Raw genomic sequence first — 143,924 nt, 5'->3', positions numbered from 1 at the left:
GTTGCTTGTAGAAAAGGTATGATTGACTACCAAGATCGGAAGATTCATATTGTTGAAGATTTTTCATCAGAAGTTATGGCAGAATGTGTTAAGTTTAAAAAAGTTATGGTGGAGTAATACAGCCAAAATTTTAAGCCTACTCTTCGTTCTCTGACTCGACTTAGAATCAAAATAGAAGATGGATCATTTAAATGGTTTTACATGAATGAGCAGGCGCAAGGATTTTTAGACTCAAAAGATAACTATACATATATTGAATAGATTAAAAATCTTGCAAAAACAGAAATACTATATATTAAAAATGACTGTAATGTTTTTCAGTATGAATAATTGCACTTTCTGTTTGATAAACCTGTCTAAGCTTGTTTTTCACTGTTTTTTATTTAGTCTTGGTTGGAACAGTAAATAACATTGAATTCTTTGGAGCGGTTCCAATGGGTTTTCTAAGGGGATGTTTTTGGTGGAGGTAGATAACAGTTGTTCCTTGACCGATTTTCTCTTTTTTGGGAGGAGGGAGGGGGATGGGGAGTTCTTTTCTCTTGAAGCTGATTTGGGAATCTAGTCAATTCTGTTGCTTAGCTAATATATCTCAAGGTTTATTATTTGGGTTTAATATGCATTCTTCTGATTGCTACTTTAACCTTTCTTATAAATCGTCATAAAATGGATCAAAGTATTAATTTACTTAATTTTAACGTGAAAGGGCTAAATCACCCTGTGAAAAGAAATAAGAATTTTACCTATATTAAAAAACTTAAGGTACCAATTGTTTTTCTTCAAGAAACTCATGTAGGTAAGTGTGACAATTCACACCTTTTTAATCAATGGAGAGGGTCTCTTTTCCATTCCTTGTTACAGGCCAAAGTCAGAGGGGTTTCAATCTGTATAGATGATATTACGTTCCCTATGTTCAACATAAAGAAATTTCTGACACTAATGGGCATTTTGTTATAGTATCAGTGAAACTAAATAACAAATTAATGGTATTTGCTCCAAATATAGATGACCCAGGTTTCTTAGAGCATCTTTTTTTTTTCATTTTTGCCAGATCTAAATCTGTACTCATTGGTGATGGGTGGAGACTTTAATTGTTGCTTAGATCCAGTTTTAGATCATTCTTCTTCTAAACCAATGATACCAAATAAATCAGCTGTGTTTATTAAATCTTCTTTAATGAAGTGTGGTATTGTTGATGTTTGTTTTTTTTTTCATCCAGTAGGGAAGGAGTATTCATATTTCTCTCCTGTCCATCATACATATTCCACGATTGTTTATTTTTTTATCGATAGCCAAGTGATTCCATCAGTTTGATCCAGTGAATATAAAGAGATTGCTGTCTCAGATCATACGCCTGTGCTCCTATCCTTAAACCTCCCTGGTCTTCTTCAAACAAATAGGTTTTGGTGATTTAATCTGACTTTGTACTTGATAAAGATTTTTTTTAAGTTTATGGAGAGACAAATTACTTTTTTGAAGAAAATACATTAGAGGAGACTTCCAGTCTTATCAGATGGGCTACCTTTAAGGCATATATTAGAGGGCAAATTATTTCTTATACTGCAAGTATTAAGAAAAAACTAATAAAGAGAGGTGATCTAGCTAATCCATAATTCCAAGCCATTTAAGCTTCAACATGGCACTAAACAAGACTGTCTGTTGAGCTCTTTGCTTCTTGATCTGGCCTTAGAATCATTAGCCATTGCCTTTCAAAAATCTAATGACATCACCAGTATTTTAAGGAGAGACACTGTTGACAAAGTCTCACTGCATGTTGATGATCTGCTGCTATTTATTTCTAATAACCATATAAACATATAACAATCACAGCATGGAAACAAGGAATCTTGGCCCTTCTAGTCTGTGCTGAACGCTCACTGAAAGCTAGTCCCACTGGCCTGCACTCAGCCCATAACCCTCCACTCCTTTCCTGTCCATATACCTATGCAATTTTACTTCAAATGACAATACCAAACCTACCTCTACCACTTCTACTGGAAGCTCGTTCCACACAGCTACCACTCTCTGAGTAAAGAAATTCCACCTTGTGTTACCCCTAAACTTTTGCCACCTCATGCCATCTCAACTCATGTCCTCTTGTCTGAATCTCCCCTACTCTCAATGGAAAAAGCTGATCCATGTCAATTCTATCTGTCTCCCTATAATTTTAAATACCTTTATCAAGTCCCCCCTCAACCTTCTACGCTCTAAAGAATAAAGACCTAACTTGTTCAACCTTTCCCTGTAACTTAGGCCCTGAAACCTAGGTAACATTCTAGTAAATCTTTTCTGTACTCTCTATTTTGTTGACAACTTTCCTATAATTCGGTGACCAGAACTATACACAATACTCCAAATTCAGCCTTACCAATGTCTTGTACAAGTTTAATATTACATCCCAACTCCTAAACTCAATGCTCTGATTTATAAAGGCCAGCATATCAAAAGCTTTATTCACCACCCTATCCACATGAGATTCCACCTTTAGGGAACTATGCACCATTATTCCTAGATCACTTTCTTCTACTGCATTGTTCAATGCCCTACCATTTACCATGCATGTCCTATTTGGATTATTCCTACCAAAATGTAGCACCTCACACTTATCAGCATTAAAGTCCATCTGCCATCATTCAACCCACTCTTCTAACTGGCCTAAATCTCTCTGCAAGCTTTGAAGATCTACTTCATTATCCACATTGCCACCTACCTTAGTATCATCTGCATACTTATTAATCCAATTTACCACCCCATCATCCAGATCATTAATGCATATGACAAACAACACTGGACCCAGTACAGATCCCTCAGGAACACCACTAGTCACCGGCCTCCAACCTGACAAACAGTTATCCACCACTTCTCTCTGGCATCTCCCATCCAGCCACTGTTGAATCCATTTTACTACTTCAATATTAATACCTAATGATTGAAACTTCCTAACTAACCTTCCGTGCAGAACCTTGTCAAAGACCTTACTGAACTCCATATAGACAACATCCATTGCTTTACCCTTGTCCACTTTCCTAGTAACCTCTTCAAAAAATTCAATAAGATTTGTCAAACCTGGCCTTCCACGCACAAATCCATGCTGACTGTTCCTAATCAGACCCTGTCTATCCAGATAATTATATATACTATCTCTAAGAATATTTTCCATTAAATTATCCACCACTAACATCAAACTGACAGGCCTATAATTGCTAGGTTTACTCTTAGAACCCTTTTAAAACAATGGAACCACATGAGCAATACGCCAATCCTCCAGCACCATCCCCGTTTCTAATGATACTTGAAATATTTCTGTCAGAGCCCCTGCTATTTCTACACTTACTTCCCTCAAGGTCCCAGGGAATATCCTTTCAGGCCTCAGAGATTTATCCACTTTTATATTTTTTAAAAGTGCCAGTACTTCCTCCTCTTTAATCATTATAGTTTCCAATGACTTCCTTACTTGTTGTCCTTACCTTACACAATTCAATACCCTTCTCCTTAGTGAATACAGAAGAAAAAAAAATTGTTCAAAATCTCCCCCATCTCTTTTGGCTCCACACATAGTTATCCACTCTAATTCTCTAAGGGACCAATTTTATCCCTCACTATCCTTCTGCTATGAATATAACTGTAGAAACCCTTTGGATTTATTTTCACCTTACCTGCCAAAGTATTCTCTTATCTCCTTTTAGCTTTTCTAATTTCTTTCTTAAGATTCTTCTTACATTCTTCATATTCCTCAAGCACCTTGTTTACTCTGTGCCGCCTATATTTATTGTAGATATGTCTCTTTTTCCTAACCGTTTCCAATATCCCTTGAAAACCATGGCTCTCTCAAAGTTTTAACATTTCCTTTCAACCTAACAGGAACATAAGGATTCTGTACCCTCAAAATTTCCCCTTTAAATGACCTCCACTTCTCTATTACATCCTTTCCATAAAACAAATTGTATCAATCCACTCCTTCTAAATCCTTTTGCATCTCCTCAAAGTTAGCCTTTGTCCAATCAAAAATCTCAACCCTGGGTCCAGTCCTCTCCTTCTCCATAATTATATTAAAAATAACAGCCTTGTGCTTATTACAAATATCTGCTGTCTCCTTGTCTCGTTTGTATTTAGTTATGTCTCCGTATTGTGATAAATGTAATAATGGAGAAGCTTCACTCATTCATATGTTTTGGACATGTCTGAGTCTTGGAAAATATTGGAAAGAAGTATTTCAAACTTTCTTGATACTTTTCCAAGTAAAGTTTAAGCCAAATCCTTTGACTGCTTTATTTGGTATTGTTGGAGGAAAGGATATTATTTTGTAGTCATCTGACTTGCACATATTGATTTTTATTTCTCTTATAGCCAGAAGGATGCTCTTGCTTAAAAGGAAAGATGTGGCCTCTCCTATTTATGACCTATGGTTACGTGATGTGATGTCATGTTTAAATTTAGAGAAGATTCGATGTTGAATCTCTGAATCTGGTCAAGACTTTCAACCATTGTGGGGACCTTTTCTGTATTATTTTCAAAACCGTTGATTTGCTGTTAAAGCACATATGATGACTAATATTTTTTTTCCTTTTTTCTTTACTAATCAGCTTTGGTCTTGGCAGTGGGTTAGATTTTTTTAATATAATAAAATTACTATATTTCAATGTTATGAATTAATCAATCTGTATGAATATAGGGTAAGGAGAGTCTTTATAAGTGATTTAGTATAATGTATTGATATATATATATATATTTTTTTTTTCTCTTGTACTCTGTATTCTTTCTTTCTTTTTCAATCTTTTTATTAATATCACCATATTGAAAAGAACAGATACAGAATTATTGGGATTACATTGTTAATAGTTAACATACATGAATATATACTTAATTGGTACAAGGGAATTAAGTCTCCCAAAATCATACAAAATATAAATATGATGTACCCAAGGCAAAGAAAATTGGAATAACAATTAAAAAAAAAGAAAAATTATATATACACACACACCCCCCAAAAAAACTAATCTATCCAAAGCTAACCAATAACTGAAAAAAAGGAAAAGAAAAAGAAAAAGAAACATGGGCTGTTTATAATATCTAAAAAAGAATAAGAACCATAAGCACTCTGTATTCTTATATGTAAATTAATAAAAATATTGGAAAAGACATTGTCTTTGATGGAGTTTCTGGCCCTCCCTATCCCAGGGGAAAAATACTGATACCATCCACAATATTCAGCACACAGTGTGCTTTTTCTGAGTTTCGTTTGTTTTCTTTTCAAATCAATAATGAGGATTCTTGGCTGAGCAGCCTTCTCCTTCCAGTCAACCTTACTCTCTCTGTTTGCTCTCCAGATTACTTGTAATTTGATTTCTCTTTCCTCCTAACCTTATCTCATTGTGCTTTCTGTTCGGGCGATCAATCTCAGTATCACCTGTAGAGGGTGATCTCGGTCTTCTGATGTTTGTACAGTGAGAAGAGAAAAGAGACAGCTGACACTGGAATCTGAAACAAAAAACAATGCTGGGAGAACTCAGCAACGTGGCGGCAAAAAGCACAAGTGTAAGTTTTGGGTTGAGACCCTCCAGACCACCTTTGAACTTTGACTTCTGGAATCACACAGACCTCCAAACCTGTGATCTGGGCCTTTGTGACCCCTTCGAACAACTACCTTCGGCCTTCAACCTTCAGATTTGCTCTCTGGTCTTCAGGGGTTTGACATTTGTGTCTCAACTTCCAGAATCGCATGGCTCTGATCCCAAATGGTGTACCACAAACAGGAAACCTGTTTAAATCTGTGCCTCTGAGACAACTGTAGCTATAGTGCAACTTCCTATAAATTTGTAAACTTGTTCTTTTTATCACAAGTACTGAGCTTCAGTAAAAAAAATTGTTTTGCAATCCATCTGCACTCAGTGCCCAGTTTATTAGGTACCTCATATATTTAATAAATTGGTCACTAAGTGTATGTTCATGGTCTTCTGCTGCTGTAGCTCATCCACTTCAAGGTTTGATGTATTGTTCCTTCAGAGGTGCTCTCCTGCACACCACTGTTGTAGTTATTGAGTTACTGTCTCCTTCCTCTTAGCTTGAACCAGTCAGGCCATTCTCATCTGACCTATCTCGTTAATAAGGCATTTTCACCCACAGAACAGCTACTCACTGGACATTTTGTGTTTTCTCCATTCTCTGCAAACTCTAGAAACTGATGTGCATATAAATCCTGGGAGATTAACAGTATCAGAGGTACTCAAGCCACTGTTATAAACTGCTTTTAAACAGCATAAAATGGTTTAAAACGGTTTTAACCAGTATAAACAGGTTTAAAACAGTTTTAACCAGTTCTTACTGGTAGAAACCGGTTTAAAGCGGTTTTAACCAGTATCAACCAGTTCTTACCAGTATAAACCTGTTTAAACGGTTTTAACCAGTATAAGTGGGTTAAACAGGTTTAAACTAGCTGTAACCAGTTTTTGCCAGTATATACCAGTTTAAACTTGTTTTGATCAGTACAATCTGGTTTTGAACGGTTTATACCATTATAAACCTGTTATGACCGTTTTTAACCAGTTGTAACTGGTTTAACCCAGTTCTATCCAGTTATTATCAGTATAAACTGGTTTAAAAAGGTTTAACGAGATTTAATCAGTATAAATCGGTTTAAACCAGCTTTAACCAGTTTTTACCAGTATAAACTGGTTTAAACCAGTTTTATCCAGCTATTACCAGCTTAAACCGGTTTATACTGGTTTTAAACAGTGTAAACTGGTTTAAAAAAGTTTTAACCAGTATAAATCAGTTTAGAACAGTGTGAAATAGTTTAAACTAGTTTTAACGATTATAGACCAGTTATGACTGGTTTTAGCCAGTGTGAACCATTTTAAATCATTTTTAATCAGTATAATCAGTTTTTGACCAGATTAAAATAGTATAAACTGGTTATGACGGGTTTTAACGAGTTTCAACCAGTTCAAACCAGTTTTATCCAGTTATTACCAGTATAAACTGGACAAAAATGGTTTAAAAAGGTTTTAACCAGTATAAACCAGATTTTTTCCAGTATATACCAGTTTTAACCAGTATAATCCAGTTTTAAACCGTTTAAACCATTATAAACCTGTTTAAATGGTTTTAACAAGTTTAAAACGGTTTTAACTAGTGTTAACCAGTATTAACGGGTTTAAACAGGTTTAAAGTAGATGTAACCAGTTTTTGCCCATATATACTGGTTTTAACCAGTATACACCAGTTTCAAAAATGTTCTAACCATTTTTCAACATTATAAACCGCTTTTAAACAGTATATACCAGTTTTTTTTTAAACTTTTTTTATTGCATTTTTAAATGATTACAAAGTATGAAAAAACAATGTCCCTTTAACCCCTCCCCCCTAACTACCCTATAGAAAAAAAAGAAAGAAAGAAAGAATGCCTGGTTGTTGGAAGATCTCCACATGCTCCATGGAATTCGTAACAACTTTAATATGTATATTTATTTCTTTCCCCTAATAACCAATTGTTTCATCTTCAGAGCATCTATATATTTAATCCTGTCTTTTGTAAATAAGGGCTCCAAATTTTCAGAAATGTTTCGTATTTATCTCTTAAATTATAAGTAATTTTTTCTAATGGAATACAACCATAGATTTCTTTCTTCAAAGAATCTATACTTAAATGTGTATCCGATTTCCAAGTAACTGCAATAGCTTTTCTGGCTACTGCCAGTGCAATTTTTATAAATTCTTTCTGATACTTATTTAGTTTGAGTTTCGGTTTTATCCCTTCAATATCACCTAGTAAAAATAATATTGGATTATGAGGAAGTTGTGTTCCTGTAATTTGTTCCAGTAAAAGTCTTAAATTTGTCCAAAAAGGTTGAATTTTAGAGCAAGACCATGTCGAATGTAAAAAAGTACCAGTTTCCTGGTTACATCGGAAACACTGATCCGATAAATTTGGATTTAATTTTTTTATTTTTTGTGGTGTAATATATAATTGATGTAGAAAATTATACTGCACTAATCTTAACCGAACATTTATTGTATTTGTCATACTATCAAGACATAGTCTTGACCAATTTGTTTCTTCAATTTTAATATTCAAATCACTTTCCCATTTTTGTCTTGACTTATGGACTCCTTGTTTAATTACCTGTCTTTGAATCAAGTTATACATGCAAGATATAAATTTTTTAATATTTCCTTTTTGAATTAAAATTTCTATTTCATTAGATTTCGGCAATAACATTGTTTGACCTAATTTTTCTCTTAAATACGCCCTTAATTGAAAGTAACAAAATAAAGTGTTGTTTGATATTTTATATTTATTCTTTAATTGATCAAATGACATTAATATACCTCCTTCAAAACAATTCCCTATATATCTAATCCCATTTTGAATCCAATTATATAAAAGTTGATTGTCCATTGTGAAAGGAATAAGTCTATTTTGAATTAAAGATCTCTTTGCTAATAAAGATTTTTTTGTCTCATCATCAACATTTATCTTATTCCATAAATCAATCAAATGTTTTAATATAGGAGATTCTTTCTTTTCCCGTATCCATTTAGATTCCCATTTGTATATAAAATCTTCTGGTACATTTTCTCCTATTTTATCTAATTCTATTCTAATCCATGCCGGTTTATCTTTCTCGAAAAAAGATGCAATAAATCTAAGTTGATTAGCTTTATAATAATTCTTAAAATTTGGAAGTTGTAATCCTCCTAGATCAAATTTCCATGTCAATTTTTCCAACGATATTCTTGACATCTTACCTTTCCAGAGGTATTTCCTCACATATTTGTTTAACTCTTGAAAAATCTTCTGGGGTAATTGTATTGGTAATGATTGAAATAAATATTGTAATCTAGGGAATATATTCATTTTTATAATATTTACTCTACCTACTAATGTTATTGGTAATGCCATCCATTTTTCAAGATCTTCCTGAATTTTTTTCAAAAGTGGTAAGTAATTTAATTTGTAAAAGTTTTTTATATCATTATCAACTCTTATACCTAAATATTTGCTACCATTTGCTGGCCATCTAAATTGAGTTATTAATCGACATTGATTATAATCTCCTTTAGTAAGAGGTAAAATTTCACTTTTATCCCAATTTATTTTATAACCCGATATTTTCCCATATTCTTCTAGTCTATAAGATAATTTGCGTAGTGAATGTAATGGATCTGTTAAATAAAGTAGAACATCATCAGCAAATAAGTTAATCTTGTATTCTTCCTGATTAACTCTGAAACCCTTAATATCTGGGTCCATTCTAATTAATTCAGCTAGTGGTTCTATTGCCAACACAAATAAAGCAGGTGATAGTGGGCAACCTTGCCGAGTTGATCTTGTTAACTGAAATGATGTTGAAATTTGACCATTTGTCACTACTTTAGCTTTGGGATTAGTATTTAAGGTTTTAATCCATTTTATAAATGATGTTCCTAGTCCATATTTTTCCAATACCTTAAATAAAAAATCCCATTCCAATCTATCAAATGCTTTTTCTGCATCTAAAGCAACTGCCACACTCATTTCCTCCCTCTTTTGTGCTAAATGGATTATACTAAATAACCGAGTTACATTATCTGCCGATTGTCTATTTTTGATAAATCCTGTTTGATCCATATGCACTAATTTTGGTAAGCATTTAGATAATCTATTAGATAAGATTTTTGCTATTATTTTATAATCGGTGTTTAATAAAGAAATAGGTCTATATGCTGCTGGTTTTAAAAGGTCTCTGTCTTTTTTTGGCAATACTATTAAAATAGCTGTTGAAAAAGATTCTGGAAGTTTATGCGTTCTTTCCGCTTGATATATTAACTCCATAAAAGGAGGAATTAATAAATCTTTAAACTTTTTATAAAATTCAGGTGGAAAACCATCTTCTCCTGGAGATTTATTACTTTGAAGTGATCCCAAAGCTTCTTCAACTTCCTTCAATGTAAAAGACATACCTAATCCCTTCTGTTCTTCTATATTTAATTTTGGAAGAGTTATTTGTGATAAAAATTCTTCTATCTTAACGTCATCATTCTTTGATTCTGATTTATACAACTCAGAATAAAAATTCTTAAAAGCCTCATTAATTTCTAGAGGTTTATAAGTAATTTCATTCACTTTTGTCCGAATTGCATTTATTGTTTTAGAAATCTGATCTGTTTTTAACTGCCATGCAAGAACTTTATGTCATCTTTCACCTAATTCATAATATCTCTGTTTAGTTCTCATAATTGCTTTTTCTGTTCGATATGTCTGGAGTGTATTATATTTTAACTTCTTATTAATAAGTTGTCTTCGTTTTTCTTCTGTCATATTTCTTTGAGAGTCTTTTTCTAATTTTATAATCTCTTTTTCCAATTGATCTATTTCTATCATATATTCCTTCTTAATTTTAGAAGTATAACTTATTATCTGGCCTCTCAAATATGCTTTCATTGCTTCCCACAATATGAATTTATCATCAACTGAATGTAAATTTGTATCTAAAAAGAACTGAATCTGCTTTTTCATAAAATCACAAAAATCTTGACGTTTTAGTAAAATTGAATTAAATCTCCATCTATAAATTGATTCCTCTTTATCTATCATTATCATTGTCATTATTAAAGGAGAGTGATCAGACAATATTCTTGCTTTATATTCCACGTTTTTCACTCTATCTTGAGTATTTGTTGATAATAGGAAAAAATCTATCCTTGAATATGTTTTATGTCTGTTTGAATAGAATGAATAATCCCTTTCTTTTGGATTGATTCTTCTCCATATATCAATCAAATTTAAATCTTTCATCAATGATAGAGTTAATTTTGCTACTTTTGATTTTGTAATAGCCTTTGTTGATCTATCTAAAACTGGATCTAAACAAAAATTAAAATCTCCACCTATTAATATTTTATCATGTGCATTAGCCAAATTCAAAAAGACCTCCTGTATAAACTTTACATCATTTTCATTTGGTGCATAAATATTCATAAGAGTCCATAGTTCTGAAAAAATTTGACAATGTATAATTAAATATCTTCCTGCCGAATCAATTAATACATTTTGTATTTTAATTGGTAAATTTTTATTAACCAAAATTGCAACTCCTCTTGCCTTTGAGTTAAATGAAGCTGCAATAACATTTCCAACCCAGTCTCTTTTTAATTTCTGATGTTCTATATCCGTTAAATGAGTTTCTTGTAAGAAAGCTATATCTATTTTCATTTTTTTAATGTATGTTAAAATTCTTTTTCTTTTTATTGGTCCATTAAGCCCATTAACATTAAAACTTAAAAAATTCAATAAATTAGTCATTATTTTTATTTATGTTACTCCAATCTATAATAATACCTAATCCTTCAACTTTCATTGTATCCTGGGAAATCTTTTTAGAAGTCTCCATGTTGCTATGTGTGTCCCCACCAATCATCCAGGCAAAAGAATAGAAGAAAAATAGAAAATAAAGAAAAAAACTAAATACCCCCCTACTAACGTTGTGAAAGAAAGGAAACACAACATTACCCCCCTCTATTGTACGGGTCATGGCAATCGCCATGATTACACACGTGAATCCCGTAGTAACCGATTCAAAGCTCCCCAGCCCCCCCGCAACATAAAAAATATACATATAAAAAAAACATACTATTCTCAATTAATATTTCTAAAATATTACTTTTCTCCCTTATATCGTTCTTAAATGTCCATCAGTTCCATTTGCTTTCTCTGTCTTCGTCTTTAACCATTACATTTAGGAATCTCTACTTTTAAATAACGAAGAGATGAAAGTTTTTGTGCAAACACCTCCGCATCTTGATAATCAGAAAAAAATCTTTTTCCTTCCTCCAAAAAAATTATCAGTGTTGCTGGGTGACGCATTAAAAACTTATAACCTTTTTCCCACAAAACCTTTTTAACTGGATTAAATTCTTTCTTTCTCTTCAAAAGGTTATAACTTATATCAGGATAAAAAAGAACTGGTTTCTCAGCTATCATCAACGGACCTTTTCTTCTTTTGGCACCCTGGGCAGCCGCCCTCAAAATCTTTTCTTTATCCTGGTATCTTAAACATCTTATCAAAATTGATCACGGATTTTGATCATCTTGAGATCTTGGTCTTAAAGCTCTGTGCACCCTTTCAATCTCAATTAAAGTTCCTTCTCCCATTTCCAATTTTTCAGGAATCCATTTTTGAAAAAAATTTATTGGGTCTTCTCCTTCGGTACCTTCTTTAAGTCCAACAATTTTAATATTGTTGCGTCTACTAAAATTTTCAAGTTTATCAATTTTTCCCACGAGTTGTTTTCTTTCTGATGTCCAGGCATCATTATCATCTTCCATCCTCTTCATTCTTCCCTCCATTTCTTCCATTTTGACGTCCAAATCTGTAATTTTCTTTTCCATTTTTTCCTGTTTCTTTGTCATTTTATCAAACATAGCCTCCATATTTGTTATTTTTTCTGTAATTACTTTTTGGTTACTTTTAATTACTTTTTCTAATTTTAGTAATCTATGCATTATTTGCCTCAAAGTCTTTTTTGTACTTTCAGAGGAACTTTCATCTTCTCCATCTTCGTCTGATTTTTCCAGAGAGTCCGGCTCTCTCTCAGACTCACTTTCACTGTCGGTTTCAGTCGTTGCTGGGTTTTGTAGTTCTGGTTGCTCTCTTTTGCGCATGCTCATTCCTTTACGCTTGCGCAGTTCTCGTTGATCTTTCCCTTTAGAAATGGCCGATGCTGCCGCAGTCTCCTTTTCTGTTTCACCGGTGGTGTGTTGTACCTGAGTCCGCGGTTCTTCGGTAGATGTAGGCCTTGATTCTGTTCCAACTTGAGCGGTCTTCGCGGTAGCAGTTTTCTTCGTCCTCTGTTTATGAGGCATAGCTTAAAACAATCCGGAGTAGTTTATAAGTAACCTTAAAAAAGTATTAATTAACTTTTCTTCACTTAAACATTAATTTATTAACTTTTTTACGGGAGGGCTGAGTTCCAGCGTCTCGATCCTACGTCATCACGTGACGTACCCCCAGTATATACCAGTTTAAAACTGTTTTAACCAGTTCTTACCAATAGAAACCGGTTTAAAGTGGTTTTAACCATTATAAAGTGGTTTTAACTGGTTTTAACCAATATAAATGGGTTTAATCAGGTTTAAACCAGTCGTAACCAGTTTTTGCCTGTATATACCAGTTTTAACCAGTATACACCAGTTAAAAATGTTTTAACCATTTTCCACCATTATAAACTGCTTTTAAACAGTACAAACTGGTTTAAAATGGCTTTAACCAATTTTAACTGGTATAAACCGGTTTAAAACAGTTTTAACCACTTCTTACCAGTATAAAATGGTTTAAAGCAGTTTTAACCAGTATAAACCGGGTTAAACCAGTTTTAACCAGTTCTTACCAGTATAAAAGGGTATAAACGATTTTAACCAGGATAATCCTGTTTTAACCCCTTTAAACCAGTATAAACCCATTTAAATTGTTTTAATAACTATAAAATGGTTTTAATCGCTTTTAGCCAGTATAAACGGGTTTAAACAGGTTTAAAACTGTTGTAACCAGTTTTTGCCAGTATATACAAGTTTGAACTGGTTATAACCAGTATACACTGGTTTAAAAATGTTTTAACCATTTTTCACCATTATAATACGCTTTTAAACAGTATATACTGGTTTAAAATGGTTTTAACCAGTTCTTACCAATAGAAACCGTTTTAAAGTGGTTTTAACCATTATAAAGCGATTTTAACCAATATAAATGGGTTTAATCAGCTTTAAACCAATCGTAACCAGTTTTTGCCAGTATATACCGGTTTTAACCAGTATACACCGGTTAAAAATGTTTTAACCATTTTCCACCATTATACGCTGCTTTTAAATGGTACAAACTGGTTTAAAATTGTTTTACCCAATTTTAACCAGTATAAACTGGTTTAAAACAGTTTTAACCACTTCTTACCAGTATAAACCAGTATAAACCGGTTTAAACCAATTTTAACCAGTTCTTACCAGTATAAAATGGTTTAAATGATTTTAACCAGTATAATCCTGTTTTAACCCCTTTAAACCAGTATAAACCCGTTTAAATTGTTTTAATAACTATAAAACGGTTTTAATCAGTTTTAGCCAGTATAAACGGGTTTAAACAGGTTTAAAGCAGTTGTAACCAGTTTTTGCTTGTATATACCGGTTTAAACCAGTTTTAACCAGTATACACCGGTTTAAAAATGTTTTAACCATTTTCCACCGTTATAAACCACTTTTAAACAGTACAAACCGGTTTGAAACCATTTTAAACAGTATAAACCAGTTTAAAACAGTTTTATCCACTTCTTACCAGTATAAACCAGTTTAAATGATTTTAACCAGTATAATCCTGTTTTAACCCATTTTAACCAGTATAAACAAGAGTTTATTACAAATTTATGGGAATATTATTTCCATGAAGGTGGACTGAATAGAACACTTCCTTCAGGTAGTGCATTGCTTCAGGAAGATTAACAGTAATTGTCAAGGGTGCCCGTCATTGATTCTTTCACTGATTATATTATGTTTCTTGGATGTATTGAACATGCCTGCAAGATTTTGGGCTCATCAAGTCCTGATGAGGGACTCAGCCTGAAATGTCAACTGTCTATTTTCCCTCCTGAGTTCCCGCAGTGTTTTTGTGTCTTGCTTCCTTCCCAGTAATGCTGCCATATTCTTGACCCCAATTCTATCTCTTACATTAGAGTCAGTTAGACATTACTTTTCACACTTCCTCAATTTACAAAACGGTACTTCACAACATTCCACCAATTTTCTGTTCATTAATATGCATACAGTGGCCACTTTACTAGGTACCCCTTGTGCCTGATAAAGGAGCCATTGAGTGTATGTTTATGGTCTTAGACCAGAAGACCATAAGTTATAGGAACAGAATCAGCCCATTGGATTTGTTCTACCATCCCATCATAACTGATCCCAGATCCAACGCAACCCCAGACACCTGCCTTCTTGTCACATCCTTTGATGCCCTGATTGATCGGGAAATGATCGACTTCCACCTAAAATATACCCATGGACTTGGCCTCCAATGCAGTTTGTGACAGAGCATTCCACAGATTCACTACTCTCTGGCTGAAAAAAAACATTCCTCTTTACCTCTGTTCTAAAAGGTTGCTCTAATTTTGAGGCTATGTCCAAGTTCTGGATACTGCCCCCCCCCCACCCCCGTCAGAGGAAACTGCTTCTCCACATCCACCTTATCTAGTCCTTTCAACATTCGGTAGATTTCAATGAGATTCTCCTGCATTCTTCAAAATTCCAGTGAATACAGGCCAAAAGTTGCCAAATGCTCCTGAAATGTTAACCCCTTCATCCCTGGAATCCACCTCGTCAACCTCTGCTGGCCCCTCTCCAATGACAACACATCCTTTCTGAGATATGGGGCCCTAAACTGTTGATAATACTCCAAGTGCAGTCTGACTGGTGTCATATAAACCCTCAACATTATCTCCTTGCTTTTATATTCTATTCCCCTTGAAATAAATGTCAACATTGCATTTGCCTTCTTCACCACAGACTCAACCTGTAAATTAACCTTCAGGGAGTCTTGCACACAAACTCCCAAGTCCTGTTGCACCTCTGATCTTTGAACTTTCTCCTGTTATGAGTGATGAACAGATCTGATGGACAATGGGGCACAGAGGTACCCATTCCCCCCTCGAGAATCATGAACCATTACTGTTGCTATGCTGCTCATGAGAGAGAGATGAAAAACATGCAAAAACATCTGCTACAGATAAGAGAGGAGAGAGACTGTTGATTTACTGTATTATGACTTCTGCAAGGGTTATTTATCTTCTACCATTTTGCCCATTAACATTCCTCAGTGGACTGCAGGAGTGGACTGGTTTGATAGACACAGTCATTCAAAGTTGATTGATAGCTGAGACTCCATGAGTAGAGATAAAAGACAGGTCTGGAGAGACACCCTTCAGACACACCAGTGGACATTGATTGAGTGTTGGAACCCACAGGAAAGGTGGGGGCATCAGAGACTGAACCAGGAGATTGGTCAGTTAAACTCACAGTGTTACAGCAGGACCGGTGGGGACTTGTGTGTGTGTCCACTCATGCCAGAGTGATGAGTCCACTACAGAAGAACAGTCTAGCTGAACAACAGAGGGGTCATAACTGAATGGCCACAATGACACGACGGATTAAGATATGAGTAAAAGGTTTGCCTGCCACAACAGTTGCTGTTACATCTCGCTCTTTCTCTCTCTCTCTCCCCAACGATTACAACACAACAACCATATCTACCTCAGCACCCATGAACTGAACTGAACTATATACTTTTCTATGACAATTCATTTACCCCTAGACATCGTTAGAGCTTGTTTTTGTTTATTATTATTCCTACACTTTTAGGTTTATTATTGCTAACTTGTGTTTATCTATATATATATAAATTTTTTTCATTAATGGTATTGTTTTGCTTATTTTACTAATAAACACTTTTGAATATAGTACCACCAGACTCCAATGGATTCTTCTTTCTCGGCTGGTCAGACACCCAGTTACGGGGTACGTAACACCCCCTATTTAGATAATAGTCTGCAATATTGTTCCTTCCATCAAAATGCATTTCCCAACACTGCATTCCATCTGCCACTTCTTTGCCCATTCTTCTAATTTGTCTAAGTCCTGCTGCAATCACATTGCTGGCTGAGTACTACCTAACCCCTCCACATTTCTACATATCATCCACAAACTTTGCCGCAAAGCCATCTATTCCATTAATGACAAACAATGTGAACAGTAGCGTCCCAATCCTAACCCCTGAGGAAAACCACTACTCACCGGCAGCTTACCAGAAAAAGCCCCTTTTATTCCCACTCACTGCCTCCTGTCTGTCAGCCATTCCTCTATCCATGTCAGTATCTTTTCAGTAATGCCATTATACTTTATCTTGTTAAGCAGCCTTATGTGTGGCACCTTATCAAATGCCTTCTGAAAATCCAAGTAAAAGACACCCACTGCCTCTCCTTTATCCACTCTGCTTGTTACTTCCTTGAAGAACTCTAATAGATTTGACAGGCAAGATTTCCCTTGACAGAACCCCTGCTGACTTTGATTTATTTTATCATTGGTCTCCAAGTATTTCAAAACCACATCCTTAATAGACTCCAACACTTTCCCAACCACTGAGGTTAGGCTAACTGGCTTATAATTTCCTTTCTTTTGTCTTCCTTCCTTTTTAAAGAGTGGAGTGACATTTGCAATCTTTGTATATCCTTTGATGTTCAGCTCTCAGTTATGGCCTTCTTTCAGCTATGACTCAGTGATGCTCACAACCTCATACCGACCAATCTCTAATGGTGCTATGAGTTCGTCCACCTTATGCCGAATGCTACACACGTATACATTCAGCACCTTTAGTCCTGCATTCTTTGCCCTTTTAAATTTTCCTTCTGTGGTACAATTTAACTCTTTTTTACTGTCTGCATTTGTACCCATTCATTGGCTTGTCCTTCCTTACATTCATAGAAACATAGAAATCCTACAGCACAATACAGGTCCTTCGGTCCATAAAGTTGTGCTGAACATGTCCCTAGGCTTACCCATAGACCTTTGTTTTTTCTAAGCTCCATGTACCTATCCAAAAGTCTCTTAAAAGATCCTATCGTATCTGTCTCCACCACCATTGCCGGCTTGCCATTACAGGCACTCACCACTCTCTGCCTAAAAAACTTACCCCTGGCATCTCCTCTGTCCCTACTCCCCAACACCTTATACCTGTGTCCTCTTCTGGCAACCCATTTAGCCCTGGGAAAAAGCCTCTGACTATCCACACTATCAATGCCTCTCATCATCTTATACACCTCTATTAGGTCACCTCTCATCCTCCATTACTCCAAGGAGAAAAGGCTGAGTTCACTCAACCTGTTTTCATAAGGCATGCTCTCCAATCCAGGAAACATCCTTGTAAATCTCCTCTGCACCCTTTCTGTGGCTTCCACATCCTTCCTGTAGTGAGTCTACCAGAACTGAGCACAGTACTCCAAGTGGGGTCTGATCAGGGTCCTCGAATGCTACATCTTGGCTCCTAAGTTCAGTTCTACGATTGATGAAGGCCAATACACTGTATGCTTTCTTAACCACAGATCAACCTGTGAAGCTGCTTTGAGCATCCTATGGACTTGGACCCCAAGATCCCCCTGATCCTCCACACTGCCAAGAGTCTTAGCATTAATACTATATTCTGCCATCATATTTGACTTACCACAATTAAACACTTCACACTTATCTGGGTTGAACTCCGTCTGCCACTTCTCAGCCCACTATCAATGTCCTGCATTATCTACAACACCTCCAACCTTTGTGTCATCAGCAAACTTACTAACCCATCCCTCCACTTCCTCATCCAGGTCATTTATAAAAATCACGAAGAGAAGGGGTCCCAGAACAGATCCCCAAGGCACACTACTGGTCACTGACCTCCATATGGAATATGACCTGTCTACAACCACTCTTTGCCTTCTGTGAGCAAGCCAGTTCTGGATCCACAAAGCAATGTCCCCTTAGATCCCAAGCCTCCTTACCTTCTCAATAAGCCTTGCAAGGGGTACCTTGTCAAATGTCTTGCTGAAATCCATATACACTACATCTATTGCTCTACCTTCATCAATGTGTTTAGTCACATCCTCAAAAAATTCAATCAGGCTCGTAAAACATGACCTGCCTTTGGCAAAGCCAGGCTGACAATTCCTAATCATATTATGCCTCTCCAAATGTTCATAAATCCTGCCTCTCAGGATATTCTTCATCAACTTACCAACCACTGAGGTAAGACTCATGGGTCTATAACTTCCTCTCTTGAATAAAGGAACAACATCTGCAAACCTCCAATCCTCCAGAATCTGTCCTGTCCGCATTGGTGATGCAAAGATCATCGCCAGAGGCTCAGCAATCTCCTCCCTCACCTCCCACTGTAGCCTGGGGTACATCTCTTTTAGTCCCAGCGACTTATCAAACTTGATGCTTTCCAAAAGCTCTAGCACATTCTCTTTCTTAATATTTACATGATCGAGCTTTTCATTCTGCTGCAAGTCATCACCACAATCACCAAGATCCTTTTCCATAGTGAATACTGAAGTAAAGTATTCATTGAGTACCTCTGCTATTTCCTCCGGTTCCACTCACACTTTCCCACTGTCATACTTGATAGGTCCTATATTTTCATGTCTTATCCTCTTACTCTATACATACTTGTAGAATGTCTTGGGGTTTTCCTTAATCCTGCCGGATAAGGCCTTTTCGTGGCCCCTTCAAGCTCTCCTAATTTCCTTTTTAAGCTCCTTCCTGTTAGCCTTATAATCTTCTAGATCTCTGACATTACCTAGCTCTCTAAACCTTTTGCAAACTTTCCTTTTCTTCTCAACTAGAATTATTACAGCCTTTGTACACCACAGTTCCTGTACCCTACCACAACTTCGCTGTCACATTGGAAAGTACCTGTGCAGAACTCCACTCAAATATCCCCTGAACATTTGCCACATTTCTCTGAGAACATCTCTGTCCAATTTAAGCTTCCAATTTCCTGCCTGATAATCTCATAATTCCCCTTACTCCAATTACACACTTTTTAAACTTGTCTGTTCCTATCTCTCTCCAATGCTATTGTAAAGGAGGTAGAATTATGATCACTATCTCCAAAATGCTCTCCCACTGAGAGATCTGACAACTGACCAGGTTCATTTCCCAATACCAAATCAAGTACAGCCTCTCCTCTTGTAGGCTTATCTACATACTGTGTCAAGAAACCTTCCTGAACACACCTAACAAACTCTAGCCCATCTAAACCCCTTGCTCTAGGGAGATGCCAATCGATATTTGGGAAATTAAAATCTCCCATCATGGCAACCCTGTTATTATTACACCATTCCAGGATCTGTTTCCCTATCTGCTCCTCGAAATCCCTGTTACTACTGGGCGGCCTATAAAAACACCTAGTAAAGTTATTGACCTCTTCCTGTTCCTAATCTACACTCACAGAGACTCTGTAGACAATCCTTCCATGGCATCCAGCTTTTCTGCAGCCGTGACACTATCTCTGATCAACAGTGCCAAGCCCGCACCTCTTTTGCCTCCCTCCCTGTCCTTTCTGAAACATCTAAAACCCGGCACTTGAGGTAACCATTCCTGTCCCTTATTACAAATCTCTGTAATGGCCACCACATCATATCTCCAAATACTGATCCACACTCTAAGCTCATCCACTTTGTTCACAACACTCCTTGTGTTAAAATAGACACACCTTAAACCTTCAGTCTGAGCGTGTCCCTTCTCTATCACCTGCCTATCCTCCCTCTCGCACTGTCTACAAGTTCTCTATTTGTGAGCCAACCTCCTTTTCCCCAGTCTCTTCAGTTTGGTTCCCATCTCCCAACAACTCTAGTTTAAACTCTCCCCAGTAGCCTTAGCAAATCTCCCCGCCAGGGTGTTGGTCTCCCTGGGATTCAAGTATAACCCGTCCTTTTTGTACAGGTCACACCTGCCCCAAAAGAGGTCCCAATGATCCAGAAATCTGAATCCCTGCTCCCTGCTCCAATTCTTCAGCCATACATCTATCTGCTGCTGTTGCCCATTTACTTCAAGGTTCGACATGTGCATTCAGAGATGCCCCTTCTGCACACTGCTGTGGAGTCTGTTTGCCAATATGAATTGCTTATCATATTGTGAGCGTATGATGGCTCTGGGCCTGTACACACTGAAATATAGAGGAATGATTGGGAGTGGGGAGGCGGGATCTCTTTGAAATCTATTGAATGGTGAAAGGGCGAGATAGAGTAGATGCGGATTGGATGTTTCCTTTTGTGGAGGAGTCTAGGATAAGAGGATACAATCTCAGAATATAGTGATGTTTGTTTAGAATGGAGATCAGGAGTAATTTCTTTCACAAAGGGTGGTGAATCTGTGGAATTCATTACCATAGGCAGCTGTGGACAGCAGGTCATTGGGTGTATTTAAGGCAGAGGCTGACTTGTACTTAAGTTAGGGCGTGAAAGGTTACAGGGAGAAGGCAGGAGAGTGAAATGCAACAGCCACAATGAAATAGCGGAGCTGATACAAAGGACCAAATAGACTAATTCTGCCCTATGTCTTTATGGTCTAAAATCTCAGGGGATCAGCAGTTTCTGAGATACTCAAATTATCCTGTCTGGCACCAACAAGAATTCTGCTAAGATCAAAGTCACTTAGATCACACTTTTTCCCTAGTCTGATGTTAGGTATGAACAACTACTGAATTTCTTGACCATGTCTGTATGTTTTTTTGCACTGAATTGCTGCCATGTAATTCAATAATTAGATATTTGTATTGATAAATAAGTGTACAGGTGCACCTAATAAAGTGGCCACTGGGTGTACTTACTGTTGTACTCATTATTACCATGTATTCTGGTTAGTCTGTTAGCATCACACAAGGTATTTCATTGCACCCTGGTGTCAATGACAATAAATCATTCTGACCCTGGTACCAATGACAATAAAGCATTCTCACTCTGGTGTCAATGACAATAAAACAATCTGAATCTGATTCATCCCTCTCTTCTGTGTACCCAAATTCTTCAATCCATGTCAACATACTTCCACCAATACTTTAAAGTTTCTCTACACCAGACTTTTATGTAGCATAAAATAGTTATGAATAATCAGTTTATTCACACAAAGGAGACAACATTTTCAATGGAAATATTTTATTTGTGCATAGCAAAAGGAAATGCTGCAGTATTAGTCCATTTTACATATTGTTCATTTCACATACATGGTTGAGCGAGCTGGGGTTTTTCAATGCGAGGTGACTTGATGAAGCTGTGTAAGATAAAAGCCACTTATAGAGTAGAGAGCTAGCACTTTTTTGCTCCCCAGGGCAGAAAAGCTAATCTAAGTTGGCATAATTTTAAAGTGATTGGTGGAACATATTGGGAATATGTCAGAGGTACTTTTTTTTACGTAGAGAGTGGTGTGTGTGTGTGTGTGTGTGTGTGTGTGTGTGTGTGTGTGTGTGTGTGTGTGTGTGTGTGTGTGTGTGTGTGTGTGTGTGTGTGTGTGTGGCATGGTGATAGAGACAGATATACATTAGGGCAGGGGTTCCCAACCTGGGGTCCACAGATCCCACAGTTAATTTTCAAGGTCTATGGCATAAAAAAAGTTGGAAACATTTAAGAGACTCTTAGATATGTATACAAATAAATGAAACATGGAGGGCTTTGCGGGAGAGGTGTGTTAGATTGATTTTGGAGTAGGTTAAAAGGTCATCTCAGATTTCTAGCTGAATGGCCTGTACTGTGCTGTTCTGCATTCTATATCTGTATTGCATACATGAATTTGCTCAGATTCAAAGAGCTGGGAACCTTGGCTTAAGCCCTCTGAAGTATAACCAGTACAAATTGGCGTAAAGCCTGGAGAGTTAACAAACAGTCACTGAGAGTGAACTTTGCACAGTATTCCCCTAATTACTATAATCCTAGAATATCGATCATATATTGGAAAACTGAATTTGCATCATAATCTAATTTTCGCCCTTCTAACCCAGTCCCTAAAATGAAACCCAGTTAACTGCTCAGATCTAGGCAATTTTAATTGCAAGCAACTTCATCATTCCCTTTTTAAAATTCCTGTGTATTTTCAAGATTCACTTATTTCCATTTCCTTAGTTGACGCCTAATGCAAAGAATGAGACCAGTAATTTTACCCAGAGCAAGTACAGATATTATTGGAATCCAGCCTTTCCATAATGAATTAGTGGAATGATGTTCCTCAGCCGTAAACACAAAGAAAGACACCTTGGCTATGTTTGACAGCTCAGAAGATTGATTGCTCTGGTCATATGCACGCACAGCAAAGTAGATCACTGCCCCATTTCCCATGTTTGGGTTCTCAGAATAAACAGTTAGTGTTTCATTGGAGCCGTAAGGTTGCGGAATCATGATAGTCGTGTTAATTAGTCGAGCTTTGGTAAAATTATCTCGTAGTTGCAGCAGTTTGTCACTCATTCTCACTTCATAACGAGATGCTAAAAAAGAAGAAGATTGGTTTTAATGTATTTTTATATACTCAGTGGCTACTTTATCAGGTATCGGGTATTCTTCATCAGCTAATCTGAACTCTTCATACGGCAACAACTTAATGCATAAAGGTATGCAAACATGGTCAAGAGGTTCCATTGTTCAGACTAAACATCAGAATTGTGAGGGAATGTGATCAAAGTGACTTTGACGGTGGAATGATTGTTAGTGCCAGACAGAGTGATTTGAGTATCTCAAATACTCTGTGATCTTCACATACAACAATCCCTAGAGTTTACAGAAAAACAAAAATTGCTTTATGTGAGTGGTACCTTTATGATGAGAAAGGTCAGAGAAGAAGGCCAGACTAGCTCAAGCTGACAGGAAGACAACGGTAACTCAAATAACCATGTGTTACAACAGTGGTGAGCATCTTTGAACACACAGCACATTGATCTTGAAATGGATGGGCTATAACAGCCGAAGACCACAAATATACACTCAGTGCCCATTTTATTAGGACCAGGAAATAGAGTGGTTGTGGAGAGGATGTTTCCTGTGGTGGGGGAGTCTAACATCAGAGGACACAGCCTCAGAATAGAGGGGCGTACTTTTAGAATGGAGAAGAGGTAGAATTTCTTTAGCTAGTGAGTGGTGAATCTGTGGAATTCATCACCACAGGCAGTTGTGAAGGCCAAGTCATTGGGTATTTTTTAAGCCAGTGGTTGATAGATTCTTGTTTAGTCAGGGCGTGAAGGGATACGGGGAGAAGGCAGGAAATTAGGGCTGAGGGGGAAAATGGATCAACCATGATGAAATGGCGGAATTGAGAAATAAACCTGACCAAGTGTCAGCTCTCTCAGTGGGAGTGCACTTTATACATAATGATTACAATTCTATCTCCTTTACCACAGCACTGGGAAATGATAGGAACAGAAAAGTTAGGAAAGCGGTTAATTGGAGTAAGGGGAAATATGAGGCTATCAGGGAGGAACTTGGAAACATAAATTGGAAACAAATTTCTCAGGGAAATGTACAGAAGCAATGTGACAAATGTTTAGGGGATATTTGTGTGAAGTTCTGCATAGGTATGTTCCAATGAGACAGGGAAGTTATGGTAGGGTACAGGAACCCTGGTGTACAAAGGCTGTTGCAAATCCAGTCATGAAGAAAAGAAGAGCTTACGAAAGGGTCTGAAAACCAGGTCATAGAACAATAGAACCATAGAACCCTAAAGCACAGTACAGGCCCTTCAGCCCTGCATGTTGTGTCAACCCATATAATCCTTAAAAAAAGCTACTAAACTCACACTACCCCATAACCCTCCATTTTTCTTTCATCCATGTGCCTGTCCAAGAGGCTCTTAATTACCCCTAATGTTTTAGCCTCCACCACCATCCCTAGCAAGTCATTCCATGCACTCACAACCTTCTGTGTAAAAAAACTTACCCCTGATGTCTCCCCTAAACTTCCCTCCCTTAATTTTGTACAAATGCCCTTTGGTGTTTGCTATTGGTGCCCTGGGAAACAGGTACTGACTATCCACCCTATCTATGCCACTCATAATCTTGTAGATCTCTACCAAGTCCCTTCTTATTCTTCTACGCTCCAAAGAGAAAAGACCCAGCTCTGCTAACCTTGCTGCATATAACTTGTTCTCCAAACCAGGCAACATCTTGGTAAATCTCCACTGCACCCTCTCCATAGCTTCCCCATCCTTCCTATAATGAGGTGACCAGAATTGAACACAAAACTCTAAGTGTGGTCTCACCAGAGATTTGTAGAGTTGCAACATGACCTCTCTACTCTTGAACTCAATCCCCCTGTTAATGAAGCCTTGCATCCCTAAGACCTTCTTAACTACCCTATCAACCTGTGCAGCGACCTTGAGGGATGTATGGATTTGAACCCCAAGGTCCTTTTGTTCATCCACACTCTTAACTAACTGACCATTAATCCTGTACTCAGTCTTCTGGTTTGTCCTTCCAAAATGCATCACCTCACACTTGTCTAGATTGAACTCCATCTGCCATTTTTCTGCCCCACTCTGCAGCCTGTTTATATCCTCTTATAACCTTTGACAACCTACAGCTCCATCCACAACTCTCCAATCTTCATGTCATCTGCAAACTTACTCACCCATCCTTCCACCTCTGCATCCAGGTCACTTATAAAAATCACAAATAGCCCTGCAGCACTCCACTAGTCACCGACCTCTAGGCAGAGTACTTTCTTTCCACAACTACCCTCTGCTTTCTTCCTTTAAGTCATAATAGGAATCTAGAAGATTATAAGGCTAGCAGGAAGGAGGTTAAGAACAAAATTAGGAGAATCAGAAGGGATCATGAGAAGGCCTTGGTGGACAGGATTAAGGAAAATACCAAGGCATTCTACAAACATGTGAAGAGCAAGAGGATAAGACGTGAGAGAATAGGACCAACCAAGTGTGACAGGGGAAAAGTGAGTATGGAACTGGAGGTGAGAGCAGGGGTACTTAATGAATACTTCACTTCAGTAGGATAGGATAGGCATCCATCAGTCTCAAGAGACCATGGAGTCGTGCCTTTGAAATATCTAATCACATTGGTCTTCAGCGTCGATTGTGACTGAAGAGGACCGGCAGGGAGTGACAGTCCTTGCCGCATATAGCATGAGTGTGATGAGTGTCCTGTAGGTCCACCACTTGATGTTTCTGTTTTCTGCGTATGCCCCTCTCCTCAACCATCCACCTCAGCTTCTCTTCACCTCTTTTAAGACCTTGGTGGAGTACCTGCCTCCATCTGACATGATATCTGCTAGCTCTTCCCAATTATCCACGCTGATCTCCAGGTCTTTCAGGTCTCTCTTGCATACATCCTTGATGCACAGATGGGGCCGTCCAGTTGGTCGATTGCCAGAGGCCAGCTCTCCATAAAGGATGTCTTTTGGTATTCTTCCATCCTCCATCCTGTGGGCATGCCCCAGCCACCACAGTCTATGCTGTCTCAGAAGTGTCTGCACACTGGGCAGCCCGACTTGTTCAAGGACACTGTTGTTGGTAACTTTGTCCCTCCATGAGATCTGGAGGATGCATCTGAGACAGTGCAGGTGAAAGGTGTTCAGCCTCTTTTCTTGCTGAGCATACAGGGTCCACGTCTCACTTCCATAGAGGAGGGTGCTGAGAACTCAAGCTCTGTAGACCTGTATCTTGGTGTGCTTGAACAGCATGCTGTTATCCCATACTCTCTTGGTGAGTCTAGACAGAGTGATGGCAGCTTTCCCTATCCTTTTGTTGAGTTCAGGCTCCAGAGACGGTGTCTGTGATGGTCAATCCCAGGTAAGTGAACTCATGAACAACCTCAAGGGTGTAGTTGTTGAGGCTGATTGCTGGAGAGTGAGTGACATTCTGTCCTAGGACATTTATTTTCTTCAGGCTTATTGTGAGACCAAAGGCCTTGCTTGCCTGAATGAAGTGGTCCATCAGTCTTTGGAGCTCTTCGTCTGAGTGACTTGCCACAGCAACATTATCCGCAAACAGCATGTCACGGATTAGGGCTTTTTGCACCTTCGACTTGACCTTGAGTCTTGCGAGATTGAACAGTTTTCCGTTGGATGTTGTGTGCAGGTAAACTCCTTCTGTTGAATTCCCAAAAGCTTGTTTCAGGAGTACTGCAAAAAAGATCCCGAAGAGAGTTGGGGCAAGCACACATCCTTGCTTGACTCCGTTTTTGATGCTGAAGGCCTCTGAAGTTGATCCATCAAACTGGACTGTGCCTTTCATGTCATCATGAAAGGATTGAATCAGCTTTAGCAGCCTCGGGGGACAGCCAGTTTTGTGGAGGACCTGGAAGAGCCCGCTTCTGCTGACCATGTCAAACACCTTGGTGAGGTCGATGAAGGCGACGTACAAGGGCTTCTTCTACTCTCAGCACTTTTCCTGATGCTGTCTCAAGGAGAAGATAATGTCGGTGGTTGATCTTTCAGCACGGAACCCGCACTGTGATTCTGCGTAGATCCTCTCGCTGACCTCTTGAAACCTTCCTAGGATGAAATGAGCAAACAGTTTTCCAGTGATGTTAAGGAGTGAAATGTCACGGTAATTATTTCAGTCACTTCGTTCTCTCTTGTTCTTGTACAGAGTTACAATGTTAGCATCTCGCATATCCTGTGGAACCTCTCCTTCCTGCCAGCACTGACAGGAAGGAGAGGTCCATGAAGGGGTTCCAGAAGTGTGCCCCTGGCGCACTTGATGACATCTGATGGTATGCTGTCCTGACCTGGGGCTTTACCCACAGCAAGATTGTTGGTAGCATTCCTGAGCTCATCCACTGTGTTCTTCATCCAGCTCCTCCATGGCTGCCAGTTGCTCAATGGCATCGAGGGCAGTGTCTGCCACTGTGTTCTCGCGGGTATACGGTTCACAGTAATGTTCCACCCAGCGCTCCATCTGTTTGGCCTTGTCTGTGATGATGTCACCTAACTTGGATTTCAGAGGAGCTGTCTTCTGCTGTGTGGGACCGATTGCTTTTTTGATGCCTTCATACATTCCTTTGAAGTGACTTAGACTGGTGTGTGTTTGGATCTTGCTACACAGGCAGAGCCAGTAATCATTAGCACATCGCCTGGCTGTTCGCTGAACTTCAGCTCTGGCTGCTTTCAGTGCTTGCTTGGTGGTCTCACAGGGGAGCGCTTGTATTCCAGGAAGGCAGCATGTTTCTTTTCAACAACCGGGATCATCACATCGGAGGACTCCACAAACCAGTCATTTGTTTTTCCAGCCTTTTTCCTGAAAACTGACAACGCTGTATCGTGTATTGTGTCCCTTAGATGATGCCACGTGGAGGTGATGTCTGCTGTGAAGAGACCTTGGTTTGGTGTTGGGAAAATGAATGAAAATGGACAGCAAACATGAGGAAATCTGCAGATGCTGGAAATTCAAACAACACACACAAAATGCTGGTGGAACACAGCAGGCCTCCTGGAACGCAGCACTTACCACAACCTGTGCATCACCAACACCTTCTTCCAAACAAAACCACAGCACAGAGTCTCTTGGAGACACCCACGCTCGAAGCACTGGCACCAGCTCGACTTGGTGATCATCAGACGAGAAAACCTAAATAACGTCCTCTTGACACGCAGCAATCAGAGTGCTGATTGTGACACAGACCATTCCCTCGTGTGCTCCAAAATCAAGCTGAGACCCAAAAAGCTTCATCACTCTAAACCTCCTGGGAAGCCCCACATCGATGGCAGCAAGGCAGTGCATTCACAAAAGACAGAGCTGTTTCATGACTCCCTTGAGAAGTCTCTTCAGAGCAAACCTACTGCAGCAGACATTATCTCCAGGCATCACCTTTGCTTCAGTATTCACTGTGGAAAAGGATCTTGGTGATTGTACAGATGACTTACAGCTAATTGAAATGCTTGAGAAGATAGACATTAAGAAAGAGGATGTGTTGGAGCTTCTGGAAAGTATCAAGTTGTATAAAACACTAGGACTGGACAGGATGTACCCCAGGCTACTGTGGGAGGCAGAGTTTCAGCAAGATCATTACTGAGACTCTGACAATGATCTTTGAATCATCAATGGGGACGGGAGAGGTTCCAGAGCATTGGAGGGTTGCGGATGTTGTTCCCTTATTCAAGAAAGAGTGTCGAGATAGCCAAGAAAATTATAGACCAGTGAGTCTTACTTTGGTGATTGGTAAGTTGATGGAGAATATCCTGAGAGACAGAATTTATGAACATTTGGAGAGGCATAATATGATTAGGAATAGTCAGCATGGCTTTGCCAAAGGCAGGTTGTGTCTTACGAGTCTGATTGAATTTTTTGAGGATGTGACTAAACGCATTGATGAAGGTAGAGCAATAGATGTAGTGTATATGAATTTCAGCAAGACATTTGACTAGATACCCCGTGCAAGGCTTATTGAGAAGGTAAGGAGGCATGAAATCCAAGGGGACATTGCTTTGTGGATCCGGAACCGGCTTGCCCACAGAAGGCAAAGAGTGGTTGTAGACGGGTCATATTCTACATGGAGGTTGGTGACCAGTGGCTCAAGGATCTGTTCTGGAACCCCTACTCTTGGCGATTTTTATAAATGCCCTTGATGAGGAAGTGGAGGGATGGATTAGTAAATTTGCTGATGACACAAAGGTTGAGGGCTGTCAGAGTTTACAGTGGGATATCGATAGAATGCAAAACTGGGCTGAGAAGTGGATGATGGAGTTATGATAGGATCCTATGATAGGATGAATTCCTGACCTTACAATCTACCTCATTACGTCCTTGCACCATATTGTCTACCTTACCTACTGCCTGTTATGCTGTTGTTTAGGGCACAATGAAGGTCCTCCATCTCTGTCTGTAAATTTGGATACCTCATTGTTATTTCTATAACAATTGTTTTTTGACCAGTCAGGATTGTTGGCTCTGAGCTGAACCCCCAAACCTGGAGGACTGGTGGGGCACTCTTAGTCTGGCCGCTACATTTTGACCTGTTTGGCATGGATGATCTTACCAAGAGCTAAAGCACAAGGCCCTGACTCCAGCCAACATGGTGTTCCGGGTCGCTGAGGCTCACAAGCATCCAAACACTACGATAAGGTCTTGGAGGATATTATCTATCTGCACAGCACTTTCTCTGCAGCTGTAACACTTCATTCTGCCTTCTATTATTGTTTTCCCTTGTACTATTTTTCAGAATTAGAATCTGGTTTTTATCACTGGCGTAGTATGCGATAAAATTTGTTGCTTTGTGACAGCAGTACAGGGCAATACATAAAATATACTACAATTATGATAAGAAATAGAGCATATATAAAATAATTAAATACTCTGTGCAAAAAAAGGGAACAAAAATAGTGAGGTGGTGTTCATATGTTCGTTGTCCATTCAGAAATCTGGTGGCCAAGGGAAAGAAACTTTCCTAATGCACTGTGTGGATTTTCAGGTTCCTGTACTTCCACTCTGATGGCAGTATTGAGAAGAGGACATGTCCTGGATGGTGGGGGTCCTTAATACCGGTGGCACTTTTCTTGCTTGTGTTAGATCTGCCTCATTCACCTGTAAAGTTATCCACCTTAAGGATGGCACAGCAGCATAGTGGTTAGTGCAGTCGTAATTATCAATCAGGGTCCAAATCGCATTGCTGTCTGTAAGGAGTTCGTATGTTTTCCCCATGACTGCAAGGTTCAATTCTAGTTGTTCCAAATTCCTCCCATGACAGTTAAATGTGAGAACCCCAAAATCACCCCCCCCAAGTTCCCTCCTCCCGTGTGTAACCAACAGCAAGCAATGATTCCCTCCTTCCCACACCAGCAAAAAAAGGCGCATTGGTACCATCACCAAGCCCAAGCGTGTGTTAACCGATAGCAAAGAACAGACCAAAGTTACCCCAAAGGCTTTGCATTTCATCTGACATTCAACAAACCACAGGTTCTCTCTTTTCCTGGCAAGGGAGAGGGAGAGTTGTGGGCATGCTTCTGGTATGTTGTTGCCAAAAGCATGGCCAACAAAAAGCGACACTTGTTGGTTGTTCCCAGCACAATCTTCTGCAGTGTGTTGGTTGTTGATCTAAAATGACTCGTTTCACTGTACGTTTCCATGTTTCAATGTACATGTGACAAATAAAGTTGATCTCTTTAATGCTAACTCATTCAAGGCAGAGCTTGTGAGGGATAATGGTGCCTAACGGCAACTCCTTTGCTGGCATCTTTGGAAACAGCTCTATTTCCACCTTTAATATCTTTATTTTTCCCTATCAGTGTGCTTATGAAGACCCTGACCTGGAGTTTCATGCAGGCTTTGGTTCTTTGCAGGAATGAGACCTATTCTTGGGGTTCCACATGCCAAGGGTTTGGCCTGAGAGTCTCGATTGTGTTGTTGGGGCTCTGGAGACGGGTGGATCGAGGGTCGGTGTCATGGTAGGAGACTCGTGTGTCATTGGGGAGGCTGGAAAATCATTTGCTGTGGGTCCGAAGACCCGAGGTCTTTGCGATCTTCAGACACAGAGCTCGAGAAAACCCATGAAACGGACTTAACATTGTAAACCAGCTGGTTGTCGTTATGTCTCCCACTCACTGTGAAAATGGGGGACACCTCCCTCCCCCTTGCCAGGAAAAGAGAGAACCTGTGGTTTGTTGAATGTCAGATGAAATGCAAAGCCTTTGGGGTAACTTTTCTGTTCTTTGCTATCGGTTAACACACGCTTGGGCTTGGTGATGGTACCGATGTACCTTTTTTTGCTGGTGTGGGGGGGGGGATCATTGCTTGCTGCTGCTTACGCATGGGAGGAGGGAACTTGGGGGGGATTTTGGGGTTCTCACATTTAACTGTCATTCATTCTGTGGAGCACTTCTCTGTTTCAATTGCTGTTTGTGAAGGAAAAGCATTTCAGGATGTATATTGTATACATTTCTCTGACATTAAACTTGACCTTTGAACCTTTTCTCTCACCACAGAACCTACCTGTTATTAGCCCTCAGTCATCAGGCTTTTGAACCAGATGGTGTAGCTTCACTCATCTTTACTTGCTCCATCTCCGAATTGTTTTCACAACCTATGGACTCACTTTTATTTATTATTATTGTTTCTTTTTTTTCTAAACGCATCTCAAATCTCAATCTGACCAACAAATTTAACCCCAATTATAACCCCAGCATCAAACCTAACCTTAATCCTAATCCTATCCCCAGTCCCAATCCTAACCTCAATACCAAACCTAACCTGAAATTTAACCATAGATTCTGATCTACCAAAGCAAAAGATAGGTTCAAACTTTAAAGAGTCTGAGAGAGGAAATGAGGAAGATATTGTTTATCATAATAATAGTGACAGTAACTGAAAGCTCAAGTTTAAGTTAATTGACAAAAGACTTAGTAATATGCAGAGTTAGTATTCTGGTGGGATGTGAAGAGGAAGAACTATAATGGGCACTCACAAACACAAAAAAATCTGCAGAGGGTGGAAATCCAAGGAACATATACAAAATGCAGGGGAAACTCAACAGGCCAGGCAGCATCTATGGAAATAAATAAACGATCGATGTTTCAGGCCGAGACCCTTCAGCATGGCTTCCTTTCGAGTCCTGATGAAGGGTCTTGGCCTGAAACGTTGACTCTTTACTTTTTTCAATGGACGCTGCCTGGCTTGCTGAGTTCCTACAGCATTTCGTGCATGTTGATCATAAGGGGAACTGCTGAGATCTGAAGAGAAGGTGGAAACAAGTTCAGCAGCAGCTTTCAAAAAGATTGGGACTGCAGAGCGATGAGAAAGATCAGAAACCAGTAGGATGAATGGATAGTCCTTGTACAATACAGACAAACAAGGCCCAGCTGGTTTTATATGTAGTTTCACAGATTCAATGATAAAAAGGGAAAGAAGATCTCATTATCTAAATAGTTAGCAATAGTTTCCAATGAAAGGTCAGATAAAACTGGCCAAAAATTCAATTTTAGTGGAATGTGCATTATTAAACACAATAATGTAAATCTTTCTATCTCACAAATTTCTTTATTATGTACTCCATTACATCTTCTTTAATCATAAAATTTTAGACATAGAAGCAGAATTAGGCCATTCAGCCCATCAAATCTGCTCCACCATTCCATCATTACCACATTATTATCCCTTTCAGTTCCATTCTCCTGCCTTCTCCCTGTAACCGTTCATACCCTGACTAATCAATAACTCATCAACCTCTGCTTTCAGTCTACCCAGTGATTTGGGCTCCACAGCCATTTGTGGCAATAAATTCCAGAGATTCACCACCTTCAAGCTAAAATAAGGCATGATGAAGACTTAGCATCAAATAACACATAACAATGCTTATGAAAATGCTTATGCTTTATAGCTGCAGAGAAATGTATGAACGTGTGTGTGTGCACACGCATTTGAATGTGCCTATGCATATGTACGTGTGTGTGTCTGTGTGTGTGTGTGTGTGTGTGTGTGTGTGTGTGTGTGTTTGCCTGTTTATCTGTGAGTGATACCTGTAACCAAACCTAAATCAAGAATGCAACTCCTTTAACCTAAGCCAACATTAAACTCAACATTGACTAAAAATTGACTTGAAAAACAGTTTCGTCATGGGAACTTGAAAAACAAACTGTGATCAGAACATTCTGTGAAAGGAGTCCTTTAGAATCAGAATCAGGTTTACTTTCACTGACATATATCTTGAAATTTGTTGTTTTGCAGCAGCAATGCAGTGAATGGGGCCTCCAGGGAGGGGCAGCAGCTCAGGTGAAGGGGCTTGTCATATCCAGTCCAGGGCAGCTCAGTCATCTTTGGGTCCCACTGGACAGTGGCCACAGCTCGGTACACTGCTTCAACAGGTGGGCTATACCAGGTGAGGGTAGCCAGCAGTCTCATACACTGGTGAGATAGGAACATATCTGTCCTAGCATGCAAAGTCAGCTCCAGCGGACTGGATGGATGAGACCTACAGTGAGATCCAATGGCCAGGCAGGTGCTACTGTAACACTCCATGGAGAGCGAACGGCCTGACAAGGTCATCCTCTGCAACTACGGAAGACCCCAGTTTGTGACGTTTGTCTGTACCACTGGACCTGGACTTCTGAGGTCGAGCGAGTGGAACTGTCCAAGTGGAACAGTTTTTTCACTTTAAAAATTCTCCCGCACAGGTTTCCTGTCATCATTGGACACAATGACCACCTACCGCAGTGCAATGGAACTAGATGAGGTGGATCTTGGCTGGCATGGAGGAGAAGGGCTGAATGGCCTATCTCCCTGTTGTATTGCTCTGTGACTTTAACTCTATAAAAATGAATGTTTCAGAGCAACTTACAAGGGAACTGCAGACAGAACTGTTCACCTTTACGGATAGGAGCTGGCTATCCATGCAAGTGATCACAGGGTGATCTGTAATCAGAATTGGAGTTCAAGAAATATACATGTGTCATAACTACAGTAACTGTTTAGATCTGAAGCTTTGTAGGATTGTCAGAATGCAGACATTGTGTCAGTGTGTAGTATTTTGTATCACACTCAATGGGCCGAATGTACGCACTCAGTGAGCACTTCATTAGGAACAGCTGTTTGCTCATTAATGCAAACATCTAATCAGTCAATTGTGTGGCAGCAACTCAATGCATAAAAGCATGTAGATATAGTTAAGAAGTTCAGTTGTCATTCAGACCAAACATCAGAATGTGGAGGAAATGTGATCTAAGTGATTTTCACCGTGGAATGATTATTAGTGCCAGATGGATGATTTGAGTATCTCAGAAACTGCTGATCTCCAGGATTTTCATGCAAAACAGTCTCTAGAATTTACAGAGACTGCGCATAATTCAAAAAGAATGAGTGGCAACTCTGTGAACAGAGATGCTTTGTTAATGAGAGAGTTCAGATGAAACAGGCCAGACTAGTTCAAGCTGACAGTAGGTTAGATAATCACACGGCAATAGTGATGAGCAGAAGAGCATCTCTGAACACACAACACATTGAATCTTGATGTGGATGGGCTACAGCCACAGAAGACCATGGACATACACTCAATGGCCACGTTATTAGGTACAGGAAGTAACTTAATAAAGTGGCCACTTAATGTTTAATTCTTTTGTAACTTCTTTCAATAGTTTATTTAATATGTATTGCTTTAAGGTCCGTTAAGTTTGTATAGCTAGGAATGGTTATGGGAACAAACTCCTGCTGCCTATTAAATGCTCCCAGTGGTGAGTGCCTCAAATAGTCTCTGACAACCAAGTCCAGCTTCTGGCCTTCATGTGTGGCTTAGCTCCCAAGCCCAGTGGAACCATTTCTACTGACAGAAGGGGCAAAGGCGGGTTATTAGTGCCTTAAAACCAGGGAAATGGGGCTTGTCAGCCATGGTTGACAGCTCTGCTAGAAGAAGGAAAACTCTGATCTCAAACTTCCGCTGCCTTGCAGCAATACCCACTCATGGGGAAGGCTTTGGGAGAAAACCCTAAGGGAAAAATCCAGAACTGGAATCTCTCAGGCAGTCCTACATTGAGCTCAATACTGACTGGCGACTCCTGCAATGCTTCTGGTACTAAACTGTATCTGCTGTTCCTTTGGGTTCATCAGGTACATGGAGAGGGGGAGTTTCTTTTTATAGGCATCTGTTAGTTTAGAGAGACCATGGATTTGTGACTTGGAAAGTTTCCAGAGCGCAGGCCTGGGCAGGGTTGTATGGGAGACTGACTGTTGCCCAGGCTGCAAGTCTCCCCTCTCTACGCCACCGATGTCATCCAAAGGAAGGTCATGGGCCGACACAGCTCTGCGCTGGTTTCGTCGCACAGCAATGTGTGATTAAGTGCCTTGCTCAAGGACTCAACACGCTGCTTTAGCTGAGGCTCAAACTAGTGGCCTTTAGATCATTAGACCATCGCCTAAACCACTTGGCCACACACCAACACAGAGGGGGAGTTTGTAACACGGGTAACAGTTTGTTCTCCATATTGTACTGCCCAGACCTGCGTATCTAAACCGCTAGGATGCAATATCCATGGCCAACTCTGACCGAAGGAGGCCCTCAGTCATAGTGCTTTATATGATAATATTCATGTATTAACAATGCTTTATATTATATTAGTTTTAATAACCTTCTAAAAATAACTCTGCATTGTCCCTTTGTGTCTTGACTTGATTTAATCCACCCAGATGTTTTAGGATCAAATCAGGTATACAATATGTGACAGCTCTCTGCATGTCCATGCAGGTCGTCAAAGTTCAAACCCAGAAAGCAAAACTATTTTTAAGTAACTTCAGCCTAGCCAGAGTTACCTGATCCATGGTCATAGTCTCCTCCTGGTGCCGTCCATTCCAGTTGAATGTTATTCTCAAGTAATGCTCCTTGAAGGTCTGTGATTTTACTTGGTGGGAAGTCAATAGTGGGTGTGAGGGGAAGCGAAATTGATCCTCCTGCTTGAACCCTGTTGAAGTCTCCTATTTCGCTATTAAAATCTTCTTCAAAAACGTCAGGTTCTAATGAGTTTATTTCAATATTTCCTAAATGGAGAAAAGGATATGTATATTTATTTCCTAACTTTGTGGGTTTAAATGCCTCATAACTTTAAATTCCTAGCTGTTGTTATTTCGGAGGACCAGTCCTGGGCTCAGCATGTAAGTGCAATTACGAAGAAAGCATGGCACCGCCTCAACTTCCTTAGCCGTTTGTGGAAATTCCACATGACATCTAAAGTCTGACAAACTTTTATGGATGTGTAGGGCAGAGTATATTTGATGGTGGCATCACAGTCTGGTATGGACACACCAGTGCCCTTGAATGGAAAATCCTACAAAGAGTGGTGGATATGGCCCAGTCCATCATGGGTAAATCCCTCCCAACCATTGAGCTCTGTTACATGAAACTCTGTAATAGGAAATCAACATCCATCATCAGGGACCCCCACCAGCCAGGACATCAGAAATAGAATCAGAATCAGATTTAATATCATTAGCATATGTCATGAAACTTGTTAATTTAGTGACAACAGTACAATGCAATAGATGATACCACAGAAAGATTGTGAAATACAGTATATATATAAATAGTTAAATTAAATAGATAGTGCCAAAACAGAAATGAAAAAAGTAGTGAGATAGTGTTCATGGGTTCAATGTCCATTCAGAATTAGAAGACAGAAAAGAAGCTGTTCATGAATTGTTGAGTGTGTACCTCCTTCCAGATGGTAGCAATGAGAAGAGGGCATGTCCTGGGTGGTGGAGGTCCTTAATGGTGGACTTCACCATCTTCGTGATGGACATACTCTCTTCTCACAGCTGCCATCAGAAAGAAGGTACACGAGCCTCAGGGCTCACACTATCAGATTCAGGAACAGTTATAACCCATCAACCATCAGGCTGTTGAACCAAGGGGATAACTTCACTCAACTTCACTTGTCCCACCATTGAAATATTCTCACAATCAATGGCTATACACAAGGACTCTTCATCTCATGTTCTTGATAATTATTTTTTATCAATTAATAGATTATTTTTGTATTTGCAGAGTTTTTTGTCTTTTGCGCTCTGGTTGTACTCCCTAGTTAAGCAGTCTTTCATTGATTCTGTGATGGTTTTATTCTATAGATTTATCGAGTATACCCACTAGAAAATGAATCTCAGGATTGTATATAGTGATGCATACTTAAATAATAAAATTTACTTTGAACTTTGATAATTAGAATCAGAATCAGATTTAATATCATTGACTTACACATTGAGAAATGGGTTGCGTTGCAGCAGCATAACAATGCAAAAGTGTAAAATTACTATAAATAACAAAAATAAATGTGGAAACCATAGAGAAGGTGCAGAGGAGATTTACAAGGATGTTGCCTGGATTGGGGAACATGCCTTATGAAAATAGGTTGAGTGAACTCAACCTTTTTACCTTGGAGCAATGGAGGATGAGAGATGACCTGATAGAGGTGTATAAGATGATGAGAGGCATTGATCACGTGATAGTCAGACCAGGACTGGAATGGCTAGTATTAGAGGACACAGTTTTAAGATGCCCTCTAGTGCTCTAGAGGAGATGTTAGTGTAAGATTTTTTATGCAGAGAGTGGTATGTGTGTGGAATGGGCTGCCGGCAGCAGTGGTGGAGGTGGAAACGATAGGGTCTTTTAAGAGACTCCTGGATAGGTACATGGAGATCAGAAAAACAGAGGGCTATGGGTAACCCTGTGTAATTTCTAAGGTAAGGACATGTTTGGCACAGCTTTGTGGGCTGAAGGGCCTGTATTGTGCTGTAGGTTTTCTACGTTTCTAAAGTAAAAATGCATAGAAACGGAATAATGAAGTAGTGTTCATGGACAGTTCAGAGATCTTATGACACAGGGAAAGAAGCTTTTCCTCAGTCATTAAGTGTATATCTTCATGCTCTTCTGACTCCACCCAGATGGTAATAACACAAAGAGAGCTTGTTCTGAATCATGTGGGTCCTTAATGATGGATACCTCCTCTTGAGACAGCACCTCTAGAAGATGTACTGGATAGTGGGGAGCATATGCCTAAGACAGAGCCGGTTGAGTCTACAACCCTTTGTAACCTCTTGCAATCTCATACATCAGCAATACAATTTCCATCCAGACAACTGATTGAGTAATTCTCTGAGAAAGCAAGCCAGGTAATGAGACCAGAGAATTTCCTGGAGGCCAAACATTTTAATTCCCATTCTGACATTTCATTCCATGGCTTCCTATTGTGCCAAATGAGGCTATGCTCAGGGTGGAATAGCAACACCTTGTATTCCATCTGGGTACCCTCCAACAGATGGGATGAATATCAATTTCTCCTAATTAAAAAAATCCCCCCTTTTTTATTCCCCAATCTGTACTTTTACCTCTTTTTACCTACTTAATGATTTCCCCTGGGTCCCCTCAGCCTTCTCTTTCCCCTATGGTCCTTTTCCACTCCTATCAGATTCCTTCTTCTCCAACCCTTTAACTTTCTTACCCACCTGGGTTCACCTACTGCCATCGAGGATATTTCCTTCCATTCCCCCACCTTTTTATTCTGGTGCCTTTTCAGTCCCAGAGAAAGGTCTTGGTCCAAAATGTTGACTTTTTATTCATTTCTATAAATGTTGCTTGACCTGCTGAATTCTTCCAGCATTTGGTGTGTGTTGCTCTGGATTCCAGCATCTGCAGATTTTCTCATGTTTATGAATATAATTAATTTTTATTATGTGTAACTCTCCTAGAGCCTGTCATAGAGTTATAGAGAAGTACAGCACAGAAAAGGATCCTTTGATGTAATTAGTCCATGCCGAAAACCATTTAAACTGTCTACTCCTGTTACGAATGAAGGGAGCAAAGTCGCCCCCCCCCTTTTTGAGAATTGAAAAATCGCTATTATTTTGGGTCTGATACCCTGGAAATGAGAGAGATATACATCATGTCAGTAATGAGAGAAAGAGAGATGCAGGATCACAGCAAAGGCAGTTGTTATAGACATCGCAGAATTCACAACAAGGTGGAATGTCTCCAATTGACAAAGAGAGGGATTACTGCTATTGTCCCTTGAAGGAGGAATTGGGTATTGAGTACTGTACTATTCATTGAAACCCCTCAGGGGACAACCAGAGTGGTCTGGTTGAGGGATTGTATCATCCCAACCTGATTGACATCTGAGACCCCGTGAGTGAGGATAAAAGTCGGGTCTGGGGAACACCCCTCAGACACACCAGGAGAAATGTACGAGACCAGTGGGGGGCTTGTGTGTGTGTCCATCCTTGCCTGGGTGGCAAGTCCTCCATGGAACAGTCTAACTAAAGGATGGATACGGATCAAGATCGTAACAAGGAAAGTCGGCAAGTTTTCCTCTTTCTCTCTCTCTCTCTCCAACAATTGCAACATAGCGATCAACAACGGTTGCAGCCTGTATGAACTGAAATGAACTTTAGATTTCCATCGGACAATTCATTATCCCCTAGACAACGATAGAGCTTACTTCTTATCGATTATTATTATACCCGCACTTTCAGGTTTAGTATTGACGACGGATATTATCTGTATATTTGCAATGATATTATTTTTGTGTATTTTTACTAATAAATACTGCTAAAATAGTATCATCAGACTTCAACGGCTACTCCTATCTTTGCTAGTAAGACACCCAGTTACGGGGTTTGTAACACTCCCAACAACCTACACCGGGCCCACAGCCCTCTATACCCCTGCTATCCATGTACTTACCCAAACTTTTCTTAAACATTGAAATCGAGGTCACATGGGCCACATGTGCTGGCAGCTCAGTCTATGCCCTCACAACCCTCTGAGAGAAGAGGTTTCCCCTCATATTCCACTTAAACCTCTCACCTTCCATGCTAAAGCCATGACCTCTGATTGTAGTTCCATGCAACCTCAGTGGAAAAAGCCTGTTTGTATTTACCCTATCTATACCCCTCATAATTTTGTGTACCTCCTCTCCTCTCAGCCTTCTGTGTTCTAAAGAATAAAGTCCTAAACTATTCAATCTCTCCTTTTCACTCAGGTCCTCAAGACCCGGCAACATTCTTTTAAAATTTCTCTGCATTCCTTCAACCTTGTTTATATCTTTTCTGGAAGTAGTGACGAAAACTGCACTCAGTACTCCAAATTAGGCCTCACTTAATCTTAAACGATCTCAACATCACATCTCACCTCCTGTACTCAAAACATTGGCCTTCATAAATCAATGTGCCAAAAGCATTCTCTATGACCCTATCTACCTGTGACCTGTATTCCCACATTCCTTTGTTCTACCACGCTCCTCAGTACACTACAGTTCACTGTGTTGATCTACTCTGGATGGTCCTACCAAAGTGTAAAACCTTGCACGCGTCTGCAGTAAATTCCATCTGCCATTTTTCAGCCCATTTTCCCAGCTGGTGCAGATCTCTCTGCAACTCATGATACCCTTCCTCACTGACCACTGCTCCCCCTATCTTGATGTCATGCACAAATTTCCTGATCCAGTTAGCACATTATCATCCAGATCATTGGTACAGATAACAAACAACAAAGGAACCAACACCAATCCCTGTGGCACACCACTAGTCACAGAACTCCAGTCAGAGAGGCAACCCTCTACTACCACTCTCTGGCTTCTCCCACAAAGCCAATGCCTGAATGTCAAGCAACTGAATGTTCTTGACCAGCCTCCTATGCGGGACCTTGTCAAATGCTTTTCTAAAGTCCATGTGGACACATCCACTGCCTTGCATTTATCCACTTCCCCGGTAATTTCCTCAAAAAACTCTATAAGATTGGTTAGACATGACCTACCATTCACAAAACCATGTGAACTATCCTCAATCAGTTCACGTTTATCCAAATACTTTTATATCCAGTCCTTTAGAATACCGCCAATAACTTTCCCACAACAGATGTTAGACTCACTGGCCTATAATTTCCTGGTTTACGTTTAGAGACTTTAGTAAACAGTGGAACAACATTGGCTATCCTCCAATCTGCTGATCCCGCTCCTGTAACTAAGGATGTTTTAAATACCTCTGTTAGGGCCCCAGCAATTTCTGCACCCCTCCTGTTGGTTCCAAGGGAACTCCTTGTTAGACCCTGGGGATTTATCCATCCTGATTTGCTTCAGGGTCGCAAACACATCCTCCTCAGTAATCTATGCAGTGTCCGTGAAGTTGATGCCACTTTGCTTCACTGCTTTGGACTCTGTATCCATAGAGAAGATGGGAACCAAGATGATGGTGCTGAGGATGAACCAGCATGTTTACAGGTAGATGATGGATGTAACATGAATGTAGGGAAGGAGAAACCAATGATTAGGTACAAGTGCAGACAAAGCAAAGAGTTAAATTGTACCACAGAGCCATAATTCAAGAGGGTGAAGAATGTGCGTAGCATTTGGAATAAGGTGGACGGGACGAGCCAGTGGTGCAATTAGAGATTGGTTGGCATCATGTTGTGTGCATCACTGAGTCGTGGCTGATAAAGGGAATAGTTAGAAGATTAACATCAAAAGATAGACTTTGTATTGAAAGGACAGGCAGAAAAGCATAGATGTTGCTGCAGCTCTGTTGGTAAGAGTCAGAATTACAGCTTTAGAAAGAGGTGACAGAGGGTCAGAGAATGTTGAACCTTTTTAGGTGGAGTTAAGAAACTGCAAAGATCAAAAATTCATTATGGGAATCATGTATAGGCCTCCAACTAGTAGCCAAGGTGTAGAGTTAATATTGCAAAGGGAGCTCGAAAAGGCATATAATAAGGTCAATGACACAATTGTAATGGGTGGTCTTCAATATGCCAGGGGATTGGGAAAATCTGGTTGGTGTTGGATCGCAAGAGAGGGATCCTGTCGAATACCTATGAGATAGCTTTTTAGAATGGCTTGTTCTTGACCCTACTGGGAGAAAAGGTATCTTAGATTGTGTGTTGTGTAATTACCCGGATCTTATTAGGGAGCTTAAAATAAAGGAACCCTTAGGAGATAGTGATCGTAATATGATTGAATTCATACTGCAAATTGAGAGGGAGAACCACACATCAGATGTATCCATATTGCAATGGAATAAAAGAAATTACTGAAGCATGAGAGAGGAGCTTGCCCAGGTGGATTGGAGAAGGATACTGGTGGGGATGATGGCAGAGCAGAGATGGCTGATGCTTCTGAGAATAGATCACAAGGCTGCTGAAGTTTCTGGGAATAGTTCACAAAGCGCTGGATATGTCCCACAGAAGAAGTTGTTCTCAAATGGCAGGGCTAGGCAACCACGGCTGACAAGAGAAGTTAAAGACTGCATCAAAACCAAGGAAAGGGCATATAAGGTTGCAAAATTGAGTGGGAAGTTGGATGATTGGGAACCTTTTAAAATCTAACAAAAGACAACTAAAAAAGTTGTAAGAAGGGAAAAGATGAAATTTGAGGGTAAGCCAGCCAATAATATAAAACAGAGTACTAAAAGTATTTCTGTTACATAAAGAGTAAAAGGGAGCTGTGAGTTGACATTGGACTACTGGGAAATGGTGCTGTTAAGTAGTAACGGGGGACAAAGAAATGGCAGATGAACTTTATAGCTACTTTGCATCACTCTTCATTGCGGAAGACACAAGCAGTGTGCCAGTGGTCTATGAGTGTCAGGGAGCAGGAGTGAGTGCCTTTGCTATTAGAAAGGAAAAAATTCAAGGCAACCTCAAAGTGTTAATGTGGATCAGTCACTTGGACCAGGTGGACTATAGCTCAGAGTCCTGAGAGAGGTTGCTGAAGAGATAACAGATGCATTGGTCATGATCTTTTAAGCATCATTTGATTCTGCCTTGGTTCCAGAGGAATGGAAGATTGTAAATGTCACTCCACTCTTTAAGAAGGAGAATGGCAAAAGAAAGGAAATTATAGGCCAGTTACTCTAACCTCAGTGGCTAGGAAAATGTTGGGATCTATTGCTAAGGATGAGATTTTGGGTACTTGGAGACTATTGATAAAACAAGTCTAAGTCAGCATGGGTTCTGTCAAAGGAAATTATGTCTGACAAATCTGTTAGAGTTCTTTGAAGAAGTAACAAGCAGGGTGAACAAAGGACAGGCAGTGGATGTTATTTACTTGGACTTCCAGAAGGCATTTGATAAGATGCCACGCATGAGTCTACTTAACAAGATAAAATGCTATGGGATTACAGGAAAGATATTGGCATGAATAAAGGAATGGCTGTCAGGCAGGAGGCAGTGAGTGGGAATAAAGAGGGCCTTTTCTGGTTGGCTGCCAGTAGGTAGTGCTGTTCTTCAAAGGTTGGTATTGGGACTGCTACTTTTCACATTGTTTGTCAGTGATTTGGATAATGGAACTGATAACATTGTGGCAAAGTTTGCAAATGAGCTGCCAGTTGAAGTGGTAAATGCGGGCTCACTTTTAAAATTTAAGAAAAACTTAGATAGGTATATGGATGAGAGGTATATGGAGGGATATGGTCCAGGTGCAGGTCAGTGGGACTAGGCAGAAAAATGGTTCAGCACAGCCAAGAAGGGCCAAAAGATTTTTTTCTGTGCTGTAATGTTCTATGGTGCTATGATATGAAGATAGGTGGAGGGGTAGGTAGTGCTGAGTGCAATGTGATTTTTATCAGTATTTAGACAATTTGGAAGAATGGGTAAAAAGAGGCAGTTTGGAAAATGTATGATAATGTATTTTGGTAATAGGAGCATTAGTGTGAACTATTATCTAAATGGGAAGAAGGTTCAAATCTTAGAGGTGCAAAGGAATTTATGTTTCCTTGTGTAAGTCTCCCATATGGTCTGTGGTAAAGAAGGCAAATACAATGTTGGCATTTATTTCAAGAGGAATAGTACCTAAAAAACAAGGAGATAATGCTGAGGCTTTATAAGACACTAGTCAGTTTGCAATTGGAGTATTTTCAACCATTCTGTGCTCCATATCCCAGAAAGAATGTGTTGTCATTGGAGGGAGCACAGAGGAGGTTCATGAGGATGATTCTGAGAATGAAGGTGTTAACATTTAAGGAAAGTTTCGCAGATCTGAGCCTGTACTCACTGGAATATAGAAGAATGCAGGGTGATTGCATTGAAATCTACTGAATGTTGAAAGGACTAGATAGGGTAGATGTAGAGACGATGTTTCCTATGGTGGGGGTGTCCAGAACTAGAGGGCATAGCCTCAGATTTGATGTGCGACCTTTTAGGACAGAGGAAAGGAGGAATTGTTTTTAGTCAGAGAGTAGTGAATATGTGGAATGCTCTGCCACAGACTGCTGTGGAGGCCAAGTCTGTAGGTATATTCAAGACAGAAGTTGATGTTCCTGTACTACTTCAAGAACATCAAACGTATGCTTTAAATTCAACTAGTTGGCTTTGTTACTGCATTACAGACTGTCAGTCATGGGAAAACTGAAGTCAGTCTTGCTTAACTGGACCCAATTGCAATTTCCCATAGTGCATTTCTGAGCAGTTTTGGTAGAAAAGTGAATCTATTGTGTGGAGTTCTGGTCCCTACCTACTGGAAATATATCAATAAAATTGAAAGTATACCAAGAAAACTTACAAGGATACTTCCAGGAATTGAGGACCTGACTTAGAGGGAAAGATTATGACTTTAGGTCATGACTTTTTTTCCCTGGAGTGTAGGAGAATGAGGGGAGATTTGATAGAGATATATAAAGTTATGAGAGGTTTAGACAGGGTAAATGGTAAGTGTGATAGGTGAAATATTTTAGGGGAACCTGAGGGGGAACTTCTTCACTCAGAGGTTACTGTGAGTGTGGAACAAGCTGCCATGGGAAGTGGTGGAGGCGGATTTGAATGCAACATTTAAGAGAAGTTTGGATAAGTACATGGATGGGAAGGTTATGGAGGGTTACAGTTCAGTGAAAGTCGATGGGACTTGGCGGAATAACAGTTTCCTCTTGCTGAGGAAATTTCTCCTTATCTCATTGTGCTGAACTACATATACCTGTCTGGACCCCTCTGCTGACTGCTCCTGTGGCTCCTCCCACAGATCCCTGTATAAAGGCAGTTGGAGGCATGTTGTTTGGTGGTTTCTTGCAGCTAATAAAAGCCTATTGTTCGCCTCCTGTCTCCGAGAGTTATTGATGGTGCATCACTCAATTATAAAGGGATGTCCCTTTAGTCTATAGAGGAAGCAATGGGACTAAAAGCCAGAGTCCTCATGGATTGATGACCAATACAAGGGAATGAAAGTGAAGATAGCGGTTATTACTTTATAAACTCTGGATAGTGTGATGTACAGCATGGTATGAATAAAGGAATGAGAGATAAACATAACAAGATAACACAATAACTGTGAGAACAACACACACAAAATGCTGAAGGAACTTAGCAATTCAGACAGCATCCATGGAGGGGAATAAACAGTTGATGTTTTGAGCCGAGACCCTTCATCAAGACTGGAGAAAATGTCACCTCCCAGTATGTGTACTTTCCCTCCACTTCACCATCTTATTCTATCTTCTATCTTCTGTCTACTTATTTTCCTGTCTTGATGAAGCGTCTTGGCCGGAATCATTGACTGTTTATTTGCCTTTGTAGATGCTGCCTGACCTGCTGAGTTCCTCCAGCATTCTGTGTGTGTTGCTCAAGATTTCCAGCATCTGCAGAATCTCTTGCATTTACAATAAAATAACTGAGAGAGACTGTAATTGATATACATGCTGGGCAAATGAAATTTGTTGTAAAAATGCTAAAGATGAATTTTTAGAATGTATATAAGATGGATTTCTAGAACAGTCAATTGAGTAGCTGGGGGGTTTGAAAAGACCATAATCTATTTTAGTTAAGTCATAAGACCATAAGATATACGAGAAGAACCATTTGGCCCATCGAGTCTAATTTACTATTTTATTATGGCCGATTCAATTTCCCTCTCAGTTACAATCTCCTCCCTTCTCCCCATTTGCCTTGACTAGTCAGGAATCTATCAGCCTCTGTCTTAAATATACCAAATGATTTTGCTTCCACAGATGCCTATGGCAATGAATACCGTAGATTCACCACTCTCTGGCTAAAGAAATTGTTCCTTATGTCCATTCTATTAGGAGGTCACTCTGTTCTGTGGTGTGTCTTCTGGTCATAGACTTCCCCCACCAAAGGAAACATCCTCTCCACATCCACTCTATTGAGGCTTTTCAACATTTCAACATTTGTTCTATTACTGCGCAATGGGGAAGTATTAATTAATAATCCTATAGTCAGAAAAACATGAAAGAGTGCATGCACTATGAGATAGAAGTTTAAAAGTTATATGATTCAGCCTGAATCACATTCTTGTGAACCTCCTCTGGACCGTCTGCAATACCAGCACATCCTTTCTTAGATAAGGCACTCAAAACTGCTCACAATCTTCCAAGTGTGGTCTTAGATTAATACTCTAAGAGCTTCAGGTCAGCTGCCAGGCAGATAAACTCTTCCTCAACAACAATAGGACAAAAGAGATGATTATTGACTTCAAGAAAACTCGCACCACCTACTTCCCTCGTTATATCAATGGCACAGCAGTGGAAGCTATGAGCAGTTTCAAATTCCTGGTAGTGCACATCTCACACAACTGCTCATGGTCCTAGAACACAATCTATACAATCAGGAAAGTTCATCAACACATCTCCTTTCTGAGAAGGCTTAAGAGAGCTGGACTATGCAAATCAACACAGAAGTACAGTAGAGAGCATCCCAAGATAAGACCATAATCCATAAGACATAGGAGCAGAATGAGGTCATTTGGCCCATTGAGTCTGCTCCACCAGTTCATTATGGCTGATCCTCTCAGCCCAATCTCCTGCCTACAATAGGGTCTTTTATGAGATTCTTGGAACTTAAGTACATGGCTTAGAAAAATAAAGGGCAAAGGGTATCCCTAGGTCATATCTAAAGTAAGCACATGCTCAGCACAGCATCGTGGGCCAAAAGGTCTGTATTGTGCTGTAGGTTTTCTATGTTTCTCCCATATCTCTTCATGACCAGACCTATCAAGGATCCATCAAACTCTGCCTGAAATATACATAAAGACTTGGCCTTCACAGTTACCTATGGCAATGAATTCAACAGACTCACTACTCCTTGGCTAAAGCAATTCCTCCTCATCTCCATTCTAAAAGGACGCTCCTCTATTCTGAGGCCATGTCCTCTGGTCTTAGACAATCCCACCATAGGAAACATCCTCTCCACATCCACTCCATCAAGGCCTTTTACCATTTGATAGGTTTCAAGGAGGTCACCCCTTATTCTACTGAATTGCAGTTAATACAGGCCCAGAGCCATCAAACGCTCTTCATATGAAAAGCCATTCAATCCTGGAAACATTTTTGTGAACCTCCATTAAATCCTCTCCAGTTTCAGCACATCCTTTCTAAGATAAGGGTTTGAAAACTGCCTACAATACTCCAAGTGAGGCCTCACTAGTGCTTTATAGAGTCTCAACATTACATCCTTGTTTTTATATTCTGGTCCTCTTGAAATGGATGCTAGCATTGCATTTGAATTCCTTACCACTGATACAACCTGCAATTTAACCTTTAGAGAATCCTGCAATTGGACTCCCAAGTCCCCTTGCACTTCGGATTTCTGAATTTGCTCCCCTATTAAAAAAAATAGTCTGTACCTTTATTTCTTTTACCAAAGTGTATGGTTAGACACTTTCCTACACTCTAATTCATCTGCCCTGCTATTTATTGTTGATAATTAAGTCCACGGGACTCACTGCCTTTTAGTCCCATTGACCTCTGGTGCTATATTTGTAGTCATATTCTTCAGCTGTTCAATCGTGCCAGAAACTTGGTTTTTTAATATTCCGATCAGGCTAAATATTTTATGAAATAATACAGATTAGAAACAGATATACTTTCCCTTGTGCACCAAACCATAGCTGGAATGGTTTCCTGTTGTGAATTACAGGAAATATTAAAGATAGTTATTATAGGCTTATTAAATTGCTAGAAAAGGCAGAAACCTGAAGACTTTGAATACTCCAGAATTGAGCAAAGGATGACAAAATAAATTAATAATGAAAGAGAAAACTGAAGTTATAATAGCATAAAAACTAAATAGGTTCTCTTGGTATGTAAAATGGAAAAGGCTAGTATGAGTTAATTGGGTTCCTGGAGATGCAAGAGGCTGTAAATGCTGGGATTCAGAACAACACACAAGAAATTCAAGAAACCCAGGGGTCTGGCAACATCTACCTCGGGAGATTGGTGGTCAACGTTTTGGATTGAGACCCTTAATCTGGAGTGAATTGGATCCCTTCCAGGCAGAGAAATTTATAAAGAAAAAGCAATGAAGTTAAACACAAATTTACTGCTTCTGTTTTCTCAGAAAGCACATTAAATCACCCAGAACTATGAGGAAAGCAAGAGTACACTGGGAATGAGGAAATGAATAAACAATAGAAAATTGATACTGGAAAAGATAATTAATCTCCAAGTTGAAAAATTCCAAGGATATGATGATATATATTTTAGAGTGGATTTTAGTGTGTGCTGTGCTGATCATCTTCCTAGATCCTACTGATTTTGAAATGGTTTCTGCTGATGAGAGGGTAACAAATGTGACAGTGTAATTAAGATTGAAGAGGGGGAGAAAGCCAGATCTCAGAACTGGAGTTAATGCTGAAATCTATAATTTTAGGTTCTGGCATCAAGACACTTAGAAAATTGTAATGAAATTGAACAGAATTAACATGAATTAAAGAAAGACAAATCATTTTTGGATAACCTTTTGGAAATATTTGAGGATGTATCTGAGTGAGGGAGTGGGTCAGTTAGAGATTTTTGGAATTATGTAAGGGTTTCATTAAGGTCTTACACAGGAGACAGGTGACAAAGTGAGTGCACATGGAACTGAAAACAGAATACTAGCAAGAACTGGGAGTTGATTAACAGACCAACAAAGAAAGAGTTGGACAAAGCAAGCTATTCTCAGGTTGGCTGACTCTGACTAGTGATAGGGTACAGGGTTTGGAGCTGGAGGCCTAGATACTCAAAACCTTATTGCAATGATAAAAGTAAAAAGATTAGCTTGTTTGTCACATGTACATTGAAACATACAGGACAGTAGGTCTACAGCAGATGCAATGTCATTGGTTCTTCACACAGCCTTGGATCACCTGGACAACACTTATACTTCTGTCAGGCCATTGTTTATTGACTACAGCTCAGGATTTAACACAATCATTCTTACAGTTATGATCAAAAAGCTTCAAAATCTCCCTCTCTAACTGGATCCTCAACTTCCTCATTGGAAGAGCACAATCTGCGCGGAGCAGAAGTAACATCTCCACCTTGCTGATTATCAATGCTGGTGCACCTCAGGGATGCGTGGTTAGCCTACTGCTTACTTTCTCTACACCCATGACTGTGTGGCTAAGCACAGCACAAATGCCATCTTTAAATTTGCTGACGATATAACTACTGTAGGCAAAATGTCTCATGGTGGTGAGAAAGCGTACAGGACTGAGATACATCAGCTAGTTGAGTGGTTTCACAGCAACAAACTTGCACTCAATGTCAGTAAGACCAAAGAACAGATTGTGGACTTCAGAATGGGTAAGACAAGGTAAGACACACCATAGAGGGATGGTCCCTCATAGAGGGATCAGAAGTGGAACGAGTGAACAATTTCAGGTTTCTGCATGTCAATATCTCTGAGGATCTATCCTGGGCCCAACTATTGATGCAGTTACAAAAAAGGCACAGCAGTGGCTATATTTCATTAGGAGTCTGAAGAGATTTGACATATCACCAAAGACACTCGCAAATTTCTGCAAATGTACCGTGGAGATCTTTCTAGTTGGCTGCATCACCGTCTGGTATGAGGGGGCCATTGCACAGGATTGACAGGAGCTGCAGAAAGGTGTAAACTCAGTTATCTCCATATGGCCACCAGCCTCCATGGCATCCAGGTCATCTTCCAAGAGCGATGCCTCAAAAAAGTGGCAATATATCTTTAAGGACCCCCATCACCCAGATCATGCTACCATCAGGATGGAGGTACAGAGGTACAGAAGCCTGAAGGCACATACTCAGAGATTCAGGAACAATTTCTTACTGTCTGCCATCTGAGTTCTGAATGGATATTGAACCCAGAAATGCCACTACTTTTTTGCACTAATTATTTAATTTAACTATTTTATTTATACTTATACTTACTGCAATTCACAGTTTTTATTATTATATATTACAATGTACTGTTACTGCATAACAACAAATTCCACGATATTGCTGCTGATATTAAACCTGATTCTGATTCTAAAATATATTATTTTTATGCCACGTGATGGCATATTACATATCATGTTCTGGGGAGAATGTGGCGGGAATTGAAACTCAATCGCTAGTCCTGTAAAGCATCGTGCTAACTGCTATGCTACTGTGTTGCCCACGGCAACTGAGGTTGGCAAATGTCCTATTTCTGTGCTTGCTGATGACATAACTCACAGCAGAAAGGTGAGTGGTGATGAAGACTGAAAGAGGTTGAGGGGGATATAAACATGTGAGTGATTGGGCAGCAACTCCTCAAGTGGAGTATTGAGTGGAAAAAAGTGAGTGGAAAAGCAGGACCTTTCTTAAATTGCTGGCAGATTAGGAAATATTGCTGTTCAAGTTAACCTAAGTACCCTAGTCACAAGACACAAAGCAATAACGAGCAGATGCAACTTTAATAAAACAGTACAAACCAGAAATAGGCCCTTTAGCTCACAGTTGGGAAGGAAATTGATATATTGGCAAGGGTTGTTAAATACAGTATTCAATTCCTCCTATTGTCTGTAAGGAGTTTGTACATTTTCCCTGTGACTGCATGGGTTTAGAACATAGAACATAGAATAGTACAGCTCATTACAGGCCTTTCGGTCCACAATGTTGTGCCGACCCTCAAACACTGCCTCCCATTTAACCCACCACCTTAAATTCCTCCATATTTCCTCCAGGTGCTCCAGTATCTTCCCACATTTCAAAAATGTACAGGTTAGGATTGAATTGTGGTCATACTATGTTCGCGCCAGAACAATGGCAATACTTGCAGACTGCCTCCAGCGCAATCCTTAGACTGTGTTGGTCAATAACACTAAGGATGCATTTCAATGTATGTTTCAATGCACATGTGTCAAATAGAGCTGACCTTTAATCTTTTATTGTGATTATATTGGTCCTGATGATACTATTCCTGGAGCATTTTGTACAATTTTGGTCTGAAGTGCAGGGGAAAAAAATGTACTTACTTTTCGGGCTGAGCAGTGAAGATTCAGCAAAATCCCACGATTTCTGATCTACTGTGCAATCAGAGCCTGAGCAGGCTAGGCCACTATTCCCTCAGGTTTAGAAAAAAATCAGAGGGGGCAACAAGGGAGATGTAAAGTACTTTAAGAGACATTTAGATAAGCGCAAGAATCTGAAGAAAGTGGAGGAATATGGACATTGTGTGGGCAGCAGAGATTAATTTGGTTAGCTATTTGATTACTAATTGAATTGGTTTGACGTAAAGTTCTGGGCCAAAAGGCCTGTTACTGTGCTGTACTGTTTTATGTTCCATGTTCCTCTGTCCTAGAATGAAGGATCAAGGTCTCCAAATAAAGGATAAAGTCTTTAGGACCAAATTGTGTAGAAATTCTTTTACTCAAAGGGAGGTCACTTATTGGAGTTCTATTCTTGGGAAGTCAGTTATTGGTTGCATTTAAAACTGTAATCTTTAACTTCAGTTTATTAAGGGTATCACATGATATGGTAATTGAGAAGAAAATGTTTTTTGAGGTGCAAGATCTTGTTGAATGGTGGAGCAGGCTCCACTTCTCCTAATTCTCCTCTTTCTTGGGTTCTTAGGTTCAAGAGCCTCCAAGAGGACCAAAACCTTGTTGTGGCTTGAAGTCTTGCATGCTTCAATAACCCAGAGAGCTGTATTGGCTGCTCTCATGGCTCTTAGTAGGGTCACTCATGCCAAAAAGGTCAATGGGTAGAGGACAGACTAAGAGTGGTCCACTGGTCCTCCAGGTTTGGGGATTCAGCTCAGACTAGTAAAACAGAACTCTTACAAAAGCAGCAATGAAGAATCCTTCTATGAGTGACGGTATTCCTGAGTCTCCACCTGGAACTTGTATGACTGACAGTCAAGAAAACTGAGCTTCTGACACAATGAAGGAAGCCCTAAACACCACCAGAGATGGAGGACCTTCGTTTTGCCTTAAACGTCAGTGGCATAACAGGCAGTAAGCGTAAGAAGGTTCAAGTGGAGTGAGACCTGCACCCACAACTCTCTGCCTCTGAAGTGAGAGTGTCATTGGTAATATCCTAAACAAACCCTTTACTTTGATGTTCACTTTCATTCCCCTGCATGATCACAACAGAAAAAAGACCTTGATGCTCACACGTTCAACAAAATTATAGTTTTGATTGGCATTAGAAATACAAATCAGATGTTTCTATCAGTGAGATACATTGGAACAATTCTGACCCTTGGTCTCTGACCACTGTGCACATGCCAGCACCAATCCAGGCCTTGATATGAGCTGTAAGGACCAATAAAGCTGAACTCAATGATTCACCTTGACATCAAATTGTTCATTGTTACCATAATAATTCCACATTTCTATTTTATAATATGTATTACCATTTTCCATGAATCCTGGTAGGCACTTGGCCTGTCCTCCTGTTCTGACCGTTATTTTTGTGGTACCTTCGAATCCTTGTACACGTACTTTAACCGCATATCTTCCAATTCCACTAAAGTCAAGGAAATACTTTGAGTAAATCCCGTCATTCCTGACGATATCAGCACCTAAAGTCAAAATAAATGAATATAGATTACTGTCATAACATAAAGAAATGTGAATACAGAAAAATTAAATGACTGTGTACAACAGGTACAAAGGATATTAAAACTGCACTAAAAATAGCATTATGGAGGTGACTAACCTCATCACAATATGTCCAAACACTGAACTTCAAAACTTTCTTTGATAGTTGTGATGCATTGGCTTTGATGTCAATACAGCCACAAAGCAGTATGTAAGTTTGACATCAGTGTTGGGTAAATTAATAGAAAGTATTCTTAGAGATGGTATATATAATTATCTGGATAGATAGGGTCTGATTAGGGACAGTAAACATGGATTTGTGCGTGGAAGGTCATGTTTGACAAATCTTTTTCAATTTTTTGAAGACATTACAAGGAAAGTTGATGAGGGTAAAGCAGTGGATATTGTCTATATGGACTTCAGTAAGGCCTTTGACAAGGTTCCACATGGAAGGTTAGTTAGGAAGGTTCAATCTTTAGCTGTTAATATTGAAGTAGTAAAATGGATTCAACAGTGGCTGGATGGGAGATGCCAGAAAGTAGTGGTGGATAACTGTTTGTCAGGTTGGAGACCGGTGACTAGTGGTGTGCATCAGGGATCTGTACTGGGTCCAATGTTGTTTGTCATATACATTAATGATCTGGATGATGGGGTGGTAAATTGGATTAGTAAGTATGTAGATGATACTAAGATAGGTGGCATTGTGGATAATGAAGTAGGTGTGCAAAGCTTGCAGAGTGATTTCGGCCAGTTAGAAGAGTGGGCTGAAAGATGGCAGATGGAGTTTAATGCTGATAAGGGTGAGGTGCTACATTTTGGTAGGAATAATCCAAATAGGACATACATGGTAAATGGTAGAGCATTGAGGAATGCAGTCGAACAGAGTGATCTAGGAATAAGTGTGCATAGTTCCCTGAAGGTGGAATCTCATGTGGATAGGGTGATGAAGAAAGCTTTTGGTATGCTGACCTTTATAAATCAGAGCATTGAGTACAGGAGTTGGGATGTAATGCTAAAATTGTACAAGGCATTGGTAAGGCCAAATTTGAAGTATTGTGTACAGTTCTGGTCACCGAATTATAGGAAATTTGTCAACAAAATAGAGAGAGTACAGAGGAGATTTACTAGAATGTTACCTGGGTTTCAGCACCTTAGTTACAGAGGAAGGTTGAACAAGTTAGGTCTTTATTCTTTGGAGCGTAGAAGGTTGAGGGGGGAATTGATAGATGTATTTAAAATTATGTGGGGGGATAGATAGAGTTGACGTTGATAGGCTTTTTCCATTGAGAGTAGAGGAGATTCAAACAAGAGGACATGAGTTGAGAGATAAGGGGCAACATTTTAGGGGTTACATGGGGGGGATATTTACTCAGAGAATGTGTGGAACAAGCTTCCAGTAGAAGTGGTAGAGGCAGATTCGATATTATCATTTACATTAAAATTGGAAAGGTATTTGGAAAGGAAAGGAATGTAGGGTTACGGGCTGAGTGCAGATCAGTGGAATTTGGTGAGAGTAAGCATTCAGCAAGGACTAGAAGGGCCGAGATGGCCTGTCTCTGTGCTGTAATTGTTATATGTTTAATAATATTCTGGTAAGGTAACTGCTGCCCTACCACCACATCCATAAGGAAATGGTATAGAAAGATGAAAACATAAGACAATTTCACAAGTTGGAATCTAATTTAAACCAAACTACACCAATTATTTTTTGATCTGGAGCTGTTTTGCTTTTTAGCTGCACAGAGACTAAATCTCAGCTTTATTTCGAGGTCAAAGTCAAGGTCAAATTTATTATCAAAGTACATATATGTCACCATATACTACCTTGAGATTCATTTTCTTACAGGCATTCACAGAAAAATAAAGAATTAGAATAGAATTTATGAAAAACTCTACATAAACAAAGACTGACAAGCAACCAATAAGCACCAGAAGACAATTAGTGCAAAATTAAAAAAAAATACTGAGCACATGGATTGTAGAGTCCTTGAAAGTGAGTCCATAGGTTGAAGAATCAGTTCAAAGTTCTGGTGAATTTAGTTATCTACGCTGGTTCAGGAGACTGATGGTTATAAGGTAATAACTGTCCCTGAACCTGGTGGTATATGAACTAATGCTCCTGTACCTCCCATCCAATAGCAGCAGTGAGAAGACAGCATGGCCTGCATGTTGGGGTGTTTGATAATGGATGCTACTTTCTTGTGGTAGTACTTCATGGAAGTATATTAAAGGTCAATGTAGACATGGTTCACACAGAGCATTCAGAGCAAGTGCAAGGCCTGGATTTGATGATGTATCATTGGAATTACTGCTGACTCAAGTCAGGAGATGAGGGGATGGTTGCCCTGGCAACGAGAGGAAGAAACATGCACCTGCCAACAAGAAGGGATGGATTGAATTTGTGTGGAAGGTGAGCATCAGAAGCTCTGTGCCATAAGATCTCTGAGTTTACTGAACTGAGTTATTCTTACAACTTTATCTTTTTGTACTGTAATGCCTTATAATCACCTAACCAAACAGAGTGTCCATGGCCGAATGCTGAAAAGCCTTGAGGGAAGCAATTCTTGAGATTGTGATTTTGAATTTACTGACTTTATCCCATGATGAAAAAGAGATTAAAGATGTCACACATACGTCAAAGCATCGAAACATGTGGCATTTGCATCAACAATCAATGCCATCCGCGATTTTTAAAAGATGATTTATTGAGCTGGAATGTGGAAGAGACCTTCCGGCCATTAGAGCCACACTGCCCAGCAATCCCCTGAATTTAATCCGAGCCTAATCACGGGACAATTTATAATGACCAATTAATCCACCAACCAGTATGTCTTTGGAATGGGGGAGAAAACCGGAGCACCTGGAGGATACCCATATGGTTACGGGGAGAAGGTACAATCTCTTTACAAACTGCAGGGGCAATTGAACAGCAATCTTACAGCTGGCACTGTACTAGCATTACACTAACTACTGTTCTACACCTCCAATACACCTCCAAATTTAGTGGTTTAATCTCACTAATTACATCTTGCGTCACATCACATCACATCATATCCTCCATCACATCACCTCTCATACCCACCTAATTTTGATCAACACTCACCCTTCACTTTCCTGATACGCATCCAGTTAGCTGTCCAACATTGCCAGTGACCCTTTTCTTTATGCATTGTGACACATTAACCTTATCATCTCCTGACTGACTGGGGACCATACTATGGCTGTCATTGAGACGGTCCAAGCATGGCACTTGTAAAAACCACTGAGCAGATCACTGGGTTCTCCCTCTCTCTTACTTGTGACATTTACTGGCAATGTTGTATACAAAGGGCCCGAAGCATTGTTGATGATCCCTACTGACAATCTCTTTAACCCACTACTATCAGGAAGGAGGTACAGGAACATCAGGTCTAGGATTGCCAGACTGGGTAACAGCTTCTTCCCTTTGGCTGTGAGACTAGTGAATACCCTGCCACCACCAAACTGTTTTCTGTTTACTGTACAGTTTGCTGTTCACTGTTTATAAGTGTTGTGCTCGACATAAATTGTGAATTTATTTAGTTTATTATTTATTAGTTTTATTTATGGTAATATTTGGTTTTATGTGCCATGTGTGAACCATGGTCCAGATAACGTTGATTTGTTTGGTTATACAATCAGATGACAATAAACTTAAACTTGGACTTGTTCAGATTGTGACTTTGCCATGGCTAAATCACAGTCATTCCTTTTGTCCTCATCTGTCCAGAAATGTCACAAGACATGCATGAAAATAATTCTTCAATAGCTGTCTCCCCTCCAAGGGCACTGTGACAAGACGAATGGACCTACAGAAGAACTTACACATGTACCAAGGTGGGACTGTTCAAAAAGTTATATTCTTGTCTGCTGAAACACAGGCCAGGAGGGAAAAGAAGTAAGCACCAGAATTCAAAGTCAGGTATTAATTGTGAAGGTGAAAAGCTTAAGAGAAACATGAGGGGGATCTTCTTCATTTAGAGGATGGTGAGAGTGTGGAACAAGTTGCCAACAGAAGTGGTAGGTGTGGGTTTGATTCCACCATTTAAGAGAAATTTGGAGTGGTATATGGATGGGAAGGGTATGGAGGGCTATGGTCCAGTGCAGATCAATGGGATGAGATAGAATAACAGTTTCACACTGACTTGATGGGCCGAAGGACCTGTTTTTCTGCTTTAATGCTCTATAACGCAAGAAGCAGGTAGAAATGGAGATCATTTAAAGGCAGGGAAGATGAACAGTGACTTGGATCCAAAGGTATAATGTATTGATGGAAGGTTGTTGCAGAGTTCTAACAGCTTTGAAATACAAATGTGTTCTTAATCCCTTCATTATGATCTATCATATAGTTCTTTAGAAAGGAAGCTAACTTTTGAATTATCTGCGATATTGGAATGTGCAATAGAACCACACTTTTTTTTGTATTCATGGGGACACTTAATGTGTCCTACCTAAGCCATCATCCAAGAGCTTCAGTGTAACTGGAGGGCCACTGGGACGTTCAACAATAGCTGTCACATTTGTATTCAGAACTGGCTGAAATCCATAACTAACTTCCACGTAGCAAATCATCGGGCTGTTGGGATCCTTCCTGCCAATGTGCCCATTAACGTTGATTGGTGGAGCTTGTGGATCTGCTGCTCGTGATGTTATGATGATTGTTATGGCCTGTTTGGCTCCTGGGTTTTGAATGCTGTAGATCCAAGTTCCAATCTAAGAAACAAAGAGTTAGAAAAATATTATTCTTCCTCATTGACTTGTTTCATATAATCCAGCAGAGCCTATGCTGTTCTTCGGCCAGCTGAACTCCCAATGTTCACTCCAATTTCTTTTACAGTTACACAGATCTACCATTGCTCTGTCCAGGAAATATTTACATTACCTGAAAACTCTGGGGAGATTTTCTTTTTTGTAATACTATGGCTATTTAGAATGAAAATTGAAAAATCACATCTTTTTGATTTAATTTATTAATTGAAACAAATAATGAAATACAGTACAAAAAAGAAAATCTTTAACATTTCGTAGGCTTTTAAACTTTTAAACTTAGATGGTATCTGTATTCAGCAGGTTGGTGGTTTATTAACAACAAGCTATCCACTTCCATTCTATGTTTATTATTACAATTTGTGACAGTGTTGCAACTTGAAACACTGACTATGTAAATATGTTGAATCTCTAAAGCGTTTCAAAGTAAATATTGTGGTGTGTTTATCATTTAGAAAATCTATGGATTATATTCATTACCACAACTAATTACATAGTTTCACAATTATATTAGGATAAACTCAAAATCATTTTAACATTATAAGACCATAGGATATAGGAGAAGAATTAGGCCATTTGGGCCATCAAGTTTGCTCCTCCATGTCATCATGGTGGTCCAATTTTCCTCTCACCCTCAGTTTCCTTGATTTTCTCCCCATATCCCTTCATGCCCTGACCTATTAAGAATCTATCAACCTCTGCCTTAAATATACATAAAGACTTGGCCTCCTCAGCTGCCTGTGGCTAGGAATTTCATAGATGCACCACTCTCTGGCTAAAGAAATTCCTTCTTATCTCCATTCTAAATTGACAATCCTCTATTCTGAGGCTATTTCCTCTGGTCTTTGACTCTCCTGCCTTAGGAAATATTCTCTCCACATCCATACCATCAAGGTTTTCATCATTCGATAGGTTTCAGTGAGGTTCCCCTCATTCTTCTGAACTGCAGCAAATACAGGCCCAGAACCATCAAATGGTCTCCAAGTGCCAAGCCATTCAATCTCCTTTGAACCCTCTCATGTTTCAGAACATCCTTTCTAAGATAAGGGCCCAGAACTGCTCACAATACTCCAAGTAAGGCCTCACCAGTGCTTTATGTAACAGAAAATTACAGCTGTGCATGAACAAAGGCTACGTGCATGGGAATATTCCAGTCTCTGCCGGCCACACACCCACGCATCTTAGAGGGAACAGTACTCTTAAAATAGCCTCATTATTATTTGCTTGGCTTGGAATAGATGACTTTGTTCCCAAGTTTGCAGGTAGTGTTGAGGAAACAGGTTGGTTGCAGGTCAATATTAGGGGATTGGACAAGAGAGTGGTAAATGAAATACAATTTTGCAAAATGCATGGTCATGCACTTTGGTAGAAGAAATAGATGGCAGCCTATTTTCTAAATAGAGAACAAACTTAGAAATCTGAGATGCATAGGGACTTGGGAGTCCTTGTGCAGAAGGTTAACTTGCAGGTAGAGTTGGTGATGAGGAAGGCAAATGCAATGTTATCATTCATTTCAAGAGGTCTGGAATACAAGAGCAAAGATGTAATGCTGAGGCTTTATAAGGTGCTGGTGAGGGGTCACCTTGAGTATTGTGAACATTTTGGGCACCTCATCTTACAGAAGATGTGGTGGCATTGATGAGGGTTCAGAGGAGGTTTACAAGGATGATTCTGGGAATGAAAGGGTTATCATAGGAGGAACTTTTGATAGTTCTGGGTCTGTACTTGCTGGAATTTAAAAGGATGAGGGGGATCTCATTGAAACCTATCGAGTGTTGAAAGGTCTAGACATGGTAAAAGTGGAAAGAATATTTCCCATGATGGGGGAATCAAGAACAAGAGAGCACAACGTCAGGATAGTAGGGCATCCACTTTAAACAGAGATGCAGAGAAACTTCTTTAGGCAGAGTGTGGTGAATTTGTGGAATTCATTACCACAAGTAGTTGTGGAGGCCAGGCTGTTTTTTGTATTTAAGGCAGAACATGATAGGTTCTTGATTGGACATTGTATCAAAGGTTACAGGAAGAAGTCCTGAGAGTCGGGCTGAGGAGGGGAAGAAAGGATCAGCCATGATTGAATGGTGGAGCTGACTTGATGGACCAGATGGCCTAATTCTTTTCCTATGTCTTAGTCTTAAATGAGAGCCCAAACTGTTGACAATACTCCAAGTGCAGTCTGACTAGTGTCTTATAAAGGCTCAGCATTATGTCCTTGCTTTTATATTCTATTTGCCTTGAAATAAATGGCAACATTGCATTTGCCTTCTTTACCAGAGACTCAACTTGTAAATTAACCTTCTGCGAGTCTTGCACAAGGATGCACAAGTCCCTCTGCACCTCTGATGTTTGAATTTTCTCCCCATTTAGTCTGCACTATTGTTTCTTTTACCAAAATGCATTATCATGCATTTCCTAATACTGTATTCAATCTGTCTCTTCTTTGCCCATTCGTTCAATTTGTCCTGCTGCCATTGCATTGCTCCCTCAACACTACCTTCTCCACCACCTTTCTATGTATCATCCACAAACTTTGCCACAAAGACATTAATTCCATTACCCAAATCATTGACAAACAATGTGAAAAATGGTCCCAATAATGAACCTTGAGGAACACCACTTGTCACTGATAGCTAACCAGAAAAGGCCCCCTTTATTCCCACTCACTGACTCCTGCCTGTCAGCCATTCCTCTATTCACGCCAGTATCTTGGTCCAATATCAACTCTCTCCTCCGCTTTACTCTTTCTATAACAAAAAAAATGGTATCCTCCCTTACATTATTGGCTAGATTACCTTCATATTTAATCTTTTCCTTTCTTATAGCTTTTTAGTTGCCTCTTGTTGGATGTTAAAAGCTTCCCCATCATCCAACTTTCCACTCACTTTTGCTATCTTATTGGCCCTTTCCTTGGTTTTCCTCCAATCCACTTGAGCCAGCTCCTCTCCCATGCCTCTATAATTCCCTTTATTCCATTGCAATATTGATACACGTGACTTATGCTTCATCCTCTCAAATTGCAGTCTGAATTCAATTATATTATGATCTTTGCCTCCTAAGGGTTCCTTTACATTCAGCTCCCTAATAAGATCTGGGTTAGTACACAACACTTAATCTTAGACAGACTTTCCCTGAGTAGGGTCAAGTACAAGCTGCTCTAAAAAGCCATCTCAAAGGCATTCAACAAGTTCCCTTTCTCGTGATTCAAAACAAATCTGTTTGTTCCAATCCCCTTGCATATTGAAATCTCCCATTACAATTGTGACATTACCCTTATTACATGCCTTCTCCAGCTTCCTTTGCAATCTCAACCTCACATCTTGGCTATTATTGGGGGCCTATATATGATTCTCATGATATGTTATTTTTTACCCTTGTTGTTTCTTAACTCCATCACAAAGATTCAATATTCTCTGACCCTATGTCACCTGTTTCTAAAGATGTAATCCCATCTCTTACCAACAGAGCCACACCATCACCTATGCTTTCCTGCCTGTCCTTTAGACTCAAAATATATGTCTTCCTAAGCTCCCAACTATGACTTTCTTTCAACCTCAACTCAGTGATGCCCACAACGTTATACCAATAAATCTCTAGTTGTGCCACGAGTTTGTCCACTTTATTCTGACTTCTATGAACACTTAAATATAGTCCTGCATTCTCACCCTTTTAAATTTTGCCTCTGTAGTACAATTTAATTCTTTGTTCTGGATGCATTATGTCCAATCTTTGGCTTGTTCTTCCTTACATTCATGTTACATCCATCAGCTACTTATAAACCTGCTGGCTCATCCTCAGCTCTGTCATACTGGTTCACATCCCACTGCCATTTAGTTTAAACCACTCCCAACAGATAACTCTAGTAAACCTGCCCTCAAGAATATTGGCTTCCCCCCCAACTGCCAGATTCAAGCGCAACCCGTCCCTTTGGTACAGATCCCACCTGCTTCAGAAGAAGTTCCAATCATCCAGAAATCGGAATCTAGTCCCTGCTCCCTGCTCCAATTCTTCAGCCATGCACTTATCCACCACCTCATTCTATTCCTATCTTCACTGTCATGTGGCACAGGAAGCAATCCCGAGATTACTATCCTTGCGGTCCTGCTCCTCAGCTTCCTTCCTAACTCTCTGTATTCTGTTTTCAGGACCTCCTCCCTTTTCCTACCTATCTTGTTGGTACCAATATGTACCATGACTTCTGGCTGCTCACTCTCCCTTTTCAGGATATTGTGGACACATTCAGAAATATCATGCACTCTGGCACCGGAGAGGCAACCTACCATCCGTGTTCCCTTTTTGAGTCCGCAGAATCGCTTATCTGTCCCCCTGACTATAGAGTCCACGATTACTGCTGACATTCTCTTCAGTTCCCTACTCTTCCGAGCTAGAGGGCCAGACTAACTGTTGCTTCCACCAGGTATGTTGCCCCTCCCCCAAACAGTACTGAAAATGGAGTAACACACACAAAATGCTGGAGAAACTCTGTAGGTTGGTAGCATCTACACAGACATTTTGGGTGGAGAGTCTGCTCTGTGAATCTCACAGAAGATTCATCAGCCAGCTCATACTGCGGAGCTCTAGACTGGGCGCAAAACATCCTCTGTCCCAGAGAGCATCTCACTCAAAATGCTGGAGGAACTCAGAAGCTCAGGCAGCTGCAATGGAACATCTGTCACTTTGGCCAGGAGGTGCATTTCATACTTACTTCTTGGGATGCTGATGGCTGCTGTGGAAAATAGGGTCATATCTGAACTGAGAATGGATGAGAATGCATTTGGACAAATTAGCCAGAGAAAACAGACAATCAATTAGAAAACAATTGAAAAGCAAAAGCAGAAATACACAACTGGTCAAACAGCGCCCAGATGAACGCTTTAGCCATTATAGTCCATATTTTGATCCATACCTCTGCAGTGCCATTAATCTTAAGACGGGCTGATCTTGCCGATTGATCTATTTTGAAGTCAGAATTACGGTAAGTATTTCCACTGGGGTCATGTACAAATATTATTGGATTATCTCTCTCCCAATTCACCACAAAAAAAGTGTCATTCCCAACTGTCTTATCAATAACAACTGTTCCATTCAACCACCCGCTGGTCTCCAAGCTTTGTCCTGAGTTTTCAAGCTGGAACCAAACAAACAGAATTATTACTTTCCTGTAATAAAATCAGTAAGTGAAATTAATGGTATGTTCCCTAGCTAAGTTGCTGGATGAACTTTAGTTGTGGCTAAATAGCAGAATCTAAAAGGATAGAACGTAGAACATTGAATGGAACAGGGCAGGAACAGGCCATTCAGCCAACAATGTCATGCCAAAACAGTTAAAAATCCATTTTTTTAAAACCCGAAAACTAATCCCTCCTACCTATATTATGTCCATATCCCTCCATCTTCCTTACATCCATGTGCTTATCCAAACACCTCTTAAAAGCTTCTAATGTATTTGTCTTTACCACCATACTACGCAGCACATTCCGGGCATTATCAACTCTCTGAGTAAAAAACTTACCACTCACATCCCCCTTCAGCCTAACACCTCTCACCTTCAATGCATGCCCTCTGGTATTAGACATTTCAACCCTGGGAAACAGATATTCTTTGTCCACTCTAACCATGCCTCTCATAATCTTGTAAACCTCTATTAGATCTTCCTTCACCCTCTACCACTCCAGAGAAAACAACCCAAATTTATCCAGCCTCTCGTGATAGCACATGCACTCTAAATGAGGCAGCATCCTGATAAAACTCTTCTGCACCCTTTCCAAATCCTCAACATTGTTGCTATAGTGGGGTGACCAGAATTGTACGTAGTACTCCAGATCTGGCCTTACCAGAGTTTAATAAAGTTGCAACAAAACCTCCAGACTTTTCAACTCAATGCCTCGACTAGTAAAAGCAAGTGTTCCAGAGGCCTACATAACCACCTTGTGGACTTGAGTAGCTACTTTCAAGAAGCTATAAATTTAGATCCCAAGATCTCTCTGCTCAACAACACTGTTTTGGACCTTGCCCTTAACAGTATACTGTCTCCTTACAATTGCGCTTCTGAGGCACAACACCTCACAGTTATCTAGGTTAAACTCCATCTGCCATTTCTTTGCCCATATCGAACTGATCTATATTGCGCTCTTTGCCAATCTTCTACCCTATCCACAACTCCACAAATCTTGGTATCATCCTGGCAATTGCTCACCTGGCTATTTACCTCAGGAATTGGGCCTCAATTACCTTGTTTAGTTTCCAATCATTCCCAGGTTCCACTAACTACAAACACCTGCTTTCCATCAGCAAATGCAGTATAAAAACCCTGTGACCACAACAATGAGCTGCCAGTTCGTTGGTTGACTCTGGTGTGAGGAATCTTGTTTCATGGTTCTTGGGACTGTCAGTTCTAAGTCTAGCATTGCTTCTGGATATTGATTCCATGCTTGCTATGTTAATACCACCTCCTGACTCTGCCTCCATGCACTTGGGTTCCTCCACTGCCACACTCGAGTAACATTACCTACCCATCTATATTTTCATCCAGGTCATTTATATACAATACAAATATTAGAGGTCCCAGTATAGATCCCAGTTGAACACTACTAATTACCGACCTCCAGCTCAAATAAGTCCTTTTGACAACTACCCTCTGTTTTCAACACCCAAGCCAGTTCAGAATCTAAACAGCCAATTCTCCACGGACCCCACATATCTTAATCTTCTTGATTAGCCTCCCATGAGGGACATTGTCGAACACCTTATTAAAATCCATTAATACAACATCCACTAGCCTACCCTCACAATCTTTCTCATCACCTTGTCAATTAATGCAATGAAGTTAGTAAGGAATGACCTGCCACACACAGAGACGTGCCCACTCTTTCTAATTAGGCCATGGGTTTCCAAATGCTCATATATCCTATCCCTAAGAATTTTCATCAGCAATTTCCTGACACTGACATGAAACTCATAGGTTAATAGTTCCCAGGATTTTCCCTTGTTCCCTTCTTAAATAGAATTACATTAGCCACCCACCAGTCCTTGCGTGTGTCTAGAGAGGGCACAAAAACTTGGGTCAAGGGCTCAGCAAACTCACCCCTTGCCTCCTACAACAACCTGGGGTAAATCATTAATACTCATTAGGAGGCCCAACACCTCCTCCTCCTTGACCTCTAAACACCCTAATGTATTTATAGTCAGCACTAATACCCATCCTCCATATCCTTTTCCTTGGTAAATACTGAAGCAAAGTACTCATTATGTACCTCAATCATAATGTCCATATCCAAGCAAATGTTCCCCCTTCACACTTCACACCTTCTCCTTAGTTATCCTTTTACTCAATGTATGTATAGAATGCCTTGAGATTCACCTTAATCCTTCATTACCCCTTTTTGCATTCTTAATTCCTGTCTTCAGTTCATTTCAGGCTCTTTATACTCATTGCGCTTGGTTTGATCCTGACTTCAGAAGCTTTGCACAATTTTAATTTTTCTTCTTGACTAAACTCATCACCTCTCTGGACATCCAAGGCTTTCTTATCTTTCCATCCCCATCCTTCCTTCTAATAGGAGCCTTTCCTGTACTCTGTGCAATTGCTCTTTAAGCACCCTCCACACGGATGATGTGGTCTTGCCAGAGAAAAACTGTTCCCAATTAACTTAATTCCTGCCTATTGCACTGTTAATTTTCCCTACTCCAACTTAAAACTCTCCCACAAGAGAACATACACTATCTATGGTTATCTACAGCTATCCTGAAAGTTAAGGAGTTGTGGTTACTGTACCCTAACTGTTCATCCACTGAAAGGTCAGTCACCTGGCCTCGCTCATTGTTCGACACCCGGTCTGGTGTGGCCCCCCCTCTCACTGGACCATCCTCATATTGATTTAAGAAACCTTCCTGAATACAATTAACAAAATCACCCCCATCTAAACTCCTTACACTAAGAAGGTTCCAGTTTATATTATGGAAGCTGAAACCCCCCATGTCAACAACCCTGTTATTTTTACACATTTCCTTAATCTGATTATATATCTGTTCCTCAGCATCCTATTGGGGGTCCGTAGTACAATCTCAGCAATGTGATCACTCCCTTTCTATTCCTGAGTTCCACCCAAATGGACTTAATGTCTGACCCCTCCATTACGTCTCCTCTGAGAGCAGCTGTGATATTGTCCTTGATTAGTAGTGCAACTCCACCCCCTCTTTTCCTCTTCCTCAATCTTTTCTAAAACTTTGAAAACCTGGTATATTAATCACCCATTCCTGCCCCTCTTTCAGCCACACTTCAGTAAAGGCTACAGCATCGTAGTTCCATGTACTGATCCATGCTCTAAGTTCATCACCCTTACCCATAATACTCCTAGCATTAAAATATACACATGTCAATCTATCTGACCCATTATACCTGTTATTTCAATTTTGCTTTTCAGTACTTTTCCTGACATCTACCTTTGGGTCCAATTCTTCCCTTACTGATCTGGGACTTTGGTTCCCAGCCCTCTGCAAAATTAGTTTAAGCTCTCCCAAGTAGCGCCAGCAAACCTCGCAGTCAGGATATTGGTTCCCATTCAGTTCAAGTGCACCCCATCCCTCTTGTACAAGTTACCCCTTCCCCAGAAATTTCCCAATGACCCAGGAACTTGAAACCTTGTCCCCATCACCATCTCTGCAGCCACTCATTCATCTGTGCTGTCGCCCCATTCCTACCTGCACTAGTCCATGGTATAGGGGTAATCCAGAGATTACAACCTTGTAGTTCCTTATCTTCAGCTTCTTTATATACTCCTTACCCTTTTCTGCCTGTGTCATTGGTGCCAATATGCACCATGACTGCTGACTTTTCCCCCTTCCCTTTGACAATATCCTACAGCTGCTCCTATACATCATGGACTCTAGCACTCGGGAGGGAACACCCCTTCTGGGTGTGGCTTTTGCAGCCACAGAAGCTCCTTTCTGTCCCCCTTACTATTGAGTCCCCAACCACACTGCCTGGCTTTACACTTCCCTGTCGAGCCTCAGGGCAGGGCTCAGTGCCACCAGCCTGGCTGCTGCTGCCATGATCTGATGGGTCACCCCCCAGCAGTACCCAAAGGGGCATACTTGTTGCCAAGGGGAATGGCCACAGGGGAACCCTGCACAGATGGATGGCATGGTATGGAATTAGACCATTAGACATTGGAGCAGAATTAGGCCATTTGGTCCATCAAGTCTTCACCTCCAATCTATCTTGGCTGATTTATTAGCCCTCTCAACCTCATTCTCCTGCTTTCTCCCCAAAACCTGATCTCTGTTCCGAAGCCGTGCTCTCTGGTTCTAGATCCCCCCATTATAGGAAACATCCTCTCCACATCCACTCTATCCAGGCCTTTCAATATTTAATAGATTTCAATAAGATCACAGCCTCCCCCATCACCATTCTTCTAAAATCCAGCAAGTACAGGTTCAGAGCCATCAAACACTCATAACATGTTAACCCTTTCATTCCTGAGATAATTCTCACGTAGCTCTGCTGGACCCTCTCCAATGCCAGCATATCCTTTCCTGATAAGGGGACCAAAATTCAAAGTTCAAAGTAAACTTTATTTTCTAACTATATATATGTCACCATATACAACCCTGAGAATGTTTTCCTTGTGGGCATACTCAACAAATCTATAGAATAGAAACTATAACAGAAGTACTGAACGACCACCCAACTAGGGTATTCAACCAGAGTGCAGAAGAGAACAAACTGTGCAAATGTGAAAAGAAGAAACAATAATAATAATAAATAAATAAATAAGTAATAAGTATCAAGTATATGAGATGATGAGCCCTTGGTAATGGAAGCATTTGAATGATGGGGCAAGTGAAGGTGAAGGAAGTAATCTGTTTTGTTATAAGAATCTGATGGTTGAGGGACAGTAAGTATTACTAAATCTGGTGGTGTGAGTGCTAACCTTCTTCCTGATGACAGCAGTGAGAAGAGAGCATGTCCTGGGTGGTGGGTGGCCCTGCTGATGGATGTTGCTTTCCTGAGACAGTCTTTCATGTAGACGTGCTCAGTGATTGGGAGAGTTTTACCTGTGATGGACTAGGCCATGTCCATTACTTTTTGGTACATTTTTCCTTTCAAGGGCATTGGTGTTTCCATACCAGGCTGTGATGCAGCCAGACAATCTTTTCTCCACTTCAGATATATAGAAGTCTGTCAAAATTCTAGTTGTCATATCAAATCTTCACAAGTCCTAAGGAAGTAGAGGCACTGCTGTGCTTTCTTTGTAATTGTGCTTACATGCTGGGCCCAGGATACACAAGGGTCCAAGTGCAGTCAGATTTCATGGAAGTAAATTATTGTGGAATTTGTAGCTGTTTAACATCTCCAGTCCAGGGATCAATCCGGACCTCTTGTGTAGAGTTTGCAAACTCTCCCAGTGACTACATATGTGCTTCTACTTCCAAAAGGTACATTGATAGATGTTTTTGCTACCTGATGATGGTGCCTCCATTGATGGTTATTCAATGAAACTGGGAATCAATGGGCATGTGATGGAATAAATGTTAGGGCTAAAGAGGAAAGGGGAAAATGGATTGAGTCATACAGTCATACAACCATACAGGAGAGAAACAGGCCTTTCAACACATCTAGTCCATGCCATCCTTGTCTTATCTACCTGAACCCAGCCTACAGCCCTCCATACTTAGGTCTTCAAGTCCCAGCAACATCTTTGTAATGTATCTCTTTCAGTGGTACAATATAGTATCTAATTTTATTGATTGTGTTAATATGGAGGAATAAACTTCAGAAATACATGCAACACTCTTTAAACTATTATAGTTTTTGATACAGGTCCCCTTGTGTCCCACAATAAATTGCTACAAACCAGGGGAAGAGTGGCTTGGTTCATTGGCGATGCTGCAGGATTGAGTCTCGAGTCTCGGGTTGACTAGATAGTTGGAAGACCACAGGAATAGCAAAGAGGTGAAATGGAAGTCGGAGACTCAAGCAGTGACTAAGATGAATGTCAGACATGGAAGCATTTTGGCAATGTGGCCCCTTGGTATTAATATCTCCAATGCTACAGTTTAGGTAGGATCTTACTGAAAAATATTCAAACCTGGATGGACAGTTGGCTGCTGTTGCCATTTCCTGACACTAATCCCGTGAAAGAATCAATTAATCCATTTACATCCACGTTATCAGATGCTGCAAACTGTAAGCCCCCTGCAGGACAAAAATGACAAATTTTACAAAAAGCTCAGCTATTATTTATGACACATACTAACTGAGAAAAAGTGGGTGGCATGGTATCATAGCATTTAGTGTAACAGTATTACAATGCCAGCATCCAGGATCAAATCTTACCGTTGTCTGTAAGGAGTTTGTACATTCACTCCTTGACCATGTGGGATTCCATAAGACTATAAGACATTGCAGTTGAGTTAGTACATTTGGCCCATTGAGTCTGCTCCACCATTCAATCATGGCTGATCCTTTGTTCCCATGATCAGTCCCACTGCCCGTAACCTTTGATGCTGCGTCCAGTCAAGATGCTGTCAAACTCTGCCTTAGATACATCTAACAACATGGTCTCCACAGCTACCCATAGTAATAAATTCCACAAATTCACCACCCTCTGGCTAAAGCAATTTCTCCGCATCTCTGTTTTAAATGGATGCACATCCATCTTGGGGACAAGGTGCCCTTTTGTCCTAGACTCCTACATCATGGGAAACAACCTTTCCACATCTACTCTGTCTAGGCCTTACAACATTTGAAAGGTTTCAATGAGATCCTCCCCCTCATCCTTCTAAATTTCAGTGAGTACATGCCCAGAGCCATCAAGGTTCCTCGTATGATTACCTTTTCTTTCCCTGAATCATCCTTGTGACCCTCCTCTGAACCCTCTCCAATCTTTTCTTAGATGAGGAGCCCAAAACTGTTCACAATACTCAAGGTGAGTCCTCAGTAGTGCCTTATAAAGCCTCGGCATCACATCTCTGCTCATTATTCTACACTTCTTGAAATGAATGCTAACATTGCATATGCCCTCTTCCACCACCAACTCAAAGTGTAAGTTAATCTTTAGGGTGTTCTGCACAAGGACTCCTAAGTCCCTTTGCACCTCAGATTTTTGGATTTTTCTCCCTGTTTAGAAAATAGTCTACCCAATTATTTCTACTACCAAAGTGAATGACCATGCATTTTCCAACATTGTATTTCATTTGCCACTTTCTTGCTCATTCTCCTAATCTGACTAAGTCCTTCTGCAGCCTACCTGTTTCCTCAACACTTCCTGCCCCTCCACCAGTTTTGTGTCATCTGCAGACATGGCAACAAAGCCACCTATTCCATCATCTAAATCATTTATACATAGCATAGAATGAAGTGGACCCAACACCGCCCCCCGCAAAACATCACTAGTCACTGGCAGCCAACCAGAAAAGGATCCTTTGATTACCACTCACTGCCTCCTACCATCAGTTAATGTTCTAACCATGTTAGTAACTTTCTTGTTATACCATGGGCTCTTAACTTGGTATGCGTTGCACCATGTCAAAGGCCTTCTACAAGTCCAAATATAAAATGTCCACTGCATTTGGAGGAGGAAGTCTGAGAATTGGAGTGGGAGTGCGGTGGGAGACATTTTGATTTTTTCTTCTTCTCATTGGAGTTAAGAGAAGCGGGACTGTGCAGGCATGTGATGTCTGGCAGTGAAGTGCGGAAGATTTAACAGGAACACAGCCTTATACAGTGGGCAGCGGAGTGAGCAGGGAGCAGAGTGAAGGCTTAAGGGCTTTGGCTCAACGGGCTTAGGCAGAAACGGGCAAGGCAAGGTAGGTTTAGTTTTCAATTTTTCCTGTTATTTGAGGAAAGGGGGAAGTATGAATGTGAGGGCAGCTTGTTGTTCTCGGTGTCGGATATGTGAGGTCCTGGAGTCTCCTAGCCTCCCAGATGTCCACATCTGTGCCAGTTGCGCTGAGCTGCAGCTCCTAAGGGACTGTGTTAGGGAACTGGAGCTGCAGCTCGATGACCTTCGTCTGGTCACGGAGAGTGAGGAGTTGATAGAGAGGAGTTACAGGCAGGTGGTTACACTGGGGCCACGGGAGGCAGACAGGTGGGTCACGGTTAGGAGGGGGATGGGGAAGAGTCAGGTACTAGAGAGTACCCCAGTGGCTGTACCCCTTGACAATAAGTACTCCTGTTTGAGTACTGTTGGGGGGGGACAGCCTACCTGGGGGAAGGAACAGTGGCTGTGCCTGTGGCACAGAGACTGGCCCTGTAGCTCAGAAGGGTAGGGAAAGGAAGAGGAAGGCAGTAGTAATAGGGGACTCGATAGTTAGGGGGTCAGATAGGCTATCCTGTGGACGCAGTCTGGAGACCCGGATAGTAGCTTGCCTCCCAGATGCCAGGGTCGGGGATGTTTCTGATCATGTCCAAGATATCCTGAAGTGGGAGGGTGAGGTCGTGGTACATATAGGTACCAATGACATAGGTAGGAAAAGGGAAGAGGTTCTGAAAGGAGAATATAGGGAGTTGAGAAGAAGGACCTCAAAGGCAGTAATCTCAAGATTACTGCCTATGCCACGCGACAGTGAGAGTAAGAATGGAATGAGGTGGAAGATTAATGCATGGCTGAGCGATTGGAGCAGGGGACAGGGATTCAAGTTTCTGGATCATTGGGACCTCTTTTGGGGCAGGTGTGACCTGTACAAAAAGGACGGGTTGCACTTGAATCCTAGGGGGACCAATATCCTGGAGGAGAGATTTGTTAAGGCTACCGGGTAGACTTTAAACTAGAATGGTTGGGGGGTGGGAATCAAATTGAAGAGACTAGGAGAGAGGAGGTTAGTCCACAAATAGAGAAAGCTAGTAGACAGTGTGTGAGGGCAGATAGCCAGGTGACAGAGAAGGGAAGCGCTCAGTCCGAAGATATAGGGGAGAAGGAAGAAAAAAATAATAAATTTGTTTGCACTGTTAGGGATAAACAGAGAGTAAGAGATGGAGAGTTTCTTTAAGGCAGCTATTTTAATGCTAGGAGCATTGTAAGAAAGGTGGATGAGCTTCGAGCATAGACTGATACCTGGAAATATGAGGGTGTAGCTATTAGTGAAACATGGTTGCAGGAGGGGTGTGATTGGCAACTAAATATTCGTGGATTTTGTTGATTCAGGTATGATAGAATCAGAGGGGCAAGAGGGGGAGGTGTTGCATTGCTTGTCAGAGAAAATATTACAGCGGTGCTTTGGCAGGATAGATTAGAAGGCTCGTCTAGGGAAACTATTTGGGTGGAATTCAGGAATGGGAAAGGTGTAGTAACACTTATAGGGATGTATTATAGACCACCTAATGGGGAATGAGAATTAGTTGAGCAAATTTGTAAGGAGATAGCAGATATTTGTAGTAAGCACAAGATTATGATTGTGGGAGATTTTAATTATCCACACATAGACTGGGAAGCCCATTCTGTAAAAGGGCTTGATGGTTTGGAGTTTGTAAAATGTGTGCAGGATAGCTTTTTGCAGCCATACATAGAGGTACCAACTAGAGAAGGGGCAGTGTTTGATCTCCTGTTAGGGAATGAGGTAGGTCAAGAGACAGAGGTATGTGTTGGGGAGCACTTCCAGTCCAGTGATCACAATGCCATTAGTTTCAATATAATTATGGAGCAGGATAGGACTGGACCCAGGGTTGAAATGTTTGATTGGAGAAAGGCTAACTTTGAGGAGATGCGAAAGGATTTAGAAGGAATGGATTGAGACAATTTGTTTTATGGGAAGGATGTAATAGAGAAATGGAGGTCATTTAAAAGTGAAATTTTGAGGGTACAGGATCTTTATGTTCCTGTTAGGTTGAAAGGAAAGGTTAAAAGTTTGAGAGAGCCATGGTTTTCAAGGTATATTGGAAACTTGGTTTAAAAAATGAGAGATATCTACAATAAATATAGGCAGCATGGAGTAAATGAGGTGCTCGAGGAATATAAAGAATGTAAAAAGGACCTTAAGAAAGAAATTAGAAAAGCTAAAAGAAGATATGAGTTTGCTTTGGCAAGTAAGGAAGTAAGGTGAAAATAAATTCAAAGGGTTTCTACAGTTATATTAATATCAAAAGGATAGTGAGAGATAAAATTGGTCCCTTAGAGAATCGGAGTGGACAGCTATGTGTGGAGCCAAAAGAGATGGGGGAGATTTTGAACAATTCCTTTTCTTTGGTATTCACTAAAGAGAAGGATATTTAATTTTGTGAATTAAGGGAAACTGTAGGGTAATTATGGAAACTATGATGATTAAAGAAGAGGAAGTACTGGCGCTTTAAGAGAATATAAAAGTGGATAAGTCTCCGGCCCTGACAGGATATTCCCTAGGACCTTGAGGGAAGTTAGTGTAGAAATAGCAGGGGCTCTGACAGAAATATTTCAAATGTCATTAGAAACGAGGATGGTACCAGAGGATTGGCATATTGCTAATGTGGTTCCATTGTTTAAGAAGGGTTCTAAGAGCAAACCTGGCATTTATCAGCCTGTAAGTTTGACATCAGTAGTGGGTAAGTTAATGGAAAGTATTCTTAGAGATGGTATATGTAATTATCTGGATAGACAGGGTCTGATTAGGAACAGTCAACATGGATTTGTGCATGGAAGGTCATGTTCGACAAATCTTATTGAATTTTTTGAAAAGGTTACTAGGAAAGTTGACAAGGGTAAAGCAGTGGATGTTGTCTATATGGACTTCAGTAAGGCCTTTGACAAGGTTCCACATGGAAGGTCAGTTAGGAAGATTCAGAGAGTGGAGGTGGATAACTGTTTGTGAGGTTGGAGGCCAGTGACTAGTGGTGTGCCTCAGGGATCTGGAATGGGTCCAATGTTGTTTGTCATATACATTAATGATCTGGATAATAGGGTGGTAAATTGGATTAGTAAGTATGCAGATGATATGAAGGTAGGTGGTGTTGTGGATAATGAAGTAGGTTTTCAAAGCTTGCAGGGAGATTTAGAACATTTAGAAGAGTGGGCTGAAAGATGGCAGTTGGGGTTTAATGCTGATAAGTCTGAGGTGCTACATTTTGGTAGGACTAATCCAAATAGGACATACATGGTAAATGGTAGGGCATTGAGGGTTGCAGTAGAGCAGCGTGATCTAGGAATAATGGTGCACAGTTCCCTGAAGGTGGAATGTCATGTGGATAGTGTGGTGAAGAAAGCTTTTGGTATGCTGGCCTTTATAAATCAGAGCATTGAGTTTAAGAGTTGAGTAAAATTGTACAAGGCATTGGTGAGGCCAAATTTGGAATATTGTGTACAGTTCTTTTCACAGAATTATAGGAAAGATGTCAACAAAATAGAGAGAGTACAGAGGAGATTTACTAGAATGTTACCTGGGTTTAAGCACCTTAGTTACAGAGAAAGGTTGAACAAGTTAGGTCTTTATTCTTTGGAGTGTAGAAGGTTAAGGGGGGACTTGATAGAGGTATTTAAAATTATGAGGGGGATAGATAGAGTTGATGTGGATAGACTTTTTCCATTGAGAGTAGGGGAGATTAAAACAAGAGTTGAGAGTTAAGGGGCAAAAGTCTAGGGGTAACACGAGGGGTAACTTCTTTACTCAGAGATTGGTAGCTGTGTGGAATGAGCTTCCAGTAGAGGCAGGTTCGATTTTGTCATTTAAAAAAAAATGGATAGATATATGGACAGGAAATGAATGGAGGGTTATGGGCTGAGTGGAGGTAGGTGGGACTAAATGACAGTAAGCTTTCAGCACAAACTAGAAGGGCCAAGATGGCCTGTTTCTGTGCTGTAATTGCTATATGTTCAATCCCCTATATCTATCCTACTTGTAATCTCCTCAAAGAACTCCAACAGTTTCGACAGACATCCCCACTTTACCCTGTATTGTCCTGTTTCACCAAGTACTCCATAACTTCATACGTAATAATTGACTCCAACATCTTCCCAACCACTGAGGTCAGGCTAACTGGTCTTTTTTAAAGAACGGAGTGGTATTTACAATTTTCCTGACCACTGGCACCATGCCTGTGCCCAACGATTTTGAATCATTGCTAATGCCTCCACAATCTCTATGTTATCTCTTTCAGAACCCTAGGATGCAGATCATTTGGTCCTGGTGACCTCTGTACATTAGGTCTTTCAGCTTTTTGAGCTCCTTCTCCCTTGAAATAATAATTGCACTCACCTCTCTTCCCTCACACCCTTCAACATCTGGCACACTGATAGTTTCTTCCATAGTGAAGACTGATAAAAAATACTCATTTAGTTCATCTGCCATCTCCTTGTCCCCCGGAATTTTTTTCTCTGGCCTTATTTTCTAGTTGTCCTATATCTACTCTCATCTCTCTTTTATTTTTTGCGTACTTGTAAATGTTTTTACTATCCACTTTGATAGTGTTTACTAGCTTGCTTTCATATTTCATCCTCCTAATGACTCTTTTCTTTGCTTTCTTTAGGCTTTGAAAAGCTTCTCAATCCTCTATCTTTCCACTAACTTTTGCTGCACTGTATGCCCTCTCTTCTGCTTTTACACTAGCTTTGACTACCCTTGTCAACCACGATTTTACTATTTTGCCATTGAGTATTTCTTTGTTTTTGGAACACATCTATCCCGCATGTTCCTCATTTTTCCCAGAAATGCACACCATTGCTGCTCTGCTGACATTCCTACCGGCAGCTCCTTCCAATTTAATTTGGCCAACTCCACTCAAACCACTGTAATTTCCTTCACTCTACTGAAATACTGTTATGTCAGCTTTTACTTTCTCCCTAAACATTTCAAGTTGAGCTCAATCATATTGTGATCAGTGCTTCCTGAGAGTACTTTTCTTTCAAGTTCCCTTGTGTCCTATGGTTCATTATGTAACACCCAATCCAGTATAGCTGATCCCCTAGTAGTCTCCTCCCATAATTCACTGATGTACAGGTTAGTTACTGGTCACTTGGGTGTAATTGGGTAGCATTGGCTTGTTGGGCTGAAAGGGTCTCTTATTGTGCTGCATCTCTAAAAATAAATAAATAAGTCCTAACCGGTAGGATTAAAATAGTTATATCTTTCAGTTCTGACATGAAGAGATGGAAGGTGTTGTGTATAAGGTGGCTGCTGTTAGTCCTATCCACAGTCTTAACAGAACATCCTGGGCAATATGTTCCCAGAATCCAGGATTATGTTCATGAAATGGAAGACAGCTGTCCAGTGTCTTCTGCCACTCAATGTTTGGTGGGTTCATATTCTCCACACAGTATCTTCAGCTATTTCCTTTGACCAGGTATTTTAGTGCAGTTACCTGTCATGTTTGAGAGCTCTTCTAACTGTACAGCTGCAGATGGTCCTAGAGCAATGGTGTGGATTACAGCTCCACTTGCTTCCACTTCTGGGAAGCAGGTGCTTATTTGATTATCTTCTCCATCTGTCAGTAAAATAATTTCATCACCTTCTGTAGCATTGTCATCACCACGAAGTACCTGCAACAATCAGATGTCAGCATGGAAAAAATGCAACACCTGTAATCAGTAGAACTGGCAAAACAGTCCAGGCTTACCTGAAATCCAGCCCTAACCCCAGCACAGATGTTTGTTCCCCCATCAGCTGATGTTGGTAACAGCTGTACAAGATACTCCCTTACGGCATCATTATCGATCCTTTTTAACTGTGTTTTAATGCTTGCACCAGAGTTAAAAGTGACAATTCCAACTCGTGATCCTGTTTCAGCAATCTGCAGTAGGAATATCTCAGCAGCTTGTCGGAGTCTGACAATGCGATTCTCCTGTACATCAGAAAAAGAAAATTCAATGTCCAGCAAAATCCTATTTATTTGACTTAATTAAACCTTATATATTGAGAAAGATTTAAAAAAATAATATAAATTTATTTCAATCAAGCAGCCTCCTTTGCTGTGGATGGTGTTGAATATCTCCTTTACTGTTGCTTGATCCACAGACATTAATGTAAGTAAAAAAAACATTCCAATTCACAGACATGACATGTTACATGGTGGAGAGGATTTTAGGGAGTCAGGAGATGAGACTTTTGGGTGACTTCCCAAAGTCCTCTCTACCACATAAGCATTAGAAAGCTGCATAACCACCACTGAGATTACCACATCATCAAGGACATCTTCAAAATGAGATCATCAACATGAGAGATTCCGCAGATCCTGGAAATTCAGAGCAGCACACGCAAAATGCTGGAGGAACTCAGCAGATTAGGCAGCATTTATGGAAATAAATAAACACTCGATGTTTGAGGCTAAGACCCTTCGTCAGAACTCAGTTGGCGATGCCTCAAGAAGGTTACATCTATCATTAAGGACCCCACCATCCAAGACATGCCCTCTTCATCAGAGAGGAGGTACAGGAGCCTTAATACCGACATTCACCATTTTAAGAACAGCTTCTTTCCACCATTAGAGTTCTGAATGGTCCATGAACCATGAATACTACTGCCCTTTTTGCTCTGTTTTTGCACTACTTTTCAATATTTTTCACTGTAATTTATAATAATTTTAATGGATTCTACTGAAATGCCACTGTAAAATAATAGATTTCATGCATATATCAGTGATAATAGATCTGATTCCGATTCTGAATACCCAGCCTTTGGGCTGTTCTTGTTGAAAGTCACATGAGAGGAAATTCAGCCCAAAATTATAACCTAATTAAGGAGGCGCCATTTTAGCTGAAGACTGGTGAATTTGTGGAATGGTCTACCACAGAATGCGGTGGAGGCCAAATCTGTGGGTATATTCAAAGTGAAGGGGATAGATTTCTGACTTGTTGGGGCTTCAAGGGATATGATGAGAGGGTAGGTGTATGGGATTGAATAGGATCTGGGATCAGCCATGATGGAATGGCAGAGCGGACTTGATGGGTTGAATGGTCCAATTCTGCTCCTATCTCTTACATTACTTTACTTTATTGTCACCAAACAATTGATACTAGAGCATACAATCATCACAGCGATATTTGATTCTGCGCTTTGTGCTCCCTGAAGTACAATTCCAAGTAAACATATTAGAAAATTTAAATTATAAATCATAATTAGAGAATAGAAAAGGGCAAGTAAGGCAGTGCAAGTTTTGTAGTAAGGTAGTGCTTTTTCAATCGAAGCCAGAGGCTGAGAGTGAGAGACTGAAGCATCGCGGAGGGAAGGTCGGTTTTCTTTTCTTTAACTGATTGGGGAAAAGAGGGTCTACTGTACAGGCGCATGACGTAGCGCGCCAAGGTTTAAAAGGGAGAGCACCATATACAGCGGCCATCATTGAAGTGGACTGAGTCGGAGTGGGACGGCTTTGCCTCAATCAGGCTTCGGCGAGAAACAGGCAGAGGCAAGGGTAGGTTCCAGTAAGTTTCTGTTTTTCTACTTTTCTTTGTTCAGACTAGTGAATATGCCAGACAGGATGTTGGAATGCTCCTCTTGCAGAATGTGGGAAGTTAGGGAGACCTCCGGTGTCCCTGACAACGATACCTGCAAGAAGTGCATCCAGCTGCAGCTCCTAATAAACCGCGTTAGGGAACTGGAGCTGGTGCTGGATGACCTGTGGATCATTCGGGAGACTGAGCAGTTTATAGATAGTTTCTTCCGGGAGATAGTAACACCTAAGGAACATGGCACAGGTAATTGGGTTACTGTCAGGTGAGGGAAGGGGAAAGGGCAGGTAGTACAGCGTTCCCCAATGGCCATTCCTCTCCAGAACAGGTATACCGATTTGAATACTGTTGGAGGGGATGACTTACCTGGGAAAAGCTGTGGCAGCCAGATCTCTGGCACTGAGTCTGGTTCTGCAGTGCAGAAGGGAAGGAGAAAGAAGAGGAGAGCTGTAGTGATAGGGGACTCTATAGTCAGGGGTACAGACAGGAGATTCTGTGGTCATGACAGAGACTCCCAGATGGTTTATTGCCTCCCGGGTGCCAGGGTCAGGGATGTCTCTGATCGCGTGCTCAGCATTCTGAAGTGGGAGGCTGATCAGCCAGATGTCGTGGTACACATCGGTACCAATGACATAGGTAGAAAGAGTCAGGAGGTCCTGAAGAGTGAGTACAGAGAGCTTGGTAGGAAGTTGAAAGACAGGACCTCGAGTGTACTAATCTCCGGATTGCTGCCTGTGTCATGTGCCAGTGAGGGTAAGAGTAGGATGCTCTGCCAGGTGAACATGTGGCTGAGAAACTGGTGCAGGGGGCAGGGTTTCAGATTTTTGGATCATTGGGACCTCTTCTGGGGCAGGAGGGACCTGTACAACAGAGATGGGTTACACCTGAACTACAAGGGGGCCAATATACTTGCAGGGAAGTTTGCTAATGTTATTGGGGAGGGTTTAAACTAGATTTGCAAGGGGATGGGAACCAGAGTGCCAGAGTAGATAGTGGAACAGGGGTAAAAATAAGTAATGTTATTAGTTCATGCAAAGTCATAAATAGCAAGGTTGTGTGTGGTGGTAGCAATCTTCTGAGGTGTGTATATTTCAATGTGAAGAATATTGTGGAATTATGACATCATAGCCATTACTGAAACTTGGCTATGTCAGGACTGGCAGCTCAATGTCAATGTTCCAGGGTTCCAATGTTTCAGACGTGATAGAGGCAGAGGGATGTAGGGTGGGGTGGGGGGGGGGGCACAGGTGGTGGCTTTGCTAGTCAGGGAAAATATTACAGCAGTGCTTCTGCAGGAAAGATTAGAGGACTTGTCTACTGAGGCCGTATGGGTGGAGCTGAGAAACAGGAAAGGTATGACCACATTAATAGGGTTGTATTATAGACCATCCAATAGTCAGCGAGAATTGGAGGAGCAAATTTGCAGAGAGATAACAGACAACTGCAGGAGACAGAAAGTTGTGATTGTAGGGGATTTTAATTTTCCACACATTGATTGGGACTCCCATACAGTTAAAGGTCTAGATGGGTTAGAGTTTGTGAAATGTGTTCAGGAAAGTTTTCTAAATCAGTATATAAATGTACCAACTAGGGAGGATGCAATATTAGATCTCCTATTAGGAAATGAGTTAGGACAGGTGACGGAAGTGTGTTTAGGGGAACACTTTGGTTCCAGTGATCATAACATCATTAGTTTCAACTTGATCATGAGTAGAGATAGATCCGGTCCTTGGGTTGAAGTTCTAAACTGGAAAAAGGCCAAATTTGAAGAAATGAGAAAGGATCTAAAAAGCATAGATTGGGACAGGTTGTTCTCTGGCAAGGATGTGATTGGTAAGTGAGAAGCTTTCAAAGGAGAAATTTTGAGAGGGCAGAGTTTGTATGTTCCTGTCAGGGTTAAAGACAAAATGAATAAGAATAAGGAACATTGGTTCTCGAGGGATATTGGAACTCTGATAAAGAAGAAGAGAGAGATGTATAACATGTATAGGCAACAGAGCGGAAATAAGATGCTTAGGGAGTATAAAAAGAGTAGGAAAATACTTAAGAAAGAAATCAGGAGGGCTAAAAGAAGACATGAGGTTGCTTTGGCAGTCAAGCTGAAGGATAATCCTAAGAGCTTCTACAGGTATGTTAAGAGCAAAAGGATAGTAAGGGATAAAATTGGTCCTCTTGAAGATCAGAGTGGTTGGCTATGTATGGTACCAAAAGAAATGGGAAAGATATTAAATGGGTTTTTTGCATCTGTATTTACTAAGGAAACTGGAATGGAGTCTATGGAAACAAGGCAAACAAGTAGGGAGGTCATGGAACTTATACAGATTGAAGAGGAGGAGGTGCTTGCTGTCTTGAGGCAAATCAGAGTAGATAAATCCCCAGGACCTGACAGGGTATTCCCTTGGACCTTGAGGGAGACTAATGTTGAAATTGCAGGGGCCCTGGCAGAAATATTTAAAATGTCAATATCCACAGGTCAGGTGTCGGAGGATTGGAGGATAGCTCATGTAGTTCTGTTGTTTAAAAAAGGCTCAAAAAGTAAGCCAGGAAATTATAGGCCAGTAAGTTTGACATTGGTAGTAAGTAAATTATTGGAAGGAATACTAAGAGATAGGATTTACAAGTATTTGGATAGACAGGGACTTATTTGAAACAGTCGGCTTGGCTTTGTGCGCACTAGGTCATGTTTAACCAATCTATTAGAGTTTTTGAGCAAGTTACCAGGAACGTGGATGAAAGGAAGGTAGTGGATTTATTATACATGGACTTCAGTAAGGCCTTTGACAAGGTCCCAGATGGGAGGTTAGTTAGGATTCAGTAGCTAGGTAGACATGGAGAGGTAGTAAATTGGATTAGACTTTGGCTCAATGGGAGAAGACAGAGAGTGGTAGTGGAGGATTGCTACTCTGAGTGGAGGCCTGTGACTAGTGGTGTGCAACAGGGATCAGTGCTGGGTCCATTGTTATTTGTCATCTATATCAGTGATCTGGATGATAATGTGGCAAATTGGATCAGCAAGTTTTCTGATGATACAAAGATTGGAGGTGTAGTGGACAGTGAGGAAGGTTTTCAAAGCTTGCAGAGGGATTTGGACCAGTTGGAAGAATGGGCAGAAAAATGGTAGATGGAGTTTAATGCAGACAAGTGTCAGGTATTGCACTTCGGAAGGTCAAACCAAGGTAGAACATACAACGTAAATGATAGGACACTGAGGAGTGCAGTAGAACAGAGGGATCTGCGAGTACAGATACGTAATTCCCTAAAAGTGGCATCACAAGTAGATAGGGTTGTAAAGAGAGCTTTTGGTACATTGGTCATTATAAATCAAAGTATTGAGTATAAGAGTTGGAATATAATGGTGAAGTTGTATAAAGCATTGGTGAGACTGAATTTGGAGTATTGTGCGCAGTTTTGGTCACCTAATTACAGGAAGGATATTAATAAGATTGAAAGAGTGCAGAGAAGGTTTACAAGGATGTTGCCGGGAATTGAGAAACTGAGTTACAGAGAAAGGTTGAATAGGTTAGGACTTCATTCCCTGGAGTGTAGGAGAATGAGGGGTGATTTGATAGAGGTGTATAAAATTATGATGGGTATAGATAGAGTGAATGCAAGCAGACTTTTTCCACTGAGGCCAGGGAGAAAAAAACTAGAGGTCATGGGTTAAGGGTGAAGGGGGAAAGGTTTAAAAGGAACATTAGGGCTGGCTTCTTCACCCAGAGGGTGGTGGGAGTGTGGAATGAGCCACCAGATGAAATGGTGAATGTGGGCTCACTTTTGCCATTTAAGAAAAACTTGGACAGGTATGTGGATGAGAGCGGTTTGGAGGGATATGGCCCAGGTGCAGGTCAGTGGGACAAGGCAGAAAAATAGTTCAGCACAGCCAAGAAGGGCCAAAAGGCCTGTTTCTGTTCTGTAATGATCTATGGTTCTATGGTTCAGGATCCTTTCAGCAGTCTTATCAAGTTGGAAAGAAGCTGTTCCCAAATCTGGCCATACGAATCTTCAAGCTCCTGAACCTTCTCCCAGAGGGAAGAGGGAAAAAAAAGTGTGTTGGCTGGGTGGGTCATGTCCTTGATTATCCTGGCATCACTGCTACGACAGTGTGCAGTGTAAAGTGAGCCCAAGGATGGAAGAATGGGTTGTGTGATGTGCTGGGCTATGTTCTAATAACATAAAAGATCTTACCGATCCCATGCTTCCTGAGACATCAAGGACTAAACAAAGCACACGGTCCTTGGCCTGTAGAAGTGTGAATGTTGGCTGGACTGAACCATTGTGATGTGACAAAATGTTTTTGAAATCTTCTGACTGGCTGATCACGTCCCAAGTGCTCTTGTAATTGCACATTTTGTTCTGCATGTTGGGTGCTTCAGGATTGTGGGTCTCAGAATCACAGAATTTATCTACCTGGATATTTGTGGAGACAAAACTAGGGTTAAAGAGGCAAGACATACAAAATTCTGGAGGAACTCAGCAGGTCAGTCAGCATCAATTTGAGAAACCAACATTCGACGTTTCCAGGTGAGACCCTCCATCAGGACTGGAAAGGAAGGCAGCAGAAGCCAGAATCAAAAGAGCTTTGATCGGTAACCAATCTGGACATCAAAAATTTTGAGAGGAGGGGATTTCACTCAGGTCCAGGGCCCAAGGATGAAAAGGAGCAGTGGATCGCTATCCCAAAATAGAACTTTGACCAGTGACCAATCCGAACATGGGAAGTTTTAAAGGAGGAGTTTTCACTCAGGTCCACTGCCCAAGTAGAAAAGGGAGCAGTGGGTTGCTACAGCGAAATGGAGCTTTGACTATCAAACAATCCATGTTTGGGATTGATTAGTAAGAGCAAATTAAAGGAATGCAGGGGTAAGCATAGTGACCATCATTGCAGCAGTCATGAATTGAGTGGACAGAGTCAGAGTGATGATCTTGATGCTTCAGCTCTTTGAGGCTTCAGCAAAGAGAGGCTTCAGTCAGAAAAAGCAAAGGAAAGAAAAACTCAAGTTTTTTCCTTCTCTTCTTTAAGCTGTGGCTGCTCAGCTAGGACAGTAGAGATGCCAGCCGGGGTAGCGGAATGCTCCTCTGTGCCCTCCAATGTCCCTGACGACTACAACACAAGAAGTTGGAGCTAGAAACAGATGAGCTCTGGATCAGTCGGGAAGCTGCGGGAGTGATAGGTAGAACATATTGAGAGGTAGCTACCCTCAAGGCGCAGGACACAGGAAACAGTCTGACGATCAGGAAGGGGAAAGGGGATAAACAGTCAGTGCACAGTACCCCTGTGGTCATCCCCCTCAACAACTTTGGAGAATGTTGGGGGCAGGGGGAGAGTTGGCCTAACAGGTCTCTGGCACTGAGTCTGGCTCTGTGACTCAGAAGGGAAGGAGGAGAAGAGGCACACCCTGGTAATAGGGGATATGTTAGGGGAATGGACAGGGGTTATGTGGGCGAGAACAAGATTCTCAGATGATATGTTGCCTCCCAGGTGCCAGGATCTGCGCTATCTCAGATTTAGTCCTAGGCATTCATTAGTGGGAGTAGAGAAGCAGAGGGGGAAGGGAGAACATCAGATAGAGGAAATCATCCTGGTTGCTGTTCTCTTCTCCAAATGTGCTCCAATTTGAGTACTTTAGGGAGGTGGGGGATGATCTGAACGATGCAACAACAGCTGTGCCTCTGGCACTGTTTCTGTTGCTGTGGCTCAGAAAGGTAGGGAACTGAAGAGGATGGCAACAGTAATAGGGGGCTCTGTAGTTAGGGGGACAGATAGGCGATTTTGAGGATGTGAAAAAAACAAACATGGATGGTAGTTTGCCTCCATGGTGCCAGGGTCTACAATGTTTCTGATCGTGTCTAGAATAGTCTGAAAAGGAAGAGAGAGCAACCAGAAGTCATGGAACATATTGGATCCAATGACAGAGATACATAAAGGGAGGAGGTCCTGAAAAAAGAATACAGGGAGTTAGGAAGGAAGCTGAGAAGCAGGACATTAAGGGAAGTACTGTAGGGATTGCAGTCTCTGCCAAGCAGCAATCATGATAGGAATAGAATGAGCTGGCAGATTAGTGTGTGGCTGAAAAATTGAAGCAGGGAGCAAGGATTCAGATTTCCGGATAATTGGGACCACTTGTGGGGCAGGTGTGACCTGTACAAAAGAGATGGGTTGATCTTGAATCTGATGGAAACCAATATTGCTGTGGGCAGGTTTACTAGAGCTGTTGGGAGTGGTTTAAACTAATATTGCAGAGGGATGTGAACAAGTATCACAGAGCAGAAGATGAGCCAGCAGGTTTACAAATAGGTGGATTTTACATATAAGGAATGAGCCAATGACTGAGTACAAAGCAGACAGAGAAAAGAGTTAAATTGTACCACAGAGGCAAAATTCAAAAGCATGAAGAATGCAGAACTGAAGGTGCTGTATTTAAATGCGTGCAGCATTCGGAATAAGGTGGATGTACTCAGGGTGCAATTAGAAATTAGTCAGAATAACGTTGTGGGCACCACTGAGTCATGGCTGAAAGAAGGCCATAGTTGGGTGCATAACATCAAAGGATATCCTTAGTATCGAAAGGACAAACAGAAAAGATTAGGCAGTGGTGTGGCTCTGATGAGATGGGCTGGTGGTGAGATGGGATTACATCTTTAGAAAGAGGTGACATAGGGTCAGAGAATATTGAATCTTTGTGGGTGGAGTTAAGAAACTGAAAGGGTATAAAGACCATTAGAAGAATCATATACAGGCTTCCAAATAGTAGCCAAGATGTGGTGTTCACATTCCAAAGGAAGCTGAAAATGACATCTATTAAGGGTAATGTCACATTTGTAATGGGGGACTTCAATATGTAAGGGGATTAGGAAAATCAGATTGGTGTTGGATCGCAAGTGAGGGATTACCTTTGATATGGCTTTTTAGAGCAATTTGTGCTTGAGTCTACTCAGGAAAAGGCTATTTTAGCATGGGTGTTGTGTATTAACCCAGACTTATTAGGGAGCTCAATGTAAAGAAACCCTTAGGAGGCAGTGATTTTAACATGATTGAATTCACACTGCAATCTGAGAGGGAGAAATACAAGTCACATATATCAGTTCTGCAATGGAATAAAGGGAATTACTGAGGCATGAGAAGGTGGATTGAAGGAGGATACTGGTGGGGATGTTGGCAGAACAGAGATGTCTGAAGATTCTGGGCATAGTTCACAAGGTGCAGGACAGATATGACCCACAAAAGAAGTTCTCAAATGGCAGGGGCAGGGAACCACGGCTGACAAGGGAAGTTAAGGACTCCATAAAATCCAAGCAAAGTGCATACAAGGTAGAAAAAATGAATGGGAAGTTGGATGATTGGGAAGTTTTTAAAATCCAACAAATGGCAACTAAAAAAGCTATAAGTAGGGAAAAGATGAAAAATAAGGGCAAACTAGCCAAAAATATAAAGCGGAAAATATAAAAGATTTTTCAGTTATATAAAGAGTAAAAGGAAGGTGAGAGTTTATATTGGACCACTGGAAAATTAAGCTGGTGAGGTAATATGTTCTGGTAAAATGTGTATTCTGTTTTGAATTTTAAGTGTTTGCTATATTTTTAAGATAATTTTTTTGTCTTTTAAAATGGCTTTCTGAAATATTTTTAAAAAGTTTAAAATGGGCGATCATCTGTTTTAGTTGTTTTAGTTATGCACTTGTTTTTACTTTGTTTAGTCTGCTTGAGCCTGGTGTAAATTTACAATATGGGGGTCCTCTACGTACTACCATATAGTAATGGGGGAAAAAGTGGCAGGTGAACTTAATAAGTACATTGCAACAGTCCTCACTTGAATAGTTTTGGGCTCTTTGTCTTAGAAAGGCTGTGCTGAAACTGGAGAGGGTTCAAAGAGGGTTCACAAAAATGTTTCCAGGAAGAAATGGATTTATAGGACATACTCATTGGAGTATAGAAGAATGGGTGAGGGGTGGAATCTTTTGAAACCTATCAAATGTTGAAAAGACTAGAAAGAGAGGATGTGGAGAAGCTGTTTCCTGCAGTAGGGATTCTAGTCCCAGAGTCACAGCCTCAGCATAGAAGGATTTCCCTTTGGAGCAGAGATGAGGTGTTATTTCTTTAGCCAGATGATGGTGAATTTGAGGAAGTCATTGCCAGAGACATCTGTACAGGCCAAGACAATGGATATATTTAAAGCGAAGGTTGACAGGTTCTTGATTAGTAAGGGTGTCAGAGGTTATGGGGAGAAGGAAGGAGAATGAGGTTGATAGGGATAATAAATCCGACATGCTGGAATAATGGAACAGACTGAATGGGCTAATTGGCCTAATTCTGCTCCTTTGTCTTATGGAATATAGGTCACTCTGCCCCCAAGACTGTTGTGCCTTTCAGTTTGATGATGACTATGGGTCTCATCTACTCTTATCTTACAGGAGATACAGCACGGTACAGGTCCTATGGACCTATGAACACATGTTGCCTAATTACTCCCATATTGCCAATTAACCTAATAACCCGTATATATTTGGAATGTAGGAGTTAATTGGAGCACCTGGAAGAAAACTGCACAGCGATGGGAAGAACATCCGAACCCCTCACAGCCATGGCAGGAATGGAACCCAAGTCACAGGACAGTAAGAGTGTTACTCCAACCACTACACTACCTTAATGCCCCATTGGAAGACCACCATTGATCTGTATTCACCAACTTTTCAAGGAAATAACTACTTCGTCTTTCAATTCCACCCCCCCCCCCATTATGTAGAACTATCCTCTCTATTTTAGGTTCTTCCACTTCCAAATTCCAGCACCTGCCATGTTATGCCCTGTGATGAAATTGGGTGTTTCATTATAATCAGTTATTCTTCTACACTCTAAAGGATATCCAGTCAATCCAATTTCTTTAACTGCTCATATCAGGACAAACATCTCATCTCAGGAAGTGGCTGAGTGAATCTCTGTCAAAGTTGCTACTATATCAGTGTAGGTTTTTTTTTAATAAGGAGAGCAAAATTGTAAATGCCTGCAAGAAAATGAATCTCAAGGTATTACGCAGTAATTTGATAATATATTTTACTTTAACTTTGACCACCAAGTTCAGGAAGAGTTATTACCCTTCAACTATCAGGCTTCTGAACCAGCATGGACAACTTCACTCACCTAACACTGAACTGATTCCAAAACCTATGGACGCACTTTGAAGGACTCTACAACTCATGTTCTCAGTACTAATGATTTATTTTAGGATTATTTGCTGGTGTGGCTCTGATGAGATGGGATGATGGTGTGATGATATTACATCTTTCGAAAGAGGTGTCATAGGGTCAGAGTGGGTGGGGTTAAGGAACTCCAAGGGTATAAAGACCATTATAGGAATCAAATACAGGCTTCCAAATAGTAGCCAAGATGTGGTGTTCACATTCCAAAGGAAGCTGAAAATGACATCTAATAAGGGTAATGTCACAATTGTAATGGGGGACTTCAATATGTAAGGGGATTAGGAAAATCAGATTGGTGTTGGATCATAACTGAAAGAATTTGTTGATTACCTATGAGATGGCTTTTTAGAGCAACTTGTGTTTGAGCCTACTCAGGGAAAGGCTATCTTAGAAAGGGTGTTGTGTATTAAAACAGATCTTATTACGGAGCTCAATGTAAAGAAATCCTTAGGAGGCAGTGATTTTAACATGATTGAATTCATACTGCAATTTGAGCGGGAGAAGCACAAGCCACATATATCAGTATCACAATGGGATAAAGGGAATTACTGAGGCATGAGAAGGCAGATTGAAGGAGGATACTGGTGGGGATGATGACAGAACAGAGATGTCTGAAGCTTCTGGGCATGGTTCACAAGGTACAGGACAGCTATGACCCACAAAAGATGTTCTCAAATGGCAGTGATAGGGAACCGTTGCTGACAAGGGAAGTTATGGACTCCATAAAATCCAAGGAAAGTGCATCAACGATAGCAAAAGTGAATGGGAAGTTGGATGATTGGGAAGCTTTTAAAATCCAACAAATGGCAACTAAAAAAGCTATAAGTAGGGAGAAGATGAAATATGAGGGCTTTCTAGTGAAAAGTATAAAGTGGGATACCAAAATATTTTTCAGTTATAGAAAGAGTAAAAAGAAGGTGAGAGTTTATATTGAACCACTGGAAAATGATGCTGGTGAGGTAGTAATGGGGGGGAAAGAAATGGCAGGTGAACTTAGTAAGTACATTGTTACAGTCCTCCCTTGGAGTAATGTGAGCAGTTTTGGGCTTTTTATCTAGGAAAGGGTGTGCTGAAACTGGAGAGGGTTCACAGACAGTTCACAAAAATGATTCCAGGATGATACACATTTTTATATGAAGTGTGTTCGATGGTTGTGGTCTTGTATTTGCTGGAATTCAGAAGAACGAGGGTTGATGTAATTAAATCCTATTGAATGGCAAAAGGCCTGGATAGTGTAGATGTGGAAAGGATCCTTTCTTTGGTGGGAGAGTCTAAGACTACGACTATGTGACAAGTGCGCACGCGGAAAATTGATCGTGAGGTAAATCAATTGGGACCCCTGTGCTCTCTTTTTGCTTGGCCTTTGAGGCTCCATTTCTCTCATCTCAGCAGGTCTGTTCTATCCCCTCCCACAATGTAAATTGCCTAGTTTGTACCATGGCTATCATGACTTGGTAAAAACATTTAATCCTCCTTCACTGATATTGTTCTGGCTTTGTGTATACTTACATTTGATAATCCCTGTAAGTACATTATTGAAGATGATGACATCTGATTCTCCTCTGGGAAAAATCTACATTTCTTGTCTGGTAAGCCTGTGCTTTGATCCATGGTACATGGTAAACAGGAACCGCTGTTGCACTCGGCCATTTTTCCTCGTATGCTGCGTGAACATCTGAAAGTCAAACATAATTATAAAAGTGTACTTGTGTTTACTTCTGTACATTAACAATTTTGTCAGAAAGGACAAGGGGTGGCCAGTTTATGAGAATTGTCATTTCCAGTCTGTTCTTCCTTTGCTACATGTTGCTGTTACATCCTAGTCTACATTCACTCCACTCTCATAATATGCTCATCTTTGTATTAGTGTCAAATGATAGGGGGACATAGAGGAACATACTCATTGGAGTACAGAAGAATGGGGAGGGGTGGAATCTTGTGAAACCTATCAAATATTGAGAAGCCTAGAGAGAGTGGTTGTGGAGAAGCTGTTTCCTATAGTAGGGGATTCTAGGACCAGAGGACACAGCCTCAGACTAGAAGGATGTTCCACTGGAGCAGAGATGAGGTGTTATTTCTTTAGCCAGATGATGGTAAATCTGAGGAAGTCGTTGCCAGAGACATCTGTACAGGCTAAGACATTGGATATATTTAAAGCGAAGGTTGACAGGTTCTTGATTAGTAAGGGCGTCAGAGGTTATGGGGAGAAGGAAGGAGAATGAGGTTGATAGGGATAATAAATCAGACATGCTGGAATAATGGAACAGACTGAATGGGCTAATTGGCCTAATTCTGCTCCTTTGTCTTATGGAATATAGGTCACTCTGCCCCCAAGACTGTTGTGCCTTTCAGTTTGATGATGACTATGGGTCTCATCTACTCTTATCTTACAGGAGATACAGCACGGTACAGGTCCTATGGACCTATGAACATATGTTGCCTAATTACTCCCATATTGCCAATTAACCTAATAACCCATATATATTTGGAATGTAGGAGTTAATTGAAGCATCTGGAAGAAAACTGCACAGTGATGGGAAGAACATCCGAACCCCTCACAGCCATGGCAGGAATGGAACCCAGGTCACAGGACAGTAAGAGTGTTACTCTAACCACTACCCTACCTTAACACCCCATTGGAAGACCACCATTGATGTGTATTCACCAATTTATCAAGGAAATTACTACTTCGTCTTTCAATTCCACCCCCCCCCCATTATGTAGATGATGGTGGGAATTGAACCCAGGTCATAGGCCAGTAAGAGTGTTACTCCAACCACTACACTACCATAACACCTCTGTGGACGATCTCTATTGATCACTATTCCAAAATATTTCAAAAAAAATCTTCTTCCTCTTTAAATCTACTCCCCCCCCCACTGTGTAGAACTATCCTCTCTATTTCAGGTTCTTCCACTTCCACATTCCCGCACCTGCCATGTTGTGCCCTGTGTTGACCTTGTGTGCTTCATTATAATCAGTTATTTTTCTAAACTCCAAAGAATATCCTGTCAATCCAATTTCTTTAACTGCTCATGGCAAGACAAGCAGCTCATCTCAGGAAGTGGCTGAGTGAATCTCTGTTAAAGTGCCCACTATATCAGTGTAGCTTTTCTTAAAGCAGGAGAGCAAAATTGTAAATGCCTGCAAGAAAATGAATCTCAAGGTATTATACAGTGTTTTGATAACAAATTTAATTTAACTTTAATTTTGTCCACCAATTTCAGGAATAGTTATTATCCTTCAACTATCAGGATTCTGAACCAGTATGGACAACTTCACTCATCTAACACTGAACTGATTCCACAACCTATGGACACTCTTTGAAGGTCTCTGCAACTCATGTTTTCAGTACTAATTATTCATTTTAGGATTAGGCGGTGGTGTGGCTCTGATGAGATAGGATTACATATTTAGAAAGATGTGACATAGGGTCAGAGAATACTGGATCTTTGTGGGTGGAGATAAGAAACTCCAAGGGTATAAAGACCATTATAGGAATCATATACAGGCTTCCAAATAGTAGCCAAGATTTGGTGTTGAGTTGCAAAGGAAGCTGAAAATGAAATAAGGATAACGTCACATTTGTAATGGGGGACTGCAATATGCGAGGGGATTGGAAAAATCAAATTGTTGTTGGATCACAGGTGATAGAATTTGTTGATTATGTATGAGATGTCTTTTTAGAGCAACTGGTGCTTCAGCCAACTCGGGGAAAGGCTATCTTAGCATGGGTGTTGTGTTTTAATCCATACTTTATTAGGGAACTCAATGTAAAAAACAACCTTAGGAAGCAGTGATCATAACATTATTGAATTCATCCTGCAATTTGAAAGGGAGAAGCACAAGTCACATATATCAGTATCAGCATGGAATAAAGGGAATTACTGAGGCATGAGAAGGCGGATTGAAGGAAGTTGCCAGTGGGGATGATGGCAGAACAGAGACGTCTGAGGTTTCTGGACATAGTTCACAAGATGCAGGACTGATATGACACACAACAAATATTCTCAAATGGCAGGGGTGTGGAACCATGGCTAACAAGGGAAGTTGAGGACTCCATAAAATCCAAGGAAAGTGCATATAAGGTAGTGTGACGAGATCTGAAGGACTATTCTAAAGTGGACTGTTTCATTAAATGAGAGAGAGAGGGACTGAACAGCTTGAGTACTAATTCAGCAGCAGGGATGAGAGAGAGAGTTGGTGAGTTGCCTTGGAAACTGAAAGGCGGAGCTAAATGATGGACAGCTGGTGTTCTGCACTCGGAAATATATGCAAGGTCAGTTGACTTTTTAATGAGACACACAAGACACACACCAGAGGCACACAAGAGATACACAACTCCATAGGCAAGGATAACAATGGTGAGCTTTGAGTACCCACGACAAGCGTGGGGTTTTTGCTCACAGTGTGGACAAAGGGGTGACCAGTGGAGAGCTATCGTTGTGTTTAACCCTGGTCTGGGGTTGATAAGTCCACCACAGAAGATGGCATCCCCTTTTTGTGGTAGCAGTCTGTGACTATAAGCTTCGGGAGCAGGAGGACGACTTGGAGGATCGGCATCGGCATCAGCATTGGAAGACAAACCAATGCTCTATCTCTCTCTCCAACTCTACTCAAACCAAATTCCAGAACTGAACTGGTTACATACCATACTACTGTAAGACTGTATCATCTAATCACCTGAGCTGGAAAAGCTTGGGAGCCTTACTTACTCACCTATAAATATGCATATACTTTGCTAACCTGTTTACCTTATCTTGTTTTACATTACTTTATTCATGTAGTTACTAATAAAATAGAGGTTATAGTGTAACACTCAGACTCCAGGTTTGTCCGTTTCTGTTGTTCCTTTTAACCCGTTACGGGGTACATATCAAATTGGGGGCTCGACCGGGATATGAACAATTTGAGCTCTTGTCCTGGAGATGAACAAAAATTGCTGGGAGCCATTCTAAAATTTGTTGAGGGGTTGATTAAGTAGTTGCTTTGAAGGGGGAAATACCCTTTCGATTTGTGTGAGTGGATTATCAGCAGAAATGGAGTTTGAGGTTCGTAAGTTTGTGGCAGAACCAACCCTGGAGGCATTGGATGATGCTAAGAGGGATGTACTGTTGGAAATTGCTCATAAGTTAAAAGTCAAGGTGACCACTCGCATGAAGAAGGCTTAGATACAGTTGTTAATAGCACAGCATTATGTAGCTGAGGGGATTTTTGAAGAGGAGGTGTTGAAAGTGTTTGCTGAAGGTAAAGTACTTACTGAGGCTGAGGTTCAGCTTCAGTTAGAAAAACTGAAGTATGAGTATGAGTTGAAATTAAAACAGCTGGAGGCCGAAGAGGCAGAAAAACAGGGATGGTTCGAGAGGGGGATGAGGCAGCGGCAGGATCAGGCGTCAGGTAGTGGTATGGAGCTGGTGGTACCATTTAATATCAGCCAAAAAATTAAGTCAGTACCACTATTTGATGAAGCTGAAGTTGGCCGGTATTTTCTACACTTCGAAAAGGTGGCCAAGACATGGAAATGGCCAAGGGATGAGTGGGCTATCATGTTACTAAGTGTGTTGAAGGGGAAGGCTCAGCAGGTGTTTTCTGCCCTGACCCTTGAACAGTCAAGGAATTATGAAAGTGAACATTGTAAGATGCAGTACTTAAATTCCATGAGTTGGTTCCAGAGGCATATGGACAAAAGTCAGAGATTTAAGGAAGTCCAGCAGCCAAACTTATGTGGAGCTTGCCCATGAAAAACAGGTGTACTTCAATCACTTTTATACCTCAGAAGGGGTATCTGAAGGTTTGGACAGCTTGAAAGAGCTGGTTGGGATTGAAGAATTTAAGAAGTGTGTTCCCAATGATGTAAGAGCATACCAAGATGAAAAGGATGCCACTAAGTTGCAGTTTTCTGCTAGGTTAGCAGATGAGGTTATTTTAATCCACAAGGTTGAGTTTACTCCGAATGGGAGTTTCCTTTATCCCTACTCAGAAGCCATGGTCAGATCAGAACGTGAGTAGGAGTGTGCTTAGTTATGTTTTAGAATTCAGAGATGGCCTTAACAAGGCTTGTGACCTTGCAAAGCAGAATTTACAGCACTCTCAGATAAACACGAAACATGTTGGGGAAAGGGTCTTGAAGCTGTTCCCTCTCCTTACCAACTCCCTTCAAGCGAGATTTAGTGGACCATATGAAATAATTAAGAAAATTGATTCTTTGAACTATGTTATTAGGACTTCTGACTGGAGAAAGGCTATCCAGCTCATCCATGTAAATATGATCAAGGGTTATCAAGACCCGAACCTGCACCAGTGAGTACTATTATGACAATGGATGAGATAGTGGTGTCTGTTACTGGGATACAAGCACGCCCTGTAGTTTCCACAAGACTCAGAAATTCTGATGTTTTGAAAAATCTTGATGGAAAGACTCAACATTTGCAGTCCAGGCTGCATAAACAACTGAAGAGCTTAATTAACAAGTATAAAGATTTATTCCCTGACATTTCAGGACCATGCATGGCTGTGGTGCATGACGTAATTGTAGATGAAATTGATCCCATTAAGCAGCACACTTACAGAATTATCCAAGACAAAAAGAAAATGGTTGAACAAGAAACTGAATACATGCTGATATAATTAGGCCATGCACTTCAGACTGGGCATCACCGTGCATGATTGTTCCTACATCAGATGGGAGTATGAGATTCTGTACTGATTACAGGAAAGTCAATGCAGCAAGTAAGACAGATACTTATCCCACCCCAAGAGTGAATGACTGTATTGACAGAGTGGTTAAGGCTAAATACCTTACAAAGATTGACCTGTTGAAAGGTTATGTGTGTTTTCTTTTAACAGAAAGGGCAAAAGAAATATCAGCATTTGTGAGACCATCTGGATTGTATGAGTACAACGTTTTACCCTTTGGGATGAAAAATGAGCCAGAGACATTCCAAAGGATGATGAATTCAGTTATTCATAGTTTAGAAAATACAGCGGCTTATATTGATGACTTGGTTTTATGGAATGACACCTGGGAGGAGCATATCTCAGCAGTAGAGAAACTGAAAGGCTGTCCAAGGCAAATCCCACTGTAAACCTTGCTAAAAGTGAATTTGGCCATGCCATTGTCATGTATCTTGGCTATGTAGTAGGCCAGGGCCAACTGGCACCCATGCAGGCCAAGGTTCAGGCTATTGCTGAGGTTCCCGTTTTGATGTGCAAGAAAGTGTTGCGGAGGTTTTTGGGAAAGGTTGGGTATTACTGTAAATTTTGTAAGAACTTCATAGATATCGCTTTCCCCCTAGTAAAACTCCAAGAGAAGAGCGAAAGATTTGTGAGGACCGACTTTTTAATATGCATCAGAAGAATTACTCCACTGTTGAAAAAGAACTGCTAGCACTCATTTTAGCATTACAGCATTTTGAAGTTTACATATGTCCTGCACAGAAACTACTTGTGGTTTACATGGACCATAATCTATTAGTGGGTAAAATGAAGGATAAGAATAGAAGGTTACTTAACTGGAGTCTGATCTTGCAAGTGTATGACATGAAAATAAAGCATGTGAAAGGTACTGACAATGTGATAGCATATTGTTTGTCTAGGTGCTAAGTTTAAGTTTGTAATGTTTTGCTATGTTAGCTGATTGTACAATGTACTGTGTATGTTAATCAAAATGGCTTCTTTGTTTTGTTAAGAGTAGGAATGCTTCTTTGTATGATAAGTGCTTTCTTTCACAGTTGTTTAGCTTTAGACTTGCTGATATTGGCATTGTATTCATTTGTTAAACAATAGGGGAATGTTATTTTGTCTTGTGGGGCTGGGAGCTTGGGGGTTTTCGCGGTCTTTTCAGGGAGTCGGGAGGAAGACGTCGAGGAAGGTGGACATGCGCTGCACTGCTCGGTCGACCACCGGGGTGGTCCCAGGTGCAAGGACGTGGAAGTTGGAGGAAGGTGACGAGGGGTTGAATGGTTCGATGGTTGAGCTCCAACGATGTGCACTAAACTGACTGAACGTTGCTAAGTTGGCACCTTTTACTTTATTTTCTTTTCCTTCATATATACTGTATTGCATAGTACTCTTTTAGTTTTAGTAACATCTTTAAAATGTATTCCATAATGGTATCTGGTGTGAGTTCGATATTGTGTGTGTGCATGTGACATAAACTTGATTCTCACAGCACCTGTGTGTACGGGTTGGTGAGTGGCTGGATCTCCTTTTCCCATAGACATATATCAGCCTGTTGGGTAAATGTTACTTGACAATTACACATGTATTGCTTTAAGCTGTATAATTGTTAGTTAAGGCAAAAATTTTGCTGCTTCATCAAAATTGTTCTTAAAAAGAGGGAGGTGTGATGAGATCTGAAGGACTATTCTAAAGTCGACTGTTCCTTTAAATGAGAGAGAGGGAGTGACCGGCTTGTGTGGTAGTTCAGCAGCAGGATGAGAGATAAATTCTGTGAGTAGCCTTGGAAACGGAAAGGTGGAGATATATGATGGACAGCTTGTGTTCAGCATTTGGAAATATATGCAAGGTCAGTTGACTTTTTAATCAGACACACAAGACACATACCAGAGACACACAAGAGACACACGACTCCAAAGGCAAGGAGGACACTGGTGAGCTTGTTGTGTCCATGAAAAGGGTGGGGTTTTTGCTCATAGTGTGGACAAAGGGGTGCCCAGTGGGGAGCTATCGGTGTGTTTAACCCTGGTCTGGCGTTGAAAACTCCACTACAGAAGAAGGCATCCCCTTTTTGTGGTCACAGTCGGTGACTGTAATCTTCGGGAGCAGGAGGACGACGTGGAGGATCAGCATCGGCATCGGCATTGGAAGACAAACCAATGCTCTATCTCTCTCTTTCTTCAACCCTACTCAAACCAAATTCCAGAACTGAACTGATTACTTACCATACCACTGTAAGACTGTATTGCCTAATCACCTGAGCTGGAAAAGCTTGGGAACCTTATTTACTCACCTGTATATAAGGAGCCTAGTTGGGAGGTGATAAATGAAGCCAGGTGGGTGGGAAAGGTCAAGGGCTGGAGAAGAAGGAATCTGACAAGAGAGGACAGTGGACCATGGCAGAAAGGGAAGGAGATGGGAAACTAGGGAGAGGTGATATGTCGGTGAGAAGGGATAAGAGGTCAAAGTGGTGAATAAAGGAAGGAGGGGTAGGAGGGAACTTTCTTTACCAGAAGGAGACATTGATATTTATGTCAATCAGGTTGGAGGCTTCCCAGACTGAATATAAGGTGTGGCCCCTCCACTGAGGTAGCCTCATCCTGGCATAAGAGGAGTCCATGGACCATCATGCCAGAATGCAAACAGGAATTGGTGTCAAAACAGGGGCGCTGGGAGCACACCCAAATGCAAGACACAGACACTGATTTACTAGGAATAGGACTTGGCTAGAGATATGGATGGGACAGGACACAGACTAGGAACTAGGACAGGAACACCGACTTGGGCTAGGACTTTGGCTAGGAAAGCGGGACCAGGACAAGGAAATGGGAATTAGGACCCTGTGCTTGGACTCCGAGCCAGAGACTGGACAAGGACCCAAAACCTAGTTCTTGACTTGAATTTGGACCCCAGAAATAGGTGAGGACATGACGTGGCTATAGGACTGGACATGGCTTGTGTACTTCAATGATTGGCTACAGGACTAGACGAGGCTTGGGTTCTTTGAGGCTTGGCTGCAGGACTAGGCATGGAACTTCTGCACGTGATGAGGCACATGGACAGGAAAAGAACCCAAAGCCTTGACTCAATCTTGGGACACCTGAACACGGAGCTTTGGTCTTGAGAGAACAGGAATATAGAACCTTGGTCTTGAGAGAAACAGGAACACAGAGCCGGGAACCCTCCTTAGGAACAGGACATGGGGCAAGGGCTCTACACAGAGTCAGGAGTCCTTCTTGTACTCAGAACACAGAGAGACGGTTCCCAACACAAGGTAGCAGCAAACGACTGGACCTACCTAGCGAAAGCGTGGACACAGACAGTTCCAAACAACAATAGACAGTTCCTTATCTGGACACAGCAAAGCTCCGGTCTTGCTCCGGCGCTAAAACTTGACAGCAATACAGGCGAGGAGGCAGGTGAGGTTGCAGACAAAGGCTTTGGGGGAAGGGGAAGGAGGGGAATACTAATACAGCATGTGCTCTCAGAATCTAAATCAGAATCAGGTTTAATATCCCTGAGATACATCGTGAAATTTGTTGTTTTGCAGTAGTGGTAAAATATTATGTACACAATATATTATACTGTATATTTTCCTATATACACTGTACTGCTGTTCCAAAATAAACTCAATTCTCATATTCCTTCTAATGTACTCATCACAACATGTCCTATTTTCATGTCATCTGCAAACTGGGATATTTTATACTGACCCTATACTCCAAAATAAATAATAGACAGTTGTGATAGAAATGCAAACTATTTCTATTTTCGTTCAGCTATGATAGACTTGATTAGAGATCCCAAAACCCAAAGGAAGTCATGCAGTTAGATTTGTCATACCTTGTTGCTTCTATGTTGCCTTTCTCTGACCAATAAAATGGAACCATATCATTATATTCATTGAACACGCCCCAGCGAAGATGGGCCCACTCGTGGACAAATACTCTACCTGTTAAAATAATTTTATTTTTAAATAGTGAATTCAATATTTTCACATTCTTAGTGGTACGAGAGCATCTGAGCAGCTAGGTCAGTTATCTGAGCAACTGCACTTAACCTGTGTCAAATTTGCCCAGAAAGCATCACATGAAGCAAAAAGAAATGTACTATAAACATTAGGTTGTTAAATCATGCACAAGGGTGGTTGATGAAACATTAAGCTTTTTTAAATTACTACAGATCAAAAATCTATTATTTGGTATTATTTTCACATCTTGCTTATCATTGCACCTTAAAGGGTCTAGTGTAATATATCCAAGTTTTTTTTCTTTCTCTCTCTCTCTCCCTCCCTCCATCTCTCTCTCTCTCTCTCTCTCTCTCTCTCTCTCTCTCTCTCTCTCTCTCTCACTCTCTCTGAGCAATCATGTTGTTGTCTGACGTGTCGAAGTATCAGTGTTGTTAATAGCCTTCAATAGTTCTGATGCCCCTTAAGCAGTCAAGACCAAAACATATTAAAAAGCAGTGCAAACATAATTAAAACAATTTACCTTTTGGACAATAAACTGAGGTCATTTCATCATTTAGTAAGAAGCTTGGGCTGAAGTGAATGTACCGCCCCTTCTCGCCACATCCACCATATTTCAGGGTGTACGGGGCATCTCCATGTTTAAGATAGGGTTCAGCAATGATCACATTGGCCTATGAAAGAAATTGCAGTTTTCAACATGAACGTCCCTGCACATGGCACAAAAGATGACTTTCTATAGCAGGAAGATTAATACACTGTCTGAAATTATATTACAAAACAGCCTAAAAATTCAGTTTTAGTCGTGTTCCTCTTTCCCTCATCAGTGCTTGGCTCTGATCCCCCACTTTTCCCTTATTCCAAGTGTTGCCACACCCCACTCTCTCAATGTTCCTGGATCCTCTGCCACGCTGACCTCCAGTACACGGCTCCCCATTGACCTTGTGTGCCAGATTCTCTCCTACAGGTATATTGCCTAATGCCCTTTGCTGTTCAATTCATCATGCTTCCAGAGTCTGTCCCCATGCTGTCCATTGCCAAATGTCCTCATCCATCTCTTAGAACTCTAAATGAAAGAGCCAACTCCATTGTAATATTCCTGGACCTTGCTACCATGGTTCTGTGGCAGAATAAAGTGATAAGCTCCTTCCATTGCTCCCAGGCACAAGGTATCCCAGTACTACTGGAAATGAGATTACTTCCTTGGCAAACTTGGGCAGCAATATAGATAGATCTTTGAAACCTGCACAAACACCGCCTCACAATATCTCCCAAAGGTGTTGGGATTCAAGGCATCTCCCAATGACAAGATTATTTACAGGGCTGCAGTCACATACACCCCTCCCACCATCTCAAGCATCAAACTCCCCCCCACAAACTACCCATGACAACCTCTCACTGTTTCACCATTGTTAAGTCCTGTACATCCTCCATCAAAGGTTGTTGATATTTATACCCTATTGTTCCATCCCCCAATGCTACCAAGTTTTAGGCCACCCACAGCAAGCCTGTCAGCTTCTTGAATGGTCTCCTAATATCATTAAACACTCAGTATAGTTCCAAAATGCCTCAGTCTATTTATCTGTGCTTTCAAGCTCATGTACACCAGGCTTTTAGACAGGTAGAGGATCCCATAATCATCAAAAGAGATGAAAATAAATAAAACTTCGGATGCTGGAATCTGAAACACAAACTGAAGTGCTGGAAGAACTTAGCCAGTCAGACAGCATCGACAGAAAAAGAGAAAGCTGTCAAAGGTTTGGGTCAGCAGCCCTTCCCTGTCTGCTTGACTGGCAGAGTTCTTTAAGCATCTTTGTTTATGCTTCAAAGCCAATTAGTTACTGATGCCCTCCATTGGTCGCATCCCAGCTATCTAAATTATCAACAAGCCTGGGCAGTACAATATGGAGAGCAATCTATTGCCCATTTAGCAAGCTCCTGCGCTCCATGCATCTGATGAATCCAAAGTAATGGCAGTGACTGATACAGTTTGTCACCAGCAAGTGGGCAGGTGTCACCTTCAGCATTGAACTCACTGCCTTAGGGACTCCAGCTCTGGATTTTTCTCTTGGGGTTTACTCCCAAAGGTTTAATTCCCCGTGAATGCATATAGCCATAAGGCAGCAGAGGTTTGAGATCAGAGTTTTTCCTCTCCTAGCTGAGCTGCCAACCATGGATGACGAACCCCTTCTGCCCAAATTGACTGGTTTTTAAGTTGACAGTAACCTGCCTTTACCCATTCTCCTGTCAGTAGAATTAGTCCTGCCAGGCTTAGTAGCTCAGCCAAATGTGAAAGTCAGGAGCTGGACATGGTTGTCAAAGACAATTTGAGATGCATGCCATTGGGAATATTTAATAGGTGGTGGGAGCTTATTCCCACTACCCGCCCCGGCTATAAAAACCTTCAGAATCCAATGAGTTACTACTGTATGCAAGAGTCAATAGAGTCAAAGAATCATAGGGTTACACAAATAAGAACTGTCCATTTGGCTTAACTCACCCATGCTATATAACCATATAGCCATATAACAATTACAGCACTGAAACAGGCCATCTCGACCCTTCTAGTCCATGCTGAACGCTTACTGCCACCTAGTTCCACCTACCTGCACTCAGCCAATAACCCTCCATTCCTTTCCTGTCCATAAACCTATCCAACTTTACTTTAAGTGACAAAATTGAACCTGCCTCTACTACTTCTACTGGAAGCTCATTCCACACAGCTAACCACTCTCTGAGTAAAGAAGTTCCCCCTCATGTTACCCCTAAACTTTTGCCTTTTAACTCTCAACTCTTGTTTGAATCTCCCCTACTCTCAGTGGAAAAAGCCTATCCATGTCAACTCTATCTATTCCTCTCATAATTTTAAGTATCTGTTTCAAGGCCCCCCTCAACCTTCTACACTCCAAAGAATAAAGACCTACCTTGTTCAACCATTCTCTGTAACTTTGGTGCTGAAACCCAGGTAACATTCTAGTAAATCTCTTCTGAACTCTCTCTAATTTGTTGACATCTTTCCTATAATTTGGTGACCAGAACTGCACACAATACTCCAAATTTAACCTCACCAATGCCTTGTACAATTTTAAGATTACATCCCAACTCCTATACTCAGTGCTCTGATTTATAAAGGCCAGAATACCTAAAGCTTTCTTCACCACCCTATCCACATGAGATTCCACCTTCAGGGAACTATGCACCATTATTCCTAGATCACTCTGTTCCACTGCATTCCTCAGTGCCCTACCATTTACCATGCATGTCCTATTTTGATTAGTCCTACCAAAATGTAGCACCTCACACTTATCAGCATTAAACTCCATCTGCCATCTTTCAGCCCACTCTTCTAACTGGCTTAAATCTCTTTGCAAGCTTTAAAAACCTACTTCATTATCCACAATGCCAACTAACCAAGAATTACCGCCACTGACTATCAGGAGTGTGTATATTCTCCTCATTGCTACATGGGATTTTCCTCTGGATGCTCCAGATTCTTCCCACATTATGTATGGTTTGTGTTAGGGTTAGTAAGTTGAGGATATGCAGTGCTGGCACCGGAAATGTGACAACACATGCAGGCTCAGATTGCATTGATCGTTGACACAAACAACATATTTCACTGCATGTTTCGATGTGCAGGTGACAAATAAATCTAATCTAATCTTTAGTAGCTGCCTCCCTGAGCTCATCACATTTGGCCTATTTCCCTCTACCAGGGGTTCCCAACATTTTTTATGCCACACAGCGTTACCATTAACTGAGGGGTTTGTGGACCACAGATTGGAACCCCTGCAAAACATTTCCTATCCAGGTACCCACCCAAATGTCTGTTAAATGTTGAAATTGTAAACACCTCTATCACGTCCTCTGGCAACTCGTTCCAAATACCCAACTCCCTCTTTGTGGAAAGGTTGACCCTCAAGTTTCTCTTTGTTTCCTCCCTTCTCAACTTAAATTTATGCCTTCCATTTTTAGACCTCTCAGTCCTGGAGATGTCAGTGGTAAGTTTATTGTGGTGTGTGCATGGAATGGGCTGCAGGCAGCAAGGGTGGAGGCGGAAACGTTAGAGTCTTTTAAGAGACTCCTGGATGGCTACATGCAGCTTAGAAAAATTGAGGTCTATGGGTAAAGCCTAGGTAGTTCTAAGGTAGGGACATGTTCGGCCCAGCTTTGTGGGCTGAGTGGCCTGTATTGTGCTGTAATGTTTTCTATGTTTCTATGTTTCTATTACTTGCAAAGCCCCAGCAATGACTCTAGCAAACTCCAATTAATATACGTTTGTTTCCGAGAATAAGTTCCACTTTCATTGTGAATGGGGCATTTCCATGGCTCTATGAGGGAGACTATTAACTGAATGAGAGATTGTAACTGTAAGAATATCTTTAGAAGCCACTGTCCTGCCAGGTGTACCCTTACAGTTACTTTGCTGCACCTCTGGAACTTTGGCACAAAATTCTCACATGTGAATAGGAGTTCTGGGAAGAAGCTCCAGTTGTGGAAAGTCACTCAGAGCAGCTTAAGTCTTGTACCCCTCTGTTCCTACCTTCTCATATGATTGAGTAGTTGGTCTTTGAAACGTATTTGGATTTGGTGGCCAGGTAGCAGGCAGCAGGATTTTTACATCTGAGAAGTAAAGTTGATGTTCTGTAGCTTCGTACATGTAGGACGAGGCTTCAATCATCATTTTCTGTGAAGCAAACATGGGATTTTTATTATTATTTCTATTTTTGCACTACTTGTTTTAACTATCTATATATATTTACTGTAATTCACAGTTTTTTCCTGTTATTGCATTGTACTGCTGCCACAAAGTCAACAAATTTCACAATATTCTGATTCAGATTTCAGTAAAGAGGAGAGGGGGGAAAGAATATAAAGACAAGAGATTCTGCAGATTCTGGAAATCCAGAGCAACACACCCAAAGTCCTAGAGGAACTCAATAGGTCAGGCAGCATCTGTGGAGAGGAATAAGGAGTTGACGCTTCGGGCTGAGACCCCTTTATTTGGACTGGAAAGTAAGACGGAAGAAGACAGAATAAGAAGATAAGAACATAAATATGCTTTTAACTTTCACCAAATTCTAAACTCCAAGCAGTAAAATGCAATGCAAATAACATACAATGAACAAAACAATACAAATTTCAGGCACCATCTCACCTGAATATTTTCAATAAGCTTGCGATTATACTGGATACTAGGATTAATAGCAATGACAATATTTCTATATCCATTATTGACCACTTTTACTCTGCAGCAGTTTAGAAAGCAAATGTTCAGGAGACAACAGAACACTAAGCCTAGGATTCTGTTAAGCATCTTCTCAGCTTCAGTTAAAGCTTTTTCTGCTAGAGAAAACCTCCTTTAGTTGAAGAGGTAGGTTGGACAGTGACACCCATATCCTGGGAGTGTACTAAAAAGGATAGGAGGAGGGCTGCACTGGTGTACAATACAAATGGGGAATTGGCTGAGAAATGCCAGCCTATTCAAATTATCTTTTAATTTGATTTCCCCTTTCAGGACTGGTGCATCACTGGCAGAGACAACATTTATAGTCCATCACTAATTGACCTTGGGAAGCTTAAACTGAAAAAGAGTTGCTCCAGATACAGAACTAATGGAATCGATAGAATTTTACAGAAAGCTGCAATGTGATTTAGGTCACTCTGAAACTGTGTTTCAAATTGTCCCCAGGTGTTGTCCATCTTCTAAGATCCTCTCTCTCCCAGGATGAGGTCTTTGGAGCTTCTGCTGGTTTTCCACTGGGTTTATGTGAAATGGGATTGCTAGCCCCATGCCCAACCCTCCTCCTGTAGCAGCTGGGCCGGGACTGTCCATGGTGGAGTTCAAACTGATAAACTGGATGGTAATCCAGACATCAGTAGTATTTCCTTTGCAAACCCTCCTTGCAAAATCTGGTTTCTGCCCTATTGGATTAACTCATACTGCAGGATAGCAACAAGATCCCATTTTTTTTTACTTTTCTAAACCTACTCCTGTCACATAAAATCTTATTCCCTTTTCTTAGACGGGTCTAGACCTCACTTTCTCTGTTACTGTTGTTTTATCTTGTACAATCTCAAAGCACTGTTATAATTTTTATTTATTTAGAGATACAGTGTGGAACAGGCCCTTCTGGCTCTTCGAGCTGTGCCACCAGCAAACCACCGATTTAACCCTAACCTGATCATAGGACAATGACCAATTGCCCACTAGCTGGTAGGTATTTGGACTGTAAGAGGAAACCTGAGCACTCGGAGGAGAACATCTTACAGAGCACATCAGGAGTGAAATCTGAGCTTCGACGTCCTGAGCTGTAATAGTGTCGTGTTAGCACCCCTGTTACCGTGGCGCCTATGAAATGATCTGCCTGGTCTGCATCCAAGGCAAGTTTTCACTGTTCCTCAGTATATGTGACAATAATAAACCAATTTAACAATATTCCAATTTACCTTATCTTGAGAATGAATCTTGGCTCTATATAGATCTTAGAACATAGAATATTACAGCACAATACAGGCCCTTCAGACCATGATGTTGTGATCATCAACTAAACTACTCTAAGATCAATCTAACCCTTTCTTCCTACACTTCCCAAAGTCCAAGAGGAACTCAGCACGTCAGGCAGCATTTGTAGAGAGCAATAAAGAGTTGCCGCTTTGGGCTGAGACCCTTCATTTGGATTGGAATGTAAGACGGAAGAAGCCAGAATAAGAAGGTAAGAACATAAATATGCCTTTAACTCTCACCAGATTCTAAACTCCAAGCAGTAAAATGCAATGCAAATAACAAACGACAAACAAAGCAATGCAAATTTCAGCCACCACCTCATCTGAATGTTTTCAGTAAGCTTGGGGTTATGTTGGATACTAGGATTAATAGCAATGACAATATTTCTACATCCATTATTGACCACTCTTACTCTGGAGCAGTTTAAAAAGCAAACGTTCAGGAGACAACAGAACACTAAGCCTAGGATCCTGTTAAGCATCTTCTCAGCTTCAATTAAAGCTTTCTCTGCTGGAGAAAACTTCTTACTTCTTATAGTTGAAAAAGTAGGTTGTACATTGACACCCACATCCTCAGAGTGCACTAAAAAGGATGAGGTCTTTGGAGCTTCTGTTGGCGTCCCACTGGGTTTATGTGGGCTGGGATTGCTAGCCCGATGCCCAAACCTCCTTTTGCAGCTGAGGCAGGACTGTGCACGGTGGAGTTCAAACAGATAAACTGGATGGTAATCCAGACATCAGCGGTAGTCAAAAAACTGGAATGTCTTATTAAGGAGGTGGTAAAAAGAAAGGCAGTTAGAAAATAATTATAAAGGTAATTTAGAGTCAACTAGGATTTCTGAATGGGAACCCATGTTGAATAAATATTTAAGAGTTTACTTTGGACATTTTAATTTGAAGGATAAAGGGGAATTTATCAATGTGTATGGTGTATTTTGACACAAAAGATTAACAAAGGTGTATCTTCAATATGGAATTATAGAGTAACCCAATTCAGAAGAGGCCCTTCTGCTCATTTAGTCCATGCCAACCTGCCCTTTTGTCTAGTCCCATCTGCCTGAACCCACACCATATCCATCCAGACCCCTCCTATCAGTGTACCAATCCCATCTTCTCTTCAATGTTGCAACTGAACGTGTATCTACCACTACCAGTGGAAGGTCATTTCACTCTCGCACAACTCTCTGAGTAAAGAAGTTTCCTCTCACCATCCCCTTAAATATTTCATCTTTTGCCCTAAACCTATTACTGCTAGTTCAATCTCACTCAATTCAAGGGGGGGATCCTGCATGCCTTCACCCTCTCTATACTCCACATAATTCTCCCCTCTATACTCCTGCTAAGTTATCTCCCCTCATTTTCTTGCACTCCAAGGAATAATGTCCCAACTTATTCAACCTTTCCCAGTAACTCAGATTCTCAAGCCCCAGAAACATCCTTGTAAATTTTGGAGTCACAGAGTCATAGAAAGGTACAGCAAGGTACAGGCCCTCCAGCCTATCCAGTCCATGCCAAACCATTTAAACTGTATATTCCCTTCGACATGCACTGGGACCGTAGCTCTTCACACCCCTACCATTCATGTACCTATCCAAACTTCACTTAAACATTGAAATTGAGCTCCCATGAACCACTTGTGGTGGCAGTTCATCCCACACTCTCAGGACCCGGCCCTCTGAGTGAAGAAGTTTCTCCTTGTGTTCCCCTTAAACTAATCGACTTTCAGCCTTAACTCATGTCCTCTGGTTGTAGTCCCACTTAACCTCAGTGAAAGAGCCTGCTTGCATTTACTCTATCTATACCCCTCATTATTTTGTATACATCTCTCAAATCTCTTCTCAATCTTCTATGTTCCAAGGAATAAAGTCCTAACCTATTCAATCTTCCCTTATAACTCAGTCCTCCAGACCTGGCAACATTCTTGTAAATCTTCTTATTGAACTGATAATGTTCCAACAATCTGTTCAATTCAGACTCATATGCCTAAATGGACTCTGCTTCCTTTTGATTTATTTCTGAGACCTTAAGCATATTGCAATCAACAATGTTATCAGATCGAAATGTTCCTGCATTACTTTCATGATATCAGCAAAGCACATTTCAGCTGCTTTGGTAGAAACAGTCAGACTTCTAAGCAAACTGTATGCCTTTAAATCAAATGCACTCAGCAGAATTGGCACCCACTTCTCACAGGCCATTCCATTTGTTTTAAAATACTGCACAATCTTCTCAATATACAATATCCAATTATCTGTTGCGATCAGACATGTCAATCTTTCCAATGTAGCCAAATATTTCTACTCTTTTTTGTGATTATTATCACCCGGTACTCACTGTTTATGAACCTGTGAATTCTTCTGTTTTCTGCCTTTTTGTTTCTGTCCTTACCCAAAGAAGCATGTGCTGTGCTGTTTTTTTACTCGACCATTTCTTGTTGCCTTTTTTTTCAACTGGAATATCTCATTGTACATCAACAGCAAGGGAGATGTCTCAGGTTCATTTAAAACTTTCCCATCATCTCTCCTATATACTGTAGCTACAAAACATCAAACTAACTGGAATGGAAAGCACGAAGGGTCCGGAATGCATGTCTAACTTCGTTTTCACTTTAACTGAGATGCCGTAATGACGTTTGATATTCATATACTTTGAAAATATAACCATTGTTGAATTATATAGACAACATAGAATGCTTGATTAAACAATTTATTTACAATATTACTGAGATATTAAATACACAACAGATAGTACACCTGAATACAAACTAGATGACTGATGTATGTGTGAAGGTTGCAGATACTTGGGGCATTGGTGCCTGTTCTGGGGAAGGTGAGACCTGTTCACTTGTAACTCAGCAGGGCTAGAGCCAACATAAACTGTGCAGCGTTGGTTATGTTGGTTCATATGGTTCATATTTTTTTCTCTAGTGTGCTGTTCTGTTCTGTTCTGTGTACGTTGCTTGTTTGGGTTACTGTTGAAGTTAAGAGATGGGAGAATTGTATCGCATTCAATTAGGATGGCTCCCTACGCGACTCCCTTGTCCACTCGTCCCCGCCATCCCTTCCCACCGATCTCCCTCCTGGCACTTATCCTTGTAAGCGGAACAAGTGCTACACCTGCCCTTACACTTCCTCCCTCACCACCATTCATGGCCCCAGACAGTCCTTCCAGGTGAAGTGACACTTCACCTGTGAGTCGGCTGGTGTGGTATACTACATGGGGTGCTCCCAGTGTGGCCTTTTATATATTGGTGAGACCCGACACAGACTGGGAGACTGTATCTGTCCACCAGAGAAAGCAGGATCTCCCAGTGTCCACACATTTTAAATCCACGTCCCATTCCATTCTGATATGTCTATCAATAGCCTCCTCTGCTATCAAAATGAAGCCACACTCAGGTTGGAGGAACAACACCTTATACACTGGCTGTGTAGCCTCCAATCTGATGGCATGAACATTGACTTCTCTAACTTCTGTTAATGCCCCTCCTCCCCTTCTTACCCCATCCCTGATATATTTAGTTTTTTTCCCCCTCCTTTTTTTTGTTTTTTTTCTCTCTCTTTCTGCCCATCACTTTGCCTGTTCTCCATCTCCCTCTGGTGCTCCCCTCCCCCTTTCTTTCTCCCTAGGCCTCCTATCCCATGATCCTTTCCCTTCTCCAGCTCTGTATCCCTTTTGCCAATCACTTTTCCGGCTCTCAGCTTCACCCCACCCCCTCTGGTCTTCTCCTATCATTTCGCATTCCCCCCGCCTTTCAAATCTGTTACCAGCTTTCCTTTCAGTTAGTCCTGACGAAGGGTCTCAGCCCAAAACGTTGACTGTACTTCTCCTTACAGATGCTGCCTGGCCTGCTGTGTTCCACCAGCATTTTGTGTGTGTGGCTAGATTTAGGGGAGGTTTTTCTGGTGAAGGACTCTAAGGTTGGGCTTGGGGCTTTGTGGGGAGAAGAGAGAAGTTGCTGGAGAGAAGAGGTCATTGGAGTAGACCCAGAGCGGGGCCATGATTCGATGAATCCTGGGGAAATCAAAAGAGGATCAGCAAAGGGGAAGCCATGAGCTCCAACTTGTGCACATTAGATTGTTTCAATAAACAGTGTCCTTTTTCTTTTTCTTTTGTTTTTCTGTTCTTAACCCTTTAGTCAAATTAAGAATTGTAAAGCAGATAAATACTTTGTGGAGATTTTGTGATATATATGTTTATATGATGTATATGTACAATGTCTGAAATACAGCTTATGGAAATGTTTGTTTGATGAACTTCAATAAAAAAAATAAGTTACAAAAGAATTGTAAAGCTAAATCTTTTAACTGGATGAGGTAACTGTCTGTTATTTCGTGGTCCGTACTTGTAACAGGGTAACAAATCTCTCAGCATCCACACAAATGGGGATTTGGGGATCTTCCACTTCAATCTCCCACATTTGTCGGGGCCGGAGGGTGTCTTCCCTAGACTTACGCAGCCAACGGAACCAGGGTGTCACACAGTTATCTCTGGGGAATGTTTATATTTATAGGTCAGAGTGAAGCAGAGCTGAGCAAGGATTCAGGATAGAGATAGAAAATGAAATTGTAAATTTGGACTCAGAAAATTAGAGGACGAGTTTGAAGAAAAGGCGGACAGAAGTTAGTAAATTGGCTTTGCAAAATCTCCTTGCAAAATTTGGTTCCTGCCCTATTGGACTTAACTCGTACTGCAGGATAGCAACAAGATCATATTTTTTTTTTCCTTTCTAAACCTACTCCTGTCACACAATATATTATTCCCTTTTCTTAGACAGGTCTAGTTCCTTTTTATAAAATAGACCCCACTCTCTATTGTCCACCTGCACCACACTTTCTCTGTTACTGTTGTTTTATCTTGTACAATCTCAAAGCACTGTTATAATTTTTATTTACATAGAGATACAGTGTGGAACAGGCCCTTCTGGTTCTTCAAGCTGTGCCACCAACAACCCACCGATTTAACCCTAACCTAATCATAGGACAATGACCAATTGCCTTCCAGCTGGTACGTCTTTGTACTCTAAGAGGAACCCTGAGCACACGGAGGAGAACTCCTTACAGAGCACATCAGGATTGAAATCTGAGCTTCAACGTCCTGAGCTGTAATAGCATCATGTTAGCACCTCCGTTACCGTGGCGCCTATGAAATGATCTGCCTGGAATGCATCCAAGGCAAGATTTCAATGTTCATCAGTATATGTGACAATAATAAACCAATTTACCAATATTCCAATTTACCTTATCTTGAGAATGAATCTTGGTTCCATATAGATCTTAGAACATAGAATATTACAGCACAATACAGGCCCTTCAGCCCATGATGTTGCGATGATTAATTAACCTACTCTAAGATCAATCTAACCCTTTCCTCCTACACAGCCTTACATTTTTCTTTCATCCATGTGCCTATCTAAGAGTCTCCTAAATGGATACACCTGAGCAGGTCTAGATGAGGATAAATGGTGACCCAAGTACAGCGCACCGACTTAGTATCCAGTGAGAGGAAGGAGAATGTCAGACCGGAAGCACCCAACAGAGCTGAAGATCTCTCCGCACTTGAGTCACCTCAGCACCAATCACGGACCAAGTGCGTTTCCCTTCAGCTACCCCAATCAACAGGATCAAATGGCCTAGATCGTCAGACAACGTCGCCTGGATGCAGTTCAATGATGATCTAGATGGCATCCTGGAAGTTGCCTTAGCAGGCCCAATACATAGAAAGATCAACCCACTCTCAGCCATAGTGTACAATCTAGCTAAAAAACAATTTGGCCCAATGGAGTGGAGAAGTCAGCCGAGTTACCACAGCAACCAAATAGGAGGGAAAGGGAAGTTTGTCGCTTGAGAGGTGAATTAAAGACACTCAACAAGAGGTTTAAAACCAGCTCACTGGCTGAAAAAGAAGGTATCAAGGACTTAACCAGTATGTTGTGGGAACAGCTGTTCAAACTCCGGAGGGCGGAACATCTTCGACAGCAAAGAAGGAATAAAGAGAAAAGGCGAGCGCTGTTTATGAGAGATCCATTCAGCTTCACCAGGGCTCTTCTCAGTCAACAAAAATCTGGTATATTATCCAGCTGGAAGCCAGAGGTAGAGGAGTTCCTGTGGGAGGAACACAGCAACCCACGAAGGGGTCAGGAACTAGGAACCAATCGAGCTGTGCGTAGACTGGAAAAACCATCAATTAAGCTGAATGTGAAGGAGCCTACCTGGCAGGAAATACAGGACATCATCCAAAAAGCTAAAGCATCAGTTGCCCCAGGCCCAAGCATCATACCTTATAAGGTGTATAAGGAATGCCCAAAAACTTCTTCAGAGGCTGTGGAAGGTCAGGAGAAAGATTTGGGACAAAGATACTATTCCATCAAGTTGGAAATTGGCAGAGGGATGCTTTATTCCAAAGGAAGAAGATTCTTCCACAATTGCCCAGTTTAGGACAATTTCTCTCCTGGATGTGGAATGTAAGATTTTCTTTTCTGTGCTTGCAAGGAGGCTGACTTCTTATGTGACGCTGTATCAACACATCCATCCAGAAAGGCGGCATTCCAGGTTTTTCAGGTGTCTGGAACACACCTCAATGATTAGCCATTTGATCTGTGAGGCCAAGCAGAAAGAAGGTGACCTAACAGTTGTCTATTTAGACCTCGTGAACACCTACAGGGTCTATTCCTCATGACCTCATCCTAGATGGACTTGACCACTACTACATCCCAGTGGCTATTCGAGACATGGTCACCAGATACCTAGGAGGATTCAAACTCAGATTTACATCAGCCCATTTCACAACTAGCTGGCAGAACCTTCAGAAGGGGATTCCAACAGGGTGCACCATCTCCCCCACCCTATTTGTTATGGGAATGAACCTCCTAATTTCAGCAGCAGAAGATGTAACCCTTGGCCTGACGCTGGAGTCGGGCATTGCCCATCCGGCTCTACGAAGGTTCATGGACAATATCAATATAACAACTGTGTCACATGTCCAAGCAAGATGGGTATTGGAAACGCTGGACAATGTAGCCACTTGGGTGAGGATGTCCTTCAAAGACCAAAAAGTCTAGGTGTATGGTGATCAGAAAGGGCAAAGTAACTAGCAAGTTTAGCCTCCAAGTTCAGGGTGAGGTCATCCCTTCCATCGAAGATAACACGATAAAATGCTTGGGGAAGTGGTTTAATGCGTCACTGACAGATGGGGCCAATGTCATCAATGCTGTGAAGCAGGCAGATGAATGGCTGAAGAAGATCGACAAATCTAGACTTCCCGGTAAATTCCAATACAGCATTCTGCCCAGGCTTCTCTGGCTCTTCACACTTTACGAGTTCCCCATGACTGACATAGAGGGCATTGAGAGGAAAACCATCAAGCACCTGTGGAAGTGGTTAGGAGTTCCCCCAAGCTTCTCTTCAGTGGGGCTCTATATTCAATCCGGGCAGCTGCAGCTTCCCCTGTCATCTGTTGTGGAGGAATTCAAGGTGGCTAAATGTAGAGCCTTATTAAGCTTGAGAGATTCCAATGATGACCAGGTAAAGCAAGCAGGCGTTACAACCAGATCTGGGCACAAGTGGGCAGCCAAAGCAGCAGTAGAGCAGGCAGTGTGTTCTCTGAAGCTGCGAGATATCATCGGCAACCCCTGTGTCGGGCGGCAAGGCCTCGGCACAGTTCACTTCCAGCAGTGGGGAAATGCAAGCATAAGGAACAGGTGAGACATCGTACAGGCAGAAGTATGGATCCGTAAGGAAGAGAAGAGAATGTCAAAGGCAGTGGAACAAGTGTCCCAGGGTGCCTGAACAAAATGGGATCTGCCCAAATACAAGATCTCATGAGCAGAGTTATGGAGACTGGAAACCTTCCATATCTCCTTCCTCTTGCGATCTGAGTATGACACTCTTCCTTCGCCATTACATCTGTACACATGAGGGATCAGAGAGGACCCGAGCTGTAATCTCTGTGATCAAAAGGGGATACTGCCTCACATACTGTCCAGGTGTAAAACAGCTCTAATTCAAGTTCGGTATAGGTGGTGCCATGTTAAGGTTCTATTGGCTCTTGCTGACACACTAGAGCGAGAGAGATGCAAGAGGAAGACAGCTGGCACAGACTTGAGGAAGGCCATTATGTCCATCAAAGAGGGAGCTCGGCCTATTGTAACCAAACAACCAAAGCCAAATCTGCTACTAACATCCAGGTCCTCGGAGTTGAGGGTCGATGTGGGAAGGAGGCTGCAGTTCCCGGAGGTGGTGCACACAACCCTCCATCTGGACATTGTATTGGGGTCAACTGAAGATGGGAAAATAATTTTGGTTGATCTGATGGTGCCATTTGTGGGAAGAGGGATGGGAAGTGGCCCATGAGAGAAAGGCCTTGAAGTACCAGGCCTTAGTGCAGGAGTGCAAAGACAAGGGATGGCAGGCATCGTTGTTCACTGTGGAGATTGGCTGCAGAGGTTCCCCAGCCAAATCAGCATGGCGGTTGTAGTCAGCTCTGGACCTGGACGAAAGGAGCAAAAAACAAGCAGCTCGTAGGATGGGGAAGAGGCAAAATGAGACTCTTGTTGGATTTGGAGTAGGCGAGAGGAGGGAAGCTGGAAGCCAGGAGCAGATGGGCAGTGATTTGGCCACCACTGCCGGCTCACCAACTGGAGAGTGTCATGGATAAGGGTCAAAATACTTTATGAAGGTTGTGAACCACCTGATGACATCTGTTCCTCACTGAAGGCAACAGTTACCTCATAAGGTATCTGGAGAATGCATCTTAACAGGTGTACGTAACAAGATTGAGTATATTTTGGTTGGAAGAATAAAAAAAACTTCTGTGGTATAATTTCAATGACTTATTTATGCAAGACACAAGTTAAAATCAGTTGTATAACATTTTAACAACCATTTTTGGATCACTCACATTACTCTGAAAATACAACTCTACTCTTCATGTTATGAGTCAACCTTACAATCCCAACATAAGTTCCATGTCAGGTTCACACAAGGTGGAACTATTACCAAGGCAATTCTACTTCTGGAACGTTGTAGGATAATATTGACTCCAGCATTCTGGGGATTTCTGTTACTGGGACAACTTGATTTTAAAATGGCAGTGTTGACCTGGGAAGTGGGCAGGTTAGGACAGCTTCTTCCCTTTCTCCTCAGTCTCCTTCACCATCCCCTGTCCTGTAACTAGATCCCTTGATGTATTGCTTGTCTGTTTATAATGCCTATCTCCCAGGTCCACAAGTGCTGGTACTGATTTCCCAACCTCCTCCACAATAATAATCTCCCTGCATTTATTTCATCACAATATTCAATGGTTTTGTATCACCCATCCTTGGTCAAAGGCCAAATCCTACCTTCAAGAACAGGAAAAAGCCAATGATGATGCACAATAGTTCTTAATGACCAGAATTGTGTAAGTTAAGTCAACAACAAAATGATAACACTGCAATTTTTAAATATTATTAATTAACAGCTGAAAACTTTCTTACAATGATAACAACAACCTGCATTAATATAGCAGTTTTAAAAGGGCAGAACACATTTTGCAGAATTGTATGTCAGAAGAATCCAAGATGAGTCGAAGTGGTTGGATCCAATGTATCCTAGCAGATAGATAAACAGAAATGCTTATGAAGTATGGAGTTTGTGAATCTTCCTTGTGACTCTATAGGTTTCAGGGAGAGCAGGCAGACTAGAAGAGCTGCAGACATTTGTGCAAATTATCCATGTGTATCACTTGACTTCAAGTGAAATAGCAGACAAAATTCAATTGAATGGATTAAAATTTGACAATTCCACTGATGGATTATTCCTGAACTTCATATCCTGGCTTTGAAATTCTTTTAAACTTTCCTAGCATTTCCACTATCCTCCCATGGAAGCTCTGAGAGATTAGTGGAACCACCAATCAGATGAAAAACTTTGTGGTATCTCTTTCCATTTCCAGCACTTCCATTCTATTCCTTTGTGCATATTTGGTCATGAAACCAATCCTACAGAGTTTTACGAGGATGTTACCAGGAGGATGGATGAAAGCAATGGAGTGAATGTTATCTACTTAGAACTTAGCATGTCATTTGACAAGGTGCCGGCATGGGAGGCTGGTCAGGAAAGTTCGGTCACTCGGTATTCAGGATGAGGTAGTAAACTAGATTACACATTGGCTCTGTGGGAAAAGCTGGAGAGTGGAGTAGAGATTTGCCTCTCTGACTGGAGGCCTATGACTAGTGGTGTGCCACAGGGACTGGTGCTAGGTACTTTGGCGTTCGTCATCCATATCAATGATTTGGATTATAATGTGGTTAACTAGAGCAACAAATTTGCAGATGATTCCAAGATTAAGGGTGCAGTGGACAGTGAGGACAGATATCATGGTTTGCAGAGGGATCTGCATCAACTTGAAAAATGGGCTGAAAAATGGCAGATGGAATTTATTGCAGTCAAGTGTGAGGAGTTGCACTTCAGTAGCTCTAACTAGGGTAGGGCTTACACAGTGAACTGTAGGACACTGAGGAGTGTGGTAGAACAAACGGATCTGGGAATACAGGTATATAGTTCATTGAAAATGGTTTCACAGGTAGATAATGTCATAAGGAAAGCTTTAGGCACATTGGCCTTCATAAATCAATGCACTGAGTGCAGAAGATGAGATGGTATTTTGAAGTTGTATAAGATGGTAAGGCCAAATCTGGAATATAGTGTGCAGTTTTGGTCACTTACCTAAATGAAAGATGGAAACAGGTTTGAAAGGGTACAGAGAAAATTTACAAGGATGTTGCTGAGTCTGAAGGACCTGAGTTATAAGGAAAGATTGAATATTCTTTAGAGAGTAGAAGATTGAGAGGAGATTTGATAGAGGTATACAAAATTATGAGGGGTGTAGATAAGATAAATGCAAGCAGGCTTTTTCCACTGAGGTTGGATGGGACTCCAATTAGAAGTCATGAATTAAGGATGAAAGGTGAAAAGTTTAAGGGGAACGTGATGAAAAAATTCTTCACTCAGAGGTTCATGAGAGTGTGGAATGAGCTGCCAGCACGTTGCTCCATGTGAGCTTGATTTCAAAGTTTAAGGGGAAGTTTGGATAGGTACATAGTTAGTAGGCAAATGGAGGGCTATGGTCCTGGTGTAAGTTGTTGGAAGTAGGCAGTTTAAATGTTTTTTGGCATGCATTAGATGGTCTGAAACACCTGTTTGTGTGCTGTACTTCTTTATGACTCTATGATACACATTCTAGTGAAAGGGCAGGCAGGTAGGCAGAGGGGGGAAGTTGTCTCTGTTTGTAAAGAATGAAATCAAAGCCTTAGAAAGAAGATCAAACAATGTAGAATTCTTGTGGGTAGAGTTAAGAAGCTGCAAAGATGAAAATACCATGATGGGAGTTATATACAAGTCTTAGAACAGTAGCCAAGATATGGGCTACAAATTACAATGGGAGATAGAAAATACAAGTCGAAACACTAATGTTACAATAGTCATGAGGGTTTTCAACATGCATGTATATTGGGAAATTGAAGTTGGTGTTGGATGCCTAAGAGATCACTTTTTAGATCAGCTTGTGGTTGGGCCCACAAGGGGAAATACTATTCTGGATTGGGTGCTATGTAATGAATCAGAATTGATTAGACAGATTGAGCTAAAATGAACCCTTAGGAGACAGTCATCATAATAAGATGATAATCACCCTATAATAATATTCACCCTACAATTTGAGAGGGAATGACGGTATTACAGTTGAATAAATGGGGTTAGATAGGCTTGAGAGGGACGCTGGCCAAAGATGATTGGAAAGAGACACTAGCAAAGATGACAACAGAATAACATTGGCTGGAGTTTCTGGAAGAAATTTGGAAGATGCAGGTTGGGTATATCCCAAAGACAAAGGATTCTAAAGACAGGATGATGCAAACACAGTTGACAAGTGACCTCAAAAACACAATAAGAGCAAAAGAGAGGACTTTAGGAAGACTAAGTCTGCACTGCTCCCAGTCACTATTGATGGTGAGGACGTGGATAATGTGGTGAGGACCTACGAGTATCTAGAGGTGCACCTGGATAACAGACTTCAGTGAAGCATCAACAGAGAGGCAGTGTACAAAAAGGGCCGGAGTTGCCTCTACTTCCTGGAAGATAATTCAAGAGTGTCAGGGGGCAGAGGTGAGTGCAATTGCTATTATTAGGAAGGAGGTGCTTGGGAAGCTGAAAGGGCTGAAGTTAGATAAGTCACCTGCGTCAGTTGGACTAAACCTCAGGGTTCTGAAACAGGTCGCTGGGGAGATTGTGGAGGGTTAATAATGATCTTTCAAGTATCACTGGATTGTGGTATAGTTCTGGAGAACTGGAAAATTGCAAAGGACACTCCACTCTTCAAGTAGGGAGGGAGGCAGAAGAAAGGAAATTATAGGCCAGTTAACCTAACCTCAGTGGTTTGGAAGATACTGGAGTCACTTGTTAAGGATGAGGTCTTGGGGTACTTGGAGTCACATGATAAAATAGGCTTAACAAACTTTGCCTGACAAATTTATTGGAATTCTTTAAGGAAATAACAAGCTGGATAGACAAATGAAAGTCAGTGGATGTTGTTTACATTTATGTTCAGAGGGCCTTAACAAGGTGCTGCACAAGAGGCTGCTTAACAAGATAAGAGCCGATGAAATTACATGAATGATTCCAACATGGATACAAACAAGAGTAAAATCTGCAGATGCTGGAAATTCAAACAACACACACAAAATGCTGGTGGAACACAGCAGGCCAGGCAGCATCTGTAAGGAGGAGCACTGTCAACATTTCAGACCGAGACCCTTTAGATTAACCTCAGTTGTTGGGAAAGCTTTGGAGTCTATTACTAAGGATGAGGTTTTGGGGTACTTGGAGACTAATGATAAAATATGTCAATGTCTGCAAATGGGAATCATGTTAGAGTTCTTTGGGGTTGTAACCAGCAAGGTGGACAAAGGAAATGTAGTGGATATCATCTACTTTGATTTTCAGAAGTCATTTGATAAGGTTCCACACATGAAACTGCTAAAAAAGATAAAATTGTACTGGAAAGATACTAACATGGACAGGGAATTGGCTGACAGGCAGAAGTCAGCGAGTGGGAATTAAGAAGACATTTTCTGATTGGCTGCTAGTGACTAGTGGTGTTCCTCAGGGGTCAGTATTAGGACTTCTACTTTTCACATGGTTTATCAATGATCTGGATAATGGATTGATTGCTTTGTGGCAAATATGATGATATGTGGACAGGCAGGTAATGTTGAGGAAACAGGGAGGACACCAAAAGGAATTAGACAGATTACAGGAATGGGTAAAGAAGTGGCAGATGGAATACAATGACTGGAAGTGTACCATCTTGCACGTTGGCAGAAGGAACAAAACCATAAACTGTTTTCTAAATGGGAAGAAAATTTTTAAAAATCCAAAGTCCTGAAGGACTTGGGAGTTCTTGTGCAGGATTCTCTAAAGGTTAAACTCCAGGTTGAGTCAATGATGAGGAAGGCAATTGCAATATTTCCATTAATTTCAAGGGAATTAGGCAAGGATGTAATGCTGAGGTTTTATAAGGCTCTGGTGAAGTCTCACTTGTAGTATTGTGAGCAGTTTTGGTCCCCTTATCTAATAAGGGATATGATGACATTGGAGGGGGTTCAGAAAAGGTTGACAAGAATGAGTCCTGGAATGAAAGGGTTATCTTTCGAGGAGCATTTAATGGTTCTGGGCTTGTACTTGAATTTAGAAGAATGAGGGGGCATCTCATTGAAACCTGTCGAATGTAGAAAGGCTTGGAGAGAGTCAATTTGGACAGGATTTTTCTGGTACTTTGGGAGTCTAGGACTGGAGTGCACCGGCTCAGTTTAGCAGGATGTCCATTTAGAATCAAGATGAGGAGGCATTTCTTCAGCCAGCATTGGTGAATCTATGGAATTTGTTACCATAGGCAGCTGTGAATGCCAGCACCTATCGCGGACGTTGATGGGTTCTTCATTAGTCGGGTCTGAATGGTTATTGGGAAAAGGGAGGAGAAAGGGGTACAGAGGACATGTAGATCAGAAATGATGAAATGGCAGAGAAGACTCAATGGGCCAATTGACCTGATTCTGCTCCTATTAGGTATTAATTTTGTGAGAGAAGCCAGTGAGTGGAAGAAGATCGTTGCCTCTCTGACTGGAGGCCTGTGACTAGAGGTGTGCTGCGGGGATCAGTGCTGGGTCTGTCCATTATTGTAAGTCATCTTAAAAACGGTCTGAATGATAATGTGGTAGACTGGATCAGCAAATTTACTGGTGACCACCAAAATTGGTGTGTAGCAGCCATCAAGTAATTCTATCATGGCTTGCAGCAGGACCTGAACCAACTGGAAAAATCGTCTGAAAAAAGGCAGGTGGAATATAATGCAGACATGTGTGAGATTCTGCATTTTGGAAGAACCAACCAGGTTAGGTCATACATAGTGAACTGTAGGTTATCCCTTTATTCACTGAACCAAGTCCATCTGACACAAAAAGACTGCATTCCTTTTTACCCGAGTCAGACACCTCAGAACCTTAACTGAGTTTCAACACAAGGTTCAACACCCTGGAAATTCACAGGTGCTTCATCAACCTGAACACAGGCAATCAGGACAGCAGCCACTTCTAGGCTTTCAATATCAGTCCCAGTTTCAAATTCTAGGTTCCCCTGATCCTCCCAGCAACTCTCCGGGAAACTCCCATCTGGACAATACTCAACTTTGTTGGTTAAAAGAACCTCGTCTGCTAACCTAGCAGACTCCCGCAAAGCAATGGCATCTTTTTCATCATCAGAAACACACTTCTTAAATTCTTCAATCACAACCAGCTCTTTCAAGCTGTCCAAACCCTCAGTTACCCTCTCTGAGGTATACAAGTGATTGAAGTACATAAATTTCTTCCTCTTGAACTCTTGAACTGTCTCTGTCTGCGTTGGAAGTTCCAGGTGTCAGGGGTCATGAAGTGTGTGATGCTACCATAGCTAGAGAGATGGATTGTGTAAAACTGAGAAGTCTGAATGTAACTAAGTCACATGAACCAGGTGGTGTACACCTGAAAGGCGTAGCTGAAGAGATTATGGATGGATTAATAAAGATCTTTCAAGAATCACTAGATTCTGGACTGGTTCTAGAAGACTGCAGAATTGCAAAAGGTTTATTGAAATCAGGTGCTTTGAGCATAGGGTGCTAACAGAGCAGTTTTCAGGTCTTTCTTTCTTTTCAAATCTTTTTATTATTATTATTATTCAAAAAAGCACAAGTACATTGAAGTAACAACACTTACAATGCCTCATAAAAAGGAAATTGTCTTAAGGATTGAAAATTTTGTGATTAAAAAAAAAACCACTAAGCAAGAAAAGTGAGGAAAAAAAAAGAAACCCATTAGAGGTACAACCCCGGAGCCATGCATCATACAAAAAGCTTTTAAAAAGAAACATCAAACCACCAACAAGAAAAAAAGATATATAAAAAAAATTACATTTAGATTATAGAGGAAATCTATCATTTAACTGAAATGATAATAACGAGCAAATGAGCCCCATCTCTTCTCAAAATCAAATAAAGCTTCAAAGGTTCAACTTCTGATTTTCTCCAAGCTAAGACACAGCATCACTTGAGAGAACCATTGTGACAAAGTAGGAGCTGATATATCCCTCCATTTCAATAAGATGGGCCTCCTAGGTCCATAAAACGCAATAACATGTTGGTCAGACACAGAAATACCATGGATATTTTGAGGAATTATTCCAAAAAGCACAGTCAATTTATTAGGTTGTAAATTGATTCTGAGTTCTTGAGAAATTGTTGAAAAGACTGACTTCCAAAACTGTTTTAATATAGAAATTGACCAGAACATATGTGTCAGTGTATCTATTTCAGTTTTACATCTATCACAATACTTGTCAACATTGGGAAATATTTTAAAAAGTCTCTCCTTCGTCAAATGGTAACAATGTACAATTTTAAATTGAATCCATGAATGACTAGCACAGATCAAAGAAGAGTTAACCAGCTTCAGAATCCATGTCCATTCCTCCCATATAAAAGTCAAATTGAGTTCCTTCTCCCAATCCTGTTTAATCTTAAGTAAAGGACACTTATCCCATTGTAATAATAAATTATAAATTCTTCCAATAGAACCTTTCAAAGAGGTTTATATTCATAATGGTATCTAACAAGTCAGTCTCCAATATGTAAGGAAAATTACTTAAATATTTTTGTAAAAAATGTCTAACTTGAAGATATTGCAAAAAGTATGAATATGAGAGAGAATACTTATCGACTATTTGTTCAAAAGACATCAATCTGCCTTCTTTAAATAAATCCAAAAAAGAATTAACATCTTTATTTTTCCAAAGTAAAAAAATTAGATCACTCCAAGAAGGTTTAAAAAAGTAATTATGATAAATTATACTACAAAGTTTAAATTTTTTAAGATTAAAAAAATTGCGGAACTGGATCCAAATTTGTAAAGAGAGCTTAACCACAGGATATAGATTTAAATTAGCAACTTTAGCTAATTTTATAGATAGAGCAACTCCTAATAACAAAGTTAAATAAAACTGTTTCACATCTCTCAGTTCTAGGTCTACCTAAATTGGCCAATCATTCCTATCACCCCAATATTACCAAATGGACATATACCACAAATTAACATCCCAATAATACATTCTTAGATTAGGCAAAGCAAGACCTCTGTCCTTTTTCAACTTTTGCAAATGACATTTACCATTTCTTGGTCTTTTATTATCCCAATTAAAAGATAGAATAATTGAATCAATTCAATCAAAAAACTTCTTAGTCAAAAAACAGGAATATTCTGAAATAAATAAAAAAATTTTGGTAAAATCTTCATTTTAACTACATGAATATGACAAACAAGTGAAAATGTAAGTGGGCTCCATCTACTAAAGGAATACTTCATAGAGTCCACTAAAGGAGGAAAATTGGCTTTATAAAGATCCTTATATTTTTTAGTAAATATATCACCTAAATATCTAAAAGAATCCATAACTTTAAAAGGAATATTATCATATATAGAGAGATTCATTTAAAGGAAGTAATTCACTTTTACTAAAATTTATTTTATAGCCTGAGAAGTCTCCAAATTTGTCAAATAATTTTAGCAAACCAGTAATAGATTCTTCAGGCTTAGATATATATATCAATAAATCATCAGCGTAAAGAGAGATCTCATGCATGGTCTCATTCACAAAAATTCCATGAATACTTTTGGCTTCACGAAGAGCAATAGCAAGGAGTTCTAATATTAAGATAACTAACAAAGGACCTAATGGACAATCTTGTCTTGTCCCCCGTGATAGCTGAATAAAAGGAGACCTACAGTTATTAGTGACAACAGTAGAAATAGGAGCTTTATATATCATTTTAATCCAATTATTAAAATTGATATCAAAACCAAATTTTTCTAAAACATTAAATAAGTATTCCCATTCTACTTGATCAAGTGCTTTTTCAGCATCCAAAGATATAATGTATTGTGGAGTTTTAGAAGAAGGTGAATATATAATGTTAAATAATCTCTGAACATTTGAGAAAGAATAATGACACTTTATAAAGTCTGTTTGATCTTTAAAAACAATTTTATCCAACTGATTGGCCATTGCTTTTGAGAGAATCCTAGCATTAACATTCAATAATGAACTAGGTCTGTATGAGGCACAATCAGTAGGATCTTTATCCTTTCTGAGAATTAAAGAAATAGAAGCTTCATAAAAAGTAGAGGGTAAATCACTTTTCACTAAAGATTCTTTAAACATCTCCAACATATATGGAGAAAGCAATTTTCCAAATTTTTTATAAAATTCTACAGGATAACCATCAAGTCCCGGGGCCTTACCAGATTGCATTGAGAAAATAGCTTTATGAATTTCAGATTCAGTAATTTGGGCGTCAAGAGTTTTTTGATCCTCAGCAGAAATTTTACGAAAAGCAATCTTTCATAAAAGAGCATTCATTTCAGAAGAGTCTACTAGACATTGAGATTTATAAAGTTCAGTATAAAAATTTTGAAAAATTTTATTAATTTCTTCATAATCCCAAGCCAGGGTACCATCTTTTCTACAATTTTTCAAAATTTGCCTCTTGACTCCAACTGATTTTAATTGAGATGCAAGTAGTTTAGTGTTTTTATTTCCTAGCATATAAAATTGACTAACTTAAGTAGATAACCTTCAATTGGATGAATTAATAATAGGTTATATTGTGATTGAAGTTCCACCCTTTTTTAAATGTCAATATTAGTGGAAGTCACATAGATATTATCTAAATCTTCAATTTGTTTTGAAATTTTATCTAATTCTGCTTTAGTCTGTTTTTTAAATTTAGTTGAATAAGAAATAATCTAACCACATAAAAATGCTTTGAATGTATGCCATATAATTAATTTAGACATACCTCCTATATTATTAAAAAGAAAAAAGTCTTTTATCTGGCTTTTGATAAAACTGATAAAGTCAGAGTTTTGCAATAAAGTCTGAGACATGTGTCATGGTGGATTGCCAAAAATTACATCGTCAAATTCAAAGGACAAACTCAAAGGCACATGATCAGATATAGCAATAGCATCATATTCACAGTTCTTAACATTAGGCAAAAGATGGGGATCAACTATAATATAATCAATCCTCGAATATTTTTTGTAAACGTGAAAAAAGAGAATATTCTCTGTTATCAGGGTGTAAATGACTCCATAATTCGATCAACCCAAAATCGATCAAAAAGGAGCTAATAACTGATATAGAACGATTTGGAAGTCGTTGATTAGTTGAGCTCTTATCAATCATAGGATTTAAACAACAGTTAAAATCCCCACCCATTATCAACATATACTCATTTAAATCTGGCAGTAAAGCAAATATTTTTTTTAAAAAAAAAGGATCATCTAAATTAGGACCATACAAATTAACCAAAATAACCTCTGTATTACAAATCACTCCTTTAACAATTAAAAATCTACCATTAGAATCTGATTCAATATCCTCTTGAGTAAATATATTAGATTTAATAAAGATAGACACGCCCTTAGTTTTGCTCTGAGAAGTAGCATGTTGTATTCCATTCCACCAGTGAAAAAATCTATTTTGATCTCCCGCCTTGATATGCATCTCCTAAGCAAAAATTCTATCAGTTGGAATCAAGTAATAATTTTAAAAGTCTTTTTTTGTTTAATAGGATGATTCCAACCACATACAGTCCAGCTTATTACATTAATCCTTTTAATTGCCATACTATAATTTTATTCCAATTTACTTTATATATGCGCAGGACACATACCAATACGGGATTATCAAAGATGGAGGTGATAAAGAATACAGCCACATAGAAAACACGCATGCTCCGGAACCACCCAATGGGAAAAAACTCCTAACTCTAAACCCACCTACCCTCCCAAAAGCCTGAAAAAAAGGCAAGCGAACTAAGATAGATGCGAAGCCATGGGCCGCTCTGTCGATCTCGTCTCTCCCTCCCCCCCCCCAGCCAGTACGCAAAAAAAAATGTCCTTGCGAGAAAGACAGTAATGTCTCAACAAAGTATTAAACAGAAAAAAGAACCAAGATAATATAATCTCTCAGAGAGAAAAACCAGTGCCATCTTAAGTTTAGCTTTAAATCCCTAAGAAAACTTTAAATTTGGTTATAGGGAGCTAAAATAAAACAGATAAAAAAAAGTTAATAGTATACTTAACGGAACTAAATTTATGAAAATATTAATTTGTAATATCATAGTAACTAGACCCTCCCAGATAGATTTATAAAAAGAAACCCTATTGATAGGAAAAAAAATTACCAGTCAGTAATTTAAGAAACAACAAAAAAAATCAAACCAAATATTAGATAAAAGGAACAAAACCTTTTATCCTCTTTTCTCAGTCAAATATGTAATTAACCAATTAAACAGTCAAACTTGAACCATAAATCTTCTTTCCAAAAAAAATTCAGGTAGGATGTAGTGATGAGCAGGTTTTCTTATTTTCTTTGATTAATCTGTCAATGAAATATCCAAATAGCCTTCATATCTCTTCTTTTCAAAATATGAGTAATATACAGATAATCAAACAGCTTTTCAGATAGTTCATTCAGTAGTAATATCAATGGTGGTGACAGAAACAGCCTGGACAAAATCCAGCGTGACTTTTGGGTCAAAGAAAGTACATGGGGAAGAATTAGGAGGAAAAACTTTCATTCTTGTCGGGTAACTCAAAGAGGGAAATAGTTTCTTATCATATGCGTGTTTCATTACAAAAGCAAGTCTTGCTCTTTGTTCCATGACATCTTTTGGATAATCTTCATAAAAATGGAGCTCAGACTCATTGAATCTGAAAACTCTCTGTTTTCTTGCCTGTTGCATTATTTGATCTTTAATGTTAAAGTGATGAAAACAAACCAAAATAAATCTTTTTCCGGTTGAATCTTTAAATTTCGAAGAGGACAGCCTGTGCGCTCTTTCAATAGCAGGCGGCTGTGATGAAATAGTCGGAAATAGATCATGAGAGAGCTTACCAAAGTAAACCATTAAGTGTCCATTTTCAGCTCCTTCTTCCAATCCAACGATTCATATGTTGCTTCGGCGAGACTTAGTTTCCAAATCAATAATCTTATTACGTTATTTTTCCAAACAGGTTGTAGTTTCAGACAGTGTTTGCTTAGCTGACTTCAATTCCACTTCATGTTTAGTAACTTGAGTTTCCACATCTTTAAGTTTTCCCAGAATTAACTTCATTTCATTATTATTCTTTTCCAGTTGATCTTTAATTGCTCTATTCTGATCTTGAATTGATTTCAGTGTCCGAACGATATCTTCAGCCCATGATGGCATTTCATCAGATCTTTCCTTCAGCATCTTTCCTTTTCCATTACCTTCATCAGTAGGTTCGTGTGGATTCTTCCCACTTCTCGTAGACATAGACATAGTTCTCCCCTTCAAGAATCAGCACTTAAAATTTTTAAATTCAAAATTTAAGCTGGGGGGAGGCAGAGAAAACTAACAGTAGCACAGAGTTAGTGCTACTCCATCGACAGAGAGATGTGATCTCCCCACAAGCAAGTTAGCAATATAAGCCCCATGTATTCTCCAAACCCTGAATTCATCATCATTTGGAAAGTACCTGGAGCATTTTTCACTCCAAAGGGTAGATCACTGTACTCATACAATCCAGAGGGTGTCACAAATGCAGATATTTCTTTAGCCCTTTCTGGTAAAGGGACACACCAGTAATCTTTCAACAGGTCAATTTTTGTAAGGTATTTAGCCTTACGCACTCTGTCAATAAATACAGTCATCCACTCTTGGAATGGCTAAGCATCTGTCTTAGTTACTGCATTAACTTTCCTGTAATCAGTACAGAATCTCAAAACCCTATCCAATGTAGGGACAAACACTCATGGTGATGCCCAGTCTAAAATGGATGGCTTAATTATGCCGGTTACTAGAATTTATTCAATTTCCTGTACAAACATTTTCTTTTTGTCACGGTTCATTCTGTAAGGTTGCTGCTTAATGAGGTCAACTTCATCTACAATTTCGTCTTGCACTTCATCCGTGCACAGTCTTAGAATGTCTGGGAATAAATAATTATAATTGTTAATTAAGCTCTTCAGTTATTTTTCAGGTATCCAGACGCCACAATCTCCTGCATTCTCATAACACTACTTACAGGTGCAAGTTCAGGGTCATGATCCTTTCTTAAATTAGGCCCATAGAATTCCTTCATAATCCTGTTTACTGTCCTTCTCACACCAAAGTGTCCACCTAAAGGCATACTATGAGCGATGTTTAAAATCTCAGCCCTGTAAACTTTCGAGAGCACAACTTGATGTTCAATAGCCCAATCCTCACTTGCAGGTACAGTAGGTGATCTCTGTTTCCTCAGTAACACCCCATCCTTAAGATAATATTCTACTGATTCCCTCTGAACCTCCTCTTCTGTGAGAGCTGCGTCATTTAATGCAGCAATTTCAGAATCTCGGCTTTGTTCTACTATAAATCCATCCCTGCAGAAGCACAAACCTTTCTCACCCTCCTTATTGCCTAAATCCAGATGTAACATGGAAAGTAGAAAAGTCTCTGAAAATTCTCACAAGTTGAACCCCTTTCTTTGCTAACTGCATCAGCAACCTTTTTAGACATTCTTCGGGTCACATCACATGTGAGGTTCACATCAGTATCGGTGCGTGGGAGGTCAGCCACAAACTTGCTTGTTATCTGAACTGCTGGATAAACTTCAGCCTGGTTAGGTGCCAACCTAATGTTTACCAAACATAGTAACAGCACTAAGATTATGAAGACCAAGTTTACATTATGAAAATTTCCAAACAATCCATCTATTCTGTTCTTACTAATTTTAGCTCATCTCTTCTCTATAGTAACCCAGTCAGGTGGTCTCTCAAAACCAAAACAATCCTTTCTCTTCACAATGCAATTGTGAAATTCAGCTCCATAACCTTGCAGTTGTTTACTTCCATGGTTTAACAAGCTGGCACATACTTCTACAGGTCATTGTCCTGCAAGCGGCGTCAAAGGTCGCAAAACCAGGCCAAACTTCACAAGTTCTTTATTTAAAAATCCAGAAACAACACCTCTTTCAATATTTCCAATAAAATACACATCTCCAGCTTTCAACTCATCACCAACTTTTAGAACACTCTAACACAAGTGACTGAGAATCTTCAATTTCCACTGGCACCAAGGTTATCCCTTTATTCACTGAACCAAGTCCATCTGACACAAAAAGACTGCATTCCTTTTCACCCGAGTCAGACACCTCAGACCTTAACTGAGTTTCAACACAAGGTTCAACACCCTGGAAATTCACAGGTGCTTCATCAACCTGAACACAGGCAATCAGGACAGCAGCCATTTCTAGGCTTTCAATAACAGTCCCAGTTTCAAATTCTAGGTTCCCCTGATCCTCCCAGCAACTCTCCGGGAAACTCCAATCCAGACTAAACTCAACTTTGTTGGTTAAAGGAACCTCGTCTGCAAACCTAGCAGACTCCCAAAAGGCAGTGGCATCTTTTTCATCATCAGAAACACACTTCTTAAATTCTTCAATCACAACCAGCACTTTCAAGCTGTCCAAACCCTCAGATACCCTTTCCGAGTTATACAAGCGATTGAAGTACATAAATTTCTTCCTCTCAAACTGTCCCTGTCTGCGTTGGAAGTTCCAGGTGTCAGGGGTCATGAAGTATGTGATGCTACAATGGCTAGAGAGATGGATCTTGTGAAACTGGGAAGTCTGAAGGTAACTAAGTCACCTGAACCAGGGGTGCACACCTCAGAATTCAGAAAGATGTAGCTGAAGAGAGTATGGAGGGATTAATAATGATCGTTCAAGAATCACTAGATTCTGGACTGGTTCTAGAAGACTGGTCAATTGCAAATGATTTACTGAAATCAGGTGCTTTCAGCACAGGGTGATAACACAGAATGATTTTCATTTGGACAAAAACCTCTTGACAAAGGTCAGTCCACACAAATCTTCCACTCTTCCCTAGGAGTTTCATTAGGGGGAGAGCGATGTCTGCGAAGTCTTACAAAACTTACAGTAATACCCAACCAGTCCCAAATTCTTCCATAACACTTTCTTGCCCGGCGGAATGGGAACCCCAGCAATAGCCTGAACCTTGGTCTGCACAGGAGCCAGTTGGCCCTGGCCTACTACATAGCCAAGATATGTGACAGTGGTGTGGCCAAATTCACTTTTAGCAAGATTTACAGTGAGATTTACCTTGGCCAGCCTTTCAAACAGTTTCTCTACTACTGAGATATGCTCCTGCCAGGTGTCATTCCATACAAACAAGTCAACAATATAAGCCCCTGTATTCTCTAAACCCTGAATCACTGAATTCACCATACTTTGCAACATCCTTGCAGCATTTTTCATCTCAAAGGGTAAATCATTGTACTCATACAATCCAGATAGTGTACAAAATGCAGATATTTCTTTAGCCCTTTCTGTTAAAGGGACACACCAGTAACCTTTCAACAGGTCAATCCTTGTAAGGTATTTAGCTTTCCCCACTCTGTCAATACAGTCATCCACTCTTGGAATGGGCTAAGCATCTGTCTTAGTTAATGCATTAACTTTCCTGTAATCAGTCCAGAATCTCGGACCCCCATCTGATGTAGGGACAATCACGCACGGTGACGCCAAGTCTGAAGTGGTTGGCCTAATTATACGGGCTGTTAGCATGTATTCAATTTTTTGTGCAACCATTTTCTTTTTCTCTTGGTTCATTCTGTAAGGGTGCTGCTTAATGGGATCAACTTCATCTACCATTATGTCATGCACCGCAGCTGTGCACAGTCTTAGAATGTCAGGGGATAAATCTTTATGCTTGCTAATTAAGCTCTTCCGTTGGTTTTCAGGTCTCCCAGTATCAGACATCACAATTTCCTGCATTGTCATAACACTTCTTACAGGTGCAAGTTCAGGGTCATGACAACCCTTGATCACATTTACATGGATCAGATTGGTAGCCTTCCGCCATTGATCAGGAGATCTAATTACATAACCCATTGAATCAATTTTCTTAATTATTTCATATGGTCCACTAAATCTCACTTGAAGGGGGTTGGTAAGGAGGGGGAAGAGCACCGAGACCCTTTCTCCAACATGTTTCATGTTTAACAGAGAGTGCTGTCGATCCTGCTTTGCAAGGTCACAAGCCTTGTTAAGTCAGTCTCTGAATACCAAACTATAACTAAGCACACCCCTACTCACATTCTGATCTGATCATTGCTCTCTGAGTAGGGTGAAAGGTGACACAATGTGCTTTTAACTCTTAACTCTTTAACTATCCCCTAGAATGTTTTCAAAGTAAAGTTACTAGCCTGGTCAGATTGGATTTCTTTAGGTAGACCTACCAGTGTGGAACAGATTTATAAGAGGTTTTACCACCATATTGCAAAAGTTCATAACATCCTTTCTTAAATTAGGCCCATAGAATTCCTTCATAATCCTGATTACTGTCCTTCTCACTCCAAAATGTCCACCTAAAGGCATACATGAGCCATGTTTAAAATCTCAGCCCTGTAAAATTACACAACATGATGCGCAATAGCCCAATCCTCACATGCAGGCACAGTAGGTGATCTCTGCTTCCTCAGTAACTCCCCATCCTTAAGATAATATCCTACTGATTCTCTCTGAACCTCCTCTTCAGTGAGAGCTGTGTCCTTTAATGCAGCAATTTCAGAATCTCGGCTTTGTGCTATTATAAATCCATCCCTGCACAAGCACAAACCTTTCTCATCCTCCTTACTACTTAAATTTTGATGTAACATGGAAAGTAGAAAAGTCTCGGAAAATTCTCACAAGTTGAACCCCTGTCTTTGCTAACTGCATCAGCAGACATTTTAGACATTCTTCAGGTCCCTGCGCATGTGAGGTTCACATCAGTATCTGTGCGTGGGTGGTCTGCCACAAGCTTGCTTGTTATCTGTACTGCTGGATAAACTTCAGCCTGGTTAGGTGCCAACCTAATGTTTATCAAACGTAGTACTATCACTAAGATTACGAAGGCCATGTTTACATTATGAAAATTTCCAAAACAATCCATCTATTCTGTTCTTACTAATTTTAGCTTGTCTCTTCTCTATAGTAACCCAGTCAGGTGGTCGCTCAAAACCAAAACAAAACTTTCTCTTCACAATGCAATTGTGAAATTCAGCTCCATAACTTTGCAGTTGTTTACTTCCATGATTTAACAAGCTGGCACATACTTCTACAGGTCATTGTCCTGCAAGCGGCGTCAAAGGTCGCAAAACTAGGCCAAACTTCACGTTATTTATTTAAAAATCCAGAAACAACACCTCTCTCAATATTTCCAACAATATTCACATCACCAGCTTTCAACTCATCACCAACTTTTAGAACACTGTCTAACACAAGTGACTGAGAATCTTCAATTTCCACTGGCACCAAGGTTATCCCTTTATTCACTGAACCAAGTCCATCTGACACAAAAAGACTGCATTCCTTTTCACCCGAGTCAGACACCTCAGACCTTAACTCTGTTTCAACACAAGGTTCAACACCCTGGAAATTCACAGGTGCTTCATCAACCTGAACACAGGCAATCAGGACAGCAGCCACTTCTAGGCTTTCAATATCAGTCCCAGTTTCAAATTCTAGGTTCCCCTGATCCTCCCAGCAACTCTCCGGGAAACTCCCATCCGGACAATACTCAACTTTGTTGGTTAAAAGAACCTCGTCTGCAAACCTAGCAGACTCCCAAAAGGCAATGGCATCTTTTTCATCAGAAACACAGTTCTTAAATTCTTCAATCACAACCAGCTCTTTCAAGCTGTCCAAACCCTCAGTTACCCTTTCCGAGTTACACAAGCAATTGAAGTACATAGATTTCTTCCTCTCCAAATATCTCTGTCTGCATTGGAAGTATATGGTGTCAGGGGTCATGAAGTGTGTGACGCTACAATGGCTAGTGAGATGGATCTTGAGAAACTGGGCAGTCTGAAGGTAACTAAGTCACCTGAACCAGGGGTGCACACCTCAGACTTCTGAAAGATGTAGCTGAAGAGAGATTGGAGGGATTAATAATGATCTTTCAAGAACCACTAGATTCTGGACTGGTTCTAGAAGACTGGTCAATTGCAAATGGTTTATTGAAATAAGGTGCTTTCAGCACAGGGTGATAACACAGAATGGCTTTCATTTGGACAAAAACCTCTTGACAAAGGTCAGTCCACACAAATCTTCCACTCTCCCCTAGGAGTTTCATTAGGGGGAGAGCGATGTCTGCGAAGTCATACAAAACTTACAGTAATACCCAACCAGTCCCAAATTCTTCCATAATGCTTTCTTGCCCGTCGGAACGGGAACCTCAGCAATAGCCTGAACCTTGGCCTGCACAGGAGCCAGTTGGCCCTGGCCTACTACATAGCCAAGATATGTGACAGTGGTGTGGCCAAATTCACTTTTAGCAAGATTTACAGTGAGATTTGCCTTGGCCAGCCTTTCAAACAGTTTCTCTACTACTGAGATATGCTCCTGCCAGGTGTCATTCCATACAAACAAGTCAACAATATAAGCCCCTGTATTCTCAAAACCCTGAAGCACTGAATTCACCCTCCTTTGCAACATCCCTGGAGCATTATTCATCCCAAAGTGTAAATCATTGTACTCATACAATCCAGATAGTGTGCAAAATGCAGATATTTCTTTAGCCCTTTCTGTTAAAGAGACACACCATTAACCTTTCAACAGGTCAATCTTTGTAAGTTATTTAGCCTTCCCCACTCTGTCAATATGGTCATCCACTCTTGGAATGGGCTAAGCATCTGTCTTAGTTAATGCATTAACTTCCCCGTAATCAGTACAGAATCTCGGACCCCCATCTGATGTAGGGACAATCATGCACGGTGACGCCAAGTCTGAAGAGGTTGGCCTAATTATACCGGCTGTTAGCATGTATTCAATATTTTGTGCAACCATTTTCTTTTTCTCTTGTTTCATTCTGTAAGGGTGCTGCTTAATGGGACCAACTTCATCTACCATTATGTCATGCACCGCAGCTGTGCACAGTCTTAGAATGTCAGGGAATAAATCTTAATACTTGCTAATTAAGCTGTTCAGTTGGTTTTCAGGTCTCCCAGTATCAGACATCACTATCTCCTGCGATGTCATAACATTACTTACAGGTGCAAGTTCAGTCTCATTATAATGCTTGATCACATTTATGTGGATCAACTTGGTAGCCTTCTGCCATTGATCAGGATTTCTAATAACATAACTCAAAGAGACAATTTTCTTAATTATTTCATATGGTCCACTAAATCTCGCTTGAAGGGGGTTGGTAAGGAGGGGGAAGAGCACCGAGACCCTTTCTCCAACGTGTTTCATGTTTAACAGAGAGTTCTGTCGATTCTGCTTTGCAAGGTCACAAGCCTTGTTAAGTCAGTCTCTGAATATCAAACTATAACTAAGCACACCCCTACTCACATTCTGATCTGATCATTGCTCTCTGAGTAGGGTGAAAGGTGACACAATGTGCTTAGCTCTCTTTAACTCTTAACTCTTTAACTATTCCCTGGAATGTTTTCAAAGTAAAGTTACTAGCCTGGGCAGATTGGATTTCTTTAGGTAGGCCTACCAGTGTGGAACAGATTTATAAGGGCTTTTACCACCGTATTGCAGAAGTTCATAACATCCTTTTTTAAATTAGGCCCATAGAATTCCTTCATAATCCTGTTTACTGTCCTTCTTATTCCAAAGTGTCCACCTAAAGGAATACTATGAGCCATGTTTAAAATCTCAGCTTTGTAAGCTTACACAACTTGATGTTCAATAGCGCAATCCTCACATGCAGGCACAGTAGGTAATCTCCACTTCCTCAGTAACACCCCATCCTTAAGATTATATCCTACTGATTCTCTCTGAACCTCCTCTTCAGTGAGAGCTGCATCCTTTAATGCAGCAATTTCAGAATCTCGGCTTTGTTCTACTATAAATCCATCCCTGCAGAAGCACAAACCTTTCTCACCCTCCTTACTGCCTAAATCCTGATGTAACATGGAAAGTAGAAAAGTCTCTGAAAATTCTCACAAGTTGAACCCCTTTCTTTGCTAACTGCATCAGCAACCTTTTTAGACATTCTTCGGGTCACATCACATGTAAGGTTCACATCAGTATCTGTGCGTGGGTGGTCAGCCACAAGCTTGCTTGTTATCTGAACTGCTGGATAAACTTCAGCCTTGATAGGTGCCAACCTAATGTTTATCAAACGTAGTACTATCACTAAGATTACGAAGGCCAAGTTTACATTATGAAAATTTCCAAACAATCCATCTATTCTGTTCTTTCTAATTTTAGCTCATCTCTTCTCTATAGTAACCCAGTCAGGTGGTCTCTCAAAACCAAAACAAACCTTTCTCTTCACAATGCAATTGTGAAATTCAGCTCCATAACCTTGCAGTTGTTTACTTCCATGGTTTAACAAGCTGGCACATACTTCTACAGGTCATTGTCCTGCAAGTGGCGTCAAAGGTTGCAAAACCAGGCCAAACTTCACAAGTTCTTTATATAAAAATCCAGAAACAGCACCTCTCTCAATATTTCCAATAATATTCACATTACCAGCTTTTAACTCATCACCAACTTTTAGAACACTGTCTAACACAAGTGACTGAGAATCTTCAATTTCCACTGGCACCAAGGTTATCCCTTTATTCACTGAACTAAGTCCACCTGACAGAAAAAAACTGCATCCCTTTTCAACCGAGTCAGATACCTCAGACCTTAACTGAGTTTCAACACAAGGTTCAACACCCTGGAAATTCACAGGTGCTTCAACAGCCTGTGCCCAGGCAATCGGGACAGTTGCCTCTTCTAGGCTTTCAATACCAGCCCCAGTTTCAAAATTCCAGGTTCCCATGATCCTCCCAGCTACTCCCTGGGAAACTCTCATCCAGATTAAACTCAACCCTGTGGGTTAAAACAATCTTGTCTGCTAACCTAGCTGACTCCTGCAAGGTAGTGGCATCCTTTTCATCTCATTATGCTCTTGCATCATCGGGAAAAGACTTCTTAAATTCTTCAATCACAGCCAGCTCTTTCAAGCTGTTCAAACCCTCAGTTATCCCTTCCCAGTTATATAAGTGATTGAAGTATATAACTCTCTTCCTCTCAAACTGTCTCTGTCTTTTTGCTTCGCCCCTCTGCTTGTTTGCCTCCCTAGCCTCATGTATCCTCTGCTTTGCTGCTTCTTCGGCCTCCAGCTGTTTTAATTTCAACTCATACCCAACCTTCAATTTTGCTACCTGAAGCTGAACTTCAGGCTCATTAAGTAGTTTACCTTCAACAAACATTTCCAACACGTCCTCTTTGGATTTCCCCTCGGTTACATAATGATGTGCTATTAACAGCTGTATCTGAGCTGTCTTCACCTTTACTTTTAGCAAGAGCAATTCCCAACTGTACATCCCTCTTCACATCATCCAACACCTCTGGGGTTGGTTCTGCCACAAACCTACTAACCACAAACTGCATTTCTGCTGATAATCCACTTACACAAATCAAAAGGGAATTTCCCCAATCAAATCAACTAGTCAATCAAGACCCCAACAAATTTTATAATGGCTCCCACCAATTTTTGTTCATCTCCCAGACAAGTGCCCAATTTGTTATGTACCCCATAATGAGTTAAAAAGAACCAGCAGAAATGGAGACACCTAAAGTCTGAGTCTTCTGTTATAAACTCTATTTGATTAGTAACTACGTGAATAAGGTAATACAAAACAAGATAAGGTAAATAGTTGAGCGAAGTATATATATATGTATAAGAGAGTAAATAAGGCAATAAGGCTCCCAAGCCTCCCTAGCTCAGGTGATTAGGTGATACAGTCTTATGGTGCTATGGTAAGTAATCAGTTCAGTTCTGGAACTTGATTTGAGTAGAGTTGGAGAGAGAGAGATACAGCGTTGGTTTGTCTTCCAATACCGATGTTGCTGCCGATCCTCCACGTCATCCTCCTTGCTTCCGAAACTTATTTAAAGTCACCAACTTGTGACCACAGAAAGGGAACCATTTCCGCGGTAATGCTATCAACCCAGGCCAGGGCTAAACACACCAATAACGTTCTACCAGTCACTCCTTTTCCACACTGTGAGCAAAAACCCCACCCTTGTCATGGACACACAAAGCTCACCAGTGTCCTCCTTGCCTCTGGTGTCGTGTGTCTCCTCCTGTGTCTTGTGTGTCTGATTAAAAAGTCGACATGTTCCACTCCCTGCACAGACACATGTAACTTGCATTGTCCCTGAATCCTGAATAGCACAGGGAGGGTATAAATGTCCTAGTGTGGAAATCTGTTACCACTGTGTTATTTAAGTGCCTCACGCTTTGTGCATGCACATTTGTGATTCCTCTTTTCATTCCTACCTTGCTGCACACAGTTTTGATTTTGCAGTCATGCTGCATTAATGATCTTACTGGTAGTTGTGCTTCATTCAAGCGACTTATCTTCAGTCAGATATGATACTGTTTCTCCAAGTTTATTCTCAAGCCAAGTGAGAAGGTTTCAGATGCCAGGTCCGAGTTAGCGAACACCTCAGTGTCGAATGTGGAACTCGTCAGCTCCTGTTGACATATACACTGTATGATCTATTCCCATTGATCAGCACCTGGCCCATAGCCCTCCATATCTCTGCCATCTATGTACTTATCCAAACTTTTCTTAATGTTGTAAATAACATGAAACGTGTTGTTTTGCAGTAGAAGTACAATGCAAGGATATACAATTAGTCTAAATTACAAAACAAAAAGATAGTGCAATAAAAGATCAAAGTTGAATGAAAAACCACACCCAACAGGATGGAATAACAAGCTCTGTTGTTAGATCCATAGTAACAAAGAATAAGGGAGAAACAAGGTCGTGCTCATCCTCCAAGAGGACCTTAAGCTTGTTGGGCTATGGAGGCTTGCATGTCTCAATGATCTGGAGAGCTATTTCACCTGGATTTAGGGCTTTATGCTTTAGCTCTTGGTGGAGACCAGACTGAGTAATCCAGTGGCCCTCCAGGTTTAAGGTTCAGCTCGGGGTTAACAACCCTGACTGGTAAAACAAAATTGTTATGGAAACAGCAAAGAAGAATCCTTCTACATCTGAGTCCAATGGTATTTCTAAGTCTCAGCACGGGACTTGCACGGCTGAGAGTAACAAAAACCATGAGGAAACTACTGACATGATAAAGGAAGCTCTAAACATTGCCAGAGATAGAATAACTTCATTGCTGCCTTAAATGCCAGCAGCATTACAGGCAGTAAGTAGAAACTGAGGTAGTGTTCATTGGTACATGGACCATTTTGAACTTGGAGTACAGAGGGAAGAAGCTGTTTCTGAACTGTTGAGTTTGGGTCTCCAAGCTCTTGGACCTCCACCCCAATGGTAATATTAAGAAGAGGGCATATCCCAGAAAGTGGGAGTTGGGCTATTTGGCCTATTGAGTCTACTCTGCCATTTCGTCATAGCTGATCCATTTCCCACTTTGCCCCAGTCCCCTGCTTTATCCCTGTAACCCTTCATGCCCAGACCAATCAAGAATCTATCAACATCTACCTTAAATATACCCAATGACTTGGTCTCCACAGCCACCTTGGCTGTGAATTCCACAGATTCACCCCTCTAAAGATATTCATCCTCATCTCCATTTTAATTGGACGCCCCGCTATTCTGAAGCTGTGCCATATGGTCCTAGACTCCCAATTAGGAAAGCTCCCATGACTATTGTACCATTGCCCTTTGACAAGCCTTTTCTATCCCCCATTGTAATTTGAGGCCCACATCTTTTCTACTGTTCAGAGGGCTGTATATAAATCCCATCAAGGTCTTTTTAACCCTTGCAGTTTCTTAGTTTTACCTACAACCACCCATACACCATACTGTCCGCTCTTTCTGAGGATTTGATTTCATTTTTTACCTCCAGAGTCACACCCCCCCTCCTCTGCCTACCTGCCTGTCCTTTTGAAACAATCTGTATCCTTGGACAGTTAAGCTTTCAGCTATGATCTTATTTCAGCCTCGACTCACTGGTGTCCACAACATACCTGTCAATCTCAAACTGTGCTACCAGATCATGTACACTATTCAGTTTACTGTGTATATTCAAATATAACATCTTCAGTCCTGTATTTATCACCTTTTTAAATTTTGTCCACTGTTACATTGCCCAGTTCATCCTGTTGACTGTAACTTTGCCTGGTCATCAGCCTTCCTTGCTGGCAGTTTCACTACACATATCCTCTAGTGGGAAGTGTTGTGCTCATGATGGAGTTAATTGCATCTCCAACTCTCTGCAATCTTTCCTGTGCATCAGAGTCTCATATCAGGCGGTGAAGAAACTAGTCAGAATGCTCTCCATAATTTATTTATAAAATTTCGCAAAAGGTTTTGAATCTCCTCAAACTCCTATTGATGTAGAGCTAGTGGAATGCTTTTGTTGTGATTGCATCAAATGCATGTTAAACAATTAAACAGTAATTGGATATGTAGAATGTTGGATCATCTTACTGTATTGATAGAACCCATTTGTTCTGATTTCAATGCAGGCAACCCAACTCAAACATCTTTGCCACACTTGGCCCAGAAAGGTAAGAATATCACCTTTCCACACTTCTTCAGTCCTCCTGTACATGTTTTGATTAGTTTTTCCAATTACTGGATCACACTCCAGTCCTTGAATTTACTGTAAAGTACTGCATAATATTGGACCGTTCAGAAGCAGTTGTCAACACTACTACTGACATAAACACAATAGTATTCTTTAAAGAGGCCCTTGAGATTGGGTTACATTCTGGCCTCTGGCAGGCTCACACATTACAAGTCTTTACATAATCCCAAGGGAATTGCATTGATCAATTTTTAAACGCATAGTACCTTGCACACATTTTAGTTAAAATAGCAAGGAATGTTTTCTTACAGCGAGGAAAAAGCCAGAAGGTTTAAGTAGATTAGTTGTCAGAAAAGCCAGTTGTTCAACTTATAGGAAAACTGTTGATCTATAAACAGTCCTTCATGTTTCACTATTTAGCATTCTGAGGGTAAATATTAATCTGCTTTATGCTTCAAATTCTGATCATTGCAAGTGAACAAAATACTTTTATTGAGACTGATCTCTTCAGCCTGAAGTCTGTTCAATGGAATAAAATGTCCTCTGAATAAAAAGTCATCTGAATTTGCTTCCTCTTTCTCCTTCCACAGATGCTGCATGACCTGCTGAGCATTCCCAGTATTATCTGTTTTTAATACATGTAGAACATGTATTATACTTTTGGGAAATCCATACGCCTGGGAGTTAGCATCTCAAAGGGTCTATCCTGGGACCCATACAATGATGCAATCATGAAGAATGATTGCCAGTGGCTATACTTCATCAGGGGTTTTATATGTCACCAAAAACTCCAGCAAATTTCTGCAGGTATATCTTGGAACATATTCTGACTGGTTAAATCTCTGTTTAGTATGGAGTCACCAATGCAGAGAATCATAAGAGCATTCAGAGAGTTATAGGTTCAGCCAGCTCCATCACAGGCATAATCCTCCTTACCATTGAGGACATAGAACCATAGAACATTACAGCACAGAAACACAGCCCTTCTTGGCTGTGCTGAAACATTTTTCTGTCTAGTCCCACTGACCCGCACCTAGACCATATCCCTCCATACCCCTCCCATCCACGTACCTGTGTAAGTTTCTCTTAAATGTTAAAAGTGAGCCTGCGCTCACCACTTCAACTGGCAGCTCATTCCACACTCCCACCACTCCCTGTGTGAAGAAGCCCCCTCTAATGTTCCCTTTAAACTTTTCCCTTTTCATCCTTAACCCATGTCCTCTGTTTTTTTTCTCTCTCCTAGCCTCCGTGGAAACAATCTGCTTGCATTCACTCTATCTATACCCATCATAATTTTATACACCTCCATCAAATCTCCCCTCATTCTTCTACGCTCCGGGGAATAGAGTCCTAACCTATTCAACCTTTCTCTCTAACTCAATTTCTCAAGTCCCGGCAACATCCTTGTAAACCTTCTCTGCACGCTTTCAGCCTTATTAATATCCTTCCTGTAAATAGGTGACCAAAACTCCGCACAATACTCCAAATTCGGCCTCACCAATGTCTTATACAACCTCACCATAACATTCCAACTCTTATACTCAGTACTTTGATTTATAAAGGCCAATGTGCCAAAAGCTCTCTTTATGACCTTATTTACCTGTGACACCACTTTTAGGGAATTATGTATCTGTATTCTCAGATCCCTGTGATCTACTGCACTCCTCAGTGCCCTACCATTTACCTTGTATGTTCTACCTTGGTTTGTCCTTCCAAAGTGCAATACCTCACACTTGTCTGTATTAAACTCCATCTGCCATTTGTCAGCCCATTTTTCTAGCTGGTCCAAATCCCTCTGCAAGCTTTGAAAACCTTCCTCACTGTCCACTACACCTCCAATCTTCGTATCATCAACAAATTTGCTGATCCAATTTACCACATTATTATCCAGATCATTGATATAGATGACAAATAACAATGGACCCAGTACTGATCCCTGTGGTACAACAATAGTCACAGGCTTCCACTCAGAGAAGCAATCCTCCACTACCTCTCTCTGGCTTCTCCCATTAAGCCAATGTTTAATCCAATTTTCTACATCACCATGTATAACTAGTGACTGACTAACCTCCCATGCGGGACCTTGTCAAAGGCCTTACTGAAGTCCATGAAGACAACGTCCACTGCCTTCCCTTCATCCACTTTCCTGGTAACCTCCTTGAAAAACTACCATGCACAAAGCCATGTTAACTCTCCCTAATAAGTCCCTGTCTATCTAAATACTTGTAGAATCTATCTCTTAGTACTAATTCCAATAATTTACCTGCTATGTCAAACTTACCAGCCTATAATTTCCCGGATTACTTTTAGAGCCTTTTTTAAACAATGGAACAACATGAGGTACCCTCTAATCCCCCAGCACCTCACACATAGATACTGACATTTTAAATATATCTGCCAGGGCCGTTGCAATTTCAACACTAGTCTCCTTCAAGGTCCAAGGGAATACCCTGTCAGGTCCTGGGGATTTATCTACTCTGATTTGCCTCAAAATAGCAAGCACCTCCTCCTCTTCAATCTGTTTAGGTTTCATGACTTCATTACTTGTTTGCCTTATTTCAATACCATGCCAGTTTCCTTAGTAAATACAGATGCAAAAAAAATATTATAAGATCTCTCCCATTTCTTCTGGTTCCATACATAGCCAACCACTCTGATCTTCAAGTCCATAAACTTTAAAAACTTCAAAAACACCTTCAAAACTGTTGCCTCAAGAATGTGGCTTCCATCATGAAGGGCCCTCACCATTTGGGACATGCCCTCTTCTCATTATTATTATTATTATTAGAGAAGTGGTGAAGGAGCCTGAAGACTCACACTAAATATTTTAGGAACGTTTTCTTGCCCTCTGCCATCAGATTTCTCAATGATCCCTGAATACATGAATACTACTTCCTTATTCCTCTTTTACACTACTAATTTATTATTTTTATTGTTCCTTATTGTGATTTATAATCCTAAAAACAACAAATTTCAGGATTGATGTTAGTAACAATAAATCTGACTCTGATTCCAATTCTGATATCACCAATATAAATTTATCAATGCAGACATTTTAGTGAATTTCACCGACTTTCCATGCCCAAGTAATAAACACTGCTGTATTACTTTTTTTTGGTTTCAATTGTGTTTTATTGTAAAAATGTGTACAATTTCTGTCTAGCTTATGCCAGTCCTGTGAATTCTGTGCATATAATGCTCTGTGCCTGTAATATATTGCAAGTACATTTTCAATTGCATTTGTGCATACAGGTGCAGATTAGAATTTATATGTTCCTGCCAGAATAAAATGCAAGGCTAACCAATTTAGGAAATCTTGGTTTTTGAGAAATATTGACCATGGCTAAGAAGGTGAAGGTGCATATCAGGGACAGATAGGTAGGAACAAGTGAGCTACTAGAGGAGTATAAGAAATGCAAGAGAACACCTAAAAGGGAAATTAAGAGGGTTAAAGGAAGGCATGAGGTTTCTCTTGCAGACAATGTGAAGAATCTTAGGGCTTGTACAGGTATATTAATGTTCATTTTTAGAATCTTTTTATTGATATATAATCTTCAACAGCTATAAAATGATACAAAACTTCAACAGATTAATATGTATACAATTAATAAAGCTGAAGAAAAAACTGATCTTAAAATATAAAAATGGAAAAAAATAAATATAGGAAAAAGAAGGAAAATAAAGAACCCCATCTAACTAGGAAAAAACCCCACTAACTACCAAAAAAAACAATTAGGAATCAACCTCCCCCCCCCCCCCGAAGCAATACATTTGACCATCATCTAAATATATTTTTAAAAAATCATCAACCACCATTTCACATTTATATAAAAAAAATGGAAGGATGCCGTATAACTTAGTTCAAATTAAATGATAATATTTGGCAAAAGAACCCCAACTTCTCTCAAAATCAAATCGAGGATCAAAAGTTCTACTTCAACTTTTTTCCAAATTAAGACATAACATCACCTGAGAAAACCATTCAATTAATGTAGGGGAAGAAATATCTTCCCATTTTAATAAGTTAGCCCTTCTTGCCAGTAGTGTAACAAATGTGATTACATGTTGATCTGAAAATGAGATACCCTGAATATGATGCGGGACTATTCCAAGTAGTACAGTCAATCTATTAGATTGTAAATTAATTTGCAAAAAGCTTTAGAGATTTAGAAAATAAAGATTTCCAGAACAATTTTAATGCAGAACGTGACCAGAACATATGTGACAAAGTAGCTACTTCAGTTTTACATCTATCGCAGTAGTTATCTATACTATGAAACACTTTAGATAGTCTCTCCTTTGTTAAGTAATAATGGTGCACAATTTTAAATTGAATTAAACAATGGTTGGCACATACAGAAGAATTTACGTTTTTCAAAACTTGAAGCCAATCTTCATTAATGAAGGTCATATTAAGTTCTCTCTCCCAATCTTGTTTAATCTTTAGCAATAGGTCCTCTTTTTGTAACAAAAATAAATTATAAATTCTGCCAAAGGAACCTTTCACTAAGAGATTCAATTTCAAAATGGTATCCAACAAATCGGATTTTTGAAAATTTGGAAACTTAGGTAAATATTGTTGTAAAAAATGTCTAACCTGAAACTATTGCAAAACGTGTATGGGTGAGAGAATAATTGTTAATTAACTCCTCAAAAGTCATCAATCGACCATCACAAAATGAATCTGTAAAAGAATTAATTCCTTTATTTTTCCATAGAAGAAAAATGGGGTCAGTTGTTGATGGTTTAAATGAAAAGTTTCGATATAAAAAACTAGATAACTTACATTGTTTAAAATTTTAAAAATTACGAAACTGAACCCAAATCCATAGGGATTGGTTAATAACCGGGTAAAGATTTAAATATGGAATTTTAGAGAGTTGTAAAGGTAATGGAGCTTCTAAAATAGAAGTTAAATGAAATTGTTTAACAGCTTTTAATTCTAAATCAACTCATAATGGTCTTTGGTTTTTTATTGAACCAATATAACCAAAAACATAATTGTCTGATATTCACAGCCCAATAATACATTTTTAAATTAGGAAGTGCAAGTCTACCATCTTTTTTAGGTTTTTGTAAATGACTCTTATTAATTCTTGGTCCCTTATTGTTCCAAATAAAAGAAGAAATAAGAGAGTCAATTTGATTGATTTTTTTTTAGTTAAAAAGATAGGTATAATTTGGAAAATGTATAAAAGTCTAGGTAAAATCATCATTTTCACAGCATGAATATAACCTATTAAAGAAAGATTAAGTGGATTCCATCTAGAAAATAGTTGTTTCATGGAGTCCATTAAAGGAGCTATATTCACTTTATAGAGATCTTTCTATTTTTTAGTAATTATAATACCTAAACATCTAAATGTTTTAACAATTCTAAAAGAAACATCATTGTACATACTAACAGGGACATTTAATGGAAACAAGTCTCTTTTATTCAAGTTAAGTTTATATCCTGAAAATTTACCAAAATCTTTAAGTGTTTCCAAAAGATTAGGAATTGATTCCTCAAGATTTGAAATAAAAACCAAAGGATCATCTGCATAAAGAGAAATCTTATGTATGGTTCCATTCATTGAGATACAATGAATATTTTTAGCTTCACGTAATGTTATAGCTAAAGGCTCTAATATAAGATTAAATAATAAAGGACTTAATGGACATCCTTGTCTAGTGCCACAAGAAAGTGAGAAAAAGGACCTGCAATTATTAGTAATAACCATGGCAATAGGATTCATATAAATAATTTGAATCCATCTATTAAAATTATTACCAAAACCAATTTTTTCTAATACTTTAAATAAATATGGCCACTCAACTCTATCAAATGCCTTTTCTACATTGAGAGAGATAACACATTGAGGTCGTTTAGATAATGAAGAATATGTAATATTCATCAATCTCTGAACATTACAGAAAGAATAATGCCCTTTAATAAAGTCTGTTTGATCCATAGAAATTATTTTAGTTAAAATATTTTCCAAGCAATTAGCCATTATTTTAGAGAGATTTTTTGTGTCCACATTTAATAGTGAAATAGGTCTATATGTTGAGCATTTAACAGGATCTTTATCTTTTTTAAGAATTAAGGAAATAGATGCTTCATAAAAAGAAGGTAAATTACCATTCTCAAAGAACTCATGAGATATTTCCAAAAGATGCGGAGAAAGTAACCTTTCAAATTTTTTGTAAAATCCCACTGAATAACCATCAAGTCCAGGAGATTTACCTGATTGCATTGATAAAATAGCTTTCTGAATTTCATGCTTGGTAATTGGAGCAACAAGCATCTGTTGATCTTCAAGAGAAATTTGTGGAAATTTAATCTTATGTAAAAAAGCTTTCATTTTAAAGGAATCTGCAGGAAATTGAGATCTATAAAGATCAGAATAAAAATCTTCAGAAGTAGTATTAATGTCCTCATAATTACTTAAAATATCTCCATTATTTTTACAAATCTTTAAGATTTGTCTTTAAGCTCTAGCTGCTCTTAATTGAGAAGCTAAGAGTTTATTATTTTTATCCCCAAAGATATAAAATTA

General features: G+C 40.3%; 1 protein-coding gene across 1 annotated transcript; it reads right to left on the bottom strand.

The window, feature by feature from the left end:
• Positions 1–22,625: 22,625 nt before the first annotated feature.
• Positions 22,626–109,497, bottom strand: LOC132402345 (calcium-activated chloride channel regulator 1-like). The gene is made up of 15 exons (XM_059985224.1): positions 109,469–109,497; positions 102,880–102,970; positions 102,265–102,408; positions 98,245–98,395; positions 97,598–97,706; positions 88,586–88,751; positions 82,068–82,289; positions 76,055–76,279; positions 75,800–75,977; positions 68,625–68,731; positions 62,441–62,662; positions 57,222–57,483; positions 52,566–52,733; positions 35,774–35,998; positions 22,626–23,027 (listed from the first exon to the last, which is right to left on the bottom strand). Exons 1-15 carry the CDS (start codon positions 109,495–109,497, stop codon positions 22,651–22,653), a joined length of 2,676 nt encoding a protein of 891 aa, XP_059841207.1. The 3' UTR covers positions 22,626–22,650.
• Between the last annotated feature and the right edge of the window lie 34,427 nt (positions 109,498–143,924).

Source organism: Hypanus sabinus, chromosome 11 (genome assembly GCF_030144855.1).
Source record: "Hypanus sabinus isolate sHypSab1 chromosome 11, sHypSab1.hap1, whole genome shotgun sequence".
Taxonomy (NCBI): Eukaryota; Metazoa; Chordata; class Chondrichthyes; order Myliobatiformes; family Dasyatidae; genus Hypanus; species Hypanus sabinus.
The sequence above is the reverse complement of the archived record's forward strand: the minus strand, read 5'-3'. Positions and strand labels throughout refer to the sequence as shown.

Bases quoted from the DNA above. Each gene is read 5' to 3' on its own strand.
- LOC132402345 (XM_059985224.1), bottom strand. From the start codon at position 109,497: ATGGAACCAAGATTCATTCTCAAGATAAG. The intron at 102,971-109,468 runs GTAAATTGGAAT...AAACTGCTGCAG, and splicing joins AGATTCATTCTCAAGATAAG to AGTAAAAGTGGTCAATAATG. The intron at 82,290-88,585 runs GTAAGTATACAC...ACAAATATCCAG, and splicing joins ACTTACAGGGATTATCAAAT to GTAGATAAATTCTGTGATTC.